Source organism: Talpa occidentalis, unplaced genomic scaffold (assembly GCF_014898055.3).
Source record: "Talpa occidentalis isolate TD23 unplaced genomic scaffold, MPIMG_talOcc4v2.1 talOcc4.11, whole genome shotgun sequence".
Classification (NCBI taxonomy): Eukaryota; Metazoa; Chordata; class Mammalia; order Eulipotyphla; family Talpidae; genus Talpa; species Talpa occidentalis.
In genome coordinates, this window is record NW_023601104.1 from 8,190,850 (window position 1) to 8,335,028 (window position 144,179).

Genomic DNA, 144,179 nt, shown 5'->3' on the forward strand with positions numbered 1-144,179 from the left:
TATTTTTATAGAGGCATGTTTTATTTATTTATTTGTTTGTTTGTTTGGGGTTTTTTTTTGTTTATACATGCACTGGGTACAGACAGAAGCGCGGGAGGGTGAGAGAATTCACCAGAGCCAGAGCGGGGAGCAGAGCAGGCAGAAGGACCAAAGTACACTGCTGAGGGGAGCAGCGGGCGGCCGGAGAGGTCTGCGCACCGTGGGGGACCCTCCTCTGGTGGCCGGGGAGCAGCCGGGGATCGAACTGGTGCTGCAGAGGCTGCGGGCAGCTTTGCAACCCAGAGCTCAACCACTGTGCCACCGGGGAGGCCCTTGGGTCATTACTTAATCCAATTATTTGGATTAAATAAATTGAAGGTGCACTGTCACCTCCGTGCCCTGTGCTCCTCCCTCCCTCCCTCTGATCCCTCTCCCTCCTCCTCCCCTGCAGGATATCTCTGATTTATAATTGTCCGTTTTTGCTTTGTTGTGTTTAGAGATTGTGTGTGTGTGTGTGTGTGTGTGTGTGTGTGTGTGTGTGTGTGTGAGCATGGGCAAGTGCCTTAACCTGCATGTGATGTGATTTTCTCAACTGTAAAATGAGATGAATAATGGTGTTAGCAGCTTACAAGGTGAGAACTAAATATTTATGTATATGGGTAAAGTAGTTCCTGGCATAGATAAGCATTACATACATATAAACTGATATTATTAGGTAAGTTATTGGAAACAAATAAAAAAGTAGGACTTCAACACTCTTCCTAAAACATGACATATCAGTACTCATTGAATCACTCTGCTGCTGACGGTGCAGTTCTATGTTTTGGGATAGTAAAGATAATAAACAGCAAAGAATACCCAGGAAAAAAGAATATTTTGGAATTTCCAGTCTGAATACAATCTGTTGTACTGATCTTTGAAATAATGGTTCATCTGGAAGAAAACAAATCCAGTTGTTAAAAGACAAATTTGTTAGAGAATGACTTAGGGTTACCGACAATCCTAAACTGTTAAGGGATGTACTCTCTAAAAGGGATTTGAACATCTGTGCATAAAAACAAAGGAAGCATACTCTCTGCGTGATAGATTTTTTTAAATTTTTTTAAAGATTTATTTATTTATTTTATACAAGAACTGGGGTACAGACCAGATGCACGGGAGGATGAGAGGATTCACCAGAGACAGAGTGGGGAACAGAACTGGCAGATTGACGAAATACACTGCTGAGGGGAGCAGTGGGTGAGACAGAAGAGGTCTGCCGTGCCATGTGAGACCCTCACTGGCTGGCCGGGATCGAACCCACGCTGCAGAGGCTGCGGACAGCTTCACAGCACTGCGCTCAACCGCCTGTGCCACCAGTGGAGGCCCGTGATAGATTTTTAATGGAATTGGTGTGCGTTGAGAGAGAGAAAGGGATTTCAAATAATACTTTCCCAATAAAACCACAAAAACAACCCATTCCCATGTGGGCAAATGCCCAGCCAGCGAGACCTGACCTGAAGTGGGGACTCTGAAATTTGAAAGCTTGCCACAAACCTAAGGCCCCTTCTGTCAGGGAACCACAAGAAAGGGGTTAGGTAGCTCCCTGAGAGCTGGGACAGGAGAGACTCAAAATTTAAAATATACCACATCAAGATAATGGTTGCCATGTTCTCTGTCAAGGACCAGGAGAGCCTACCACAGGCTTTTTACCCACCTGTCTCTTCCAACCGTTTCTACATGTCTCTCCTCTATATATCTCCTCCAAGTCTTTCTTCACATTTGTGCCCCTCTATTTATATAACCACCTCTCTCCTTCCTAGATGGTCCCTATTCTGGAAGACTGCTTCATGGCACATTGGGATTTGTAATCCAAGGCAGCTGCATGTAAATGGAGGCAGGGAAAATGGCATATGTCACTGGGCTGTGATGCTCCTTCCCCTTTCATAGAGATGCATTCTGTCACACACTGAGGCATATTAAATTTTTAAGAGTTTATTCAAGTAAAATTCCATTCAAATCAGTGTGTTGGTCATTTTCTTAGTGTGTATATTTTTTGAGAAAAAAAGGAACTAAGATAAACCATTACTTATTTTGGTGCTGGAACAACCTTCAGAATTGATAGTTATGTGTTTTCTTTTTCTTCAAGCATAGCCTTCCAACAACATTTCATCCCAATACAGATGTTTTTGAAAACACAGGGAAGACCAACTGAAAGAGCTTCTTTGACAAAGTGAATATCACCCTAAATGGACACCTCGTCTTGAAGGACAATGTTATTTTTTTTGTTAGAGAGATAGCTATCAATCTTTTAATATAGAGGGAGGATTACATAATTTGGGGGACTGGGGAAAAAAACATTTTATAATGATGCCCATTTAAAGGAAACAGCATTGAAGGAGGTATAGCTTCAACTTAGGACTGTTTCAATGACCTGAAGGAGTAAAATTCGTCATTTAAAAACAGATGAATTGGGGCCTCCCGGGTGGTGCAAGGTGTTAAGACGCAACCTATGAAGCTATCTGCAGCCACTGCAGCACGAGTTCCATGCCCAGCCAGAGAGCTACCCACATGGCGCAGCAGACCTCTCCTGACTTGTCCACTGCTCCCCTCAGAAGTGTACTTCGTCCGTCTGCCTGTTCTGTTCCCCGCTCTGTCTCAGGTGAATCCTCTCATCCCTGTGTCTCTGGCCTGTACTCCAGTTCTTGTATGCATAAACAAATAAATATTTAAAAAAATAAAAACAGATTAATTGTTTGTGAATAGACTGGTTAAGAATAGTCACCAAGTTTTTAACATAAAGAATAATTTTTTAGGGCCTCCCCTGGTGGCTCAGGCGGTAGAGTGCTGTGCTATGAAGATGTCCGCAGCCTCTGCAGTGCCAGTTCGATCCCGGCCTGCTGGCAAGGGTCCCACATGGCACAGCAGACCTCTCCTGTCGCTCCCGCTGCTCAGCAGTGTATTTCTTCAGTCTACCTGTTCTGTTCCCCGCTCTGTCTCTGGTGAATTCTCTCACTCTCCCGCACATCTGGACTGTATCCCGGTTCTTGTATAAATAAATAAATAAATCTTATAAAAAAAGAATACTTTTTTAAGCAAATGTAACATCCTTGCTATAATACACATTGAGTTCATATGAAGCCCACTTTTCTCTTCTATAGACTTGTCAAGTTATTCTTGGACTATGTTGGATGGGGTCTGGGAAATTTCATTTTTAACAAGCTCCTTGGGCAATTCTGGTACACATCAAAATTTGAAAACCATTGACATACTTCTTAGTGGCTGCCTAGTACTATATTGCACAGATATGATACCATTTATGTACTATCTTTAAAATAACAGCTAATATTTATTGCGTATTTCTGTGTGCCAGCCACGGTACTACACATACATTTCCTTAGGATAAATTCTTAAGAGGTATAACTATTTAGATAAATTTTGTGTGTTTTTAAGGTTTTTGATACCCATTGCCAAGCTGCCACTCAAGAATATTGGCTCTGTGGCCAACTTTGAGTGAGCAAACACTGACAGCTATGAACATGAAGACTATCATTCAGCTATCAGCTCAGTAAGCACCCACAAACAGCAGTTCATTCAAGAAACTCAGAAAAGATACAGCACAGTGTTCAGAGCAGTGCATCATATCTTAGCTGCTATTGTTGCTAAAAGTAGCACTCCTGAGTGGTTGCTTCCAGGAATGCCTATCCAGAATCCAACTACAGGAACTGGATGCTGTTTTTGGGAACTGGACATTTCACATGCTGTACCTTCTAGGGTCCACCAAGGCATGGTCATCTCTCGTAGTCAAGGGAACAGAGGGCAGAGTGGGGATGCTAGATCCAAGATCATGTATTGTTGTTTTTTTTTTAATAGAATTCAATACGAAAATTTTCTGCTATCAGACAAAAAATCTGTATTGTTGTATGTGCCAGGGTTATAAAGAAACTAAAATAGGTCTTCAAAAAATGAATCAAGTAGGCATGCTAGAGTCATCCAGTGGGCAAAAATGAAATGTCTTTCCTTCCTATTCCTTTTTCCTTATATTTGGCATGTATTCATGCAAAATCAGCATGAGATGTTTTAGGCTATTTTATGAATTGCTTTTTTTTTTTAAGCACAGCAGCAATGTGTTATATCCTGGGAGACAAGGCCATCCTATTTTCAAAGAAATTTGATTTGAGAGCTTGCAGGGTGTAAGGATTTGGGGATAATGGCATGCTTCAAGAGGGCATGGAGGCGCCACACCTTTCTCCCAAACCTCCATCTATTCATTTTTTCCATCCAAATAATATCTCTCTATTAAGCAGAGAAACTGTCTTCCTCTGTACTTGGTTCAGTAATATGGAGAACCTGAAGTTACCAGGGAAATCCCATGCAGAGCCAAAAGATGAAGATACTACAGAGATTCTCGGTTTGATAGTATTATCTGAGCCCTTGGAACCAGCCTTTTCCAAAATCAAATTTGCCTGAAGATCCCAATTGTTTGCAGCGGGTCAGGAATTCAGACAAAGCACACCAACCTCTCTGGGGCTTCCGGTAGAAAATTCAAAGACTGGGACCTCTGGATACTCACTCACATCTGTGGCAATTGATGCCAGTTGGAGGAAGGCCTCAATTCTCTCCACATGGCCTCTCTGTGGGGCTGGTTTGGACATCCTCACAGCATGGTGGCTGGGTTTCAGGTCAGGCATCCTGAAAGAGAGACAACTAAAAGTTGTAGCATGTTTCATGACAATAGTTTTGGAAGTTACCCTGCACCCTATTCACAGAGACCCCCACAAGATCCTTTCCATGTTCATATAGAAAAGAAAAAGCTTCTGTTTCTTATGGGGATCCACAAGGTTTTGGAAAAGCACAGGGGACTGAAAATATTGTACTGGCTATTCTTGGAAATCACAATCTGCCACACCAACTGTATGAGATAGCAAGTCCTGACCCCTGGTAACTGTGAATGTGGCCTTATTTATGTAATTAAGATGTAAAATGAGGTCATACTGGATTAGGATGAGCTCAAAATCTGATCATGAATACCTTAATTAAAAAAAAAATACAAAGACAAAGAAACACACAGGAAGAATGTCATTTGACCATGGATGCAGGAATTAGAGCAACGCATCTTTAAATCAAAGAACATCCAAGAATGGGTGGCATCCTCCAAACACAAGCAAGAGGCATGGAAGGGTCACCCCCCAGAGCCCTGAGAGAGAGCATGGCCCTGAGACACCTTGATTTCAGACTTCCAGGATAACTGGAGGAAACTAACACATGCGGTCTACTTGGAAGTCAGGAGGGTAAGATTCTAATCCAGAACTGCCTCTGATAACATAGTGCTACTGACTTCTCCACTTTCCCTGAGATTGTTCCTCAAAATACTCACTGTATTTTCTGGTTTCTAAAACCCTTTCCCTCTCTTGGATGCTCTGCTGCACACACACACACACACACACACACACACACACACACACACACACACACCCCAAAACTTAGCATCCATTGTCCTCTGAATATTCTGGGACTGTGATACTGATCAAAACACATGACAGTTATGAAGCTGATCTTTTAGCCTTTGGAACCTGCAGGTGGTTCTCAATCCCTCTTTCTGCAGATTTTCCAACTTTGTATCTTTGTTAAAAACATTATCTTCAAATTATTGTGATAAAAATAAGGTGGAGATTATTTTTGAAACAAACAAAAACCAAAAACAGAGTACAAATGAGCAATCCTCTTGGGCCTCCCTGGGTGGTGCAGGTGGTTAAGCGCCATGCTATGAAGCTGTCCACAGCCTCTACAGTGCAGGTTCAATCCCCGCTGGCCGGCAAGGGTCCCACATGGTGCGGCAGACCTCTCCTGTCTCTCACTGCTCTCCTCAGCAGTGTATTTCAGTCAGTCTGTCTGTTCTGTTCTCCGCTCTGTGTCTGGTGGATCCTCTCACCCTCCCGCACATCTGGCCTGTACCCCAGTTCTTGTATAAATAAATAAATAAACCTTTAAAAAAATAAATAAATGAGCAATCTCATGGTAATATACACACTGCTGATAGTTTGGTATATATCCTTCTATATATTTCCATAAGAATGTTTAATAATTAAAAAAGAAAAGTAATTTGGTTAATTTATTTATTTATTTGTTTGTTTTTGTGGGACCCTCACCAGTGGCAGGGGATTGAGCTGGCTCTGCTGAGGCTGCCAGCAGCCTTGCAACCCAGCACTCAACTGCTGCGCCACCAGGTGAGGCCCCAATTTGGTTAATTTATTGACTATAATTAGAGCAAACAGGATCTGTGTACAAATAGTAAAATGCGGGGTGAATGAAAGCATTTAATAATAATAAAGCACTTAATAATCATAAAGTATATAGAATTTTGATACTTGCATGGATTTTATATTTCATTAGTTTCTCTAGTCCTTTTAAAAATTTGGAACTGGGCCTCCCTGGTGGCGCAGCGGTTGAGCGCTGGGTTGCGAAGCTGCCCACAGCCTCTGCAGCATGGGTTCGACCCCCGGCTGCTCCCCGGCCACCGGAGGAGGGTCCCACATGGCGCGCAGACCTCTCCTGCCGCCCGCTGCTCCCCTCAGCAGTGTACTTCAGTCTGCCTGCTCTGCTCCCCGCTCTGGCTCTGGTGAATTCTCTCACCCTCCGGCGCTTCTGACTGTACCCAGTGTTGTATAAATAAATAAAAATAAATCTTAAAAAAAATAGTCTTTAAAAATAAATAAATAATTGGAACTATAAATCATAAATAATTCCAATAGAAATGATACAGTTCCCACTCTTATTTTATAAATCATGAAACTAAGGCAAAGAGAAATTAAAAATTTCCCCCCAAATCTGTAATCTTTACATATACATGTTCCTCCTTTGAGGCAAAGTAGTGAATAGGGCATCATAACTACTAAATAAAGGTGTTCATTTATTCCTCTCCACCCTCAGAGTGCCTTCTATATGGTGAAAACATTCCCTATCCTTTCAAAAGCCTGTGTATGCTAAATATGTATCTCTTACCCTGGTGTCTAACAGAGCAATCATTCTTATTGTGGTTTAGAAAAGCTAATTTTGAAATCAATTGGCATGTGGGAAAAAAAGAAAAAGGGGAGAGAGAAAAGGACATTTCTTGCTTTTCAATAAGGAAGATAAGGGGACAGTGATGAAAAAGAAGCTATTTAGAAGGGAGATCAGAAGACAACCTTTTTGATCTAAAAAGTAGTATAGTGAGGACAAGGACTTCTGTGACAATTATTTATGTTATAACCAATCTGCACACCTGAAACGAGGTCTGACACATAATGAATGCTCCGTAAATGTCTATTGAGTAAAAGGACACAAGTCTGATACTAAGACACCTGGGATCTTATTTCGCTTTTCTCACTAACCTTGGTCAACCCACTTCTCTGAGCCTCATTTTCATCATCTGTTACATGAAAGGCCTGGATTAAATTATTTCTGTGATTGACACAGAAAATCTTTTCTACAAGCTCCCATTTAGTGAAGGGCCTTCTGCCCTGCAATTCTATTATCAATGTGATTATAATGGGACACACTACTAACCACCAAATTTGTAAAATCTAACACTGTCCATGGATAATGGTGATTGGTTCAGGCACAGGCACGCCCAAACTGAGCCAATATGAGTTTTTTTCAAGGAATTCCAATTTTTAAAAAAATCAGCCTCCTTTTGGAGGCTGAAACCGAGAATATACAAACCTGCAAATTCCCTAGTGTGATCCGGGTAGTAGAAATAGCCAATTGAAAGAAGGAGCAAACACAGAAGTAGAGCAGAAAGGCCAAAATAATTATTAAATCCATGATAGTGGTTGAACCTGAGACCCAATGCATTCCCGCCCTTTAGGCATTAGATGCCTTAGAATCATCACATTAAATTCCCCATTAAAAAATCAAATTAGCCATTTAGCCATTAAATTATCTACTAACAGAGATGAAAATAGTTATGTCCAATATATTCTAGTCTCTTTAATTTCTAAAAGTTAAAGATTTTAGGGATTATAAAAGCTGCAGGGAGGCCAGATGGAAACATACTTTGACAGGAAGCAATTTAGCTGGAGAAGACTTGAAGACAGAAGATATATTCTGCTGATAGGAGATTTCCTGAAGTGGGGATCAAAGGGACATTTTCTCTTAGGACGTCAGGGAGTTAAATGAAGTATCATTTTACCTAAATGTGATGGTAAATCATGGAGAAACAAGACAGAATGAGTATCATTTCTATAATCCCAGGAAAGCTAAAAGGGAGAGTCCTCTTTCATCATTTAAAATTTTGATATTTTGTTCACATCACTTTAGTCATAGGCCAGAGACAGAGTCCCATCAGCTCAACGGGTCAAAGCAAGGGCATTGGTAAAAACTGAAATAGGAGAAAATTATAGAAATTTTAGTAACAACTTATTAAAGTAACTAAATGGTAGGTTTAGAATTTGTCTTCCTTATTCGTATTATAATAGTTTTACATTTTCACTTAGTGACCCCAGTATCTATTTTACTGAATGATCACTCTGGAAGATGCACTGAAGGGAAATTATATTTCCTTAGGGCTTTGAGATAAAGGTTTTTGTAATGAAGTACTGGCAAGTTTTCAACCTTGTGCAGTGGATCTGCCTCGTCACACTGTATTTTGAGCTTGATGATGAGAAAGGGCCAGAAATCCATTTCCAACATGTTCTTCATGCACAGTTTACATGGGTGAGGACTGTTCTTCTATTCCTGTTGTGTCATTTGGTTTTTAAGTGTGGATTTGAGCTGGGATTGGGTACTACTAATCTGACAAAATGCCATCTCTAGCAGAAGTTCTGCAGTGGCAACAAATAGGTCAGATCTCCTAGGAATACACAAGATGATGGTCTGTTGAGGTATAGGAATAAAGCATTAGTGCTTTTATTTTCACTTTTTTTAAATCTCATGAATTAAAAATATTTATTTTGGAGTTTGTTATAATGAACATCATCTATGAATATATTAGTACATGTGTATGACTTATCATTGTTTTTATTTGGAGCTTGTATTTTTTAATTGTCAACAAGGATATATTGTATTCTTTGAATGATATAGGAATAATGAGACAAGCAGAATGAAATTGTGCAAAGAATGCTAGACTTGGTTGAAGTTAGTGAGCATGCATTCAAATCCTGATATGCTTCTTACTAGCTTATGTAAGCAAGGATAATAACTTTACCTTTTCTAGTCTTCATTTCGTATATCAGGTTTACATGAGATAACATACATAGGACTGAACAGAGCACATGAGACAAAATTTTAAATAGTATGTAAATCTCAGGTATATTATTAAACACTCTAAATAAATCACTTATACTCTAAATAAATCACAAGTTATTTTGCCTAGACTCATTTAAAAAGTCAATATTCAAATATATGAGATTTTTCTTAAGATAAGGGTGTTTCATCTAAATACCTTCATGTAATTTTTGGGTTATAATTATTCCCTAGGCAATTTCAGCAGAATAAAGCTTTTCATTTCTTTTCTCCTATGATCTTCTCAATACCAGCTCAGTTTAATTTCAATCCATGACTTTATAAAAAACCACCCAAATAATATCATTCACAAATTCTTCTCCAAAATATTCCCTGGGCAGAGGTTGAAAATCCTGGCAAGAAATTACACCCAAATATTTTGGCTTGCATCATGGTACTACTTCTATTTGGCACCATTTTTTTTTTTTTTTTTTTTTCATGAATGGCTTGGCCTTAGGACAGACAGGAAGGAGTTGGAAGGAAAAAGCAGAATTTGGCTGGAAAGAAAAGTAACAATTGTCCTTGTATTTTCTTAGGGAGCAAATTCCCATGCCACCAGAGAGGAGTTTTAATCTGACCTGGTAGCACTGCCTTTCAGAACAGGGGCTCTCAGCCTTGGTACTTATGATATTTTGAGTCAGCCAGTTCTTTGCTATGAGGAACTGTCTTTAATATCATGCCTGGCCTCTACTCACTAGATACCAGTGGTTTTCCCTCCCGCTGCCCCAGCTGTGACAACTAAAAATGTCCAGAGGTGGGGTGTGGGAGGCAGAAGCAACACTAACTCATGTTGACAATCACTGTCCCAGAATTTCCTTTTTTTTTTTTTTTTTCTTACTGTGCTTAACATTGAGTCTAATGAATTATGGAGATCTTGAAATCCATATCCAAATTTTACAATATTTTCTCTACAATTTTCTTTTTTAAGATTTATTTTTATTTATTTATGCATATAAGAACTAGGGTATAGGCCAGAGATGCAGGGGGTGAGAGGATTCACCAGAGACCAAGTGGGGAGCAGAAAGGCAGATCTTCTGAAATCCACTGCTGAGGGGAGCAGCAGATGAGACAAGAGAGGTCTGCTGCATCATGTGGGTCAGCTCCCTGACTGGGGCTCGAACTAAGACTGTGGGGGTGATAGCTGAGCCTAGCCACTGAGTCATCAGGGATGTCCCTCTACAATTTTCTTAAGGGCATACTTTATAAACCTCTGGCTATTGGCTCATATAACGTTTCAAGGCACAAATCAGACCATGAGTGTGGATTCAATCCCATCTATCTTTGTAAGAGCTCACATCTCCACAATTGCTATGAATCTTAGAAGTACAGCAAGGGACGGTACCAAGACCAAGTTCTCAAGTTGGGAAAAGTGTGCATGGATGTGAGTGTAAAGCGGTGACTGGGCCAAGGGGTACACTGAGGGACACAGAACCCACAGTGCAGTGCAAAGCATTGGTCCTGAAATGAACAAGCCACTGGGTTTGTGGTATGAGAAGGTTGGTGGATAATTTCCCCTATTTCTTTCTTTCCTTACTCCTTCCTTTTTCCCCTTGAACTTCATTTTCATTTTTTTTCTTCTCTCACACTTCACACCTTTCTTTTCTCTTCTTGTTCATATCGTTATTATAGTTCCCTTCCCCTCTGTTACCATTTCAAACATTCATGTTGGAAGCATAGCATCATAGCTATGAGGAGCCCTAGGACCCTGTGGTCTGAATTTGAGTCTGGGGTCTGTCACTTTTTTGCTGTGAGACTTACTCAAGCAAATCATTTAACCTACTATGCTTTCTTTCTGTGGAGCTGATCCTACTACTGTCTCTTGGTGAGATTAGTGTTAGCATATGAAAAGTGCAAGGAACGGAGCCTGGCAGGCATATGCATTCAATAAATGTCAGCTTTTATAATTATTTTCCTGTCCTTTACCAGAGAAGAACATGTGACCTCATTGTTGTAGAAAGGAGCCCAGCAATATTTGCCCATTTGTGTTTATCAAGAGGGTTAATCTGTATTACTGATCTGGGAGAAGAGAAAGCTAGGTTTCTGTCTCATGACACTTTTAGAAATAATGCTGGTTGTATTTAACACCTTGGTGCTGTGGAAGCTATGCGGGGGCAGGGGCGGGGAGGATTATATGGATAAATATATGTTTTATAGTAACACAACATAAATAGCTCTGTTCAATTTCTTCCTCGTGCATGTATTGCTATTACTAGTCTGAATACAATGTATATTTTATGACAGGAGAAAAAGCTATATTTAAAATTATATAAACATGGGCCTCCCTGGTGGTGCAAGGGGTTAAGCACAGCACTGTGAAGCTATCCGCAGTCTCTGTAGCACGAGTTCAATCCCCGGCTGGCCAGGGAGCAACCCACATGGTGCAGCAGACCTCTCCTATCTTGCCAGCTGTTCCCCTCAGCAGTGGACTTCAGTACATCTGCCTGTTCTGCTCCCCACTCTGTCTCTGGTGAATTCTCTCACCTCTGGCCTATACCCCAGTTCTTGTATGCATAAATAAATAAATCTTTAAAAAATTACATAAATAAAAATGGAATATCAAATATAGAAAAGATCATCTTGAAGACTTTCTAAGATACCTTATGTTTTATCTATTTTTCTTAGAAAAGATAGTCACTATCTTAGAAATTAATGAGAAATAGATGGATCATAGAATTCACTAAAGCAGCAGCATGAATGAAATTAAACCTAGTGATTTGGGACAAATCAAAACAAAACAACAATAACATACCATCTGAGGAGCATTACACTGGCCAAAAAATTGAAGACTGTGAACATTCACTTTGGAGGAGGAGAGAGAGATAAGGGTATATTTATACACTATAGGTAAGACAATACTTGATTAAAAAATGGAACTGTTTTTGGAAGATAATTTTGCATTCTCTTTCTTTTTTTTTCTTTTTTTTTTAATATATATTTATTTATTTATACAAACACTGGGTACAGTCAGAAGCACAGGAGGGTGAGAGAATTCACCAGAGCCAGAGCGGGGAGCAGAGCAGGCAGAAGGACCGAGGTACACTGCTGAGGGGAGCAGCGGGCGGCAGGAGAGGTCTGCACGCCATGTGGGACCCTCCTCCCGTGGCCGGGGAGCAGCTGGGAATCGAACCGGCGCTGCAGAGCTTTGCAACCCAGCGCTCAACCACTGCGCCACTGGGGAGGCCCTGCATTCTCTTTCATTACTTAAAATGTTCATTCTCTTTGACCTTGCAATTTTACTTATATAAATCTTTATGAGAGAAATCTTCACCTACAAGCACAAAGGTAAGTACACAGAGATGTTTTCTGAAGCATTTTTTCTAACAAAAAACCCTCCAAATCTGGAAGTGAGCAATGATTGACATCCATTCACAGAGAGGAAACCAATAAATTATAGCATACACACATTATAAAATGCCATTTAAAATAATGGACACTGATATTGAAAATGTACATGGCACGTTAACAAGGAAGTAGAGTAATATGTAAAAGTTGTGTTTATTATGTGAGTGTGGCATATAGAAAAGGATCTGAAATGACATAAACTAAACAGTTGATGATGGCCACTTTTGACACAAATGGATTTGGAGTCCTCACTTTTACTCTGTACTACCTCTCTATAGAGTTCAAAGTTTTTTAGAGGATAACTGATTCTAATTTAAAAATGTACAAAAAGGGTAGTTTAGTAGTTTTGTCTTTGTACCTGTTAGTCTTTGCAGTGTAGTGATATATGGAGAGTCCATGCAAGCCTTCAACTAGAATATATCTGATTTACCTGATTAAATCTTGGGAATTTTTTATCTTGATATTAATTTAGAATTTTTTAAATTATTGTTTGAAATTTCATAAGTGCTTCCTTCAAATCCAGAGACCAACAGTCAATGTCTGTCTGTCAACAGTGCAGAAGGCCCAATACTAGATATTTTGGGATGATAAAAGAAACCTAAGAAAGAAAGATCCCTGTCTACTTATTTTGATATTCAAAACATATACCAGGGGCCTAAGAACATTTTCTGGAATACAACACAGCAAAAAAATATGAAAGACCCTGTGAAAACTACATGGCATGGATGAGATGAGAAGCAGGACAGTTCTTGAGCAGGGAATCAAAACAAAGAGCATTATGCAAAAGATTATTTTTTAATGTATTTATGTACTAGTCTGGAGATCACTGACACATATCAAGAGGGCCTGTACAACAAATAACTGCCAAAAAACAAGCAAGTCAACTACAGGAACATCCACTGGGTCACTGTGTGATATCAAAGAGACATTCTGCCAGGGAAAATGAAGACAGGTATTGGGGAAAGGAGAGACCTGGTTTAGATAGGTTACAGGGAGGGGAATGGCTGTGAGAGCATCGTTGTCATGAGACCTCATCTTCATCTTTCTGGTCTTGTTACATGAAAGTAAACAAGGGCCTCGCTGGTGGAGCAAGGGGTTAAGCACTGCACTATGAAGCAATCCACAGCCTCTGCAGCACAAGTTCGATCCCCGGCCGGCCAGGGAGAAGCCCACATGGCGCAGCAGACCTCTCCTGTCTTGCCCGCTGCTCCCCTCAGCAGTGTATTTCAGTTGGTCTGCCTGTTCCGTTCCCCACTCTGTCTCTGGTGAATCCTCTCACCATCCCCGCACCTCTGGCCTGTACCCCAGCTCTTGTATGCATAAATAAAAAAATCGTAAAAAGTAAAAAATTAAAGTAAACAAAAAGGAATCACTTTTTAAATGTCTCTTAGCTCCAGTTGTCCCCTTGGAGCTTGAACTTTTACGAACAAATAAAACCATCAACATTTTTTTCTAGTCATGCTCTCCTAGAACACACGAGTAAAGCCATTTTCATTGTTCCTGTTTACATTCAAAATCATGTTTTATGGTAATTCACCTACTATTTTTCCTCTATTTAAAGTGAAGCAAAATCAGTTTTGCCCACGACACTTTATTCACAATGCTTACAGCACTTAGCATGGTAATGGTAACTTTACATATTCACTAGATTATAAATCCCTTGAAATCAAAGTCAGTAGTCTCTAGTACTGCACCCTACATATAAAATTAATTAACTAATTAGCTCTCTTCTGAGATCAAAGAGAGATCTTTCTTGAGTTGGACCTAAACTCTACACCCAAATGAATTGTAATGCTAGTGTTTTGAAGGTTCTCTCTATCCTTTACTAAAAAATACTTTTGGGGCCTCCCCAGTGGCGCAGCGGTTGAGCGCTGGGCTGTGAGGTTGCCCGCAGCCTCTGCAACGCCGGTTCGATCCCCGGTCGCCAGGTGAGGGTCCCACAAGGCGCGCAGACCTCTCCTGCCACCCATTGCTCCCCTCATAAGTATACTTTGTCAGTCTGCCTGTTCTGCTTTCCGCTCTGGCTCTGGTGAATTCTCTCACCCTCCCATGCTTCTGATTATATCCAGTGTTTGTATAAATAAATAAATAAATCTTAAAAAAAAAATAAAAAGTACTTTTGGTTTTTATTTAGATCAAAATCAGAATTGAAGGTGATGAAAAAGAATTTAAAAAAACAAGAAATGATAATTTAACATTGAATGAGTGATTCTAAGGGATTAACATTTTGAGTGATTCTAAGGAAATTTCCTATTGTAGGTAGACAAAGTAAAAAAAGAAACTGGGGAAATAAATAGAATTTATGACTTTGAATGAAAGTTTGATAAAATAATTAATATAATTTATACATTTTCATAGAAAAGAGGTCCAGAGATATAACTCAAAACATAAATTAAAAATTGTCCTTTTGGAGTAATAAATCACTATCATTATATAAAATAGCATTTGATAAGACATTTCACTGTACAAGTTATTATACAAAATAAAATGGTACATATGAATATTTTAATTTCATAAAAACTTGGAAACGGTGGCTAGCTAAATAGAGACATTAAACAACTACATAGTTAACAACAGTACCATAGACATATTGAAAATAACTTTATTTCTAAGGGATTGTAGAAAGCAATTGCATTTCCCAACACAAAAAAATTTTATGGACAATATCAAGAGATGTACTTATAATAAGCCAGGACTATAAGCAGTCAACACTGTTCAAAGTACTTGGCACAGCCTGTCATGGGACTCAGAAGGAGGACTAGCTAGGGCAATCCAACAATGGAAGGAAACTTGAAATAAACAAAGATGGGCTATGACCCAGAAGACAAGGAGGGTGTGAATGAAGTGCTTTAGGGATTTTGATAAAGTTTTAGAGTGAGGTGGCATTCTCCAAGATGAAGGAAAGTCGGTGTCATTTTAGGATTTAAAATCTCTGTAGAGAACGAAAACATCTCAATCTGGTGTGGCGAGGACTGGCCAGCAGTCACCGGAACTAAATTTTTGACCTCTAATAATCATTTCATCACTCATGCTGGTGTTTTAAAGATACAATGATACAGGATTCCAAAATGGACACATTTGCAGGGTGAGGATTGGGATTATTAGAGGAAAACATTTGCAGTTATTTTTCACTCACCATGGCATTTATTCACGTTACAGTAAGCATTGTCTATGTTCCCTTTTGGTTTTCCATGTCTCCCTAGTTAGATGCAAGTTTCTGGAAAGCAAACCTAAAAGTAGTCCTGAGGAATCTGTCACCTTGCATATATATGTATTATCCTCTTCTCTCCAGACCCTATTTTTCTCTGTTTTCTAGTTTCCAAAATCCTACACTACATCTCGGAAGGCTCAGAAAACCAAAAGAAAACATTTACATAATACAAAATGTCATACAAAACAGGTAACAAAAGTAACTGTTAGTACTGACATTTTCTTCTAATACTGACATTTCCTTTTAACTCACCTCTTTCACTTAAACTTCTATATCCTGACCTTGAATTGTAATGATTAAACAATGTGTCACATAAAATTTAGATTTACATAGAGGTGAAGGACTGGCAGGGCCAGTATTGTATGTAAACACATGGATGGGGAGGAAAAGGCAGCCCTCCAGGGCACAGTTTCCAGAGGGCACAGTCCCAGAATTGCAACTAGCAGCCTGAGTACTAGGCTTAATCCCACGAGGGGCAGAGATAAGGTGCTGAGTGGTCCAAATCGTGTCAGAAGGAAATGGCTAAAAGGAAATAGGAACAAATGTCTTTGGGGTGCTGGAAAAGGGCTGAAAATGATGGTAGGAAAATCTCACTTTTGTATTCTTAGAGGCTGTTTGAGTTTGAAGAACTATTTACCAATTTGAGGTTAGGAAGGAGCAATAGGTATTTAGGACAGAGCAGTAAGTATCATTTATAGCAGGACTTCTTAAACTTTAATGTGCCAGTGAATCATTTGGAGATGTGAAAATGAAGACTGAAATTCAGTAGGGCTGGGGTAGAGTTCAAGAGCCTGCATTTCTAATAAACTTCCAGATGAAACTATGCTGCTTTGAGTAGCAAGGATTTATAGTATTAAACATGAACATTTAAAACACTTTTATAAATGTATAAATAAATAAATATTTTTTAAAAAATTAAACATTTTTATAAAATAAAAACAGTGAATTAGTATTTCCCAATATAGGTATATTTTGTGGGTTTATCTAAGAGTTTAATTATGAAATTATTCTTCCTTTACTCTTGGTTGATGACAACGAAACACCTCTGAGATCAAAAGAAGGGAGACATACAGTACTCCTGTTCAAATGAACAACGACAATTTGAGCGCACATTACTGTTAGATGTCTGTATTAATAACAAGATAACTACCAGTGTTTTTTGCTGCAACACATCTGTACATTTAAGTGCCCAACAGAACTTCCTGTGATGACAGAAATGTTCTGCATCTAGATGGTCCAATATGGTCACCATTAACCATCTGAGGTTGCTGAACACTTGAAATCTGACTAGTACAATTCAGGAATAATTTTACCTTATAAAATGTAATTAATTTTAACTTAAGTAGACGTAATGATTGTAATGATTGACGGTTACAATGATCAATGTACTTGCTAGCATGACCAAAAGACAACCAGATTTTGTTAGGGGGAAAAGGCTGTCCTAAAGCTAATTCCATACAGGCTTTGTAGACTCCACCCCCACTCCAGACCAAAGCCAAGACACTGGGAACTCCAAATCCCATCACCACCAAAGGGAAGGTGGCTGGGACCTGAGGGTGGGGTTAAGCAGCCAGGTTGGTATAAAGCCAGACACGTGGGCTTTGGAGGGATCCCCCATTTTGACTCCCCGCCAGCTCGCAGCGTCCGGCCAGCTCTGAGAGTGCCTTTGGGTTTCCAGGTCGGCGGATCAGGTAGGACGCATGAAAGACTTTATTTCCCTATTTTCTCTCTGAGTTGTACATTTTCCTTATTTCCTTTTCCCTTGTAAATAAACCTTTTATTAACCTTTTGTGTATGCCTGTAGTGGAGTACTAATAAGTCCCTTGTAAGCACGTGGGTGAGGACCCACAGCCAGGCAACCCGTTTTATTTTATATCGGGGTTGCCCTATAACAGGTTTTTTTTTTTTTTTTTTTTTTGCCTGATGGTAAAAGAAGTCCCTCTAGAATTGGCTACCTACTTACAAAGGAGACCCCAGAGGTTTCCAGATCACACTCTTAGAACTGATAAACAGAGAATTTGTACTTAGGGCCCACTAAGGAATGCACTCCTTTTGTTACAGGGCAGGGAGAGGGGCAGCCCAGACCCCACAAACCTGCCTGCTCTAAATAGGTTCTGCCATCAGCCCCATCAACACAAAAACATATGAGACTTTAATGGGAAGGAACTTTAATACACTTAGGAAACAATACAGGAAAGGCAAAGAATCTAGTTTCCAAATCAAGCACCCAAAGTTACCTGTCCCCTCGTGGGTAAAAGTCCACCCAAGCAGGATTGGCCCAGAACAGGCCCCAAAGCCTGCCCCAAGTCTAAAGCACTTTCCAATGGGGACCCACAGAAAAAGATTAGAAACAACCAGACAAGTCTGGGAGGAAAAGAGCAAAATCAAAATCAAGACAAAAACCGCCATTGTTACCTCCCCACGGGTCTCACCCACATCTATGTCACCCAGTCCATGACTTAAAGGCCAGCGCAGTTTCTTCACGTGTCTCTCTCTCCATGTGCCTCCTCCAGGTCTCCTTCTGGCTCCATCCTGCTCCTTCCTTCCTCAGTCTCCTCTGCAGCTTCTTCTCTCCCTTCTCATCTCCATCCTCCCTTGGGTGGGGCAGGAAACCTGGAAACTCTCCTTTTCCTGGGGACCCCCTGTTACACTTGATCTAAAGTACAGTTCTTATACTGAGTCCACATCATCCACAGAATAATGACTTGAAATAGGATACCCCACCAAGGAGCCCATCTTTTGAGAAGTTATATATAATACACACACATTCACACTGCGGTTTTTGAAACAGAAAATTTGAACTTTGGGCCTCCCTGGTGGCGCAAGGGTTAGTTAAGCACCACACTATGAAGCAATCCGCAGCCCATGCAGTGCGAGTTCAATCCCCAGTCAGCCAGGGAGCAACCCATATGGCGCAGCAGACCTCTCCTGTCTCACTCGCTGCTCCCTCAGCAGTGTATTTCAGTCAGTCTGCCTGTTCTGTTCCCCACTGTCTCTGGTGAATCCTCTCACCCCCTGCATCTCTGGCCTGTACACCCAGTTCTTGTATGCATAAATAAATAAATCTTAAAAAAAAAAAAAAAAAATTTGAACTTTAATGTATGACTTCAAAGGCAAGTCACCTTTGATGTTTAGTTCCTAATTCTCTCTGTAAATTGGAGTTTGTAATTTCTAGTGGGCAAGGGTGTTAGGAAGGCAAGTTTTTGAAGGACTTCATAAGTTTTACAGCCCTATGCAATTAGCTAATTATTAGTCACTAAAAGGGAAGTCAAATGCCACATTTAAAGCAAAATCCAAGCAAGTGTTTAGATTCTCTTGTACTGAAATTTTGCTACATGCACATGGTTTTGGAATTCTTTTGTAATGGATATTTCAGTTCTTCATATGTGTTGGAATGGGACATAGCCTTCAAAGAACAAGAAAGCTAGTCATTTGGGAGAACCATGGTAAGGAAGGAATGCTTTATTTAGTAGTTTTGGGCCTGGTAAGCATCCTCCCTGCTAAGATTATACTGAAAATAAAGGAAATTGCAAACTGCTCATTTCCCTTGTACTCGTTGTAATCTTGTGGAAACTTCCTGTAAAAGGCAGTTGGAGCATTAAAAGTAAACTGATTTCACACTCACAGGATACTACCAGACCAACAATTGCAGTCCTTTGGGAGAAAAATAAAATAGTATGCTTATCCTTTATACTTTGTATTAGTTTGGAGAACATGGAAATCCTAGTGTTGGAGAAACAGACTCATGCCAGAGGCTAGGAAACTATTTAGAAACATGGTTACCATTTAGTAATTCCACTGAGAGGCAGAGCTCATTAGCCAAGAGACTGGTTACACTAAAAAAAAAAAAAAAAGAAAAAAGAAAATCATTAAACAAAGTACAGCATGAAAATAGGGTCCCCTTTGATCCACACACATAGTAACCACAGTTTAAAATTTCTGTAACATCTGCTAAGGGGTAACATTAAGAGTAATTTTAGAATTGCAAATGTGTGCATCTATTTTATATACCATGAGGATATCAACTGTTGATACAGTTGTCTCCTATTTTGGCTTCTCCAATATATAAGTATATGCTGCAAGCACATGAGTGTGACAGTGTATATGAGAAGTTGCCTTGCAAGAGTGCTCAAATACCAACAGGAAGCGAGAGGGGACCCCTGGTTTCCAATACAGCTTCATTTTGACACAGACACTGGACTTAGGCATAATATTTCGCATGGAAAGCTTCCATTAGAGGCATATCTCAAGAGATATTATGGGTTCGGTTCCAGACCATCACAATAAAGTAGATATCCCAACAAATGGAGTGACACATTTTTAAAAATTTCCCAGTGAACATATTAGTTATAGTTAAACTATACTGTAATTTATTAAGTATGCAATAGCATTATGTTTTAAAAGTGCATTTCTTAATTAAAAAATATTTTATTGCTAAAAGAAAGCCCTAACCATCATCTGAATCTTCAGCAAATGGTAACCGTTTTTTGCTGGTGAAGAGTCTGGTAAAAAATGCAGTGTCCGCAAAGTGCAATAACGTGCATCACAACGAGTCATGGTTGTATTTAAAACCACTGAAGAGAATGCTGAAAAGTAGAAAATGCCGTCTCGGCCTTCAAACTGTTTAAAATTTAACTAGGAAAACAAATATTAAACCCACAAAAAGTTGATTAATCAAAAAAAGAAAGATTATCAAATGTGTAAAATAGTAAAGGCAAAATAAAGGAATTTGAGAAGACAAATTCTGAGTTCATGAGAAAGGTGATCATTATGAACCAAGTGGTCTGGAAAGAGTACAAGCCTTAAACTGAAGAGCTATCTGCAGTATCTGCGAGATACCTTTGCTGTGCTTGTGAACCCACCTGGAACCCAGAAGAACATTCTGTGACTGCTGTGACTTCTTATCTTAGATGATATCTATACAGAAGGTACCTGACTTACAATTGTTTTTTAGTTATTGATGGTGTGAAAGTGATACACATTCAGTAGAAACTGTACTCTGAATTTTGAATTTTGATCTTTTCCTGGGCTAACGATATGCCGTATGACATTCTCTTGTGATGCTGGGTAGTGATAGCAAGCCCCAGCTCCTAGTCAGCCTCCAAATCACCAGGCAAACAGTCTATAGCCTACAAGCTGTTTTTCACTTTCAGTACAGTATTCAATAAATTACTTGGGATAATCAACACCTTATAAAATAGGCTTTGATTTAGGTGTTTTAGGCTCAGGTAAGTGTTCTGAGGACGTTTAAGGTAGGCTAGGCTAAGCTATGCTGTTTGGTAGCTTAAGTGTATTAAATCCATTTTTGACTTAGCAATATTTTTTTAAGATTTATTTTCATTTATTCATGCATACAAGAACTGGGGTGTAGGCCAAAGGTGTGGGCGGGGGAGGGGGAGAATGAGAGGATTCTGACCTAACAATATTTTTAACTTAGAATGGTTTTATCAGGAGTTAACTCCATTGTAAGTCGAGGAAGCTCTGTACTGGTATTTACTCGGCAATTGTGCTGTTGGACTGTGGATGCTTTTGATAACTAATCATCTGTGACAAGTTGTTAAATGACTGTGGCTAATTCCCAAAGCTGAGGACAATAGTATTGAGAGATACCTGCGAGTATCAACTATTGTGACAACCCCTTTCCTGCAGATTCACCTGAGACAACTTAGCAAATACAAGTGTTCCCTGCCCTGCTGCCCCTTGATATGGTCACTGAATCCTTCTAGACTAATATTTATTGGTAGTTACACACACTGAATGGAGTTGGAATTTAAGGTGAAACTGATCCATCTTTCCAAGGTGAATCAGCCTTTTGGCCTTGACCAGTAATCTACCTGAGTCTATGATATAGTTTGGCCACCATTTTTGGTATCCTGCTGAAATAGAGGTTTCAATTAAGATTGTGTTTGGATATAGGATAACATAAATATTGGGATGTCGGAAAAGTCATGATGGATTTTTGCATAGAAAACATAAGAAAAATATATCATGACTTTTCCAACAACCTAATAGTTGCAAGGAAAGAGGAAGAAAATTGTGAACCATGAAGGACCAAGCACAGGGCATAGTCTGATAAAGTAGAGTTGCCAGTCTGCTAATCGCAATCTCTGGATGGGCTCCTAGTGATCTACATTAGAGCAGTACCTGCAGTGTACTTAAGAAAAACTTTTCATTTTGGAAAATTTCAAATATTCTTGACCCTTGGGCCTCCCTGGTTGCGCTAGGGGTTAAGATGCAACCTATGAAGCTATCCAGAGCTACTGCAGCGTGAGTTCAATACCCAGCCGGGGAGCTGACCCACATGGTGCAGCAGACCTCTCCTGTCTCGTCCGCTGCTCCCCTCAGCAGTGTATTTCAGTCAGTCTGCCTGTTCTGTTCCCCACTCTGTCTCTGGTGAATCCTCTCACACCGCCCCACCCCCATCTCTGGCCTGTACTCCAGTTCTTGTGTACATAAATAAATAAATATTAAAAAATATATTCTTGACCCTTGAGTAATGTGTGTGTGTGGTGGGGGGGTGGGGTGGGGAGAAGGTAAGAAGGCTGACCCCAAGCAATCAAAAATCCAATATAACATGTCTCTTCATATACATGAGGTTATTAACCAACCAACCCATATCCAATTAACCCATATTCAAGGTTGGTTTAATCTGTGAATATAGAATCCTATGCAAATATAAGTGGATCAAGGAAGTTGAAACTCACGTTGATGGGTCAACTGTTTAAAAAATGGTAAAGAGAATGCACTCATGATCAATCCATAACTAACTTTGTTTCATCTCTATCCTTACCTACTGTTTACCCGACTGGATTACCTTGAAGCAAATCTCAGGTAGCTTATCATTTCATCCTTAAACATTTCAATATGTATTTCTGAAAGATAAGGACTTAAAACACAAATACAACATCAAAACTTAAAACAATTTCTTATTATCACCAATCTTCAGTTAGTGCTATTTGCCCAATTATCTCAAATTTTAAAATATTTGCTCAAACCAGAATCCAAGCGCACATACATTGCATTTGGTTGTGATATCTCTTGTACCCCTCAAAGTCCAGACACTGGAATAATCCAGATAAGGCTTCTTGAGTCTAAGGCAGTTGCTAATAGAAAGTCAGACTAGAAGACCCCTGAGCTCTAACACTTCTGATGACTTCAGAAGACTCACTGGCGTTCTGGACAGGCCAAGATAATTTTTTTTTAAGTTGGTAATAACTTCCACAAGTGCACGCTCTCATGTACTGTTAAAAAATGTACAAATATATTGTTAAATACAAATGTACAAATGTACTGTTAAATGTACTGTTAAAAAAAGCAAAATAGCATGGGGGAATGTTACAGGGCAGGGAGAGGGGCAATCCAAACCCTGCAAACCTGCCTATTCTAAATGGGTTCTACCATCCAACGCATCAACACAAAACATATGAGACTTTAATGGGAAGGAACTTTAATAAAATTAGGAAACAATACAGGAAAGGCAAAGAATATAGTTTCTAAATCAAGCACCCAAAGTTACCCGTCTCCTTGTGGGTAAAACTCCATCCAAATGGGATTGGCCCAGAGCAAGGCCCCAAAGCCTGCCACAAGTCTAAAGCATCTTCCAGTGGGGACCCACAAAAAAGGTCAGAAACAACCAGACAAGCCTGGAAGGAAAAGAGCAAAATCAAAATCAAGATAAAAGCCGCCATTGTCACCTCCCCTCTGGTCTCTCACCCACATCTGTGTCACCCAGTCCATGACCAAAAGGCAAGCGCAGTTTCTTCACGTGTCTCTTGGCCCCATGTGCCTCCTCCAGGTCTCCTTCTGGATCTCCATCCTGCTTCCTTCCTTCCTCAGTCTCCTCTGCAGCTTCTCTTCCTGCTCAGCTACACCCTCCATCTGGGTGGGGCAGGGAACCTGGAACCTCCCCCTTTCCTGGGGACCACCCTGTTACAGGAAGACCACTGACAATGATTGGTTTGGTGTCTGGACCTTGGTTGTGGGATTGAGAATAGTTTGAAACTCATTTCTGGTTGCTGCTTTAGCAATATCTTGCTGCTTTAGCAATCTGTGTAAAAAAGTGGCCAGCACAGTGCCTTGCACATGACAGACAACACGGGTATCATATATTCTCCCAGAGCTTATAATTATTTCCCCGAGGCACTTGAACCTCTGAGTCAAATCTTCTTGAAAAGCACCAGGCCTTTTCAAGTGATCCAGCTTTGCTTGTGCTTATTTAATATCTCTCTGAGAGCTACCCTTCACTGATAGCTAAGCTAGAGTGGTACATAGAAGAAAACCTGTATTTGATGAATGAATGAACAAGGATACTGAATGCTTTACATTAAATCTTCAGAGCAACTGCCACAGTGACAGTCAGCGTTGATTACTACTCTGTTTTATAAAATCATAGTAAAAGCTAAGATCTATTGAAATCAGGCTGTTCTAAATGCTTTATTATTTATTATTATCACCTCACTCGTCAGTACAGCAGCTCCATGAATCAGGTACTATGACCCCCATTTTATATGGGCACAAAATTCAAATAACTCATCTTGAACACACAAATTATGTGATGGGACTTGATTCCAGTCTAACCAATGAAGAGCTTAGCAGTAGTATTGGAAGGAGAGAAGGCCACTACCAATGTTCCCAGGTTCTTCACAGGAACAAGATAAAAGACGCAGGTTCAGCGGAAACAGGGGTAAGGTGTGACTACAGCAGACCTCCTCACCTCTTCCTGTGCAACATTGCTTCTCCCTCACTCCAGTAAGGGCAGTGCTGCTGCCCAGACAGGAAGCAGGAGTTACAAAGAGAAACCTCAGAAATGAGCGGGATGGTTTTCTGGACAGACTGGTCTTGCACCTTTATTAACTCATCAAACATTTATTAAGCGCCTGCTTTGTGCAGAACAGTTCACAGGTGTCAAAGTATGCGCTCCTGAGAACAGTACTCCTGAAATCTTCTGGAGAAGCGTGACAAAAGAGGAGTGCTGATTTATTTGGGAGGTTCTTCTCCTTTTTTCCTTCCTGGGGAATTGTTTTACCCCTCAAGGTGGCAGAAGATGCAATCTTCATTCTTAGCTCGCAAAAATCTGAGAATGAAAAGCATTGGGCACGGAGCTAGACTGATATCGCCAGAAACTTGGGAGCTCTTGGGACTGTGTCCCAACCAGATCATGCAGAGTTTGTTTTTCTAGGTAGAGGAGAGATAAGAGAATTTGCAGAGCTTAGGAGCTGAGAGTGCTCTGGTTCCTCAGCTCCTAGTCTGCAATGCTCAACCCGAGCAGGTCTCTGTGCACAAACCTTTTGAGCTGAAAGCGTACATTGTCCTCTAACAATGCAAACGTGACAGCTGCCTATTCAATAACCGTTCCGCCTCCGTTCAGAGCAGCTCGTGCCACAGCGGCATCTTCTGCGCTATAGTTATGCAACCTCCCCTCGCAGCGGGAGTTATTTCCTGTGCTTCTGGCTGCGCCAGATTCCTGCAACACGCCTACCCCGCGCTTCAATGGAAGTCGTTCTCCATTAACAACCGCTGTAAGCTTTCGGAGGTGAATGCACAGCACAGAATACCCCTTGCGCAGCCAAAATCCGAGGTCTTATAACTAGTTCTCTAACACACACACACACACACACATACACACGCACACCCGCTGTGCATGCAGCTTGGGGGCTGCAGCAATGCAACCCGAGGGACAGCAGGCGGAGCTCTCTTTGCACAGTCCCTCCCTCTCACCCCCACCAAGTAAAGATGAACTCATGTTAGTTCCATTCTTTGCTGTGCACAGGAACACACGCGCGCGCACACACACACACGCACGCCCGCGCGCACACACACACATGCACACGCGCGCGCGCAGCAGAACTGAGGAGCTCCCACATCGCATCCCCGTGCACCCTGCCTTCTGGCCTCTGGGTTCAAACCACCCGGAGAGCCCAGAGCGAGTAACGGGAGCAGAGCGCCGCCGCCACGCCCGGCCCGGCAGCTCCCCGCGTAGCGCGAACCCCCCGCCCCCGCGCAACCCCCCCCGCCCCGCGCAGCGTGCCAGGAGTTCGCAGCGCGCGCGCGCACACGAGCCGCGCCGCGTATCCCTCCGCCGCCGCCTCCGTCCCGCTCGGCCGCGCCGCGCGCCGGGAGCAGCGGGAGGGGACTACTTTCCGAAACTTGCTATGCCGCGCGCGCCTCGGCGTCGCAGTGATTCGCCCGCAGGCCGCGGCTCCGAGTCGGCTCGCCCGCCCGCCCGCCCCGCCCGGCCGGCCCGCCCGGCCGCCTCGCCCCGCGCCCGCCCGGGCCCGCCGCGCTGAAGCCGCGCCCGCAGCGGCCGCCAGGGACTACTTCGCCTGCTGCTCGCGGCGCCCCCGGCTTGGGCCGCGGCGGCGGCGGAAGGAGCGGGGGCGTGAGCGCTTCCGCCGCCCCTCGCGGCTCCCCCGGGCGGGCGTGAGCAGCGGCCCCGGCCGGCGCGACCCGCGGCCGCTCTCGTCGCGCCCCCGTCGCCCCGCGCGCGCCCCCCGGCCGCGGCCCCGCGCGCGCCCCTCCCCCTCCCCGAGGCCGCCGGCCGAGCGCGCCCGGAGGAATCCGACGCCGCCAGGCCCGCGCCCGCCGCTCCTCAGGCCGCCCGCGCGCGGCTGGCGGGAGATGGTGGGGCGCGCCCGGGCAGGACCCCGCCGCCGCCGCCGCCCGCAGCCCGGGCTCGGCGCCCCCCCGCAGGCCCCCGCCAAGCGCAGCGCCGCTTCCTCCCCGCCGCATCCCTGAGGGAAGCGCCGCCTCTGCGCCCGCCCGCCCGCCGCCCGCCCGCCCCCGCTCCTGCCCGGCCGGACCCGCCGCCCGCCGCCGCCCGGACCCGCGCCCTCCGTCCGCACCGGCGCGCGGCCCCCGCGGGCGCTGAGGCGGGGAGAGCGGGGTCGCCACGCTGGGGGTGGGCGCCGCCCCCCCCGCGGGGGGGTGGGCGCAGGTCCCGGCTGGGGGGGCCCCGCTCCGAGCGCGGCGGCCACCATGGTGAGGCCCCCGCGCCGCTGCCCCCGCGCCCCCCCGGCCGCCGCCGCCGCCTGCCCCCCGGCGCCGCTGCTCCGCCCGCTGTCGCGCCTCCAACTCCAGAGCCGAGCCCCGTGAGGAAAGATGAGCGAGGACGCGGCGACTGCTGACAACGAGTAAGCGCCTCGGGTTGGGGTCCGCCCTGCCCCCCGCCCCGGGCCCCCCGCGCCCCCCGCGCCCCCCGGGACTCGGGCCCGCGGGCTTGCGGCCCCGGCGGGGTCGGTGCCTCTGGTTCTGGGGTAACGCTGGGTTTCCTTGAGCCCCTGGGCCATTTTGTGTTATTTGATGCGGAGCCCGCTTCCCTCCCCGCTCCCAGCGGCTTTCCTTGGGGTGCGGGTGGTGAGTGTTGGGGTGCATGGCAGGCAGTTGCATATGCTGAGATGTGCTGAGGGGGACGCGGGCAGGCGGGGCGGGCAGCACCCCTCTGCTGGCGACCCCTCGGCGGCCCTGTGCACTTTTGCACGCCAGCAGCACCCCCCGAAGAGCCAGCTGCGTCTCCAGAGCGGCTGGTGTCTCGGGGAGACCCGTGTGTGGGAGCCCCCCGCGCAGCAGACTGCTCCTGGGTCTGAATCCGATGAGTCAGTGACTCTTAATACCGATTAAATCCCCCCCCCACCTTAAACTTATGACCTGTGAGATTTCTGTAAAAAAGGCGGCCAGGAAAACATGTTTTAGGATTTAATAGGACGGAGGACGCCTCGAGTGGGGGGATGGTGTTGCGCTCGGGGTGCCCCTCGGCGGGGATCGCTGCTGTTCCCACGGGAGCGGGGCGGCCGGGCGCGGCTCCCCTCGCTGCCCCGCGGCGCGTCCGCGCGGGCTTCGGGGTGTCGCTGCGCCGAGCCCGCGGGGTCTGCGTGCGCCGCCTCCCCGAGCGCCCGGAGAGGTTAGTGTTTCCTGGCACGGTCCGTGCTCCTGGACGAGGCACTTTTGCCCTTTAAAGATCGCTGAGCCCGAGGCCGCCCGGGGGATCCCGGCCGTGCCGCTTCTGCGGAGACGGGATTCGCCCCGCGCCCGGCGCCGCGCTGCCCCCGCCGCGGGGAGCCCGGGAGTCGGGCCGGGCCTGTGCGTACAGACCGCGCGCGCCTGGCGGCCGCCTCTGCGGGGAGCACCTTGAGGCCGGAGCCGGAGCCGGGGAGCGGGGGCCGCCGGGGCCGTCCCGGAGAGGCCGGCCGCGGGTGCGCGGGGAGCGGCGGCAGCCGGGCCGCCATGTTCTCGCCCTTTTTGTGAATCGCCCTCATTTGCATAGCGCACGCTCCATTCATAAAAAATAATTAAACATCCATCACCTCGGACGTCTTGGGAGGGTTTCCCCAGGAAAAACCCCACGCTTGACCGCCCGTCCTCGCGTGGGTTTTTAAGTTCAGAAAGTCGGGGGACGCGGAGCTAAGGCTCCGGGCAGAGCCGGGCGCGCACACAGCCCCCGTTCCCAGTGTTGACACGGGTCTGTGGGAAATATCGGCTCGGGAGGTGCCGGATCACGTGACCGCCTCCATTCATAAAATACCTGGCCGGCCATTCACAGCGCGCGCTCCTCGACGCCGGGTGCGGGAAGGGCTGCCGGCCGCCCGCGCCTGGCTGCGTTCAGGAGGCAGCTTGGATCCGAAGGTCCAGCTCTGTTTTAGAGGTGGGAAAGGATTCGCGACCGTATTTAAAGCTTGACTATCTCCCCCGTGGCTACAACGAATGCAAAATAAGGGGGAATGTGAACTGGTCCTCGTGTAAAATATATTGTTTCTAAATGGGTTCTCCTTGTGCTACTGAATGAGAGTGCAAGTTTTTGGCAACGTGCTAATCATAATCAGTCTATGGTACATGCAGTTATACTAACATTGAATAAATATTTCCAGTGTTTTAATGCCAATATGTTGATATTTGAAACTCCAGTTTTTACTGAGAGAGTTGCTAGTTTACATTTAATGTACTGAGTATGGGACTGCTGGGCAACGACCTCACCCAGACTTTCAGAATTCTGTTTTCACGAATTTATCTAATTTAACTAATGTTCTTCTTTAAGAACTTTCTTGTGTTGTTGGTAGGACAGGAATAATACTCTATAATATTTTGCTATGAGGTGTTGACTCTTCATGGGGACAAACAAGGTTTTACTTTAAAAGATCTCCTATATTAGAAAGTGATGTGTTCATCTGGAAATCTTAGCATTAACTAAACAAAGAGTGAACTTCTTTGGAGTGTGGCTTTTTTTTGAGGAATTCATACATCTTTAATATATAATCTTTTGAAATGGCAGTTTATTATTTAAACTGTACATATTTTGAAGAAACAAAAGAGATGCATTATGATAGACACACTGAAAGCTTTAGCATAATTTTAAACTGCCCTATGAGGGCCTCCCTGGTGGCGCAAGGGGTTAAGCACCACACTATGAAGCAATCCGCAGCCTCTGCGGTACAAGTTTGATCCCCAGCCAGCCAGGGAGAAACCCACATGGCGCAGCAGACCTCTCCTGTCTTGCCCTCTGCTCCCCTCAGCAGTGTATTTCAGTCAGTCTGCTTGTTCTGCTCCCCATTCTGTCTCTGGTGAGTCCTCTCACCCCCCAAACCTCTGGCCTGTACCCCAGTTCTTATATGCATAAATAAATAAATCTAAAAGAAAAAAGAAATAAACTGCCCTGTGATATGGATTTTATTTGGGCCTTACATTTTTTTCCTTACTTCTTTTCTCTTTTTTTAAAGTCACAATTTAATTGCAGTAGAGACTGTTCTTAATATTTGAATGTTTTTTCATCTCATTTCAACCTTAAAAAAAGTGAAAATTCCAATATCTTGGGAAATTTTAATCTTGTCGAGATAGCTGTTGTGGTAAAATCCTGTAAGACATTTAGAAGCCTCATTTTGAAATCCTCTAGTAACATGTCTTACTATTTGAAATTTGAATTGTGTTGAGAGATAGCTACCTCTCAGAAGCTGATAGTATAAATTTAATTAAGATTTAGTGAAGAATATGTTGTGTATAAGGCTTTGTCTTACGCAGTGCCAATCTTGGCAAAGGTTGGTAGAAGTTTGCTTTTCTTCTTCAAACTTTACTAGGAATTGGAAGTGCATTAAAGGAATCGTTAATTATTTTAGTTGAATTGAAATTTTAAAAAGTCCCCTTCATGCAGAATAATGATTTATTTCAAGTAATATACAAAATTGCCTTTAAAGTGAATAAGTAATAAATATTTGAATTTCTGCCTCAGAAAACAAGTCTAAACATGCCTTTCTTTTCCTTTGGATTTGAATTTATTCATTTAATGGATTTTTACTATGTACCCAGCTTTGTGATAAATGCTTTTACACATGTAGTAGTACATAAGAGTGTTTATGTTTGAAATGTCTGTCCAGCTCTCTTTGAAATTCTTTTTGCCAAATTTGAAGGTGAAAATAAGATCTTTTTTCTATTTTTAAAAAATATATTGGATGGTAAAATAAAATTGATTTTAAATGATGAAAAACACTATGTTGTTTTTGGGCAGCTGGACTTTTTAAAAACTATATTGTAATTGGAAAAAGTGGTCAAACAAAATGCATTTATTCGCAGGTAGTTTAACTCTGAACAACTTCTATGCATGTATAATGTACAAGATAATTGGACTGGAATTGGGAGTGCATTTCTATCCTGGCTGCCACTGATTTATGTGGAGACTGGACAAATGATAGCTGTTCTAGGCTTCAGTTTGGCCCTTTGTAAATCAAGGAATTTGAACTGTCATAGGCCCTCTGCTAATACTCTAGTATCAGTATTATTAGAGAAATAGTAATAGATACAGTGCAGGTTTTTAGATTTGTAACATGCATATTTATTCATTGAATAATTTTATCATATTGTTGGCATATTTAAGCAAATGAAAGACTTCCAGTATAGAGCTGCTGGGTGATGAAATAAGAGCATGAGTTAGTTTTTAGTAACCAAGTTAGGAAATTTGGAAAAAATTGGTACATTCATAATTTTTTAGGACTTTTTTGTCTTATTTTGGGCTTAATAGCCATGTGTTGTTGGATGGAGAAATATGTATTTTGCAGTGCCTTTTTTTTTTTATAAATATGGCCTTATGAATAAACAAGCAAAAGGTTATAGGGTTTATTTCTTTTTTTTTATAGAGGCATGTTTTATTTATTTATTTATTTGTTTGTTTGTTTATACAAGCACTGGGTACAGTCAGAAGCGTGGGAGGGTGAGAGAATTCACCAGAGCCAGAGCGGGGAGCAGAGCAGGCAGAAGGACCGAAGTACACTGCCGAGGGGAGCAGTGGGCGGCAGGAGAGGTCTGCGTGCCATGTGGGACCCTCCTCTGGTGGCCAGGGAGCAGCCGGGGAATGAACTGGCGCCGCAGAGGCCGTGGGGAGCTTTGCAACCCAGCGCTCAACTGCTGTGCCACCAGGGAGGCCCAGGTTATAGGGTTTAAACACCAACTTGCATAGTTTTAAAAAGAGTATCTTGACATTAGAAACCCTCATACTTTATTCATTGGCCAAGAAATGTCAAAAGTACGTTTTTTCATTTGGTCATTCATACCAATCATATTGATCTAACACTAAGGGATGATTGTACATTTAATTGGTTTAAGAAGTTAAAACAGATGATGACCTTTTTCATTTTCAATAGATTTAGTTCATTGTTTATAATTAAAATTTCGTGTCCTACCTGCATCTTGTTTTAGAATTCAGAACCAAAGGCATTACAAATCCCCAAGATTTTTGTGACACTCGGAATGGTTTGAAATGGGCAAAAAAATCTATTGATTATTTTTCTTTAAACATAGTTCATTATTTTTGTTACAACATTACCTCATTAGTAATGGATATTAGACAAAGGTATTAAATTGCTGTAGACATAGGGTTCTTAGAATTCAGAATGTTTTTACTAATCTCTAATTGAAACTTGTTTACATTTATAATGGAAGGAAATGAGGACAAATCATAGCAGCATTAGAGGTAGTAGCTGTGATAACAGTTGTATTAGTTTCCCAGAGCTGCAGTAAGAAAGTAACCAAATTGGATGGCTTTAAACAACAGAAATTTATTGTCTCACAGTTCTGGAGGTTAGAAGTTCAAAATCAAGTTGTTGGTAGGGCCATGCTCACTCTGAAACTAGTGTGAGAATCCTTTCCTCGTTGTAGCTTCTGGTGGTATCTCTGACATTCTTTTATTTGAAGCTGCCTAATTCTGTTCTCTCCCTTCATCATCATGTCTGCACCTGGCCACGTTCTTTTAAGAACACTAGTCATTGGAATAGGAGCCCATCCTCCTCCTCCTATAAGACCTTGTCTTAACTGATGACTTCTGTGAGAACTTTCTGTTTACAAATGAGTTCATGATTCTGAGGTAGTGGGTGTTAGGACTCCAACATAGTTTTTTTGAAAGTTGAAAGTTCAACTCATAACACCAGAGAAATCAGGTTTATCTCCTTATAGTAAAATTGCTGTTAAGTTGTTATAAATATCTTAAAATAGTTCTTCTAGTCATCACTACTTTAAAAATGTTATAGTTATAAACCATTATTGGAGCTGACATTTCCTTTTTTTCTTTTTCTTTTTTTTTTTGGGACCTTAGAAGCATAGGTATTATTACTGTATCAAAATAAAAAATATTTTAATAATTAGTTCAGTAAAATTGATTTTTTTGTAATTCTTTGTATTTTGTTTTACGCCTCTAATATTGTTCTGAGAAGGAGGCTGTAGACTTCATGGACCGCCAAAGAGGTCCATGACACAAAAAGTTAAAGTCTGCTATAGACTGAAGCCCAAAGGACTGAACTCAAAGATAGGTATATAAAATAGGGAGATTAAGAAACATGGGAGCTCCCTGGTGGTGCAAAGGATTACGTCTCAGCACTATGAAGCAGTCGCAGCTACTGCAGCACAAGTTCGATCCCCAGCCAGGGAGCTAACCCTCATGGCACAGCAGTCCTCTCCTGTCTTGCCCGCTGCTCCCCCCAGCAGTGTATTTCAGCCAAACTGCCTCTTTTGCTCCCCACTCTATCTGTGGTGAATCCTCTCACCCCCTGTAACCCTCCACCCCCTGCATCTCTGGCATACAACCCCAACTCTTTTATGCATAAATAAATCAATCTTTAAAGAAAAAAAAAGAAGAAACATGAAGGATAAGATGAACAAATCCAACATAAAGATAACAGTTCCAAAAGAAGAGATAAGGGAGAAGAGGAAATATTCAGAGATAATTGCTGAGAATTTTTAAGAAGTAGCAAGTGTAACCCAATTCAGTGAACTAAAAAAAAAAAAAAGAAAGAAAGGAAGAAAACAAAGCCTCATTCTCAAACTGGGCTTGTCTTGAGATTCTAAGAATGGAGCAACATGAGAAATCAATGTAGTTTGACGATGAAGGGAGAGAAATGATAAAATCAAATGGTAATAATGTTATTCAGTCAATGCCCACAGTGTGCAAGTAACTTCGTAATTTATAGACTTATAATGTAGATGTTCACAAATAGTCATATGTATATTTTTTCTCCTTAGAATTTTAGACTTTAATTTTTTTCTGGTCCAATATGTGACTTGGATTTGATTAACTTCACAGTTTCTTTCAGTTCAAGAGTTCTAGCTTCTAAGCGATTTTCTTTCCGAAACCCACATTTAATATATCATTCCTATTACTCATACATGTAGAATTGGTGGAAGTTACTTTGTATCTGAAGTTGTGGAATTATTTTGGAAGATGTTTTCTTTCTGTTGGAGGGCAAAGAATAAACTTTAGTAAATTCTAAAATAATTGGAATTAAATTTAACTCTAGTCAGTTTTTTAATTTTATTTTTCAATTTTGTTTGTATATCAGGGATTATTGTTTAGATATAGGTTATTATGACTTGGAACATAGAATATGATTTTCCTGGCTGGTAGTATTTAATAATACTGTTGCATATGACTAGACACATGTTGTTTATATAAGGTTAGAAATTACTTATATAGTTACACAGTCCTATAGTAAGAGTACCAAGAATTAAGATGAAATTTAGTGAATTGTGACTTTTCTGAGGCCACTTTTTCAAAGTTATTATGCCTTTTGTCACATCAGAATGTTCTATTAACTTTGGCACAAAGTCACCAGACCTTTTTTTTTTTGGGGGGGCCAAACTTTTAAATGTTTTTTTGTGAATTACATTGCTATTTTGAGGTTGGAATTTTAGGGATCAATACTGGTTTTATATCTTAAATAATATGTCAAATCGTTTTAGGATTTTATTTGCTGAATTATATATATGGATTTCTTACAGTTTTTCAAGATATCATTAACTTTGTCTTCAAGAATTCCAGTTAAGTGACACTTGAGTGCCTACTAGGATACTTGACTTTTCCTTAGTCATAGAGATCCAAAGATAAGTAAAACTGATAACTGCTTTCATTATACAGCAAGGGAACTATCAACAGATGCCACTGGAATGTGATGAGTGCTCTGCTTATGAACTTCAAGACTCAAGGACAAAGTGATGGAACCATGGGTGGATGACAGGGTAGGAGCTGTGTAGAAAGGAAGGCATTATAGAAGAGATGTCATTTAGGAGTCAGCCTTGATAAGGGCAGTGGAAAGGAGAAGGGCATTTAACAAGAGAGGGAGGAGGGAAAAAACCAAAAACAGGAGAAAAAGCAAGTTTAAAGTAAAGCAATAGCTTTCTGGGTACATGTATGGAGGAGTGGTGAGGGGCCAGATTGTAAATAGTCTGTATTTGTGCTATAATATTTATCAAGCTTGGGACAAGCGGTGGTGGTTAGTCCTTAAACATGAGGGCCCACAAGATGTAACAAAAACACCTAGAAATCAGTTTTTCTTGAAAAGTTGAGAAAAATTTGGGCCTCTCCTGGTGGCTCAGGCAGTTGAGCGCCATGCTGTGAAGCTGTCCGTAGCCTCTGCAGCGTCGGTTCAATCCTGGCCGGCCAGCAAGGGTCCCACATGGCACGGCAGACCTCTCCTGTCTCGCCCGCTGCTCCCCTCAGCAGTGTATTTCATCAGACTGCCTGTTTTGCTCCTCGCTCTGTCTCTGGTGCATCCTGTCACCCTCACGCGCATCTGGCCTGTACCTTGGTTCTTGTATAAATAAAATAAGTAAATCTTTTTTTTTTTTTATTTTTTTTTTATAGTTTTTTTTTTTAATAGAGGCATGTTATTTATTTATTTATTTATTTATTTATTATATGATACATGCACTGGGTACAGTCAGAGCGCGGGAGGGTGAGAGAATTCACTGGGGAGCTACACTGCTCATCTGCATGTGGGAAAAATTTCGCAACCCAGCGCTCAACCGCTGCGCCACTGGGGAGGCCCTAAAATAAGTAAATCTTTAAAAAAAAGAAAAGTTGAGAAAAATTTACTAAACTTGTCATTCATAAAAATTAATTTTGAGTGGAATTCCTGTTTTTCAGATAAAGCAGTAAGCATTCAAAGAAAATTTGTTCTTTGAGCTACTCTTCTTCATTTCTCACCATGACTTTTAGGTCATTAGGATAATAATGAAAAGCCTCAGCTTAAATCTTTACCATGTAGTGAGAGGGAATAATTATTTTAAATAAGGGAGTGATAACAAATGTGTAGAAAACTGAACATTGCATCTTATTTTGGGCAGTTGATTGGAGAGGGAAGAAAATGAACTCATTCATAAGGAAGATATAAGATAAAATATAGCTGGAAGTTGTACATACAGAATTGTTGGGGATGAATTTGAATCAGTTCAGATAGTATGATAAAAGGAGTAGGAAGAGTGTAGTATGACCTCAGTATTTTATTATTTTTTTTTAAAGATTTATCCATTTATTTATTTTTATTTATACAAGCACTGGGTATAGTCAGAAGCGCGGGAGGGTGAGAGAATTCGCCAGAGCAGGGAGCAGAGCAGGCAGAGGACCGAAGTACAGTGCTGAGGGGAGCAGCGGGTGGCAGGAGAGGTCTGCGCGCCATGTGGGACCCTCCTCTGGTGGACGGGGAGCAGCTGGGGATCAAACTGGCACTGCAGAGGCTGCGGGCAGCTTCACAACCCAGCGCTCAACCGCTGCGCCACCGGGGAGGCCCCTAAAATATAATTTTTTATTCTTGATGTGTATGCTTTCAAAAATTCATATTTTTCTGTTGTGGGTTATTTATAAATGAAATTCATTCTCCTGTGACTTGTATATTCCTTGAGTTTTTATATAGCGACCAGTACATACTTAAATACTAGCTAATATGTGAATGAGTAACAGTACTGTCTTAAAATAATTTTATGAATTTAGCCTTCATAGTAACCATTTCAAATTACTATCCCCATTTACAAGGAAATTGGAACTTAACACAGTTAAATAACTTGGCAAAGTTAGAATGGCAGGTAAGCCTTCTAACAAAACTTATGCCCTGAAACAATGTTTTTAAAATCTTTTTGATAGTGATAGTAATATATACTGTATTTTACCTTTTCACGCCGCGTGCATGCGTATGTGCATATGCCTTTGCACACACAGACTTCATGAAAAAACTTACCCATACTATGATGATACAGACTGGCTTGAATTCCTTTCTATTCTGTGCTGTTCTATATAAAAATTTAATGCTGGTCAAGACCCTCGTAGTTAAAATTCTCCGCTCTAAACTGCAGTACAGTATATGGGATGTTATTTTTTTAAGGATGTACCTCCTAACTGGGTACTGAGTATTTACATTTATGTTCAGCTTATTTTGTGAAAATAGGAAAGGTATAAGATACTAAAAGGTATAGGACACTCAGGAGAGTGCATTTCAAGGTTCACGTGAGGTATTGCAGTAGAATTCAGATTTGAATTGCCATAGCTAGATAATAGATAAATGTTACATCATTGCTTCTCAGATTTCTATACTGAAGTGCCCTGCAGTGATAAGGGAATACATCCCAAAGCAGCCTTTAAAAAGCATGCTTATTTCAAAATGTAAACAATCTCAAAGATTCATGTATTCTAATCGGTAATATAGTTAGATTTCCAGTGTGAAATGTTTTTAATTGTTTATATTAGGAAAAAAATCTTTTCAACCACCAAATGTTAGTGTATTTATATTCTTAATGACATTATATGTTCCTAGTGCCTGTGGTACTTTGCTAAGAGGACGTGTACTCTGGTGAGAAGTAGTTTTTTCAGTATATCCGGGGTACTGGTCCTAAGACATGGGCACGATTGTGCTGTAATTATATTGGGTGCCATTTTCAAATAAAAGTAGGTACCTAGAGATCTAGCAGATATTAATATTAATTTTTTAACTACAAAAATAATCACATTGTGGAAAACTTGGGCATGAGGGGAAATTACCCATAGAGAAAATTTTCTTTTGTGCACTTGTCTGTATTAAAAATATTATACAGGGCAACAAGAGAAGTGGTCTTCATTTTTTTTTTCTGGGAAATTTCAGGTAGATTGTACAATATATAGTCAGTGGTTATATCATAAAAATTACTATTATGTTATTGACAGGAAATCTGCAAAACTGTATAGAAAAGGAAACTGTCAGATTTTACTCTCAGCTTTACCACTTACATATGTGACTTCGAACAAATCCTTTTGTGTCTGAGCATCTATGCTAATGAAGACAATTTTTTCCCATTCCAAAGTTATAATTTTGTGTAAATATATTCATTTATATAGACTCTAGATTAACTTCTGTGGGGAAAGGAGGTAATTCTAGAGGATTGCAATTGAAAAGCGCCTATACAAAAGAGGGCAGACAGAAAAGGTTTAGTAAAACCTTAGGGAGAGAGGAAAAGAAGCTGAGGCAAATGAACTGAAGCTTCGAAATTAAAATGTCTCGGCCTCTTGAGAGCTAACTGAGTGCTGCATAAGGAGTGTGACCTTAGTTAAGGATTAGATAACCGATGCATTTGGGAGTTACTTGAAAATATCCACGTAGTTAGAATCATTCATGAAGAGTTCCCTGCTATATCAGATGCACTGGGAAATGTCCTTTGAATCATGGAGCAAAACATTCACAAGGATGCTGAGAGGTAGGGCCCTTACGGAGATTCTAACATCTTATGAATGATCAGGGAATGGTCATGAGAATTCATGGTACAAGAATTCATGGTACATCTTTAAACAGTCCATTTTATTGATGTTGTGTTCCTTATTTGAGCATGCTTACTGCTTTATTAATGAAGGTAAGGTTAGTACAGTTTTTAGACACTCAAATGTTAAACATATTTTATACACAGGAAGTCTTTTTGCCGTTGTGTGTTCAGATACGATGTTGATCTTTTAACCTCATTTTATTTAAAATTTTTACAGTCCATTCCACAATCACAAAAACACTGTCTTAATTTGGGGGAGAGTAATTTCCACCTGCTTTAATACATCTCCATCCAGTCTTTGAGATTATTAAACTATAAAGGAGTTGCAGAAAATACATACATTTTTTACTACTAGCTTTTATCTCTGACTCTCATTTCTCTCTGAAAGTTTTTATTACTTTACTGAAAGGTACTTTTTTTCCCCTGATAAAATTTTCATTATTTTCTTTCTTTTTTTTTTTTAAAGATTTATTTATTTATACAAGCACTGGGTATAGTCAGAAGTGCGGGAGGGTGAGAGAATTCACCAGAGCCAGAGCGGGGAGCAGAGCAGGCAGAAGGACTGAGGTACACTGCTGAGGGGAGCAGCGGTCGGCTGGAGAGGTCTGCGTGCCATGTGGGACCCTCTCCCGGCGGCTGGGGATGGAACCGACACAGAGGCTGTGGGCAGCCTCGCAACCCAGTGCTCAACCTCTGCGCCACCGGGGAGGCCCAAATTTTTGTTATTTTCATTTGCTTCCACTTGGGCCTTATCAGAATTCTTTGCGAATCTAAAGCATTTAGTCTAGTAGAACTTTCTATGATAATAAAAATTTTCTATTTGTGCTATCCAGTATGGTAGCTACCATCTGACTCTTTGGCTGTTGAGTACGATGAATGTGACTTCAGCAAGTAATGAACTAATTTTAAAATTTTATGTAATTTATTTTTTTTAAAGATTTATTTTTATTTTTATACAACAACCGGGGTACAGATGTGCGGGAGGGTGAGAGGATTCACCCGAGACAGAGTGGAGAACAGAACAGGCAGACTGACTGAAATACACTGCTGAGGGGAGCAGTGGGAGAGACAGGAGAGGTCTGCTGCGCTGCGCCATGTGGGTTGCTGGGGATCAAACTCTCGCTGCAGAGGCTGAGGATTGCGTCATAGCGCAGTGCCTAATCTCTTGCGCCACCAGGGAGGCCCTCTTTTGAATTTTAAAGTGTGGTTTTTTTGGTGTATTTTTTAATTTTTAAATAAGGGAAGAGTTGTCAACCTCAGTCATGGCTAGAGAAGTCAGTGCTGTTTTTTTTTTTTTAAATAATAAATTTTATTTTTATATTCCCCATACAATTGCAACACCCCCCATTCTGACCCCAGTCCCTCCCCTCCCGCCTGCTGTTTGGTTTTTATTGTATTAGATTTTATGGTAACCATCTGCTTATGGCTTGTGATCATTTTGTTTTAGCTGGCTGTAGTGATTAAAACCTTTCCTTGTAGTAACATTTTCAGATCATATTCATGGTATATAAAAAACGCAAAAATCTAATGAAAATAGTGAATATTAAAACAAATTTGTGATATACCTGACTAGAAGAAGGATAGTTGAATCGGTAGGAAAACAGGAGTCGTGTTGTGCCACTAGTTTGCTGAGGCCGTGTCTCCTTTTTGAGGAGTGATTTCTGCTTTGGGGAATAGGAAAGAGGTTGGTTACCAGTAAGATGAGATTCTAATTTTTAAATGAGTTTCACTTGGTACAAAATTCTGATGGGTTGTGCCATTTTGGATAGTGGCTAAAAAATATTCAGTATTTTGCTATGTATTAAGCATGAATTATCACATAGAAAAGCAGATTATTTTTAACCCTCAGTGCTTTCTTAAAAAACTTCCACAGAATTAGACTAATCATTATCTTGGTTTATACAGTCATCCCTGATTTATCTATTGACCTCAGTAGACTACTAATTTAATTTAATTTTATTGACAAATTCTCACTCAGTACACCAGGAGTCAGGACTTTAATGATCACTAATGTCTTTCTAATATGTTACTTTGTCAACTCATAGAACTTAATCTTTTTTTTTAAACTCAGTAATACATTACTAAGTTGTATCCATTTTTGGGTATAGTTTTAAAATTCACTTACACTTCCATATATTACGTTTCCAGTTTACATATTCTAAGGATATTTGAGTTGTTTCCAGTTATCTGCTATCTTTGACATTACTGCTATGAACATTTTTGTATTATGCTTCCAATACATGAGTCCACAGTTAAAAAGTAAAATAATTGGATTGTAAGATGGGTTGTAAATTTTTAAGTTTGTGAAAAATGCCAAATTGTGTTCCAGAATAGTTTGTTTGCACACCTACTAGCCATGTAAGAAAATGGATGTAAAAGTGTACCTTACTGTGTTGATTTGCATTTTATATAATAGGTAATGGTTTTTGCTAAAGAAAAGATTTTGATTGCTTGCTATGTACTCAATGAGGATATTGAGGCATGATGAAGCTAAGCTGTAAATGATAAATTTGAGTTTCAAACTTGGTTAGGTCTTACTATAGATTCCAGTCTCTTAAGTGGTGTATATGTCAGATTTATTTATTTATGCATACAAGAGCTGAGGTACAGGCCAGTGGTGTGGGGGGTGAGAGGGTTCATCAGAGACTGAGTGGGGAACAGAACAGTCAGACTGAGTGAAATACACTGCTGAGGGGAGCAGCAGGCTAGACAGGAGAGGTCTACAGCGCCATGTGGGTAGCTCCCTGGCTGGCTGGGCATGGAACTCGTGCTGCAGAGGCTGCAGACAGCTTCCTTAAGACAGCTTAAGAGGTTCCTCCTTAACCCCTTGCAAGGGAGACCCTTAAGTGATATATTTTACTGTTTTTTTTAGGTAATTCACATTTTATGCATTCATATTCTCTTTCCCTTTTCATCCACTCCCATCAGTCTCTTGACTTTTGTATGTTTGTGAATGGTGACTGTTGGTAGGTCTATCCTTATGTTAATTGTGTCTTAAGCATTGTCTATTGTGTAGTCTTCCTTAAAGAGCAACTTACAAAACCTTAGTTCCTCATTCATTGCTAGAGTAAACATGGCTCAGATGATTTCTAGCACTATGCCTCTCAGATTTTGGAATTTGACTTAATCGCTATACAGTTCATTCCAGAATAGACATACTTGTCTTTTCTAGTATTAAAATACGAAAAAATTTAGAATACTTTGTTTCATTGAATAATTCTATTTGAAGTAATATTTTTTCAGTAGACTATTTTTGCTATATTAGATACAATAATTGGGATAGACTTGGATTGTATACTGATTGCCACATAAGCTTTTTGTACCTATATCTCTTGAATTGAATGAAAATTTTAAACATTTCTAGGTATCTTTGAGGTAGTACTTTATCATCTCTGTATGCTCATCATCTAGCAGTATGCTCCATGTCGTTTTTCATCTTTTCGGAATTGAGTTTTTATTTTATTTTTTTAAAGATTTATTTATTTATTTTATTTGTTTGTTTGTTTGTTTATTTATTTATACAAGCACTGGGTACAGTCAGAAGCGCGGGAGGGTGAGAGAATTCACCAGAGCCAGAGCGGGGAGCAGAGCAGGCAGAAGGACTGAAGCACACTGCTGAGGGGAGCAGCGGGTGGCAGGAGAGGTCTGCACGCTCCATGTGGGACCCTCCTCCGGCACTGGGGAGCAGCCAGGGATGGAACCGGCATTGCAGAGGCTGTGGGCAGCTTCGCAACCCAGTGCTCAACTGCTGCGCCACCGGGGAGGCCCTAGGAATTGAGTTTTTAAAGATAAAATCTTGGGGCCTCCCTGGTGGTCCAAAGGGTTAAGACGCAATCTATGAGGCTATCTGCAGCACGAGTTCAATCCTGGCCAGGGAGCTACCCACATGGCGCAGCATACCTTTCCTGACTTGCGTGCTGCTCCCCTTGGCAGTGTATTTCAGTAGATCTGCCTGTTCTGTTCCCCACTCTGTCTCTGGCGAATCCTCTCAACCCTCACACCTCTGGCCTGTACCCCAGTTCTTACATGCATAAATAAATCTTTAAAAAAAAGATAAAATCTTTAAAAATTTTATTTTTAAGTGATAGCTGAGAATTTATTTTCCTGGTAATTGTTGAATGACAAAGTCCTAGGCCCAGTAATAAATATTTAACTACCCATATGTCATGCCACAGTAGGGGAATATCTAAATCTCTGGTGTTAAAGTGTCTAGTCTTGTAAAAAGATTGTTCAGCCCTGTGTCAGCAAGAAAAATTGTTTTAATTCACACTCATTATATGTATGCTGCTTATTTTAGTGCTAGTTAGATGTTTCAGTGCAGTGGTCCAAAAGGATCATTCACACATGTGTTTTGGAATATGCTATGAACATTTTTGTTGCAGCATTTCTTATTAGTCAAATTTGTTCTATCTCCTGGGTTTTACCTTGCTCTTACGTTTGGCGCAGTGATTGCTGATGTCAAATGAAATAGCTATAACATTCATCCAGAATTACTACATGCCAGAGAAAAGATGGATGAGAACTAGCATTTTTGAGGTTTACTGTGTTCCAGGTCTTTGGGAATGTAGATGGTAAGCTTTGGAAATGTAGAGGATTAAAATCTGGATCTTTGCCCTCAAGAAGTTCTGAATCTAATAGATACAAATGATTGGTTCCTTGGTAATGAAGGATTTGGAAATACTGATTTCCTGCTAGGGGAAAGTACATTCTTTCCAGAAGAATAAGAAAAGCTGTTGAAAGTTAAAATTACTTCACTTTGAAGATGCATCTTTATATATTATTTAAGTTTTTATATATAGTTCAGTAGTTCTGCAATTTGACAAAGTGGCTAGTTTTAACTATCTGTGATTCCCTTTGAAGTTTGTATGGCAGATTGATGGTGTAAGAAAGGTTGCAGTGTCCTAATTTAAAGCTAAGAAACAAATGAATTTTTATCAATTTATAGCATGAGGCTTTATGTATTGTAAATAAAGTTTTGCAGATGAATGCTTTATTACTAATAGGATGTGTATGACAAATCTTTTCTTTAAAAATCATCTTTCACGAGCAAGAACTTTGAAATGAGTAATTTGTAACTAATTAGATGTGTCATTCTAAGTCATATAAGTGGTTCAAGCAGCCTAGATTTCTGAAAGACTAAAATGGTGAAGAACATGGTTGTGGTTCCAGAGTCCTCAAATAACTTTGATTAAAAACCTACTAAATTGGGCCTCCCCGGTGGCGCAGTGGTTGAGCACTGGGTTGCGAAGCTGCCTGCGGCCTCTGCGGCGCTGGTTCGATCCCCGGCTGCTCCCCAGCCACCGGAGGAGGGTCCCACATGGCGCGCAGACCTCTCCTGTCGCCCGCTGCTCCCCTCAGCAGTGTACTTCGGTCCCTCTACCTGCTCTGCTCCCCGCTCTGGCTCTGGTGAATTCTCTCACCCTCCCACACTTCTGACTGTACCCAGTGCATGTGTAAACAAAACAAACAAACAAATAAAACATGCCTCTATTAAAAAAAACCTACTAAATTACAATATTTATCCCATTCCTTTTACTTATTTGTATGAAGAAATGGAGATTTCATGGGCAAGAGGACAAAGTCGAAGCCGTGAAGGGATTCTGTAAACGTCTTGGTCTGTCATTGCCTTTTACCAGCCTCGATAATCTTGAGAATGTTTTTGCCTTTTTATACTAGGATTATATTATTAATTGCTTATTTTAGTGCTAGTTACATGTTTCAGTGCAGTGGTCCAAAAGGATCATTCACACATTTGATCATGATTCAAAGGTACTCACAGTGACTGGTGAAGTAGGTTTAAGTTAGTCCTCATATTGCTGTGTTCCTTCAAAAAATGTTTATGCATGTATATATATACACACGCATATTCATCCTCACTTTGAAATATTTTCCTGCATTTGAAACCATGCAGGAAAAATACACAAAATCCATACATTCCTCAGCTACCTTCCCAAAATGTTAACATTTTACATAGAAAATGAGGAAATTAACATTGATATTATAATGTCTACTGACCTATTCAAGTTTGATTAGTTGTTCCACCAATGCACTCTTTCTAGTTCAAGAGATAATCCAGCACCTTTTACATTAAATATTCATTCCACCTTGATTTCCTTTAATCGGGGACAATTCTTTTAGTCTTTCTTTCTTAACTTTGAAATGTTTGAAGCGTAGAGGCCAAGTATTTGGTACTGTTCCTCAGTTTGGGTTTGTCTGATGCTTGCTCATGATTAAATTCACGTCAAACATTTTTGGCAACAAAACTGTAGCGTTAATGGTATCCTTGTGCTTCAAAATCAGGAGGTGTCCCTGATGTTGATACATTCCATGCTGATAATGTGAACTCTGATCACTTTGTTAGGATGATGTTGGCCAAACTTTAATTGCTCAATATTCTTTGCAATTAGCATGTTCTAGGGAGATACTTTGAGACTTTTATAAATACAACTATTTCCTATCATACACTTGCCCACTATTGTTAATCATCTGCTGATGATTTTTGCCTGTAACAATTATTGTGATGTTTGCCAAGTATTGATTTTCTATTTACATGATCCCTTCCACTTTTATTAAATGGAATTTTGTAAACAAGTTTTTTCTCCCCACTTTTTTTTTTTCGCTATTTCTATTATATAGGTTATAATCCATATTATTATTGCTGTTATTATCTTCATACTTTGTTGTCCATGTTTGGCCATTGAAAGACCCATCAAGGTGGCTTCTTTGCCCATATGACATGTTCATTATTTTTTTGAGCACTTCCCCAGACTCTGACCTCCCTTTCATTTTCTTGACAGTGTCTTTTGACACTGAATAAAGAGATTGATTTTACTAATATCTAGTTTATCAATTCTTTCATGATTCATGCCATTGGTGTTGAATTTAAAAAGTGGTCTATAGATGAAATTGGAATGGTTGAAATCTTGACAATATTGAAAATTCCTGTTCATGAACACAGAATGTTATTCCATTTATTTAGTTCTTTCATTTCTTTCATCAGAGATTTATAGTTTTCCTCATATAGATCCTGTACATTATTTCTTAGATTCTAAGTATTTCACTTTTTGTGTGCAAATATAATTGATTCTATGTTTTTATTTTTTTTTAATTTTTTAAAAAATTAAAAAAAAAAAAGATTTATTTATTTATTTGTACAAGCACTGGGTACAGTCAGAAGTGCAGGAGGGTGAGAGGATTCACCAGAGCCAGAGCGGGGAACAGAACACGCAGACTGATGAAGTACACTGCTGAGGGGAGCAGTGGGCAAGGCAGGAGAGGTCTGTCGTGCCATGTGGTATCCTCGCTGGAGGCCGAGAATAGAACCTGCGCTGCAGAGGCTGTGGGCAGCTTTGCAGCCCAGCTCTCAACTGCTGCGCCACCAGGGGAGGCCCGATTCTATGTTTTTAATTTCAAATTATATGTGTTCATTTATAGTAGTTAGCAAAGTGATTGAATTTTGTATATTAACCCTGTATCCTGTAACCACTCTATAATTACTTATTACTTCCAGGAATTTTTACTTTTTTTTTTTCCTTTCAGATTTTTTACATAAAATATGTCATCTATGATAGTTTTATTTTTCCTTTACAATTTGTGTATCTGTTTTCTCCTTATTGAACTAGCAAGAAATTCCAATATAATGTTGGAAGATATGTTTACATCTTACTTCCTTTTCTTCTCTTACTGCATTGGTTAGGACTTCTGATAGTTATTACAAAGAAATGGTAACAGGGAGCTTCCTTGCCATGTTCCTGAGCTTAATGGGAAAACATCTAGATTCTTGTTGTCATTTATGCTGTTGGCTGTAGAAATTTTGTAGATTATTATTATTTTTTTTTTTTTAGATTTTTATTTATACAAGCACTGGGTACAGTCAGAACCGTGGGAGGGTGAGAGAATTCAACAGAGCCAGAGCGGGGAACAGAACAGGCCGACTGATGAAATACACTGCTGAGGGGAGCAGAGGTCCAGGCAGGAGAGGTCTGCTGTGCCATGTGGGACCCTCACCAGCTGGCCCGGATCAAGCCGGCACTGCAGAGGCTGCAGATAGCTTCACAGCACGGCGCTCAACTGCCAGTGCCAGCAGGGGAGGCCCTATTCCCCTCTCTTAATAGATCTGAAAGATATTGTGGAGAAGTGGCATCATTTTTCCTTAAATGTTTAGTAAAATTCACCACTGAACTCTTCTGGGATCTAGTACTTTTTATTTTGGAAGCTTATTGACTATTCATTTAATTTTCAAAAATATGATGAAAATTTAAAAAATTAAAAAAAATAAAGAATATGTAGACCTTTCAGATTGTCTGTTTTGTGTGTGTGTTGTGTGTGTGAGTTTTGACAGATTGAATCTTTGTTTTCATGTAGGTCATCAAATTTGTATAAATTTGTGTAAATTTGTCATAAAGTTGTTAATAATATTCCTTATTATCCTCTAATGTAACTGAACTCTGTAGTGATGTCTTTTTCATTGCTCATATTAGTAGTGTGTGTCCTTTTTTCTCTGACTAGAGACTTAATTTTATCAAACTTTTCAAAGAACCAACTTTTGGTGTCATTGATTTTTTCTTTCCTTTAATACATTTTTGTGTTCAATTTCATGTATTCTGCTTCAATTTTTGTTATTTCGTATGCTTTGTTTGAATTTAATTTGCTCTTTTTCTACTTTCTCAGGGGTTAGCTTAAATGATTGGTTTTAAATGTTTTTTCATTTCTAATGTATGCATTTAGTGCTATACATTTTCATCTAAGCACTGCTTTTGTTGCCCTCGTTTTGACAAGTTGTGTTTTCATTTTCGTTTTATTTAATTATTTAATTGGGATTTCTTTGGCCTGTGTGCAGTTGACCCTTGCGTAACATGGGTTTTAACTCTGTGGGTTCACTTATATCCTGATTTTCCCATTTCTTCCTCATCCTATTCTAGGGTCTGCTCAACTTGTTAAGGATTACATCTGACTTCTCAGAATTCATGCAAGGAAGAGTGGAGTTAAAATAAAGTGTTAAAGGTGACAGTAATGAAGACATTTATGATGATTTACTTATGGTTTTAATAACATTTAATTTTTCTCTAGCTTACTTTATTGTAATAATAGTATATAATACCGTATAACATACCAAATATGTATTGATCAACAGTTTATGTTATTGGTAAAGCTTCTGGTGAACAGCAGATTATTAATAGTTTTTTTGGGTGTCAAAAGCTACTTGTAGATGACTAGAATCCTCACATTGTTTAAGAGTCTTGTATTTCATACACACACACTCAGGCGTACCTAATGTATTGTTATTATTTTGAACAAACTATTTTTGGTTATATCAATTAATAAGAAAAACAAAGTTATTCTTTCACCATCACTCACTCCATCTTTAAAGCTCTTCCCTTTTTTATGTAGATTCAAATTCGTGAATTGTATTTTCCTTTTCTCACAGGACAACTTTTAATATGTCTTCTAACATAGGTCTACTGGCAATAAATTTCCTCAATTTTTATTTGCCTGAGAAAGTCCTTAATGTCCTTCACTTTTGAGGGATAACTTCCAGGGTACAGAATTCTAGGTCAGTGATTTTTTTTTTTTTAACACTTTATTTTAACTCCACTCTTCCTTGCATGAATTCTGAGAAGTCAGATGTAATCCTTAACTTTCTTACTCTATAAGGTATTTTTTCCCTTTCCTTTCTTTCACAGATTTTTCTTTATCTTGATTTTCTGTAGTTTGAAAATGTTGTATCTAGGTTTAGTTTTTTTGCATTTATCCGGTTTGGTATTCTTTGGACTGCCTGGAAGTGTGGTTGGTATCTGACATGAATTTGGGTAAATTTCGTCATTATTGTTTCAGGTATTTCTTGTGTTCTCTCCTTTCTCTTGTTTTTCTCTTGCACATTTACACCTTTTGTATTTGTTCCACAGATGTTAGATATTCTGCTTTGGTTTTTTCAATCTTTTTTTTTCTCTATGGCTTTTAGTTTGGGAGATTTTTATTGAGATATCCCCAGGCTCAGGGATTCTTTCCTTGGCTGTGTGCAGTTTATTACTGGGGCCATTAAAGACATTCATTTCTGTTCAGTGTTTTTGTTCTAAGATTTCCTTTTTCTTTTTTTTTGGCATTTTCACCTTTTCTTAAGGCAAATTTGTGAAATATTGTAATACAACCAAGTGTCTTAGTTTACAACACTTTTCACTTGAAACACAACAAAAATTGTGGTGTCTGCAAAGTCACCTCAGTAGTAAAAAGAGCAATGGAAGATTTTTTTTTAAAAAAAACATTTACTTTTTTTTTTTTTAATTTTCATTTATTTATTTATTTATACAAGCACTGGGTACAGTCGGAAGCGCGGGAGGGTGAGAGAATTCACCAGAGCCAGAGTGGGGAGCAGAGCAGGCAGAAGGACCGAAGCACACTGCTGAGGGGAGCAGCGGGCGGCAGGAGAGGTCTGCGCGCCATGTGGGACCCTCCTCTGGTGGCCGGGGAGCAGCCGGGAAACGAACCGGCGCTGCAGAGGCTGCGGGCAGCTTCGCAACCCAGCGCTCAACCGCTGCGCCACCGGGGAGGCCCCTGAAAGTCCTTGTTTATTTGCCTGTGTTTTCTAGGTAACCAAATATAATCTTCTCTAAAAGATAATTTTTAAATCAATATTTATATTTCATTTCTCTTCCCTTCCCTTTACTAAATTTACTGTGCTTTTTAACCTTCCCTGTCGTTTCATATCTAGCTATAATAAAAATGTCTCAGGTGTTTCACTTGGAAATATTGTGGAATTATTGAGTTTTCAATAGCCTTTAGCAAGTTACTTTTTAAATGTTTCCCAAGAATATTACTATGAATTAATGTTGAATTTTTCAAAAATTTTTAAACATTGTTCAAGGTAGTAAGACTTTCTGATACAGTGTGTCTTGAATGCCACTTTATTTCCCTATTCAGCATTTGAATCTTGGGGTGCAAACTTTAAAAAGACTGTTCTGCTTTATTAAATTTATCAAATTTGTGATCTGCTTTCTCTATTCTTCGTATTTTTGTTCTTAAAAATACATGTGATGTTGTTACTTATTGTCTAAAATTATATTTAATGATGCTATTTAATGATAATGAACTTCTCAAAGGGGTGGCCTTTGCATTAAGTGGTCTTTTATCATGAAAATTATCCTTCCCCTTCCTTCACCTTTCCCCTTTTCTGGAATTTACTTCTGAGTATTCTTATTCTCGCTTGGGATCCAGAATACACCAGGCCCCTGGAAAGACTTAAATCACCCTGAGATCTGAGGTGGATTTCTCTGAATGACACAATTGAAAACAACTCCTTAACATCTGATTTTTAATTGGATTATTAGAAAATACTTGCTTGTACCTCTAGGTTATGGAAGTTGCTTCTGGGGTCTCTTATATTTGCTTACCCCAAGTCAAAATAACCTTATTACAAGGTTATGGGATAAAGACTAGGGGAAGAAAGCTCAGAGAAGGAAGGTAGAGGAGGCTGGGGAACATGAAATTCCCCACTTTAATCTTACTTAGGTCTAAAATTTCATAAAATGCTTTGTTTTCTTAGCATATCATAGATACGGCATGTTGATGAATGGAGAATAAGATTAGGAGTTGATGTGCTTTTTTACTCCTTTATTCAATTGCATATATATTGATCACAGTATACTTCAGGTAACATTTTGTTTGATAATATAGTGAATGTGGAAACAAGACCACTGCTCACATGAAACATAAATTTTGTTGGTAGGAGATAGGAAATAAAATGTAAAGAAGATAATTTCAGATAGTTATAAGCATTACGAGGGAAATAAAACCAGAAAAGAAATAGTGTAATAGAACAGGGTGGAAGGAAGCTGAATGTTGGAGCTATTTTAGTATATCTGTTTTTGAAGAGGATTCCTGTTAGCTGATACTTAAGAATCAGTAGCCAGCACAGACTATCCAGATAAAGGAAACAGCAAGTGTTGAGGTCATGGGGTGGAAGAGAACTGCTGAAGGAGTGGAAAATAATGCCTATTGTGGTTGGAAGAATGAGTGATTTAGCGAAGGAGTAAATGAATTAGGAGAGGTTGTCAGAGAGGTTCCCTGCCCGCCTCAAGAAGGGCGGAGCTGTGAGCAAGGAGGAGCTTAAAAGGAGAGGACACTGAGAGAAGAAAAGGAGAAGACCTGGAAGAGGCACATGGAGCAGAGAGACCTGTGAAGAAGCTGCATTTGCTTCTAGGCCTTGGACTTGTGCTAGGTTGGGGGGGGGGCATGGAAGGAGACACTTGAAAGAGACAGAGACATGAGAGATCCATGGGGAGGCTGACAATGGGAGCCTTTATCTTGATTTTGCTCTTTTTCTTCCAGACTTGCCCAACTCCTTCTGCCCTTTTCTATAGTTCCTTGGCAGAAGGTGCCTTAGACTTGTGACAGTCTTGCAGGCTGGGCCAGTCATTTGGCTGGGCATTTACCCATGAGGGCATGGGTAGCTTTTGGTGTTTAATTGAAAACTGTTTTGACTATATTCTTTCTCTTTTCTCTGTTGTACACTAATTATATTAAAGTTCTTTTCTGTTGAAGGTCTTATGCACTAAAGTATGTTTTGTCTTGATACAGCAGATGGCAGGACCCATTTAGAGCAGGCAGGTTCGGGGGTTCCAGGGTACTCCTAATTCTGCTTGCTGTCTTGCAGTTTATAAAGGAGCTGTTAAAAAATTTAGATTGTCAAGCTATCTCAAATTGGTATTTTACTTTGGCTGTTGTGTTCTTTTGTTAGTGACTGTTTTGGAATTTAATTTTTAAGATTATCTAAACCCATAGCTAGAATAACTTGCTATGCTGACTGCATATTCTGAATAGAATTTTACAGTGACAGATTTTCAGTTAACTTGTTCAAAATTAAGATCAGTTTTATAGTTTACTAATTATCTAGATAAGCAGTTATTCCTAAATATAGCTACACATCAGAACAACATAAAAAAATTAAAACACAGGTTCCTAAAACCTAGCCTTTAGGAATCAGGGAGTAGACCTTGGGAATTTGTATTTTTTTCAAAAATTCTCCAGATAATATTCATAGAGCCAATTGCAGACCTGAGTTAATGAAGCTCTGAACCAGTGGGATTTTTATCTATGTAGTATATGTTTGGCCATGATTCTTAGTGATTTGTTTGGTAATTATTGAATGAATTTGTTGAGGGACTTTTTAAGTTTCATATTTCATGTCAAGAGGAAAGTATATCTAGTGCTCTGAAATGAAAACTATTAAAGTGACATTTAGTTAAAAGAATTTAGGATAAAGTACTAATTTATTAATTGTCCACTTTTTACTGGTATTTCTTGGTAGATCCCAAAATGGCTGTTTCTTTGTATAGTTTTCAAGTTTAAAAAAAAAAAGATAAATACAGGGGCAAAAATGGATAAAAACAATTTCTTTTTCTTTTGAACTAAAGAATCATTATTTGTTTAAGACAGAAGAAGAAAACTGAAGGTGGAACCTATAAATGAATCAGCATTTAAGATATTGGGAGATTTTACATAGGCAAGATTTCCAGCTTCTCTAAAAAGATCAAAACATTCTCATAATACTGAGCCTGAATTTCTACAAGGCAGCTGCTGGAGTGCAGTGTTAAGTGTTCCCTTTAGATTGCCACAGGCTCATCTGCTATGAGTATTATAAGCATTTAAAACAGCAGTCATTGCTCAATTATGTTGGTTTTATGACCTCTGCTTTCAGACCTAGCATGCTTTTACAGGCTGAATCCCTATCTTCTATGAAATGAAGAAAAGGTAGGAAATGCAAGCATTTATCTATTAATTTCTTTTTATGTAATTTGGCAGAACAAAAAGATAAGGTGAGTTATTACTTTAATTATTGCTGGAGAGAATGAATATTCCTCAAATTATCAATCCATTAGTACTTTTGCATTCAAATCATATCTTCATAAACTAGGCTTCTCTATTTTATTTTAAGGCAAAACTAATCTCTTAGCTTTGCACTATATTCCCCAAGTTTTCCTGCCTGTCTTCAGTATTCTGATCCCTATTACTGATTCCCTTCTCAAAAAAGAAGGAATATTTCCCTGAACCTGTTCCAGTAGTATATTCTACCTTACTTTTACACAGGCTTTAATTCACTTTCAAAGGTTTCATGATGATAATCACTTGTTCCTCTGAACTTGGATGGCAGTTTTCAAAAATGATTCCTTGTTACTTATTTGACTTATATTGTAAATTCTTTGAGGACAGGGACTGTGTCTCACACGTATTTGGATACTTTGTTGAATGTATTAATTGGCTTATCATATCCATCTGTATATTAGACATTTCACCACATCTCTGTTATGTTCTAGGAACTGTTGAATTTAAGCTCTCCAGACTTTTTTTCTTACCATGTTTGACAACTAATTTTTTTTTTTAAAAAGTTTACCAACTCTTTTTTTTAAAAAAATATTTATTTATACAAGAACTGCAGTACAGGCCAGAGTCGGGGAGGGTGAGATAATTCACCAGAGACAGAGCGGGGAGCAGAACAGGCAGACAGACCGAAAACACTGCTGAGGGAAGCAGCGGGCAAGACAGGAGAGGTCTGCCACGCCTTTTGGGTAGCTCCCTGGCTGGCCAGGAATTGAACCTACACTGCAGAGGCTGCAGACAACTTCACAATGCTGCGCTCAACCCGCTGCACCACCGGGGAGGCCGTGACAACTGACTTTTTTTTAGACTGACAACTTCTTTTCTACATATGCCATTTTTTAAAGATTGATTTATTTATGCATACAAGTGCTGGGGTGCAGGCCAGAGGTGCGGGAGAGTGAGAGGATTCACCAGAGACAGGGTGGGAACGGAACAGGCAGATCTACAGAAATACACTGCTGAGGGGAGCAATGGGTGAGACAGGAGAGGTCTGCTGCGCCTTGTGGGTTAGCTGCCTGGTGGGGGATTGAACTCGAGCTGCAGTGGCTGCCAGTAGCTTCATAGTGCTGAGATTTAACCCCTTGAGCCACTAGGGAGGCCCTACATAGAATTTTCTTTACCCTATAAGCAGCATCACTGGACTTGAATGTTTATAAGCTACCAATTTTGAAAGGGTTATTATTTTTTTTTCCCAAAAGGGTTATTTTTTATTCTTGTATTTTTTGCATCCCCTTTTTCTTGATTTTATAATATGAGTTCTGTGAGTTTTTGTTTGAAAGAAAAGGACTAGAAATCTGCCTTCTACTTTTGTCTGCAAAGACTTTTTTTTTTTACTAGGCTTCAGTATTGACCTAGCATTTAGGTTCAAATACTATTTTCCTAGCTGCCTTTCTGTTTTCCTGATATTCCAAGCTTTACTGAATCTATTTTTCAGTAGTTATTCTTAGATATCAATTTAATCATATTCCCCTCCAATAAAAGCCAAGGATATCCGCATTTTAATACACAAGGCCTTTACCAGTAGAATCCATATTTAACTTATTTTTGCTTTCTTCAGGAATTTTCCCACTCAGGCAAGAATAACATACATTGCATATACTCTTATGTCTTCTTTTATGATGTGTCACCCACTTTAAACAATTTTTACCTTGTTCTAAATTCATGCTCATGTTCCCTTTTTCATATTATAAATGTCATCTATTGTTTTAGTCTGCTTAGCATACCTTGATTCTTTGTTAATCATGCCCACTTTAGGCGGGAGTAGTGGGGGGATGACACCTTCTTCACTTTCAGACTTTTTGGTTTGAGTGAGTTGACTCTCCAGGTGTAGGATTGATTAGGGATTATCTAGTAGCCAACCAAGACATTTTAGACATAGTGAGACTCAATTCCAGTATTTTTGAATTCTGAAAAGAGGCAGTCTTGCTGTACTGTTAGAATTTTGTGTGCCAAAAGTAACAGAAAATAAATGAGGAGGCTTAACGAGGACCAACTTTAAAATGAAGTCAGTTAAAACCCTTTTGGCTTGAAGCATTGTCAGTATACTTCAAACAGTTCAATAGCAGGAATCCTGTTAATTTTCCCCTATTGATAGTTGTATATGTGTGCACACACAGATGGGGGTGTGTGTGTTTGTGCGCTTGCATGTGTATATCCACACCTGCATACATACACTTGTGCAAGAGTTTTCCTTTTTAACTTACTCTACAGGAATTGAGCAGCTTTTTGGAACCCTGAAGAATAAGATAATTTTTTTTCTGAGTAAATGAATACATATACTAGTGAACACCATTTTTTATTAGTGAGTTATATCACGTGTGCATTTGCATGGTTATAACAGTGATAAAAGCATAGAGCTTCTATTCAGGCCTTTTGAGTCCTTATTCTATCATTTACTGTCTACGTATTGGGTGTGGAAAAACTGTGGGGTTAAGGAAATCACACTATAAGAAGCACTAGTTCTGAAATGAAATCTTAAGCTCTGAAATGGAATCTTAAGTTATTTTAGTCTTAACTGGACAAAAGTTAACAAGAGAGAGTGTCTTTGTTTGGATCCCCAATGGAATCCCTGTTCTTTTAGTTAATTGGCAGCAGCCAGACTTTCTCCTCAGAAGAATATATGTCCTGCTGCCTTTCACTTTTAAAATATATTATACCAGCACTTGGGAGTGCAAACTGGTCCAACCACTATGGAAGGCTGTATAAAAGTTATGCAGACTACTAGAAATGGAGCTACCATATGACCCAGCAATTCCACTCCTAGGGGTTTACCCAAAAGACACAAAAACATTGATTCAAAAGAACACTTGCACCCCTATGTTTATTTCAGCACTATTTACAATAGGTAAAACCTGGAAACAACCCAAATGCCCAAAAATAGATGACTGGATCAAGATGTTGCACATATATGCAATGGAATACTATTAAGCAATCAAAGATAAACTCATGCTATTCACAGCAATATAGATGGAGCTAGATGGGATTATGCTCAGTGAAATAAGTCAGAAGGAAAAAGAAAAATATCGAATGGTTTCACTTATAGGAGGAATATAGAGAACCAAATAAGGCATCAGGGGACAATATAATAACAATAAATACAACACAACAAAACAAAAACAAATAGTTTTATACCAGAGACATCCTGCAGGGGAGGGAGAGGGATCGGAAGGAGGGAAGGAGGAGCACAGGGGACTGTGGTGATGGTGCACGGGTGCAGTGGTGGTGGAAATCCTGTGGGAACTATATCTGAGAAAAGAAAGCAAACACTTTAAATATGAACAATGATGTAAAATATATAAATATGTAAATATATAAAATATATGAAATATATAAATATATATAAATATGCAAAATATATAGACATATATAGAAATATATAAAATGTATAAATATATATAAAAAACAGTAAAGTAAAATCTATTATACCAGTACATACAGACTGGCAGGTCTTGTAAACTCCTTTACCTGCTTTCTGTCCCCACAACTCCTGATACATATTTAATACTTCAGAATATTCTGTCACAGTTCACTTTTTAATTAAAATGCCACTAGAATTTTTTTTCTGCCTCGATAGTGACATTTTAGGTGATAGGTTAGTAGAGGATATTTTATTTGTTAAAAGTAGTAATGCTTTTCAGATTTACAGCTTAGATTATTTTAAAAAACATAAGATATACTAGTCATTTCTTACACATTTTCTTGTACAGTTCCAGTATATTAAATTATATTGTCAGGCAGTGTTCATATTCTGATAACTGGTAGTAAAAAGTGCATTACAATGCGCAAACTCTTTCAATAGGACATGTATGTAAATGTGTCTCCATCTTCTCAGTCATTGTTCTGTTTTAGATAGTAATGAAGACAACCAAATTTATTCTCCTTTCTGGAAAAGTTACTTTGGTTTTACTTTTAAAAACACTGGTCATTCAGAACCCTGATGAAAATGGAATGTCAAATTTGTAACTAGACATTACTGCTTGGTAAACAACTTCTAAATTGGGATGATTGTGAATGAACTATCTACCCGGTGGAAAGTAAGATCTTTGGTCTGCCCTGTATGTGGTATTCTTATACCAGGGTATCCCTTGCCAGAAATTTAGGAAGCTATGACCATGAATTGTCAGAACAGTTGTGGCTCCTATGTGGGATTTTTAAACCAGGAGTGATTTCATACACTCATATTTCTTAACCACAAGTCTTCTTTCCCTCAACTATCAATTGTGAGGTAAGGAATAGCCCCTGCATTACCATGAGGACTGGTGTGACTTGAAGTCTTGAAGTTGCCCTGCTGTTTGCTTCCTATCCTTTCTTTTTTCCTCAAGTTAGGGGTGCTAAGTAATCTATTCAGGTTTTGTGGACTTTATTTAGTTTAACGGAAAACAACCCATTGAGTGGATGTTTCATCATTACCTGGGTGTGAAATATTGTTCATAATTTGTAATAGGGAAAGAGTTGTTTTGGAACAGGAAAATACAGAAGTCAAATTAAGTTCTTGCTGTATATGAGGCACTGTGGGTGGAACAAGTAAGTCAAAGATATGATAAGTGGGAGAAGATTGAATTTTAAAAATAGAAGATACTATTAGAGAAATCTTGAGTAATAACTGCCTAATGCAAGATAAGGGTACATTGAATTTACCAGAAGGCTGTCTCTTACAGACTCTCGAAACCAAGACTGGAGTTAAATGTGGCTCTTTTACACAGCTATAAAGAACTTTCCAGGGGCCTCTCTGGTGGCGCAAGGGGTTAAAACACAGCACTATGAAGCTGTCCATAGCCGCGGCAGCATGAGTTCAATCCCTGCCAGGAAGCTACCCACATGGTGAGGCAGACCTCTCCTGTCTTGCCCACTGCTCCACTCAGCAGTGTATTTCAGTCAACCTGCCTGTTCTGTTCCCACTCTGTCTCTGGTGAAGCCTCTCATCCCCTGCATCTCTTGGCTGCACCCCAGCTCTTGTATGCATAAATAAATAAATCTTTTTTTTTTTTTTTTTAAGAATTATCCAGGGGAGAAAACACAGTCAAAGATGGGTATATACATATGTTTATTTCTTTGGTGGCTATGTTAGTCTGTAATAAAGAGAAGGGATTATCTGCAAATAGTGTGTAATAGAAAAGCAAATAGTCCAGACTTTAAGAATGTCTTCTATCAATATATGCTTATCTGATAACTTTATATCTTCTTGTAAGGTTTTCTGTCCAGTCTTGTAGCTGTAGGGTACATTTGACTCAAGAACAAGTCAGAATCAACTGATATTATATGTGTAAAATTGTTCCAAATTTTGAAAAGTTAGTATGAAAAATGTAAACTATCACTTTCATATTGATTATTGAAATATTGTGTTCTACGTATTGATTAATTAACATATAACACTAACACTAATTTTACCCTTTTAAAAAAATTACTACAAAACTTTAAAAAATTTTTTTAAAACTGGCCTTTTTAAGAAATTGAGGTGAAATCCACACACAAATTGAACGTTTTAAAGTGTACAATTTAGAGGTATTTAGTTCCAAAACTTTTTCATTGCCCTTAAAACAAAACAAACAGACAAACATATCCATTAAGCAGGTACTTCCCTCTACCCCACTTTCCCAATCTCTTGGCAACAACCAATCTGTTGTCTATGGAGTTTACCTATTCTGAGTATTTCATATAAATTCAAACTTACAATTGAATTACAAAAATGTGACCTTTTGTATATAGCTTCTTCCATTGTACATAATATTTTCAGGACGCCACATTGTAGCATATCAGAAACTTCATTCTTTTTTAAATATTGATTATTAAAAGTGTGATGTTGAAATCTCCAACTTTTGTTGGAGGTCTGTTTCTCCCTCAGTTTTGTCAGTGTTTACTTAATATAGGTTGGGATTCTGCTATTTGGTGTATATGTGTTTACAATTTTCTTTTCTGAAGATTTGATCCTTTTATCAATATGTAATGATCATTGGTCTCTTGTAACAGTTTTTACCTTAAGACTGTTTTCTCTGATAATGTATCCACCCCAACTCTCGTTTGGTTATAATTTCATAGATTATCTTTTCCCTTTCTTTGATGGGTTCGGACATAAAGTGAGTCTCTTGTGGACAACACGTTTGGATCATGGTTTTTGTTGTTTTTTTTTTCCTTTTGATTGGAGAGTTTAAACCACTTACCTGTAAAGTAATTGTTGATTTTGAAGTACTTCTGCCACTTAAGTATTTGTTTTCTGTTTATTTTAAATACCTTTTCTGTTTCTCATTTCCATCATTTCTTACTATTTTTGTGCACTTGATTTTTTTGTATTATGTTTTTAATTCTTTAATTTCTTCTCATTTCTTCTTACATATATTTAAATAGTTTCTAGTGGTTACCATGGGGATTATAATTAACATCCCACATTTATAACAACTTAGTTTAAATTGATACTAACTTTACTTTAATAGCATATAAAATCTCTGCTCCTGTATAGCTTCACTCCTATTTATGTTGTTAAAATAACAAATTCCATCTTTCTACGTTAATGTGCCCCATTAAGATAGGTGTATAAATATTGCAATTTATATTTACAGGAAGCAAAGAGAATTTACAGACCAAAATACAGTAATGATGGCTTTTTACATATGCGGTAACAATTACCAGAGCTCTTCTATTTTTTCATATGACTTCCAGTTACTTTCTAGCGTCTTTTCATTTCATCATGATGAACTACTGTTCTACTATTAGCACTTCTGCTGTTGATTTTCTAGTGGCAAACTCCTCCAGCTTTGTAGTTACCTGAGAATGTCTTAATATCTCATTTATTTTTGAAGTATAGTTTTGCTACAAATAGAATTCTTGGTTAACAGGTTTTTTCACAGCTTTTCGGATATCTCATTCCAGTGCCTCTTGTCGCCATTGTTTCCTATGACAAATGGGCTGTTAACTTATTAAGAATCCCTTGTATATGATAAGTAGCTTTTCTCTTGCTGCTTTCAAAAATTCTTTCTTTTGGGGCCTCCCTGGTGGCGAAGGGGTTAAGCACTGCACTACGAAGCAATCCACAGCCTCTGCAGCACGAGTTTGATCCCTGGCTAGCCAGGGAGAAACCCACATGGCAAGGCAGACCTCTCCTGTCTCGCCTGCTGCTCCCTCAGCAGTGTATTTCAGTGAGTCTGCCTGTTCTGTTCCCCGCTCTGTCTCTGGTGGATCCTCTCACCACTACCACCCCCCCACATCTCTGGCCTGTACCTCAGCTGTTGTATGCATAAATAAATAAATCTTTAAAAGAAAATTCTTTCTTTCAACAACTTGATTATGATGTGTCTGTTTCTATCTCTTTTACCTTTTCTGGAGCTTATCCTTTAAATGTGTAGATTTAATCATTTTACCAATTTGGAAAATTTTGGCCATTGTTATTTTTCAAACATTGTTTCTTTCTGTTCATTCCTTCTGAGTCTCCCCATTCTGTATGTACATTTGATAGTGTCCTACAGATTCCTTAGGCATTGTTTATTTTTCTGCATTTTCACTTTTCTTTCTGTACTTCACATTGAGTCTTGACAGTTCATCTATCTTAAGGCCCATTGATTCTTCTACCTGTTTGAATCTGCTGTTGAAACCTTACATTGAGTTTTCCATTTCTGCTACTATACTCCAAAATTTCTGTTTGGTTTCTTTTAATTTCTTTATTGATATTTTCTATTTACTCACATGTTGTTTTTGCGATGTTGTCTTTACCTCTTTCATTTTAAGTGTTTGTCTAATAAGCCCAACGTCTGGACTTCCTCAAGAATGGTTTCTGTTCATTTCTTCTGTGTATGACCACACTTTCATGTTTCTTTTAATGTTTTATAAATTTTTATTGAAAACTAGACAGTTTGAATATTATTATGTGATAACTCTGGGAATAATGATTCTGACCATTTTACTCTGTTTTTTGTGTTTCTACTGAGGGATGAACCTTTGTAGCTACTTTGTCTTCTATTTTCACTGCTATCCTACTCATTTTACTTTTTTAATGTAACTAGAAAACTGAGGATTATACATATGGCTTGCATTATATTTCTGTTGGACAGTCCAGTTGTAGAATATTAAACTTTCAGTGTAAATTGGATCCATTTATATTGGTATTTGAAAGGAAAAATGTCTAAAATGTTCAAAGGTTCAACAGTTGCCCAGTTAAGATTAGTTTGCCATTTATTATTTGTATTCCCAGACTAGTGTAACATTTTTAGAGAAACATTAAACTTATTTCTCTCACATGAAGTGTGATTAATGTTGTATAGTTACATACTTGCATCACTGAAAGCACCTAAATTTTGTGACTAGATTATCATTTGATTAAGTGTTTAAGTTACCTTATGCTATGTCTTTCTAAAAGCACATTTGCTTGTTACTTCTAAGAAGAACTGAACATTCTTCATGTTTCTTTTTTATTTCTGGATTCTATTGTAGAAATATTTGTTAAATATTTTATAGGGGCACTCCTAAGTATTTACTTGCAAGTGTTAGCCATATTCAGGATTCTCAGATATTGGTGATTTTTAATATTACATGTACAGATACTTTTTCTCAGGAGATTATTCTGCTGATTAGTTTGGGTCCCTGAAACTAGCTACTTACCTTTTCAGCATCCTTGGCGTGTTTGCCTGATTCAGAGGAATTGGCATCTTATATAGACAGGGCTGGCAATTCACTTGCATTATTCCTCTGTTCTTTGCCACTAAATATCAAGATATTATATGCATTCTCAGTTCAGATAAAGCTGTAATTTAAATACTTGGCTCAAGGTGTAATAAGGTTACATGTACAGCATTATAGAAGGAGTTGGCAACACTGAAAAATTGTGGATATTAAATGTAAGGAATTCTGCTGGCTTCCTTAATGAAAGCAATCTTTTAATGTTAACAGTGAAAGAATAACCTCCTTAGGAGAGTCTGCTGAATTTCCTTGAGTCTATTACCTTTACAAAGAGTAGTGATCTCTTGCCAAATGATCTTAGCCTTGCCTTGGTCCAGTGAGAAGAGTATTAATTCATCTCAGTCATAAACCTGTGATATTTTCATTAATATCTCTGGTAGCACAAATAAAACCAGGCAATATAATTTTACTGAAGATCCCGAGAAACAAAAGTAATAGACTACTATGACTTCTTCCTACCTGGCAAAAAGGAGCTTCTCATAGAACTATAGTGGTACCTAGAAGGATATCATATAACTACACTACATCAGAAATATGGCACAGTGTTCCCCCATGCTTTAAATAAGAATTATTAACCACAGCTAATAATCAAGTACTATCAATTTTTGAGTCTTCCGCTTCTACCTTACTTGATGGAAGTATTTGCAAAAGACATCTAACCCACTTGTACACAACAGGTAAGTCTTATTGGAGAATAAAACCTACACACATGATCACACACTCATTCTCTGAAGGGCTTTAATTTCAAAATGGTGCTTGTCTCTATCTAGAACAAGAGTTAGCAGGTTTTATATACTTGTCATTTATGGTACAACAGTGAATTTCCAGTTGAATGCAGATTAGTAAATATGTTTTTGAATGGATAATACATTTACCTTATACAAAATTCAAAAAAATAGGAAAAAGGCATTTAATTAAAGGAAAATTACCTTGTATGGCTGTTTCATTTCCCCTTGCTGGAGAGTTAGTTTTAATGAGTAAAGATTCTATTCGTATATAAGAAATTGTGTGTGTGTTCACCCTGCAAATGGTAGCATGGTAAACATACTTATGTACCTTAAAAAAACTTCATAGAATTTAGGGATTAGCTCAATTGACAATATAAAGAGCTTTCTCTTTTGTCTGCACAGAATTGCATTGAATAGATGTTACAAATAGTCTTATTTGGGTTGCTTTTATTTTTTCTGTTCAAAACTGCTTTTTATATTCATAAAGGTATAATTTCATACATGTAAAAGAAAATGGGTACAAGTAGAACTTGCTGACTCAGAATGTATGTATCTTAGATCTTGATAGATGTTTCCAAATGACCTTCCAAACATGTCATACTATCATAATAACCTCACCAACTTTCGTGTGAACAAATGTCTTGGTATTTTCCAATCTGTTACATAAAAAATGGTCTTTAATTTGCATTCTTCTTAGTTTGAATAAGATTTTTAAATGCACTTTTTGGCATCTATACATTTTTCTACTGAATTTTAAGTTATTTTTAACTCTTAGTCCCCTTTATTCCCCCTCCCAAACCTCAAAGATGTCCTCTCCCTAATTCTCAGAACCTATGAATGTATTAGAACTTCCTTTTAAGTATTTTAAAGATGCTCAAAAATGAAATTGCTACGTTTTTAGCAGTAAGTTTTTTTTTTTTTTTAAGATTAATTTATGCATACAAGAATTGGGGTATAGGCCAGAGGTGCGGGGGTGAGGGTGGTGGTGAGAGTTTTCACCAGAGACAGAGTCAGGAGCAGAACAGACGGATTGACCGAAATACACTGCTGAGGGGAGCAGTGGGTGAGACAGGAGAGGTCTGCCACGCCATGTGGGTCACCTCCCTGACCAGGGATCAAAATTTGTGCTGCAGTGGCTGTAGCTAGCGTCATAGTGCGCAACTTAACCCCTTGCGCCTCCAGGGAGGCCCAGTAAGTTTTTATTATAAGTGAGTGTTGTCTCAAAGACTAATAGGTTGCAAATATGATACCCAGAGAGAGTAAAAATCCAACAGAGCCTTTAATTTAATGATGGCAAAGTTTTTTTCCACATTGTAATGAGCTAGTTACATGTTCAGGAAAAATCATTTACTATTTTATTTTTATTATTTTTTATGTATGTGTATTTTTATTATTTTATATATTTTTTACATCATTCTTTATTTTTATACAATGTATGCTGTATCATCTCTGGTATAGTCCCTGTGGAATTCTCGCCACCAGTTCACCCATGTCCCATCACCATAGTCCCTTGTGCTCATCCCACCCCTTTTTTTTTTTTTTAAGATTTTTATTTATTTATTTATACTAGCACTGGGTACAGTCAGAAGCGCGGGAGGGTGAGAGGATTCACCAGAGCCAGAGCAGGGAATAGAACAGGCAGACTGACGAAATACACTGCTTACGGGAGTAGTGGGCGGCAGGAGAGGTCTGTTGCGCCATTTGGGACCCTCACTGGCAGCCAGGGATCAAACCGGTGCTGCAGAGACTGCGGGAAGCTTCTCAGCCCAGCACTCAACCTCTGCGCCAACAGGGGAGGCCCCCCAACCCTGTTTTGATCCAACTCCTTCCTCCTCCTCCCTTGCAGAATGTCTCTGGTTTATAGTTGCCTATTGATGCAGATTTTTACTTAATTGTAATTACTCTTTCCCCCCTGATCCCCTGTATTCCTCCTACAAGTGAATCCATCTGATACTTTTCTTTTTCTTTCTGGCTTATTTTACTGAGCATGATCCCTTCCAGCTCCATTCATATTGCTGTGAATGGCATGAGTTTATCTTTTTGATTGCTGAGTAATATTCCATTGTACAAATGTACCATATCTTCTTGATCCAGTCATCTATGTTGAGGCATTTGGGTTGTTTCCATACCCTATCTATTGTAAATAGTGCTGCAATAAACATAGGGGTGCAGGTGTCCTTTTGAGTTGATGTTTTTGTATCCTTTGGGTAGGTACCTAGAAGTGGAATTGCTGGATCATATGGAAGCTCTATTTTTACCCGTTTGAGGAACCTCCGTATATCTTTCCATAGTAGTTGGACCAATTTCCATTCCCACCAGCAGCCTAGGAGAGGAGAGTTCCTTTTTCTCCACACCCTCGCCAACATTTGTTGTAGCTAGTTTTCTTAATATGTGCCATTCTCACTGGTATAAGATGATATCTCATTGTAGTTTTGATTTGCATTTCCCTGATTACAAATGATGCTGAACATTTTTCATATGCTTGTTGGCCATTTGCATTTTCTCTTGGGCCCCCCCCTTTTTTTTAAGATTTATTTATTTATTTATTTATTTATTTATTTATTTATTTATTTATGCAAACGCTGGGTACAGTCAGAAGCGTGGGAGGGTGAGAGAATTCACCAGAGCCAGAGTAGGGAACAGAACAGGCAGAGTGACGAAATACACTGCTGAGGGCAGCGGGTGGTGGCAGGAGAGGTCTGCTGCGCCATGTGGGACCCTCACCTGCGGCCGGGGATCGAACCTGCGCTGCAGAGGCTGTGGGCAGTTTCACAGCCCAGCTCTCAATTGCTGCGCCACCAGGGGAGGCCCAGGCCCATTTTTTGACTGGGGTTTACTATTTTAAATAGGAGAATATGATTTGGTTCCTTGCTTTTAAGCCACTTTTATATAAGGAGGAAATGAGAAGCACAAATTTTATTATGCTGCAGGGCAGAGTATGACAAAATTCGTGCTAGCTGACATTGATCCTTGGGTGTGGTTACATGTTTTAGACAAGTTTGTGCTTCTACTTGAGAAAAGAAGATAGCATTTGAAGATAAGGAATTAGGAGATTAAAAGCACAGTTAAAAGATTAACCTTAGCAAGAAGAAAACATCTATCATAAAAACCTCCAAACCCCCTCACATTTATTGAGTAACTTGAAGAATTTTAAGGTAAATGTTGTAACCATGGGTCTTGAAGTTGAAAGCTGAGTTGTTAAATTATAAACTACTATACACTGCGGCACAGGGAATATAGATTTATTTACATAACCTTTTGGAACACTGTACTTTTATGCTTAAAGGAGTAGGTAAGGCAAACAGTTACATATTTGGGGGTGTGTCTGTATTAATATATATGTATTTATATATTCAAAAGTGGTTCACGTATATTACTGGCCACTTTTAAAACCCTTTTTTCACATTACTCTGGATAGTGTAACAGCTTCCCCAATTTTAAATTCCTTGTTGTAGTAATAATAATTAATTTTTATGTGTCAGGCTTTCTCTACATTTCTTAAAAGATAGGAATTACTAGGACCACAACTAGTAAGCTGCTGAGGCAGGATCCAACTTACGAAGCTTTGATTCTTGACTCCTCACTCAACCACAACACAGTGCAGCTTTGAAAGTATATAGCTCTCTGACAAGGCTTGAGTCGTCATGAATACATTAAAAAACTCAATAGTAAAAGACAGTGTAATAAAAAATGACCAAAACCTTTAAAAAGAAAAAGGTGTACAAATGGCCAATGTGTATGAAAAGATGCTCAACATCATGAGTCATCAGGGAAATGGATATTAAATTGATCACTCACAATAATGAGTAAGAGTAAAAAGACTGAAAACACCAAGTGTTGGCAAGGGTGTGTAACAACTGAAACTGTCATACATTACTGAGGGAATATCATGATACAATGTTTGAAAAAACTGTATTTCCTTATATAGTTAAATATGCTCTCCCATCATCCATCAGCTCCATTCCTAGCAGTAACCTAAGTGAAATGGAAACGTAGGTCTCAGAAAGACTTGTATAAGAATATTTGCAAGTTTTACTCATTATACCAAACAACTTGGAGCAATCCAAATGTCCATCAATATAAGAAAGAATAGTGATATATTTATTCAGTGAGGAGACTATTAGCAGTACAGAGAATGAACTATTGATACAACAATGTGATCAGTGAAAAAAGTCAGACCAAAAGGATACAGAAGTCATTCTGTTTTGATTCCATTTATGTGAAGCATGAAATAGACAAAACTAATGAATACATGGAAGCTTAAAGAAATTTTCCAGAGTTATGAAAATGTTCTGTCATGATTATCATATTGGTTATGCAGATGTATGTATGTATTTGTCAGAATTTGTTAAATTGTATGTTTAAGATCAGCATATGTTATGGTATTAAAGTACTCCTCAATAAAATAAGATATATGGTAAGAAAAAGAAAGGGGGAAGATTTCTGACAAGCACTGTGACAACTGAAATGACAACTGACAACCTAACACTTACAACATGCCAGACACTAAGTAGCACAGAACTATTACTTAGAATCTCAGTTGATACTCATAATAACAAAGATAATTTTGAGCTACATTCAGTATAATTTTCAAAGAATCAGCAAGCACACTTTTAGAAGGGATTTGTTTAATAATTATATTAAAAGTTTTAGAACTGAAATGTTTAGATGTTCATTATCTAGAACACTGGTATACAAAACATTTAGATTTTATATAAAAAACCTATGTAGTTAATACTGGGAATTGATTGAGTGGAAATAAAACATAGTGTCTTAAGAATAGAAACTCAAAAAAGAAGGCATGAAAGATTTTATAGACAGTTTGCTTGATAAATTATTGAAACAAAATTTCTCTGTATGACTTATGTGATTTAGATTTACAGTTGTAAGAAGAAATTGAAAATGTGGCATCTGAGGCATATTGTTAGAAACTTAGAGATATCACATTTAAATTACAACAGTAATTTCTCCTAGGTTATATTGCAACAGATGGACTTATATAGACAAATCTGGTGGGTGGCCTATGTAGTTTTGACAGTGTTTTGTCTGGGGTCTTTCATCACTTGTCCTGTGACAATCAAATAATGCTTGAACTACTCAAATGATAAATTGAAATAAGCGTTCCGTAGTTCTTTATTATGAGATTAGTCTTCAAAACAAAGTTTAACTTTTAAGTTAGTGGTTTTTGACCTTTTTAAGTAGGTTGCTTTCAGTGGACTGTCATGAGCCCAGTAATCCCATTAATTATTATACATTAACTAATGTGGCCCTTGGTTACTCTAACATGACTGACAGCTTGACTGGATTTTTATTTTTTATGAAAAGCTAATTTTAGTGTTTTTTTTTTCTCTCTCATTTATTTTAGTAATAGTTATGCACGAGTGCGAGCTGTGGTGATGACCCGGGATGACTCAAGTGGTGGATGGTTACCACTTGGAGGGAGTGGACTAAGCTGTGTCACTGTTTTCAAAGTCCCTCACCAGGAAGAGAATGGCTGTGCTGACTTTTTTATCCGTGGAGAGCGACTCAGGGACAAACTGGTAATGAATAATGCATCTATTGATACAATTTTATGATTCTGTAAAATTATTTAAAATTATGATTATTTCTGTAGCTCTTTTCATGTTAAAGATACTGGAATATGTCTGTTTCTTTGCAATTAGGGCTGACATTAATGTACACATATTAGAAAGGAACTGCTTTTCTACTTAGGTTTAATGCAAGAACATTCACGAACAGTCCCACTAGTTACTAACTAAATACAGCCTGCCTCCCTTTTTTCCTACAATCCTTGATGCTGGAAGTTGGCCACTATATAGTACACAGACCACATCTACCTATTTTGTGTCTGGCCCCATCAATTAAGCATAGTTTTTAGTTTTATGAATGATTGAAAAATACAAAGAACAGAACAATTTTCTGACATTTGAGAATTATATAAAATTAAATTTCAGTGTCCATAATAAATAGTTTCATTGGAACAGAGCAAGCTCATTCTTTTGCATTCTGTCTATGACTGCTTTCTCACTCCACTGACAGAGTTGAGCAGTTGCAATAGATAACATAAATGTCTGACCCTGTAGAGAAAAATTTTGTAGATCCCTAGCCTAAACACCTGCATTTTCAGGTTTATTTCTTCTCATTCTGTATTAATTAGTTATTCTAATCTTGTAGGACTATCTGGTGGCCAGCCTAGTTTTTAACATTACTGTATTCCATCTAGACGAGTGTTTTCTTATATCTATATTTTTTTAAATTGAATCCAATCTTTGCTAGTGTTCGGTGTTTTTTAATTAGTGTGAGGAAGTCTTTCATTTTCTTTATGTCACTTATGCACTCTTAATCATATCTGAAAAACTAAGTAATATTAGCGTCTTTTTTTGCGTGAGGCAAAATCAGAGCATACATTTAGGAAAACAGAATGAGCAAGTGCCAAAAAATGTCTTGGATACTTGAAAATGACTAGAATTCCCTTTATATATATACTTGTGAAAAGAAAAATTGTGGACTGGTATTTGAGCTTGTTTGGCATCTATAATGTTATTTCTAATGAAAATGCATTATAAGTTCCAAATAATTCTTTAATAATATAAACATTCAGACTGGATCTACTTGGTTTCTTAATATTTTTTTTACTACTGAATTATTTCAGCATTTTAAAAAGTTTCCTAATTTATCTGTGCCCTCATTTCTGCCTCAGAGAATTACCCTAAACTAGCTTGAAAGCTTTGCACAGTAACTTTTTCATAAGTTTATGATTCACTCTTGACGTTGTATCTCAGTTAACTAGAATGTAGTTTTAAGATTGTAGGAAAGCCCAGTTAAAGTCAAGTGTATATAATGCCTTGAACATGTCACCTCTAAAAGTTTATGTATGTAAAAGTGTTTACCATGGATAAGATGGTAGCATTGACATTTGCTATAATGCTCATTTTAAGTAAGACTTGTAGACTTTCAAGAAGGAACCTGTCCTTATGGGTAGTGTGTCTTATTTGGGGGTAATGATAACTAGGGAATGTTGTTGGAAGAGAAATTGAGGATTGTGTAAACTGAGTAAAATAACAGAGCTCTAAGGAATTTTTAAATAGTGAGATTTTTTTTAGTAGTTAGAAAAAAGGAAAAGTTAAAGGTGGCAGAGGAGTTGGAGGAAAAAAGCATGCTAAAAAAACATAACAGCAAGGAAAAGATCACTTAGATATGAAAGAGAGTAAATGAATTAGTGAAATAATTGGTTATATATTGATGAAGATGAACATAATTGACTTTCATGCTTATTGGTGATTGAGAAGGAATTTACAGAAGAAACACTGGACCTGGTTGGTGTAAACTAAGATGATGAAAGTACCACCTTTCTCTCAGACACTTTGCTTTTTCAAGCGATTCTTAGAATTACTCTTCTTTCTTTTTTTAAATTTTTACTTACATCTTTTACATTGTTGTTCATAGTCCCTCCCTGTGTCCAGTTTATAGTTTGCATGCTAGTTTTGTCTTTATTTTTTTCTCCTTCGATTCCTTTTGTGGTCTCACTGTGTTCCTCATATAAGTGAAACCACCTGATATTTTTCTTTATCCTTCTGACTTATTTCACTGAACATAATCCCTTCCAGCTCCATCCATGTTGCTGCGAATGGCATGAGTTTATCTTTTTGGATTGCTGAGTAGTATTCCATTGTGTATATATGCCACATCTTTTTGATCTAGTCATCTGCTTTTGGGCATTTAGATTGTTTCCAATTTTAGCTATTGTAAATAGTGCTGCAATAATTATAGGGGTGCAGGTTTCCTTTTGAATTAATATTTTTGCATCCGTTGGGTAGATTCTTAGGAGTGGAATTGCAGGGTCATACAGTAGATCTATTTTTAGTAATTTGAGGAGCCTCCATACAGCTTTCCGTATGGTTGCATTCCACCAGCAATGTAAAAGGGTTCCTTTTTCTCCACATCCTCACCAGCATTTGTTGTTAGTTTTTTAATGTGTGCCATTCTTACTGGTGTGAGGTGATATCTCAATGTGGTTTTGATTTGCATTTCCCTGACTATAAGTGATGATGAGAATTTTTCTATGTGCTTGTTGGCCATATGCATTCCACTTCAGAGAAGTGTTTTTTTAGCTCTACAGCCCACTTTTTGACTGGATTATTTATTTCGTTTTTGTTCAGTTATGTAGGCACTTTGTAGCTCTTTAATATCAGTCCTTTATCAGTTGTGTGGGGTGCAAATATTTTCTTAATCTGTAGGGTGTTTCTTCATCTTGATTATTGTCTCTTTTGCTGTGCAGAGGTTTTTAGTTTGATGTAGTCCCAGCTGTTTATCAGTTTTATGTAGTCCCAGTTGTTTCTCTTTTCCTCTCTTTGCTTTGGAGGATGAGTCTTTAAAGATGTGTCTAAGATATATATATATATATACATATATACATATATATATATACATATATATATATATATATATATCATGGGAGTGTTTTGCCTATGTTTTCTTCTGTTTATTTTATGGTTTCAGGTCTTACATTCAGATCTTTTATCCATTTTGAGTTGTCATTTCATTCTTTTGCATTGGTGGTCCAGTTTCCTCACACCATTTAATGAAGAGACTCTCCTTGTTCCAGTACATATTCTTTGCTCCTTTGTTATAGATTAGTTGTCCATTTATGTGTGCCGTTATGCCTGGGTTTTGAATTCAGTTCCATTGGGTTTTGTTCCAGTACAATGCTTTTTTAATTTTTATGGCTTTGTAATATAGTTTGAAGTCCAGGAGTGTAATACCTCCATTCTTCCTTTTTCTAGTCAGGAGAGCTTTGGCTAGAATTACTTTTCTTGATCTGTATAAATTATATCCTACATTTTCTTATAAATAATTAACAAATCCTTTGATTCTTTAATGCAAGTTTGTGCTAGCTTGAATCATATCGTTGAAATTTATTTGTTAGTATGTAACCTGCCAAACTCCATATTCCCCAAAAAGAAATTTTCTCTTTTGCATTCATTGTTCATGAGATACAGTGGCTCTCATCTGTAAGTATGCTATTTTTCTTTTATAGGCTAACTTTTAATGATACTTAGCCATAGTGTAGGTTATAGTATTTGGCCATTTTTAGCTGAATTAATATTTGTGATATATAAATGTGAAATATTGAATTATACCTTTTTTATAAGAATCTGAATAAACTTGCAATAATGATAAAAAATTGCTAAAACAGTTACTACTAAATGCAGTTTTAATTACAGTGGAACTCTAACTTAGGTATTAATAGTGTAATAAGTAATAAAATATTTATTAAAATAAAAAATTGCTAAAGTTATATGCTTTTTTGATGTGTCTTATGGGCTAAGAGATAACCAAGAAATGAAGTGAGTTATGTAGAAGGATAGAAAAAGATAAAAGAATAGGACTCTTAAGACATCTGAATTACTTACCTTGCTCTGTGGAAATAAGGAAAAGTCACTGTGCTGTGTCAGAGCATAAGATAGCTGTCGTTATACACTTAGTATGAAAAATGTGATGATACTGAAATGAAGAAAGGGAAAAACAAACATCTCAAGTTTGGTATATTGCCAAAAATATTAAGGAATTGTTTCTTGGATTAATAAGTATTTGGGTTGTAGATAAAAAGTAGTATATAAAACTTAAAGTGTCTATATGGTAGATGGTTCTGTTGTTTTAAAAGGACACATTTTAAAATGGGAATTCTTTTCAGTTACTGTGGCCTAAAACAAAATTAGTGTTTTCTAGGAAGCAAAGTTACAGTGTAGCAGTAGCTTCTTCATTAAAAATGTGACTTGTCCCCTTTCCTCCATGGGAAAGCAAAAGACCGTGCAAATATCTTTCTGCCTTGGATTCAGCTTTATAAAAGTACAGAACAATTTCCTGCTTAGCTTTTCCCACTGTGCCTCTGAATTATTCCACTGTGAAACCTTAATCCTTTTACAGAACTCTTCCTCCACTAAAAGCCAATTGCATTAACTAACTTTCCCTTTAGCCTCCTAGTAATGCTTTCTCTTGGAAGATACTGCTTCTGTTCACCCTCATATCACAGTCTTAAAGGGGAAGGGGAGTGGGGTTCAGGATGGTGTGGGCATTAATTTTTCTTATCCCCCTTACATAGTGTTACTCTTACCATCTTTACAAAATATATAAATGTCATTATTGACACTCTGTACCATTTAAATTACCACACACTAGCTTTCATTTTCATATACTGACTTTAGCAGACAGTTTTTCCACATCTGAGCCTCATCATCATTCTTGGCTACTTTACTTTGCAGTCTTGACCTTCTGGTCTTCGTTTCAGCAGACTCCTTTCCTGGATCTGATTGTTACCCAGAACTGTGTCATTTGAAGAATTTTACAGTTTCCTGTCATTTCTTTTTATTTCTCTTTTCCTGCTCTTCAGTTTCACGCCTACTCTATTACTTTGTGCCTTCGATTTTCTCCCAATTTCACAAGATTTCTTCTGGCTTTATCTTATCTACTATTTTCTGTTTTAATCCAATCTGTTTTCCTTGTCAGTCATTTAAAACTATACTCATTCATATTTCAGTAGACAATATGTCGCTTAGTTTTTAACCTTACTTTACACTAAAGAAATTTATTCAGTCCTACTTTATTAAAAGGATAATACTCCCTTTTGAAAAGTAAGTATTTGATGCAATAAATACTTAAACAGCTACTATGTGCTAAATATTGTTCTAGGCACTGGAGGTAGATAAATGAACAAAGAAATCCAAATTCATTTCTTAGGTAGTATACATTTTGATGAAGAAGAAATATTAGAATAAATTGAGAAAAAATAATTTCCTAGTAAGTCCTAAGTGTTAAAGGGTAAAACAAAGCAAGGATAAGGAATGTAGGGAGTTTTATTGTCAGTAGTTAGATTAAATTATTAGATAGGATCACCAAGAAAGAGCTTATTGGGCCTCCCCGGTTTTGCAGTGGTTGAGCGCTGGGTTGCGAAGCTGTCCGCGGCCTCTGCAGTGCCGGTTCGATCCCCGGCTGCTCCCCGGCCACCAGAGGAGGGTCCCACATGGCGCGCAGACCTCTCCTGCCTCCCGCTGCTCTCCTCAGCAGTGTCCTTCAGTCCTTCTGCCTGCTCTGCTCCTCGCTCTGGCTCTGGTGAATTCTCTCACCCTCCCGTGCTTCTGACTGTACCCAGTGCATGTATAAACAAACAAACAAACAAGCAAATAAATAAATAAATAATGCATACCTAAAAAAAAGGAAGAAAGAAAGAGCTTATTGAGATTCGAGGTAATATTTGAATAAAGTTTTCTAAAATGAATGAGGCCTATATTCATATTTTCATAGTTGGAATATTTTTAAATTGCATATATCTGTTCTTTTAAGTTCTTATGCTATGGTATAAAAGAGCTTGGGCTTCTGGTGGATTTGAGGAAAAGTGTCAAAACTATGCATCAATAATAGGAAAAGTGATTCCTCCATTTATTCAAATAAAACCTTATTCTTGATTTTATTTCATCTTTTTCCTCATATCTTTCTGAATTACTCCATACTCTTTTATTTCTTAGATCTGTTTTATCTGTTGTCTAGCTTTTGCATTGCGTACTATACTTAATTTTCTAAAGCTTGGGTCTGATATTCCTTTAATAGGTCCTAGTAATTTCCTTGATAATTTCATTTGTTAGCACAACACAACAATCATTTATAATCTTCCCTTCCTTGTTTGTCTATAAACTATCTACCAGTATCCAAAGGCATTCACTTTTGTGATGTTGCCTTATGGAGTTACTCCTTGTTCTCAAAGAACTTTGCATTAAGCTTATGAGAACACCCTCCTCTTTTTTTACATTAACTAGATAACTATACAGATAACATATAAAGAGTTTATGTAGAGCAGAGAATACAGACAGAGTTTGCTAGTTCTAAAGAAACAATAATGGTGGGAACAATTTCCTTTTTTTTTTTTCCCCCCACAGGTGGAAAAAAAGAGGACAATTGAATTAGAGAAAGCATCTAAAGCAGACCAGTTTTGCTAAGAGGGGGTGGAATTGAGAGAAATGCTGATTATAACAACATTCAGCTAATCCAAAATTACCTTTCTATTTTAGGATCAGTTTATTGAAAATATAATAAATTGCACTATTAGTGATTTTTCTTTTAAAGATTTATTTATTTATACATACATATTTATACATACATACAAGCACTGGGTACAGTTAGAAGCACGGGAGGGTGAGAGAATTCACCGGAGCCAGAGTGGGAAGAAGAGCAGGCAGAAGGACCGAAGTACACTGCTAAGGGGAGCAGCGGGCGGCAGGAGAGGTCTGCGCGCCATGTGGGACCCTTCTCTGGTGCCCGGGGAGCAGCCGGGGATCGAACCGGCACTGCAGAGGCTGCGGGCAGCTTCGCAACCCAGCGCTCAACCGCTGCACCACCGGGGAGGCCCTATTAGTGATTTTTCTAAATAATCATGAATCTGTGACTTTCTTCCAGCAGTTGTTGTACAGCAGTTAATTGTTTAGTATTGCTGATATTTTGTTGAAGGAAAAAAAAAAACCTGCCCATTAGCATTTCTGTCTTCTTTATCTTAAAGCCATACAGTAACTATTTCCTGAAAATTAAGATTTAGAGTATGTCTTGTTTTACCTGGTTGCCTTTACTTTCTCTGTCTTTTTTTTTTTTTTTTAAGATTTATTTATTTATACATTTATACAAGCACTGGGTACAGTCAGAAGTGGGAGGGTGAGAGAATTCACCAGAGCCAGAGCAGGGAACAGAACAGGCAGACTGACAAAATACACTGCTGAGGGGAGCAGCTGGCGGCAGGAGAGGTCTGCGTGCAATGTGGGGCCCTCGCCTGCTGCCGGAGATCAAATCCTGCCAGAGATCGAACCGGTGCTGCAGAGGCTGTGGGCAGCTTCGCAGCCCAGCGCTCAACCGCTGCGCCACCAGGGGGGGCCCCTTTAACTTTCTCTTTGTAGAAAACTTAAAATTGACCTTCCACAGTCAATTTCTTTACTGTCTGTACTACATGTCTGCTTTATTATTCAATTATTTTTAATTGTTGTCATTCCATTCCTTAGTTACTGAGTTATACTGCTTGATCTGCTGTTATGCTTATCAGTATTATCTTGACTTCCTCATTATCTTATACCTGATTGTGATATATTTCATAATATATTGCACATCTTTTCCATTTCATCCTTACTGCTTATTTTTCAGCTGTTATATTAGCTAATAGCCTCTCTAATAGCTAAATTATAGCCCAAAACTTTATCTCAAACTACTGACCTTAACTATTAGCTTTCTAAATACTTCCTCGTGAATTTTGACCTATTAGAACCTACAATAATTTGAATATGCCATGCTTTTAGTTGATTGGTTAATATTCTAATCATTCAACAGCTACCTGAATGTCTTCTGTGTGCTAAGCTTTTTATGTTAGTCTGCTTGGGCTGCCACAGACTGAGTGGCTTAAACAGAGAAAGTTGGTTTACAGTTCTAGGGATGGAGAAGTCCATGATCTAGGTGCTGACTGATTTGGTTTCTGGTAAAAGTTCTTTTCCTAGATTTCTGAAGGATTCAATTCATTCCACACCGCTTGCTGTTTGGTCCCACTGTTTTATCTATTGACTCTTACATGAATATTACACATTTATTTTAAAGTATTATATAGAGTTTAGTGACTGCTGAGACTTGTTTTCCCTTCATTAGTCTTTTTTTACCTTTTTGTGGGTTATTTATTTTTTGCTCATTCTTTAAGAACTCTAAATAATTTATCTTTTCATTTTTCATATGGGCACATTCATTAAAGTTTTTCCTAGTTACATAAAAGATTTTGTGACTTGCAAATTTTGTTTGGCCGTTTCTAGTATCTTTTAAAATTCATTCATGCACGTTGTCTTTGTTTTGAATTTATGGAATTGTGCCACTAGCTAGAACTTCCAGAATAATGTTGATGATTGAGCATTCTTTTTTCTTCTTTGTAAATTTATGGAATTTTTAGTGTTGCTCAGATAACTATGATGTTAGCTATTGTTCTGAGGTGTATTTATCATAATAAGGAAGTGTCCTTAATACTATGCCCCCTGCACCAGTATTTGATATTTTTCTGAAATTTGGTTTTGCATGTTTCATAGGCTTTTAAAATTGATGTTGTTGTTGAAATAATTTTAGATTATTCATTGCTGTTGTACATAATAATATAAAGAGATCTTTTACCCTGTTGTCTCAATTGTAAAATTTTGCAAAATTATATTATGGCACAACTGAAATATTCATCTTAATAAAATTCATCAAATTCATATTCCCCAGTTTCATTTGAACTCATTTGGCTGTGATTTAGAACTGTACAATTTTATCACATTTATCTACTACCACAAAAAGATAGAAAACAGTTTAATCACTGTAAGATTCTTCCCTCCTGTTACTCTATTTTAGTTACATGCACCTACCTCTCTCCTGGCTGGGCAACCACTCATCATTCTCCATTTCTGTAATTTTAAAACTCTTATATAATTAGAATTATAAGTGTGTAACCTTTCACGATTGATTCTTTTTATTCAGCATAGTTTCCTTCAGGACTTGTCCTTATTGAATGTTATCAGCAGCTTGTTCCTTTTTATTGGTGTCTAGTATTCCATAATAGCTGTGAACCTAAGTCTGTTTGACTGTTGACTCATTTAAGGACATCTAGCCTGTTTGCAATTTTGGGCTATTGCAAATAAATACATTATGAACATTCATGTGCAAGTTTTTCAATGCATGTAACTTTAAGTTTTATTTCTCTGGGATAAATGCAAGAGTACAGCTGCTGGCTTATTATGCAGTAGTTTCCGCAGTAGTTTTATAAGAAACTGCTGAATTTCCCCCAGATTGGCTGTACCATTTTGCATATCCACCAGCAGCTTATGAGCAATATAATTTTCAAGCATTCTTGACAGTATTTTATATAGTCACTATTTTTTTATTTTACTTATTGTAGTAAGTTGGTAGTAGCTCCTTGTGGTTTTAATTTGCATCTCTGTGATGGCTAATAATGTCAAATATCTTTTCATGTACTTAGTTATGCTTTTATTAGTAAAGTTCCTATTTCCTGTCCTTTGCCAGTTTTCTCAGTGGAATGTTGGGATTTTTTGTTGTTGAGTTTGGAGAGATCTTTTTCTATTCTAGATATTAGTTCATTTGTCAGGATATGAGATTTCCAAATGTTTTCTCCCTATCTGGAGCATATCTTGTCATCTTCATGGGGTCTTTTGTAGGGCAGAATTTATATTTTGATAAAGTCCACTTTACCTTTTATGAATCATAATTTGGGTGCCAAGTCCAAGAATGCTGCCTAGCCCCTGGTCCTGAAGATTTATCCTGTTTTTTTTTTAATCCTAAATATTTAATAGTTTACTTTTATATTTAAGTCTGTGGCTCATTGTGGGTTAATTTTTATATAAAGCTAGATACTTACGTCAAAATTTATTTCATTCACCTCTAAATGTCTGGTTTTTCCAGCACCGTTTATTGAGAACTTTGCTTTTTCTCCATTAAATTCTTTTGTATTCTTTTTAACAAAATCAGTTAAGCCTATTTGTGTAGGTCCTCTATTTTATTCCATGCTTCTATTTGCATATCATTCCACAAGCGTTGCAATTTGGATTAGTGTGGTTATATTGTAAATCCTAATATTGGGTAGTGAGTATTTAGTCTGCTTTCTCAAGATTTTAATAGCTGCTGTCCATATACATTATAGAATAATCTTGTCTATGTCTACAAAAGTATTTACTGGAATTTTGATGGGAAGTGTATTAAACTTATGGGTCAATTTGACAGCTTTACTATGTTAAATCTCCTAATCCACATACAAGGTTTATCTCTAGTTAGGGCTTCTTTGAATTCTTTTATTAGCATTATGTGATTTTTTTTTTCTTAGCATATGGGATTCTGCATATGATACGTATATACTTCAGTGTTTCAATTTATAAATGGTACTGCATTTATATTATTGGATAGTATATGTTTGTTTTATACTCAACACATGTATAGAAATGTGATTAATATTTGTGTGTTGATGTTGCATCCTGTTATCTTGCTAAACCAGCAGGGTTTTTTGGTAGCTTCCTAGAGATTTTTTTTAATGCAAACAATAATTTCACATGGAAATATGACCAGTTTTACTTCTTCCTTTTCAATTTGCATGACTTTTATTTCTTTTTCTTCCCTTATTGTAGTGGCCAGAACTTCCAGTTCTGTGTTGACTAAGAATGGTAATAGTAGTTATTTTTATCATGAATGGGTGTTGGAGTGTACCATATGCTTTTTCTGTGTCCATTGATAAGATCCCTTTTTTTGTTTTGATATGCTGGATTGCACTGATTGGTCTCTGTATGTTTATTTGGCCGAGATGGGAAGGTAGCCATCTTCTTATTTATTGTTGGTTTTAATTTGCTACTTTTTTATTGAGGAATTTTGTGTTTAATTTCATGAGAAGTTTTGGTCTGTAGGCTTTCTTCTTTTGTATTCTTTGTTTAGCCTTGGTTTCAAGGTAATAATGGCCTCAGTAAATAAATTAGGAATTGTTCTGTTTTCTGGAAGATATGTGTAAAATTGATGTTAGTTCCTCTTCAAATATTTGTGTGCTCAGTGAAGCCATGTCAGTGTGGAAGTCTTTTAGGGGGGAGCTTTTAAATTACAAATTGAATTTCTTTAATGGTTCTAGGACTGCACAGGTTATCTGTTTTATTTTGAGTTTTGATAACGTGGTATTCAGAAAAATATGGTCCATTTCTTCTAAGTTGCCTAATTTATAATTATATATTAGTATCTCAGTTATTCTTTTAAAGGCTACCAGAACTCTGCAATATCATCTGTTTCTTTCTGAAATTGGTGATTTATGTTGGGTTGTCAGAAAAGTCATGACATGTTTTTTTGTTTTTCAAGCAAAAACGTGTCATGACTTTTCCAACAAGCCAGTATATTCATTTTGAATTTGTCAGTCTTATCTTACTGTTTTGCTTTTTGTTTCATTGATTTTTCTCCATTTTAGTAACCTCAAAGGCTGAAGATCTGCAGATATCATTGTGTTTTTGTGTGAATTTATGTTCCTAAATGGTTTTTGTGTTATGTAAATAATTGCTGTATATGTTGACCACTAAATATTCATGGCTGTTAAATCTTTATGTCATGGAGATTCCATTAGAACTATGTTGAGTCATTCTCCAAATTATGTAGACCTAGTAGAAGGAGAACGGGATTGTTTAAGTTTATTTAGTTTTATTCTGACAATTCAGAACTCATAGCTCATGGAAAGAAGACAAGTAAAGAAACAGGTAATACTTCATGTTCCCAAGAATTTCATGTTCTTTATTGTGGCCACCAGGAATTAGTCAGGCACTGACCCAGTGAGAAGTCAATTATGCTAGTTTCCTCCTCTTTTTGGTCTATTGTAATTGCCTCTAACTTCTCTGCTGAACGTAGCCTTCTTGCTTGTGATCACTAGTGCTTAACCCCTTTCCCAGCGGTGCTGATGGACCCCAGTGTATCTCACCTTCCCTTTCCTCATCCCTTTCACTCTCACTTATTGATTCAGTGTCTTCAATGGCTAATGGTTCCGAATGCTCTTCTATTTTCTCTTTTTTGTTAACTGAGATAGCAGTTGATTATATGATTTGGAAGAGTAAGTTCACACCTCTTCTATATTTCAATCAGCTTTGGCAATTTATAATCTTTCTAGGAAAGCGGTTATGTCTCTTAGTTTTTTTCAGTTTTGTCTCCCTTTTCATTCCTAATACTGCTTTTTTTGTACTTTTGCACTTTTGTTCATTTCACTGCTCTTTGCAAATAATCAATCTTTAACAAGAATACTACAAGAACTGTACACCTTTATACAGATTCATCAATATTTAACATTTACTAAATTGGTTTAATCATTGTCTCTTTTGCCCAGTGCATGCACACACCCATAATTGTTTTTGAGCTGTTTGAAGTTACATATATCCTGTCTTACATAAGCCCTTAATACTTTGGTGTATTTTTCTTTAAAAACGGTTTTTTTTTTTAACATAATCACAGTCTAATAGTATTTAGAAATTAAACATACAGAACTTTTAATAAACAATCCACATTCAAATCTGTATTAATAATGTTCTTACAGCATTTTGTGTTCAGTATTTTGTAGTGCAACATCATGTAGCATTTACTTGTCATGTCTCTAATCTGCTCTTTCACATTTAAAGAATATTCACTCCCTCTTTTTTTCCTTCTGTGGTAAAGGAAGTAAAAACTTTAAGTCTAGTTTCTAACTGTACTTCTTATATAATACTATTTGTAAACATATAATTATCTACTTATAAGGTAGGAACTATAATAATTAACATGGTAGTTTAAAAGTACTTATTTAATTTTACTCTCCCAAATTTTTGGTTATTAGTGAAACAAAAATGCACTTATGACCCTATTTTCCTTGGTTTATTTTAAATTCTTCTGGCAAACAGTCCTCTATAAAATACAGCAGAATTTTTTTTCAGAAGATAAAAGTGTTAGAAATGGAAATCTTTTTTTTTTAAATGCTTCACTTTTTTTATTATTATTCATTTCTCCCTGTGACTTAAGGCACCTCTACAGCAAACAAAAACACAAAACAGAATTATTCAAATTATTGATTAATATAGTAATAACAAGCAACACTGTTTGCATGGGGTAAATACATCCTTTTACAGTAAATACATTTTAGGAAACTGGAAAAATGCAAAACAAAATTCTTCCAATCAACGATACTGGTTCTTCAATTTGAGAATTTCATCAATTCAGGAAAACTCTCATTCTCCTCTTTCTGAATATTGTCCCTACCAATTCCTTCTATTCCCTCCTCTGGAATCTAAGAAGATATATATTAAGACTTCTCATTTTATTCTTCACTTGACTTTACTTTTTAAAAAACATGCTTTCAATGTTTTTGTTTATATTCCAGAAATAAATATCATGCAAATGTGCGTATATGGCAGCAATTTATTCAAGCATTAACTCCCATTAAAATCAACAACTGTAATGATGTTTTATTATGTGGGCACAAAATAACAAGGGGGAAACTTAGCTGAACAAAATTGTGAGAGGCAGTCGTGATCGAAAGGAGCAGATCCTAAATTTTTCCTATTACATAAGTGTGTGTAGCATGACTCAAGAGAGATATTATATCATGATTGATGGTAAAAGAATGGCAAGATTCCATAGTATTAATGTTTGTTTAACCATTTACTTGAGGAAGGCCACATAGACTGATTCTAGTTTTGGGTGATATACCTACTGCTGGTGCCTCCCACAGCCTGAGTTTAGAAATTGAAATCTTTTAACTGCTATTAAAATTTACTAATCTAAGCTCCTCAAATCTGTTCACAAGCTCCTTGAAGGCATTGAGTACCTTCATATGGTATTCACGCTCATCCTCCTATGCTCAAAAAAAGATCTCACCTAGTATATAATGATTTCCTACTTCTCTTTTCTTTGCTACTTGAAGGGAATATCTTCAACCATTTTTTCACTTTCAATCTCTTTGTAATGTTGGATCTAAGGTGAGTTACTTCTAGACATGTAGTATGAATAGGTGTTTTTACTCATTCTACCAATCTGTCATTCAGTTAGATTAATACAGATGCATTTAATTACTGATACATAGGGATTTCTGTTAATGTATTACCATAGCTTATAACCTTCATTTCTTTCATTCCTATCTTTTGTGTTTAGTTGTCATTGGTAGCGAAATAAAATTTCTCATGAGATTTGCAAATAATTTTATTTAGGATTCTTTGTAATATTTCAATTCTCTTACTGTTTTTAAGATTCTCTTTCAATTTCGGTATCTTGAGTTTCAGTTGTTTTGGATATTTATTTTCATCTTTTATCAAATTTGGGGAGTTTTTAGCCATTGTTTCTTTACATATTATCTGCTCCCTTCTCTTTTTTTCTGAAACCCTCACAGTGTTTATGTTGGTTGGTGAGATGGTGTCGGTATAGGTCTTAGGTTCTATTGCTTTTATTCCACCTTTTTGTTGTTGTTAGGCTCTATTTGCTTTTTGTTAATCATTTTTCTTTCTCTTATGGAGACTTAATAATTTCTACTTCCCTGGCTTCAAGTTCACTGATGCTTTATTCTGCCTGCTCAATTCTGCTTTTGTATTCCTCTAGTAAATTTTTCATTTCAGTTATTGTACCTTTCAGTTCCTGGATTTCTTCTTGGTTTCTTTTTAGGTTTTTTATCCTCTTATTGTTATTTCCATTTTGTTCACATATCACTTCTTGATTTTCTCATATTCTCTAGTTCTTTGAAATCTTTAGGATAGTTTTAAAGCCTTAGTATAGCAGATCCGCTTCAGATCTTTTTCAGGGACAGTTTCTGTTGATATTTTGTCCTTTTCAGTGAGCTATACTTAATTGTTTCTTGTATGCCTGTGTTGTTGTTGAACATCGTGCATTTGAATCTAATAGCATGTTAACTCTGGAAATCCCTCTTCTCCAGCATTTGCTGGTTTCTGTTATTATTTTTGGTTGTAGACAGTCTCGATGATCAGCTTGAATTGTAACCTAAAGGTCTGCTCTGTCTTTCTGAGCCTTTCCCTGGAGACTTACACAGCCACTTTCTGACATTTATGTTGTTGTTTCTGACTATCCCGCTCTTTAATGTCTGGCTCCCAAAATGAGAAAATAAAAAGGCCTCTGACCCTGAAAAGTCATTTCATTCTGATAGTAAGGACTTACAGTTATGGGGGAAGGTAAATCAACAATACCTGGCATTTTTGTCTGCACCTCTCTGATTAAAAGCAACAATCAGAGATCAAAGCACAGTTCCCTGATATTTGGAGGGCAGGGCCCTTTTTACCCACCTTGACCCTTTAGCTGTTTGCAAGCTACTTCAGAAAAACTGGTGTACGTGTGTCTGCCAAGAAGCTTGGAATGTGGAATGGATGGGTAGTTATGTGCTAATAGATAAAATTTACCATAATTTACTGCTTACTTCTTTCCATGGAAGTTACAAGCTTTTAACAGATTACATCTCCAACATAGTTATATTAGAGAGATTCTGCCACCTCAGGTGATGTGTAGGTGGTACGTCAGAGTCCTATTGCTTGGTACTCTGCCACCAGAATCCTCTTAAATTCCATCTTAATATCTGTAGAGTGACTTCATGACATAGATTAAGTAGCAAGATTTCTGCATTAATATATGGGGGAATTTTTATATTAAAATACAGTAACTTTTCTCACCTGTTTGTGTTTAAGAATTATATGAGATACATTTGATATATATGTGTTGTAATTTTGATATTTAACTTTTGGCAGGTGGTTTTGGAATGTATGCTTAAAAAAGACCTTATTTACAATAAGGTCACTCCAACATTTCACCACTGGAAGATTGATGACAAGAAATTTGGCCTTACCTTTCAAAGTCCTGCTGATGCAAGGGCTTTTGATAGAGGCATTCGAAGAGCTATAGAGGATATTTCTCAAGGTATGTTTTCTTTATTTATCAGCTATTCATAGTACAGTATAGTGACTTCAAGCAAGTCAGCTTTTGTGTTATGTGTGTAGGCCTTAAAAGCTCACTGTAGGTGAAGATAAAATAATGGGCTTCTGAGTCTGTTTTATATTTCTCACATCACAGTTTATACCAAGTGCATGTATTATCTTGAAGGGCCATTTAACTGCAGGCTTCAGATAATTCAAATTATTTTCAAATAAGAACTTGAAGAAGAGGGAAGGCATCAGGTAGAACTTTTCAAAGTCCCAGTGAGGCTTTCCATTTATGTATGTTAAAGCAGTCATATCCTTGTTTTGTAATGATAGAGAAAATGTCCCAATAAACAAATACATGTAAGTTGTGGTTATTCTGTGGTAAAACTCTTCCTCTCTCAAAGTACCTGATTTCATTACGGAAGATTGGCAGAGCACCCAGGCTCATCTTTTGTATACCCTTTGCGTATCTTGCCAATCTGTTAATATTATTAACTCTAAAGCATGCAAATTTTAAAAGGAGGAAGAATGTATTTACGTGTAAGACCAGCCTCTATGCAATTAAAACAAAAAGAAATTACATTAAAATCCATTTCTTCCTAAGAAGGATGTAGTAACTAGAATTTGATTTGTTTTTCTGATTAAGAAGACTCTACTAATTGAGATAACCTTCTTTATAAAGTAAATGAATCAAAATGTGCTATACAACAATGTGATTTGTATATTTTGAAGACAGTATTGTAGAAAATTTAAAGAACTGAACTAATTAAGAGCCAAACCACATGCAAGACTATGGAAATGCTTAGTACACATTTGTATTGATAATACATAAAACTGGGGTTAAATAACTTATTTAATTTGCTTTAAAAAATTAGAATTCGGTAACATTGATTTCAGTTTTAGAAAATTCCATAAAATAGTCATTTTTTTTATAAGAACCTATATAAATTGTCCATAGATTTCGACGTTGGCTGCACATGTGAATTATCTGGAAGGCTTTTGAAAATTAAAGTAACTGGTCCCCACTATAGACAACTTCATCTGTTTTTAAAAACTTCCCGAATAGTTAAAATGTTATAAGAAAGTATTCTCCTAGTTGAATGATTATATTATAAATTGGGAGGTGGGATAAAGTGAATACAGATACATTGAATAGCAATGGTTGTGGTTCTTAAATCATAATAAGAAACTTATAAATTAAAAGTTGCAGGATGCCTAATTCCTCACACCTCAGAGATTCTGACATCATTGGTTTGAAAATATACTCTGGCATTAGAATTATTTTAAAAATACTCCCCAGTTTATCCTGATTTTTAGCTAGGTTTGAGAAACTGATGCTTTAAAGAGAACATCGATATCCATGGCCACTGGAATTTAAGTTTTGAGGTAAATTTAAACTCACCCTCATGTCCCTATAAGAGTGTGCTTTGTTCAGGATCAAATAGAACGAGCTTAATGTTTTAAAAGGACACTTACAAGAAAAAGCCTAAAAAGACATTGGTACTCATCCCGTCTCATTATTTTTGAACTTTAAAAAAAAATACTCGTTATTATTAACCACTGCATAGACTTTCAATGATCCCATCAAATTTCTCTTAACTTTCCTTGATAATAAACAATGCTACCCTTTCCAAAGGGTAGGTTCTTTCTGCTAGTTTTGTCTTTTAAGTCTAACAAACTCAGAAGAATTTGCTAGAATAAATCCCTTCATCATTTATCAATATTAAAGGCACTCTTGAATACCATGAAAACCTTATAGAGACATTGATAGCATCATGATCAATAGCAACAATTAGCTGTTGACAAGAATGGATTAGTGGTCACTTGTTTTTCTTTGTTTTGCTAAAGTACCTTAAACCCTAGTTCTGGGTATTAAATACTGTTTTTGGGTGAGACTATTTAGAAAAATTGACTAAATTATATATGGACATTACGTAAACACACAGAGGTTTGTGGTGCATATAATCTGCCTATAATTTTGAGTCTTTTGAGACTTTTGAGAAATCAAGGATAGGACTTGCTGTAGAGAGTGCACCTTCACAAAGAACATCTTCTTTAGTAGGGGAAAAAAAAAAACCTGTAGGAAAAAACTCATTACTTTATTGTCTTAACAAGCAGAAAATATAAGTGGTCAATATCTGGCAGGCCAAAATGATCTCTAAGCATTTCTAAAGTAATATAATGACATACTCAATTAGTTGGCAAAACAAAATACAAGTCAAAAATTCTATGCTTAATAAACTTTTTCCTCTTTTCTTAGGTTGCCCAGCATTAAAAAATGATGCTGAAGAAACTGAAGATGATTTACAAGTAAGTAGTTTGGCTTGAAAGGGATTTCTAAACTTAGAGACGGTGGAGGAAATCCCAACCTTGAAAAATAGAACAACTCATAGAACTTCTAAAGAAAATTTCTAAGACACTGTCAATTTCCATAGTACAAGTGGGGGATGGGATGGTGTGTGTGTGTGTGTGTGTGTGTGTGTGTGTACGCCTGCATATACATATTTTTATACACATAATATGTATATATGTTTCTTGCTTGAGTTGATGTCACAACCTTGTGCAAGAAGGCATTCTTCAGGCGAACTTCCTCTTTGGGAGACCTCAGTCTTGTCTTTTTATGATGAAGTCTACCTCTTAATGAAGAATAATCTCTTTTGCTCTTTTAAAATATTAGTCACATCTGAAATCACCTTCACAACATTTAGACTGGCATCGCTGAAAGCTGGGCAGTATTTTTAAATATGTATGGTGGTTATGGATGTTAACATATTCCTGTTCTTTTCTTTATACTTTGCTGTATTTCTTAAATTTTCAAAAATAAGCATTTTTCTTTTCTCATTTTAAATGCACATAAAACCTTTTGTTATTACTTTAGGTCACAACTATTATTAAAATCTTATGAGTAATGTAATATTAATAGAAGATTCACATACAAATTTGGTTTCCTTTGCTATTATCCTGAGTATTAATAATAATTGCAACAAACTTGAAAAATGCTAAAAAAGAAAGCCATATAAACTCAGAAGCCCACAATGCAAAAGAAATCCAAAAAAATTAACATTTTCATTGAGTAAAAATAGCACCATTTCATTTTTGTTTGTTTTTATTACTCAGTATATTCCAAATGCAAAAGCAGTAAAATTCTTATGGTTGCACCGTGAAGATATAAATTAATTCAGTCATTCCCATTCTCTGATTTTAAAAAATAGCTTTTTTTAATTATTAATATTTTTTATGCTCACAGATCTTTCTCTAAAATTTTTTCTGCATCACTATTTCCTAAGTATAGGTTACTGGAAATTGATTCCATCAGAAACATTCATAGGCATGAATGCTATGTCATGAAGACACTCAAACAACTTTATAGGGACGTCCCATGTGTTGAAGATATAACCATGTTATTGAGTGACCCTGGAAGCAAGTCATTCATCCTCTAATAAGCCTGTGGATGACTGCAATGACCATGACTGGTATCTTGACTCATTAGTGGTTGTGAGTCAGAAACACCTAGTTTAGCTGTTTTTAAATTTGTGATTTATAGAAACTGTAAAATAGTAAATGTTAACATAAGTCATTAATTGCAGGGTTATTTATTAATAATAAAGATTTTAGTACCTGTTACAAGATACTGCCATAACAAATACTTTAAAGTGTGGGAGCAACTTTGAATTGAGTTAGTGGATGAAAACTTGAATGTTAAATCTTTGAGGAGACTGCTAGTAAGGGTTTAAAAGAAAATGAAGAAAACCATGTTAGAAACTGGGAAAAAAGGGAATCATTGTTATGTAGTGACAGAAAGTTTAGCAACACTGTCACATGTGGTAATGTGGGAAGTAAATAGAAAATGTATCCAATGACCTGGGTGATCCAGCCATGGAGATTTTTCAGGCAAAAGATTAAAGATGTTGCTTGGTTTCTTCTTTCTGCTTATGGTAAAACTGGAGAAGGAAATAGCCTAAGGAAAGGCTCCTAAACAAAAAGGAACCAGGACTTGCTGGTTTAGAAAATTCACAGCCTCTCAATATGTCAGACTATGCTAACATTAGGAAATGGCTTTCAGGCAAAGATCAAATCAAGGTCACTCAGAATAGCTTTGTCTGAAGATGAAGTCCAGAGTTAGACTATAAAATCCTTTGTTGAGGCCCCAGGAAGCTCTGTGGTTTACTTCAGACAACATTCGGTCAATGTAACAAGGCTTAATAAGTAAGTTTAAGGATATCTGTTAGGAGAAATTTAGAGAAGAGTTTCTTATCTGATTTGTGAGTGCATTTTTTGTTCTAGTGGGATGAACCCCAATAAGATTCATAAGAGACTTACAGTTTTCAAAAGAATTATATTGACAGAAATATCACCAACTTGGACTGAAGAGAGACCTTTTGGATCACCAAAATTCTCCTGGCAGAAAACAAGTTGAAAGGCAATGAGCTTTTGAACATGAATTACCTTTCATAACATGGAAGGATGACTCAGAAATCAGAACCAAAATCTTAAGGGAAGAACCAAGAGCTGTGAAGGATTAATTATTCTCAAGATCTGCCTAAATTCTATTCAAGGAACTTCTGAAGTGTTCACAATGTGATTTCAGAATTACTTTGGATCAATGACTCCATTTTTTCCTCCCATTCTCTCCTATTTTAGACAGTAAGCGGTTCTAACCCTCTGCCTGTTCTGCCATTGTATTTTAGGTGTGTGGGGGCAGATAATTTGTCTCTTTAGTTCACAGTTCTTCAAATTGAAAGGAACTGTATTTAAAAGGAACTGTACCCAAAAAGTTTCATCTATAGGTGGACCTATTTAGACCCTGGATTTGAAATTGTTGCTATATAGGGGTGAAAATTTTGGGTAGTCTTGGAAGTGGCGTTGAGTGTATTTTACATATGAGAAAAATGTAAATATTGTCCAGAGAGTAATGGTAGTGGTTTTAAAATATGTCCACAGATTCTTTTATACTCCTCTTAACTCTAGTCAAATTCCCCTTTCCTTGAGTGTGGGCTATACTTAATAATACTTCTAATAAATAGAGTGTGACATAAATAAGAGTAGGTTGTAAGAAAATTTGTGACTTCTGTTTTGTTCTCTGTCTTGAACCACTTAGTTTGGGAGCAAGCAGCCTGCTACTATATGAAAGGACATTTAGCATTCTTTGAAGAGATCCATGTGGTGAAAAATTGAGGCCTTCTGCCAACAAGCAAGAAACTAGGGCTTCTAACAATAGCTGTGTGAGTGAACCATCTTAGTCCCTAGGACCAAATAAGTCTTTAGATAATTGTAGCCAAGGCCAAAAATTTTACTCCAGCCTCACAAAGGGCTGTAAACGAGAACCACTCAGCTAAGCTGCTCCCAAACTTCTCACTCACACAAATTATGAGATGAATTTTTTTGTTTGAATCTGCTGTTTTGTGACAATTTATTATATACCAATAACTGATATACTAGCAGAAAGGAAATTTTTAATTAAGATGAAAAAGTACAAAATCTGACATTTGTGTGCTTATTTAATCCTGCTCACCTTCCCATTCCCAACTTTCTTAGAAGATACCTAGTTTGGGCCAAATTCCGTCTTTAAATAGAAGGTGGAATTATATATTGGTTTTATAACTTCCTTATAACTGAAAGTATGTTCAAATAGAAAAAATAGTTATAGTCTTTATTAGTTTAAAATATATATATTATATACTCTGAGCCTCATTATGTAATAATATATTAGCATTAGCTATATGAGAAGGGGGGGAATACTGAGATCTCAGAAAATGTGTGAGATAAAATTTTGTGAACATCCCATTTGAAATGTTTAAAAAAGAATCAGTATCCAGAATTAAAACTGCCAAAGAAAAAATTCAAATTTACCTTATTTCATGATATGCCAAAGTTTTTATATGTTACTCCTGTTTTGGAACTCGGAGGAAGTAGTGATTATGTTTAGATCATAAATGACCTGAAGACATTAAATAGAGTGGAATGGAAATTCTTTTTTGAGTATTAATTCATTCACCATATATTTGAACACCTATTCTTTTTCTATAACTATCCTAGACATGTGATTTGTTGAGGTACAGCTTTCTGCTTTTAACAATTCAATGTCTTTAGTTAACTATAAATCACCAGAAAATATTTACCTTTGAAGGGCTTCATAACACATAGTCAGTTGGATTTAGGATCATATCATGCTCATTTTTTATGCCTGCTCTTTACTACAGTATTGATCACATACGTAGTTGGTACTCATGAAAGATCTTTTTAAAGAAAAATCTTCAAAATTAAGACTTTAAAACTTGTGTACTAACAAGTATGAATGTTTTTTTCATTTGATTCCTTTTTTTGACTCTTAATGAACCAACTGAGGTTTTTTAAAAATGCTAGCTTATATTTAAGATATTTTTTATACTGTTTTTTCCAACCAGTGTTGTCCGTTACATTTATAGTTTCTCCTATTTAGATATGCTAGGTTGGTAAAACATCCCATAAAATTTAACTCTCGAAGTGCTTGCAGTTATAAGAGGGAAAGATTTCAGAGTTCATGGTTTTGGGCAGGAGAAAGATGAGACCTAATTTATCTGATGTAGAAGTAGTCATATATCCTCTCTTGTCACTGAGAAGTACTTGACAAATTCATTTTTTAAAATTTTAGACTATATAATGTCCTTTTGAACCACAGTAATTAAAAGGTTTGTGATTTACATGTACTGTGTCAAGTAATTTTGTTTTAGGCAGGGAGAAACTGCTTATTTTTACAGGCGGTGACATTTTACTGAGGCTCTAAATCTGAAAACTGTTAATAGATAGGCTTTATATTGCTGTGATTTACCACTAGTCTACATTACTGTCCTAAAGTCAAGTTGCAAAAATCCTAGTATATTTTAGGTTGAGTTTTATGTATCTAATAAAGTAGCAAAAAACCCCTGTGTAACCTTTTTCTGCAATGTTTACTGTATAATTTCTCCCTTGTTTCTGTATTAGTCTCTGAGACTGATATGTCTTCATGTATAATATTTAGATAGAAAACAACGAAGAAGTCATAAGCATTTATCCTTTTGCAGACATAACCGCTATTAATATTTTGACACTTAGGTCTTTTCCTTGTTCTTGCATGTTGTATTCAAATACATACATCATTTTAAAAGCAATCTGAAGATCAATCTCTTCCTATTTTGATTGTGTTTTGATAGTATTGTTTTTTTGGTGGTGATGATGGTTGGCCTTTAAGTAGTATAAATCATAAAATTTGAACTTACACAGTCTTTGAATTTAACTTTTATATTGTACTGCAGTTCATTTAACCATTCACATTTTGCTGAACATTTATTTTACATAGCCTTTTACAATTTCAATTTTTGTTGGTACTTCTTAGTATAACCTTATGATAAAATTCTAGAAATAAATTTACCATTTAAAAGATTAAATATTAAATATTAATATTTAGTTAGCAGGAACTGTGTAACTATTGCTATCAATTCAAAAATAGAATTACAGATAATAAATAACTTTGAAAACCTAACACTACACGTAAGCCCAACTCACTTTTCATTTAAAAGGTAGTTTAGTTTTTGTGTCAGTTATTCCAGGTTGGAGACTTGTTTTCCTTTACTGTTTTTAAGTCAGTTAATTAAATTTTAATTTAGATAATATTTGGATAGCTCCATCAGGTATTGCCACCATGGTGCACCCACCACCAAATCACCCACAGTCCGCCAACACAGTCTATTGTGATTTCTTCCCTCTTTCATCCTACTCCTTTACTCCTTCCTCTTCTTGGAGCTTCAGTTCTGTAGTCAGCTATCAAAGCGTTAGTGTTTAAGCTTGTCTTTATCTGACTCTTACTTTAGTTACTTTATACTCCAGTTAATAACACCATCTGTTATTTTTTTTCCTGACTCATTCCACTTAACATTTTCCCTGCAGCTCCATCCATGTTGCCACAACTGGTGTGAGTTTTTAATCTTTTTGGATTGCTGAGTAGTATGCCATTGTGTATATATGCCACATCTTCTTGATCCATTCATCCATCATCTTTTACTATTTTTACCAGACGTTACACCTTGTTACATTTCTTATATTCTCTTGATATGTTTTATCTTTGATTACTGTGTTCCGGTTGCTTGAAGAAAATACTATATACTGTTAAGAATTTTAGGCAAAATTCATAGGCAAATACAAAATTTAAGGGTTATTGTTACCCTTTAACAAATTAAAGGTAACTAAAGAAATTGAGGAAGCAGCAGTTGTGGTCAAATCTGAAATAAATTGCAAGTGGAAGCTACACAAAAATGTTACTATAAGTAGGACTTTGTAGAATTGGTTTTTCATTCTTTTTCTATGCTTCTTAAATTTGTGTAACTTGACTATTGATTTGATAGCATTTTAAACTCATTTAGTGGTTAAATATAAGGTTTATTTATCAAAAAAGTGTTTTTAAACTTTTCCATCATGCTAAAAATAAACTTACTATATTAAAAAAACTCCTTGTTGGGTAAGGCCAAGCCACACATTTTCAAACCTTTGATTTATGAAATGCAACTATAAGACTGGAGTTCTGTGACACCAGTTTTTTTCATACTTAATTGCTTATTGGGAATCATACATTAAAAATAGTATATATACATGCATTAAGAAATCAAGAAAGATGTATGTCAGGGGCCTCCCTGTGGCACAAGGGGTTGGTTAAACACAGCACTGTGAAGCTATCCACAGCATCTGCAACACAAGGTCGATCCCAGGGCCGGACAGGAGCTCCCCACATGGTGAAGCAGACCTCTCCTATTGACTTGTGGGAGAAAATACAAATAAAAGATTGGTTAGAACATAGGATAATGGAAGAAAGATACTCAAAGGAGCGAGTGATTAACTTGGTAGTGCCTTAACAAAGGTTTTTTGAGAAGATTATGACAGGTTTTAAAGGAATTTTTCTAGTAGAAAAATTGAAGGTAGCTATTGTGGGCAGAAGCAATGACATGTACAAAAGAATCAGAAGTATGAAATGTCAGATGATATTGGAGAGAAACAAGTACATCAGTATTTCTGAAAGAGATGGGAATGACACCACAGTGTGTGCCATGGCAAAGTAACAGATCTCTGCACAAATTTGTTCTTTTGTACATTCTCAGAATGTTTTGTTCATGGAAATAATCATACTGTGATTTTTTTAGTAAGGCTGGTCCGTCATAGAAATTAAATAACATATACATATTCAAGAGTGAAAGTTCTCATAACATCTAGTATTAGTGAGAATATGAAATATCACTTACCGGTATGTAAATTTTTGAAACCACCTTGAAAGATAATTTTTATTTTGTAAATTGGAGCATATGTGTACCCTGTAATCCATCATTTCTATCTGCTTCTTGATATGTATGACAGAAACTTATATGTAAGAACTATGAGATCTTTTTAAGAATCTTCTTAGCAACAAAGTTTGTAACAGCAAAGATGAATTATCATTGTAGGCAAGTTGCCTAATCTCTTTGAGCTTTATTTTCTTAGTATGGAGTAAAGGGATAATGTTATCTTTATCAAAGGGTTTTTATGAGGATTAAATGAGTTTTAACTGATGTAAAAGTACTTGGGACAATGTCTAATAAATGCAACACGTTTAGTGTATCAATTGTCACTGCTACAAAGACATGAAAATGAGTGAACCATTGCTATGTGTCAATATGAATGATTTTTCACCCCAAAAAGTTGAGCAAAAAAGCAAGTCTTAATCGTGTCTCAAATACCTTGGTATCAGCCAGAATGCAAACACATTTATACTAAATGTTGCTTTGGGAATAATACTTGTGTGGTAAAACTGTGAAGAAGAGTAAGATAATGAAAATATCAACAACTGCTATTTAATATTTACCTACTAGTGAACAAGTAGAAGAGATGAGATGAAGAACACATAGCAGTTATTTATTGTATTGGTTATATTCTTTCTTATATAAGGTAATAAGTAAACACATTCATTTTATTTTTCATGTTATGATGTATCTAGTCCTATATAGTAAATATTGCATTAGGGGAATATTTTGGCACTTTGGTGTGTATCCTTCCTGCAGTTTATAAACATATAAGAAAATAAAAATCCATCCACCCTCCTATCAGTTAGACAAGTAGAATCATGCCATACTGACTGTATTTTACATTTAGCAATATTTTGTATATACAGGTCTTTTTCATGGCTGCAGAGAATTCTCATGTATATCATAATTTTTAAACATCTCCTTTTTTTCCTTAAAATACTGTTATATGATAATGTGTGTGATATCTTGTAGCTCTGTATAGTCACCTTTTCCATATAAAGTGGTACTCCCACCACCGGTACAAAAATGTTTCTATTTTCTGTATCTTTGCCAACTTTGAGTATTACTTTCTTTTTCATCCTTTCCTTTCATGTAAAATTAACATATTTTTAAATCTTTTATTGAATGAAGTTCATCATCTTTTCATATATTTATTGTCCATTTCTTTTTCCTGAAGTAAAATTGGATTTTACCTGGCACATCACTGTTTGCTGGTGGAAAGGACCCATTTATATGGTCTGAGTAAATTAAGTATCTTATGAAAGAGTTCCTCAGACAATGCTGTTCTCTTCCTCTTCCTCTCCAGCATGTGCAGAGTCCCCCATCAGAGCTTTTGGTAATTGGAAACCATGGAGTAGAAAAGCTGAAAGACTTGAATGAATAGTCATAGGAATGCAGGCTGAAAACAAGGAGATCAGTTAGAAATCTATTGAAATCAGACAGGCAGAAAAAAAAATAAGGGCTTGCATTAAGAAAGTAGATAACTGGAATAGGGAAGAGAAAATGGATTTGAATGATACTCAGAAGCTTAACTTGTTTAGAAAATACTGTCATTTTGTTGACATAAAGAGATTCTAATTAAAGCCAGAAGGGCTTGGGCAAGGGTTGTGGAATCTCTCCACCCATTATTTCAGATATAGAGTGGAGAGAGTGTTGTTTAAGTCAAAAAGCAAGTGATAGGCTTATTAGTAAGTTGAATTGCTTGAATAGTTTGATAGAATATTTTTGTATAGTAAAGTATTAATTCTGTATCAAAGAGGGAAAGTATGTACTTAGACTTTAAAAGAAATGAGCCATTCAAAAGTAACCAAGATCTCAAAAAGTTAGAAAATTTCTTTTAATTATACCATCATGGATGTGTTAATATTCATTTTATTTCCTTTCAGTATTTTATCCTTTTATGGTTACAATACTGTAAGTAAATTTTATATACTGATTTTTTAACACTGAATATTTCACATGTTGGCTATTCAAAAACCTAATTTCAGATTGACTATTCAGTATTCCTATCATAGTAAGTAAATTTCCTTACTCTTCCCTTATAGCAATATTGCATTTATGTCTTTATTTTTGCCATTAAAAATAATTCTGAGGAAAATATTTTGTGCCTGCACCAGTTTTTTTAAACGTTGTCAATTTAACATATATCTACATTTGTAATGTTGAAAAGAGGTATGCAAAAGTAGCAGGAAACTACCTTTTTCCAATTTAGGATTCTCTAAATACATTAATTTGTTTTCACAATTCGTGGATCACATACACCTTATTGTAGATTGTAGGCTCTATTTTTAAATAGTGAAGGGTTTACATTTTTATAATATCAGACACTGAATGTGTTTTAGTTATTTTATTAGATGAAATCCATGTAGGTATATAGTTGACATTCATTGTGTGATGTGAAATATTTTAGTTAGGTTAATTTGAACTATTTTGTGAACATATTTAAGTCAAACTATTACTCAAATGTTATACATATTTTTAAATTTGCTTTACACCAAAATAACACTTTGGATATGCCCCTTTAAGAAGTATATGTATTTATTCTTAACCAAAATGAAATGTATTGTTGTTTAACTTGCAGAATATAAATAACATAGTCACTATAGGGAAACCCTGGGTTATATAACCATTTTTTGTTTACTAGGATAAGGATTTCTGAGTAAACTTTATTTTATTTTACAATTTTTATATGGCTCAGTTAGATGACAATTCAGTAAATTTAACCTGATCTAAATAGTTCTTCTCATTAACAGCATAATCACTTTATAATTATATTACTACAACAACTCATGCTTGTTTATAATTTCAGAGCTCTCTCAGTGTCAGTACAGATATCATACCCAAATTATAATAAAAAGAAAAAGTGATTTAGGGAAATTAATTGCTTAAATTTTATACTATGGTTGGATGAGTCAAGGTTCCAGTATAAGCCCTTTATCTAAAATTTTTTTTGATATTTTCTTCTATTCAACTTACTAATGATATTTGACTATTGCTAATTTTAAAATTAGTTGTTTTGAAAATTCTCTGGAACAAATAGATATATCTCTTTAATAATTTTTTACCCTTCCCAATTTTGATCATGGATTTTAAAAGAATTTAGCCTGCTTATTTTCAGTAATTTAGATTATCATACATTAGGATTATGATTATGAAAAATAACAATTAACATATTTACTTGACATAGTTTCAAGTGACACTAGGGTCTCATTTTTTTTTTTTTTTTTTAAGATTTAACAGCTTATTCCCAGAAGCAATAATAACTTTTGGTTTTCATAGCGTTTTTAATATATTTTATCTCACTGAATCCTTATATTTATCATAGCATAGGTGTTATAATTATTTGATAAGTGAGAAAACTGAGTTCCAAAGAAATTAAATGTCCCAAGGCTACTTTGGTCTAGGACTTAGTTTATAAGTTTAAAATATCTTAACTATTTTATGAATTTTACTGCTTAATTTTAGAAATAACATCAATATTTTTAATTAAGAAACCAATACATGTGGTTTTGGTTTTTTTTTTTTAAAGATTTATTTATGCTTACAAGAACTGAGGTACAGACCAGAGCCGTGGGGAGTGAGAGGATTCACCAGAGACAGAGTGGGGAGCAGAACAGTCAGACTGACTGAAATACACTGCTGAGGGGAGCAGCGGGAGAAGCAGGAGAGGTCTGCTGCGCCATGTGGATAGCTCCCGGGCTGGCCTGGGATCGACCTTGTGTTGCATATGCTGCAGATAGCTTCACAGCGCTGTGCTTTAACCCCTTGCACAATCAATCAGGGAGGCCCCTAATACAGGTTTTAATCCTTAAAATTGTTCACCCTGTAATGATTACTAAATTATTTCAGAATGAGTCAATAAAAGTATTCCAGTCATTTTTTACTTGATTATCCCTGTTTCTTCACCAATAATTGTATAGTGATGGGAAAATAAATAGCAATTATCTCATTAAAAAAAGAGAAAGATACAAAACACTTCTATTATTTCCTGTTTTGTGTTATGCTTAATTTTACTTATTTGACATTTGTTTCACAAAATTTGCTTATGAGATTTTTAAAGTACATGTTTATTGTCATTTAGTATATATTCCCTACCTAAATCTATATGCATGATTTGAGTCCTAACCAGCAAAATTAGGCTAATTAATTTACTCATTCAAAACGGTCATGGATTGAAGTCTTCCATTTTTCAATTCCCTATATGACACAATCACCTTGGTACCTGTTTTTTTTTTTAATCAATATTTCTCTCACAAGGCATGGTTATTCTTCCTAGTTTGTTTTCTGTAACAAAGCCTGTTTTGCTCATAAAGTTGTTTTTTCCCCTAATTTCTTTACTTTGATGTGACTTCCTAACTATGTACACTTGAGTCTTAGGGATTGCTGCTCAGTGCTGTGATGGTATAGACTTGTTGATTTGTTAAATATTTATTAGTATAAATATACAAATTACTTAAGTAAATATATAAATATTATATTTTGGCAACTAATGCGTTATGGATTGTTTCCCCCTAGGCAACTGAAGAGGATACTTCCAGTTCTCTAGTGAAAGATCACATTTTTCAGCAAGAGACAGTTGTTACCAGTGAGCATTATAGAAGCTTAAGACCTTCTCCCTTTGAGGATCTGAATGCCAGAAGAGCATATTTGCAAAGCCAGGCCAATCAGGTAAGAAAATACGGGTTTTCATATATATATGTATATATATATATAGAGAGAGAGAGAGAGACAGAGACAGAGACAGAGACTGTGTAATGATCAAAGGAACAATATATCAGAAAATTGTAGCTCTCATCAATATATATTTATACTCACCAAATGAAGGAACATCAGATATATAAGGTAATTAACTATCAAATCTGAAAACAGATAATGGGAAAATACATTAGTGGCTGGGGGTTTCAGCACCCCCCCTTTCACCGATGAACAGATCAACCAGACTGAAAAATAAGGACACAATAGCCTTAAACAAAGAATTAGACCACATGGGCTTAATAGACATTCGTAGGGCACTGCATTCTCCAAAAAGCTGAATGTACATTCTTCTCAAGCACACATGGGACATTCTTCAGGATTGGTCTGGGGTCATAAAATAAGTATCAGTTCATTAAGATTGAGATCGTACCAGTCATCTTCTCTGACCACAATGATAGCAAACTATAAATCAAATCAACCACAAAAAATAACTAACACATGGAGACTGAACAACACACACTGAGTAACTATTGGGTTAGTGACAAAATCAATAATTCTAGGCAAATGATAATGAGGATACAATCTTCCAGTACTTTTGGACACCACAAAAACAGTACTTAAGAGAGAAGTATTGTGTAATACAGACCCATATTAGGAAGTAAAAAAGCATTCAATCTTACCTTTCACTTTAAGAAACTCGGAAAAGATCAACAAAGAAAACTAAAAGCCAGTAGAAGGTAGATAATGATAAAAATTAGAGAAGTAAATGGAATAGAAATCAAAAGGACAGTCCAAAAGATTAACGAAATTAAAAGCTAGTTCTTTAAAAAATAAACTGGAAGAATTAACATTGTCAAAATGACCATCTTACTCAAAGCAGAATACAGATTCAGTGCAGTCTCAAAGTTTCAAATAGAGTAAGCATTACTGAAATTCATATAGAACCACAGAAGACCCCAAATAAGCCAAAACATTTCTCAAACAAGGAATAATGGTGGCATCACACTTACAACTTCAAACAATACTGCACAGCAACAGTCATCAAAACAGTATGATACTGGAACAAAAATCAGACACACAGACCAGTGGAAGAGAATTGAGCACCCAGAAGTAAATGTATGACAAGTTAACGTATGACAGAGGAGCCAAGCATATACGTTGCAGTAAAGACAGCCTCTTCAATAAATAGTGCTGGGAAATTTGGAAACCAAACATGTAAAAGAATGAAACTAGACCACTATTCAACACCATACACAAAAGTGAACTCAAAGTGGACATTCTTGAATTTAGGACCTGAAACCATAAAGTGCATAGAAGATAGGCAAAACACTCCATGACGTAGGATTCAGAGATGTCTTTGTGAATTCTCCAACAGCAAAGATAACAAAACAAAATATAAACAGTTGGGACTACATCAAGTTCAAAAGCCTTTGCACCATTGTGACACTAAGACAAAAGCACACCCTACTGAATAAGGAGAAATATTTGCATGCCATGTGTCCAACTAGAGGCTGTTGACAAAGAATTTATACAACACAGCAAAAAGAAAACAACCCAATCCAAAATAGACAAAAGATCTAAGTAGGTACTTGTCCAAAGAGATATGGCCAACAGGCACATGAAAAAAAATGTTCATCATCATTTACCCTTAGGAAAATGTAAATCAAAACCACAATGAGACCCACCTCACACCTGTGAGAATGGTTCATTAAACAAAACAAACAGAACCCAGCAATGACAAATGTTAAAGAGGGTATGTTGAAAAATAACCTTCCCACACTGTTGGTAGATATGTAAACTGATCCAGCCCTTCTGAAAACAGTATAGATTTATCTCAAAATATTAAAAATGGATCTTCCAAGTAAACCAGCAATTCCTCTACTAAGTATATACCCAAAGAATACAAAACACAGGGCCTCCCTGGTGGCACAAGGGGTTAAGTCTCAGCACTGTGAAGCTATCTGCAGCCACGCAGCATGAGCTCAATCCTGGCCAGGGAGCTGACCCACATGGCACAGCAGACCTCTCCTGTCTCTCCCGCTGCTCCCCTCAACAGTGTGTTTCAGTCAATCTCCCTGTTCTGCTCCCCACTCTGTCTCTGGTGAATCCTCTCACCCCCCACAATTCTGGCCTGTACCCCAGTTCCTGTATAGATGTATAAATAAGTAAATCTTTAAAAAAAAAAAAAAGTTTAAGAAACTAACAACATTTAAAAAAAAAATCAGAGATCAGAGGATTAAATGATAAACTAAGCTAGGAACAATAAGAAGAAATAAGAAGAAATTAGTAACTTTTTTTTTTTTTTTTTTTTGGTGGGACCCTCGCCAGCTGCCGGGGAATGAACTGGCGCTGCAGAGGCTGCGGGCAGCCTCCCAGCCCAGCGCTCAATCGCTGCGCCACCAGGGGAGGCCCAGAAATTAGTAACTTTTTTAAACAGAGTCATTTAAAATAGTCTGAAATATAAAAATTAAAGGATGAAAATATAAATATCTATCTAGATATAAATATATCTCTCAGAATTCTGTTTCTAATTTGCTGTTACCATTGCTGTCACCTCTTATTGATGTAGAATATGCAGAGCTGGGCAGTAGTTACAAGGGTTGTTGATTTTTTTGTAAAATAGACATAGAATGTAAGTGGCATAGAATTTGACCCTTTCACTCTTTCAGGGTTCCTTGAAAAGTATCTGAGTTTTCTTTCCTTAAGCAGAGAGCTGAGGGAACCCAGCAGAAAAGCATGTTTATTTCAGACTTTTCCTCAAATTAGTAGTTTGCCAGCTTTCAAGAGGGTTTGTGTGCATAATGCAAATATGCTCATGACCATATGTATTGTCTTTTGGGGGGAAGAGGCGTGGTAATGGATTTGACTGGTAGGCTGATGTGTTGATCTGGCTTAGGGTCAAACTTTTGAATTCCAGAGGTAGCCTGTTGATTTTCCTGTTTATTTATGAACTCACTGAATGATAAACTCAGTAAGATATAGGTAAAATACTAGAAAACTTTAATGCTGTTTAAGGTCCCAGTGGGAAAGACAGAGAAGGTTCCCTAGCAGAGTAATTAAAGATTATAATTTCTTTTTTTAAATGTAATTTATTTATATATATTTTTACATCATTCATTTTTGTACAGTGTTTGCTTTCTCCTCTCAGGTGTAGTCCTTAAGAATTCCCATCTCCACTTCACCTGTGCATCATTGCCATAGTCCCTCCCCTGTTTTAATCCTTCTCCCTCTCCCTCCCCTGCAGAGTGTCTCTGATATATAGTTACCTGTTAATTTTTTTATTACGGTTATTCTCCCTGATCCCTTATTTGCTTTCCTTATATTCCTCCTATAAATGAAACCATCTGATATTTTTCTTTTTCCTTCTGATTTATTTCACTGAGCCATAATCCCTTACAGCTCTACCATGTTGCTGAGAATGGCCTGAGTTTATCATTTTTAGTTGGTGAATAGTATTCCATCGTGTATATGTACCTCACCTTCTTGATCCAGTCATCTATTTTTGGGCATTTGGGTTGTTTCCAGATCTTACCTATTATAAATAATGCTGCAATAAACATAGGGGTATGGGTATCCTTTTGAATTAATGTTTTTGTGTCCTTTGGGTAGATCCCTAGGAGTGGAACTACTGGGTCATATGGTAGCTCCATTTTAAGTAGTTTGAGGAACCTCCACACAGCTTTCCATAAAGATTATAATTTCTTTTTTGTGGGACCCTGGCCGGCGGCCGGGGAATGAACCTGTGCTGCAGAGGCTGCGGGCAGTCTTGCAGCCCAGCACTCAACCGCAGCGCCACCAGGGGAGGCCCAAGATTATAATTTCTTAGCCCTCCAGGAAATGATTCACTTAAGGAAAATTTGTCTCAGTAAGAGTCATAGTAACAGCATAGATTCTGTGTGGAATAAAACTCTTCTTATAGGACACTGCTTCTTACTGAAAATTACCAGGCATTTGCGGACTAGACTGGACTGCCTAGAGAGCAGTAACTATAATACTCCTTAAAACTGTATCATACTCTTAAAATCATGTTCTTAGAGCATAGCACTGGTGCTTAAATTCTGTGTGAGCCAGATTATATTTAAATCCTGTAGGCAATATAGTGAACAAAGAAAGTCTCATTATAAGCAAACTGACATTTGCTTGGAGTAGGAAGAACTTACTAATACAGTGTATTCAAGAGAAATGTGCTCTTTTCATTTCTCAATGTTGTTTGTGTTTATGCCACCTAGAAACACAGTAAACTTGAAGCCAACTTCACTACTATTAATATGTAAATATTACCCCAAGTTTTATTTTTCTTACATCAGACTTTATAGTCCCTGCATGTTGGCCATTTTTCGAACAGCTTTCTTAAGGTTTTTTTTTTCTTTCCAAAACATAAGGGAATGCTCTTGTTTGATAGTATTTGATTTTAATTTGTTGTTCTCTCAAAGGCATGAATGTCTCTGTTCTAGTATATTACAACTTCAATATACTTGACATTTTCCCTTCTAATTTCATGTGTGGAAGAAATGCTATGTGGTGTCATCACAATGCCTGTTAGTATTCCCTCTGGTGTTTTTCATTAACTTCTACAGAAAAAGAAATTTCTGAGAACCATTTTGCTTTGGCTTTGGGGAGTGACTCTAATACTTCATTTTCTGATAGTTCTTAAAACCTTATATTTAATAATTTGTTACACTTCTGTAATTGTCTTAAGAAATTTGAAGATTGTTTAAAATCAAGAGTGAGAGTATAGTTGTTTCGTGTTTTAACGAAATGCTTGGAAAAATTCATGGATATAATCACAAAGTATCTGAACAAAATCACTAGGTTAGTAATTGATGAAGTATTGGAATTACAGTGATATTTAGAAATAGTAAATAGTTTTCTTCCTGCTTTTTCCTTTTCTTCCTCTTTGTTCTAACTCAGATTAAAATGATTCTTATGGTAAACAGACAGGTTTCTATTTCATTAAATCTGACCATTATCTTTTGCTATTCACAGCTGGTGCCTAATATGTGTTGGTACTGTTTGAATCACTTCTGTAACTCATGATCACATCAACTCTTATGACAAGCTACTTCATTTTGGGGCGAGAAATTATTTATAATGTGTATGTTATTTTATGTTTGTGCAAGGAAATAGCACATTAAAATATGGGTATAAGAAGGAACAGCGCAATTGTAAGCCTGTTTTAAATATGAGCAAAATAAGGCAAGAATAAAGGTTGAAAGTAATCTTCCTCAGGGTTTTGGGGATATCAGAACAATCCATTCACAGTTATAGTTGCTTATAACTACAGGCATTTTTGGCATAAGGCAGATAAGTCTGAAATACCAGTATGACACTTTTAAATACAAAAATATATTCCACCATCTTTAGTGATGACCAGAAAAACTTTTCCAGTGGAGGAGAGAATTAGATCCAACTAGATCACTGATTCAAATAGTTTAGAAGGGAGAAAATCTGGTGAATGTAAAACAGTTGTAATAGACTAATGATCATCTTGCCAGATCCTGGGAATTTGTTAGTCTACCTTCTTTGGCTGAGGGAATAAACGTAAAACTATCCTCTTGTTTGATGGGAGAGAAAAGAACTAAGTTCTTCTCCCCAAATGGCAATGATGGTGGTAGTGCTAGTGGTGTGGTTATAGACTGTAGTCACCATGCAGTACAAAGGAGTGCTATAAAACTTCAGGGAGGGATGTGAACTGTGTTGGGACAACTGCTTAGAATGGGAATTTTGAACATTGCTTTTGAAGCCAGACTATTTGAGTTGGATTCTAGCTTCTTTACTTACTGTACTTTTGCCTTATCACCACAATTGATTGACCTAGAAAAGCAAGGGTTGTTATATGCATGTATAACTAAATGTTCAATTACATATTTGTTGACGTTAAAGAAGCTGAGTTTATTTGAAATTAGAGTAGAATAGGTTTTCTCTTTAAAAGCTAAAATAACCATTATCTGAACATTGAATAAATATTACATGTTTCTTTACAAAAATAATGCTACTTACATTCAGCTCAGTACTGTGGGGATTATGTATTAGTTGGCAATTTGAATGTCACCCAAAAGGGCTCCAGGGTGAATTTCCCATAGTACAAAATCTGACTCTCAATTTGCAGATCATAAATCTAATTTTGTCAGGATATTAAGATTGGAATCATCCTTTAGAGACTAAAGTCAAGAAATTTTTAAAATGATGTATAAAAATCAGAATGTAAAATTTAAACCATTGTATGAACTGTTTAGAACATTTTCTATATAAAATACATCTTCAGGGCCTCCCCGGTGGCGCAGCGGTTGAGCACTGGGTTGCGAAGCTGCCTGCAGCCTCTGCAGCGCTGGTTCGATCCCCGGCTGCTCCCCGGCCACCGGAGGAGGGTCCCACATGGCGCACAGACCTCTCCTGCCACCCGCTGCTCCCCTCAGCAGCGTACTTTGGTCCTTCTGCCTGCTCTGCTCCCCGCTCTGACTCTGGTGAATTCTCTCACCCTCCTGTGCTTCTGACTGTACCCAGTGCTTGTATGTATAAATAAACAAACAAACAAACAAATAAATAAATATTTTTTTAAAATAAATAAAATATATCTTCATGAGATAATAAATCCTTGGCCAAAAGCTAGCTTCATGAGTTATATCTTCAACATAGTAATGCCATGCTTTGAATATTTAATTGCATTGATTAAGATAGTTTGCTCGATCTTTTTTACCACAGAGAAAAAGTCTTGCCAAATCACAAGACCACAAGAAGGAGGACGAAACTCTTAGAAATGGGATGAGTCTGAGATTTTACCTTTCTTATAAGCTAGCAATTAAACTGAGTTGTATGATGCTCAGGAGCCATTAAGACTGCTACATCTTTGTTTAATAAGTGTAAAAAGTCACTATTTCCCCTCTGTCTTTTCTTAGAGATTATGTGAATTATTAATCACCTACTTTTTCTATTAATGATCCTTCTACCTGTTTTTAAGGTTTGTGCAAATGTTTTGCTCTTTGTAACTTCAAATTCAATTTTCCGTTGTGAAGCCTTCCCAGACGATTTAATCCGTAGTGTTTTCCTTCCTTACTATTTTCTGAATTCTTTCATATTCCACCTTAAGTTATAGTTACCAAACTTTGCAAGTTTATGCTTTATCCTACCTCAGCAAAGATATCTTTTATTTCATGGTGCCTTCTGTAGTGTCTAGTATATCTGTTTAGAAATTAAATATAGTTGGATACTGAAACTTACAAGGAAACTGAGTAGGAAGTGTTAGCTCATAATTTTCCACATGACATAGAGGTAGGTAGACATAGCAAAATGGATACTAAGGACAAATTAGAGAAAATAAGCTCCACAGTACAGAAGTTTTACTTTGTCCCATATCAATCTTTCAGTTTTATAGCATAGTTAAAATTGGAAAACTTCTGTTTTTCTGTATGTTCTTAACTATGTGATTAAAGTAGTAATAAAAGTAAATTTTCAAAACTGTAGGAAACAAGTTGGGAAATGAGGTAACATCTTTAGTGAACTTGTCTCTCTGTTTAATACACTACTAAGTAGGTGATTCAATTTGTATATATCCATTCAAATTCCTTTTTTTTTTTTTTTTTTTTTTTTTTTTGTGGGACCCTCGCCAGTGGCCAGGTAATGAACTGGCAAACCAGCGCTGCAGAGGCTGCGGGCAGCCTTGCTGCCCAGTGCTCAACTGCTGCACCACCAGGGGAGGCCCATTCAAATTCCTTTTTGACTTGAAGTATACAAAGGTTCTAACGCAGCAATTTTACTTTTAAAAATTTGTGACACGTATATACTTGGACATGTGTATAAAGATAAATGAATGTGGGTATTTGTTGCATTATTGCTTGTAACAGCAAAAGATTAGAAAAACCTGTATATATTAATCAGACTAGTTAAATTTAAAGTTATCCATTCACTAGAAAACTTAAATAAGAGACCAGGAAAAAGAATAACTATAAGAAAGTAAAAATCAAAATCAACAAACAACTATGAACCAGAGACACTCTGTGGGGGTGGGGGGTGGGGAAAGGAGGGATTGGGATCAAAATAAGGGGGTTGCAATTGTATGGGGAATATAAAAATAAAATTTAAATTAAAAAAATAAAGTTATCCATTCAATGCAATATTAAACTGCTATTGAAAGAATAAGGTAGTACTATATGTATAAGCAAAGGCAGTGTTAAAAAGGTACAGTGCAAAAGATCCTTTGTATAATTTCAGGATTCATATATATGCATATACACATACATATTTATAAATTAATACATAGCTAGAAAGTGGAAAGTGCCTCAAAGTGATACATTTGTTACATTTTTGAATTTACATTGTCATGGCATAATCACCAAAGTCAGTATTTTACATTAAGGTTTCTTCATGGTGGTATGCCTTCAGTGGATTTGAACAAAAGTAAAATGATAATGGTATCATTGTGGTATCAAATAAAGTTTTTCACTGATCTTTTTCCTGTCTTTAGTTTTATGTTTACCATATTGTTATATAGTTGAAATTATATAGCATATGTGGTCTTTCGATACTGATTTCTTATACTTAGTACTATGCATGTAAGATTTTTCATGTCTTTTTCTAAGATTCTTCCATTATAAGGATGTCCCATGGTTTATCTAAAGGACCTCTTGCTTTCAAGTATTAACAATTATGAATAAAGTTGGCATAAACGTTTCCATGTAGAATTGTGTGTGATACAAATTTTTTAATCCTTTGGGAAAATACCAAGGATTATAATTGCTGGATTAGAAGACTGTTTAATCTTTGAAGCTGCTGCCAAATTACCTGCCAAAATGGTTGTACCATTTTGGGTTCCCACCAGCAATGAAAGAGGGTTCCTATTTTACTGCACATGTTCACCACTGTTTGATGCTGTCAGTGTTCTGGATATTGACCATTCTGATAGGTGTGTAGTTATCTTGTTTTTATTTGCATTTCTCTGATGACTTTTGTCCTGGAATGGCTTTTCATATGCTTATTTGCTATCTGCATATCTTTCTTGGTTAAGTGTCTGTTGAGGACTTTGGCCCATTTTTTAATTGGGTTTGTCCTTTTGATTTTCCTTTAAGAGTTCTTTGTGTATTTTAAATACCTCTTTATCAGATATCTCTTAAATATTTTCCTCCAGTCTGTGGCTTATCTTCTCATTCTCTAGACATTGTATTTTCAGAGAAGCTTTATTTTTAAAGTGAAGTTCATTTTATCAGTGTTTCTTTCATGGATATTATGCCTTTCACATTGTATTTAAAAAGTCATCACCATAACCATGGTCATCTATTCTGTATCATTGATTTGTTTTCTGTTCATTTGCTATACATGTTGTCTTGATTAATGTAACCTTAGAGTGAGTTTTGATGTAAGGTAATGACAGCATTTCAGCTTGTTTTTCTTCTTAACCATATATCCTGTAACTTTGCTATAATTGCTTTTTCATTCCAGGAGTTACTTTAACAATTTTGTTTTCAAACTTTTCTATAGAGTTGATCATGTTATCTGTGAATGAAGAGTTTTATTTCTTTTCTTGTTTTATTGTATTACCTAGAATTCCAATAAAATATTAAAAGTGGTGATGAGGGGGGACTTCCTTGCCTTATGACCTGACCTTTGTGGAAAAACTTAGTTTCTTACTATTAGTTATGACGTTTAGTTGTAGGGTGTTTTTTGTTTTTTTTTTAAGGCTAACTTTTTTTTTTTTAAAGAGATTTATTTTTATTTATTTATACAAGCACTGGGTACAGTCAGAAGCGCGGGAGGGTGAGAGAATTCACCAGAGCCAGATCGGAAGCAGAGCAGGCAGACTGAAGTACACTGCTTGAGGGGAGCAGTGGGCGGCAAGAGGGGTCTGCGCGCCATGTGGGATCCTCCCTCCCGTGGCTGGGGAGCAGCCGGGGAACAGCCCGGGATGGAACCGGCGCTGCAGAGGCTGCGGGCATCTTCACAACCTAGCGCTCAACCGCTGCACCACCGTTTGTTTTTTTGTTTGTTTGTTTTTTAAGCTGTTTTTCTGAAGTTGCAGAAGCTATCTGCTATCTCAAATTTATTGAGAGTTTTTATCATGGGTGTTAGATATTGCCAAATACTTTTTCTCCATTTATTGAAGAATTCATGTAATTTGTCTTAATTACCCTATTGATGTGATGGATTATTTTCTTTGTTTTATTTATTTATTTTTCAAAGATTTATTTATTTATATGAGCACTGGGTACAGTCAGAAGCGCGGGAGGGTGAGAGAATTCACCAGAGCCAGAGCAGGGAGCAGAGCAGGCAGAAGGACCGAAATACACTGCTGAGGGGAGCAGCGGGCTTGGCAGGAGAGGTCTGCGCGCCATGTGGGACCCTCCGCCGGTGGCCAGGGAGCAGCCAGGGATCGAAGTGATGCTGCAGAGGCTGCGGGCAGCTTCGCAACCCAGCACTCAACCGCTGCACCACATGGGAGGCCCTATTTTCTTTGTTTTAAACTGTGAATCCATCTTGAATAGCTGGGATAAGTCACACTTGGTCATAGTATATGTCTCTTTTTATATAATGTTGAATTCAATATTTTGTTGAGGATTTTTGCATCAATGTTAATTGGAAATTGAGGTATGTGATCTTAAAGTGATTTTAGTATTATAATAATTCTGGCCCCATTAAATGAGTTAGAAAATAATTCCTGTTTCTGATTTCTGAAAGAGATTGCAGAGAATTCATATAATTTTTTTCCTTTAATTTTTTTTGTGGAGTTCACTAGCAAACCCATTTGGATTTGAGTTATTAGTTATTGATTCAATTTCTTTTATGGATATAGGGGTATTTAGGTTGTCTCTTTTTGTGTGAGTTTTGGCAGATTGTACCTTTTTTTTTTTTTTAAAGATTTACTTATTTATTTTATATAAGAACTGGGGTACAGGCCAGATGCACGGGAGTGTGAGAGGATTCACCAGAGACAGAGCATGAAACAGAATAGGCAGACTGACGAAATACACTGCTGAGAGGAGTAGCAGGCGCGACAGGAGAGGTCTGCCCCGCCATGTGGGACCCTGGCCAGCTGGCCGGGATCGAACCTGCACTATAGAGGCTGCAGACAGCTTCACAGCGCGGCCCCCAACCGCCTGCGCCACCAGGGGAGGGCCGGCAGATTGTACCTTTCAAGGGAGTTCATCCATTCATCTAGGTTATCATGTTTATATGCATAGAATTGTTCATAGCATTCCTTTGTTATTTTAACATCCATGGGCTCTGTAACTATGTCCCTTTTATTTCTTATGTTAATAATTTATGTCCTTTTTTTCTTGGGTAGCTAGACTAGAAGCTTATTATCTCTTCAAAGAACCAACTTTTGGCTTCATTAATATTTCTGTTGATTATCTGCTTTCAGTTTCATTTCATTTTTTACTCTGATTCTTTCTGTTTTTCTTCTCCTTGCTTTGGATTTAATTTTCTTTTTGTAGATTACTAAGGTGGAAGCTTAAATTGTTGATTTCAGATATTTCTTTTTTTCTAGTATTGCATTCAAAGCTCTAAGCACTGCTTTCACTATCCCATAAAGATTGTTAAGTTGAGTTTTCCTTTTCACTTAATTAAAAATACCTTAAATTTCTCTTGAGATTTCTTCTTTGATCTGTGTGTTACTTGGAAATGTGTTGTTTCATCTCTGTGTATTTTGGAATCCTCAAGATATCTTTCTGTTACTGATTTCTTGCTTAATTTCTTTTGTGTTCTGAGGGCAGATGTTACATAATTTCTTTTTTCTTTCAGTTATTTTAAGGTCCACTTTATGGCCCAGAAGTTGGTATATCTTGGTATTGTTCCATGATAATTTGAGAATAATGTGTATTCACTATTGATGGATAAAATAGTCTGTAGACTATAAATTTTTCTGTTACATCAATTAAAAATAAAAGTTTTTACTATATTTTTGTTAATTCCTTCCTCAGTGCTCTTCCATTCTTTTTTTTTTTTTAAAGATTTTATTTTTATACAAGAACTGGGGTACAGGCCAGATGTGCGGGAGGGTGAGATGATTCACCAGAGACAGAGTGGGGAGCAGAACAGGCAGACTGATGAAATACGCGCAGCGGGCGAGACAGGAGAGGTCTGCTTTGCCATGTGGTGTTCTGATCGAACCCGTGCTGTAGAGGCTGTGAACAGCTTCACAGTGTGGAGCTCAACTGCCTGCGCCACCAGGGAGGCCCCTGCTCTTCCTTCTTAATGACTATAGACCTGAGTTCCTGTCCACTTGCCTGATGATGTTCAGGATTTCAGCTATGTCTTTACTAATTTTCTGACTAATGGATTAGTCCGTTTCTGATAGTGTTGAAGTCTCTATCTATGGTAATAGGTACATCTATTTCTCCTTGTAGTTCTGTCAGGTTTTGCCTTGTGTATTTTGATGTTCTTTTGTTAAGTAGGTACATGTTGAGAATTGTTAAGTCTTCTTGGAGAATTGAACCTTTTATTCTTTTTCTATTTTTACAATGCATTTCTTATAGACAGCATGTAGTTGGGGTGTTTTGTTTTTTAACTCTGAAAACATCTTTCAGTTGCTTCATTTAGGCCATTAATGTTCAGTGGTTATTGCTCCGCTTGGATTAATATCTTCTATATTTGCAAAAGTTTTCTATGTGTTGCCTTTGTTCTTTGTTTCAGCCTTGTTCTTCTTTCTTCTGTCTTTAATTGAACATTTTATTAGATTCCATTTTCTTTTTTTAACATAGTTATGCTCTTTAAAAAAAATTTTTTTTAGTAGTTTCCCTACATTTCCCTACATTTAAAATGTTGTTTCCCTACAGCGCTGGGTTTAGCGCTGGTTCGATTGCTCCCTTTTCTACAGTTAATTCTGCAAATTCTCTCAACTTCTGATACCCAATGCTTCATCTAAGTTGTTTCCTACATTCCCTACATTTAGTAGTTTCCCTACATTAATCCAAGTTCATTTTCAAAACACACTAAATCACTTTACAGGCAGCATTGTATCTTATAATAATGAAGTAATCCTAATTCCTTTCACAGAAATGTTGTTGCTATTGATTTTCACCTATGTGTCTCATTCATCCATCCATAATCCCATTTATTATTGTTATTTTTTGAGCCAATTTTTCTGTTACATCAATTAAGAATAAAAGTTTTCACTTTATTTTTGTTTATTCCTTCTTCAATGCTGTTCCATTCTTAATGAATATAGATCTGAGTTTCTGTCTAGTATTATTTTCTTTGTATCTGACATTACTTGTAAGCCACATCTACTGGCAACGAATTTCCTTAATTCTTATTTGCTTGACAAAGTCTTTATATCTTCTTCAGTTGTTTGTTTGTTTTTTTTTTTTAAGATTTATTTATTTATACATACACACATACATACATACATACAAGCACTGGGTACAGTCAGAAGCACGGGAGGGTGAGAGAACTCACCAGAGCCAGAGCGGGGAGCAGGGCAGGCAGAAGGACTGAAGCACACTACTGAGGGGAGCAGCGGGCGGCAGGAGAGGTCTGCGCGCCATGTGGGAACCCTCCTCCGGTGGCTGGGGAGCAGCCGGGGATCGAACCAATGCTGCAGAGGCTGCGGGCAGCTTCGCAACCCAGCGCTCAACCGCTGCGCCACCAGAGAGGCCCTCTTCTTCAGTTTTGAAGGTTAATTTCCCAAGATGCAAAATTCTAGGTTGGTGGGCTTTTTCTCTCAACACTTTAATATTTTGCTCCATTTTCTTCTCACCTTGTATGTATTCTGAGGAGAAGTCAAATGTAATTCTTAACTTCATTCCTGTAGCTGTAAGTTAGGGATTGTTTTTTTCTTCTGACTTCTTTCAGTATTTTTTTTAATCTTTGATTTTTATAGTTTGAAAATGATATGCTTAGATAAAATTTTGGGGGACATTTATTCTACTTGGTTTAGACTGAGCTTCCGGATCTGTGGTTGGTTTCTGGTATTGGGCAAATTATTATTTCCAATATTTCTTCTGTTTCTTTCTCTCTTCTTCTGTTATTTCTGTTTCACATGTTATACTGTTTGTAATTGTCTCACAATTGTTAAGTATTCTTTTTGTTTTTTAGTCTGTTCTCTTTGATTTCATTTTAGAGGATTTTCTGATGCATCCTTAGGCCCAGATTCTTTCCTTAGCCATGTCCAGCCTACTAATAAGCTAATCAAAGGCATTCTTAATTTTCTTAGTGTCTTGATTTGTATTATTTCCTCTTTGTTTTTTTACTAGGATTTCTATCTCTCTGCTTGCATTGCTTTGGTTCTTGCATGACATCTACTTTATCCATTAGAGCCTTTAGCATATTAGTCAGAGTTGTTTTAAATTACCAGTCTGCAGACTGTAACGTCCCTGCTGTGTCTGGTTCTGAAGTTTGTTCTGTCTCTTCAAATTGTGTTTGAAATTGTGTTTGTGCTTTTTGGGTACATTTTGTAATTTTTTTTTTTTTTCTTGATAGCTCACATGAGTAAAAGGCTGTGAATAAAACCTTCAGTCATGTAGTGATATGGTGTTTAGGGAGCGGACGGAAGCCTTCTGTAGTCCTACGACTATGCCTCAGTCTTTTAGTCTGAGCTTATGCCTCTGGACTGAATTTCACAAGTGTTTCTCAGTTTTTCTCCCCACTTCCCCACTGCCTTTACGAATATCAGATGGTTAGAACTGGCAGAAATTGGTTTCTCCCTTCCCCTAGTTTAGGCTCCAATAATACTGCTGAAAATCAGGATCTGGTTAAGTAGTTCATCTTAAGGTCAGGTCTTGTTAAGAACAGAGTGCTTTGCCATATTTAAAAATGGTTCCCTTTGCCATCATTCCCATGGTGGCATGGAAGCATGCTGACATTTTTCTGATACTTACTTTGGTAACCTGGTTGAGCGAGGAGTAAGTTCAACAAAAGTTTGGGAGTTCTACTATGATTGAGTCCACCCAGAGTTTTTAACTCTTAGAGTTGGCCCCACAGCTTCCTGCAATTTGTTGACTATATTTCAGATTTTCCTAGCTCCAGCACTGGCTTTTCCACTCAGGAGTTTCTTCTCTGACTCGCTTTACTCACTCATCTCCACAGTCTTGGCAACCTTGGTTTGCCTTGTATCCCCTTGTCATGGAGCCAAGAGGAGTTGCTGATTTTCTTCCCTCCTGTTCAGGTTTTTACTTACTGATCAGACAGAGTGGCAGATTTTTTAAACTCCTCAAATATGGAACCAGAAACCACAAGTCTGATTTATGTTGTGTTTTAAGTGTATAAGTAAATGCCTAAGTTTTAATAATGCTTTTTATTAAGACTATTTTGAAAAACTTTAGTAGCAGTAAATTATGAAGTTTTGGAATATGCAGTGTGTACAGTTTTATTAAAAATAGGAAATGTAGTCCTTCGTCACTTATGCAGAAATTGTTTATATTTTAGATAACATTCAGTCATCCAGGCCTAGACATTCAGGGCAGGAATATAGAATATGCACAACGGCAAATATCCAAGGAATGTGGAAGCCTAAAGTCCCAAAATAGGGTGAGTAATCTTAAGTTTTTAATCTTCTCATAGGAAATGTAAATAATATATAAGTAAAAATTTCCAGTTCTTCTAGTTCCTTGTATAGTTGATTTGTACTAGAAAAAATGTTTTGGTGTATAAAGTTACTGCATAGATGTTTATAAGCCCTATATTTGCATCCAGATTTCTGGTTTGTTCCAGTGTGTTTAAAAATGGATAGAAGCAATAGAAATTGTATTTGGTTAAATAAATGAACTGCACCCCTCACTGCACCTTTAATACAGACCTGAAATATTTTTAACTCCCAATTCCAAATATATGAGGAATAGAAGTTTGTTCCAGCTTGGTTTAGTAGCTCATTTGTAGCCTTACCACAAATGACTAGGAGGTAAATATTAACTATCAGAAACCCACTCTTGTGTGTGAAAAGAAAGATTATTTGATTTGGACCCCATTTAATTTATCCCCTTAAAATTTACTTTGCTCCTTGACCTCAAAGAGAAATCTCTCTAGAAGGGTGGGAGATACATGTTTAAAGTCATTTTCAAAGACTTTTGTATAGCTGAGTTAAAAATGTGTCTTTGTATTAGTTTGCATATCAACAGTATCAGACTAGGTGCTTGAAATCAAAAAACTTTTTTCATGATTCTGAAAATTGGAAGTACAAGATGAAGGTATTGGTGATTTAGTTTCTTCTGAGGCTTCTTTATTTGACTTGCAAATGGCCACATTTGTGTCCTCATGTGGTCTTTCTCTGAACATGCATATCTCTGGTGTTTCTGTGTGTCCAGATTTCCTCTTCTAATAAGACATCAGTCAAACTGGATTAGGGCCCACCTTAAGGGCCTTACTTTAATTTAATCACCATTTAAAGATCCTCTCTCTAAGTATAGTCACATTCTGAGACGTACGGGAGGGGTGAGGCCTCAACATATGAATTTGGAAGGAATACAATTCTGCTCATAACATTGCATCTGCTGATCCTTCCAAATTCTTGTCCTTCTCAGATTCGCTCCCATTAACAATAGCCAAAATTCTTAATCCACTCCAACATTAACTCTTAAGTTCCAAATCTCACCAAAATAAAGTATGGATAGACTTCAGGGTATGTTTCATCCTAAGGCAAAATTCTCCACCAGGGAACCTTTGAACCAAAATAGTTTATGTGCTTCTAAAACACACCGATAGGAAAGTCATAGAATAAATGTTCCCATTCCAAAAGGAGTCTTGGTTCCCAAATAGGACTGAAATCCAGCCGTGCAAATTCCATTGGATTTCAAAGGTCTAGAATAACCCTTTTGGGCCTGATGTTCTCTACTTAAGGCACATGGATAGTAACCTCACCCCCAGTATAATATCCTCATTTGTGAGGCCTTGGTCTTTCTGACCCCAAACCAAAGAAATATCCCTGCCCTATGGATGACCCCAGCTCAGACTCATTCTCTCTCTCTTTTTTTTTTTAAAGAATACCATATGTTCTTAGCCAGTGAACTCTTTATTGGCCAGACCTGTAAATCCTAGAAATCCAACAGCCTTCCTTCATTTTATCCCAACTCTGTCTGCTTTAGGGCCTCCCTGGTGGCACAGGGGTAAGAACAGCACTACCAGGCTATCGCCATCTCTGTCCCCTTCAGTCTCCAACCTGGCAGTATTTTAGCTGAGATGATTGATTGGATCCATGAGTTTCTATCTTTCATTTGTTCAGCTATACCTTTGGCATTCTCTCCAAAGCATATTTTATGAGTTTTTGTAATATGGATAGGTTGAAAATATTCCAACTCTTTTAAGTTCTGGTTCCCTTTTTGCTCAGCGTCTACCTGTTACCCAGTTTCAGAGTCATTTCCACATTTTCAGGTTTTTGTTTTTTTTACAGCAACACCCCACTTCATGGTAGCAAAAATCTGTATGAGTTGGGATTTTCCAGAGGAACGGAACCAACACAATGTGTTGTGTACAGAGATTTATTTTAAGGAATTGACTCATGGAGGTACTTATCCAAAATCTGCAGGAAAGACTAGCAGGCTTGAGACCCAAGGAAGGGTTGTAATCTGAGTCCAAAGATGTTCTGCGGGCAAAATCTTTCTTACTCAAAGGTCATCAGTCTTTATTCTTTAAGGCCTTCAGTTGATGCAATGAGGTCCACCTGCATCATGGAGGATAATCTGCCTCATTCATAGTCTACCAGTTTAAATGTTTATCTCATCTAAGAAATAGCTTCACATAAATATTCAAAATAATGTTCGACCAATTATCTGAGCACTCTGATCCAGCCAAGTCAACACATAAAATTAAACCTTCACAGTCCTTACTGCAATTTTCATCTTTTTCCTTTTTAGGTCCCATTGAAATCAATCCGGCATGTCAGCTTTCAAGATGAGGATGAGATTGTCAGAATAAACCCTCGAGATATCTTAATACGTCGCTATGCAGACTATAGACATCCTGACATGTGGAAAAATGATTTGGAGAGAGATGATACTGACTCCAATATTCAGTTTTCTAAACCAGACAGTAAAAAACCAGACTATCTGTACTCTTGTGGAGATGATACTAAGTTAAATTCATTCAAAGACCCTGTGGTATTTAAGACACAGCCTCCCTCATTAAAATCTAAGTCGAAAAGAAGAAAAGAAGACGGTGAACGTTCTCGCTGCGTATACTGCCAGGAAAGGTTTAATCATGAAGAAAATGGCAGAGGAAAATGTCAGGATGCACCAGACCCTATTAAAAGATGCATATATCAAGTTAGCTGCATGCTCTGTGCAGAGAGCATGTTGTATCATTGTATGTCAGACTCAGAGGGAGATTTTTCTGATCCCTGTTCATGTGACACTAGCGATGACAAGTTCTGCTTACGATGGTTAGCTCTAGTAGCTTTGTCTTTCATTGTACCATGTATGTGCTGCTACGTCCCTTTAAGAATGTGCCATCGTGGTGGCGAGGCATGTGGGTGCTGTGGTGGGAAACATAAAGCTGCTGGATGAAAGGATCCAGTGCCAAAATGAGTTTAAAATCTTTGTTTCCAGGAATTAGCTTACTTGGATTGTGGAAGCTTTTGGCAAGCACTATGAAATCTTGCCTGGTATCATTGGGGCCACACGTGGAGGAAGCGGAACTCATCAGTTCTTGGCATTTCACAAATGCTAGCCATGCCTAACTTTTACCCTTAAGTGCATGGCGTGTTTTGTTGCAGGTCGTAGAGTATTTGCAAAAGGAAACCATTTCTGGCCATTGGCTATTAAAAATGGGCATAAAATATGAACCAACTAAAAGGGATTAATTTTTGACAGTTTTGTATATTTATGCGTTAGGTGATGGGACTTTTAAAGATTTGAATTCATTAGGACATCAGCTGTAAGTGCACTAGGGGACAGTTGATTTCAATCTAAGAAAAGTTAACTTTGGGAATTATAACAAGTAAAACAAGTGCAACTAAATCATTTATTAGTTGTTTTTGAAAGCAGTTTTATGTATAAATAACAAATGTTTATATTTAACTAAATATAAGTAAGGTACGAATTATTACATATTAAACTTTTCTTCCCCTTCCTAGTTCTGAAGTAGATGTACATATATCTACTGTCACATTCCATTATATTTTGAATGTTTTACTCATCTAGTTAATAACATTTATATTCCACGTGAATGATTTGATACTTTCATTCTCATTTCCCTTTGGCTACAGTTTATATTGAGTTATAGCTGTACATTCTGGTAATCTGAAATCCTTAAAAATATTCTAATAGCCTTGAGTGACCAACTTTTTTTTAAAGCACAGATGTAATTGTCTAATGTTCTGATGGGAACGTAACACTTATTTTTATATAAAAAGAGACTGAGTAAACAGAAAAATGTGAGGTTTTGGGGTTGTTGGTTTTGTGTGTGTGCGTGCGCGCGTGTGTGTGGTATCCAACCAGCAAGTTGTTTTCTTTCAGAGTTTCCTCCTTCAAAAAAAATCATACTGCATTTACAAATGTTTTTACAAGGCAAAATGTATAACTGGATGGTTAGTATAAAAGTTTCCTCCTGAGATCTCCATTTATCATTGTGCTAAACCAGAATATGTTCAGCTGTGTTACTAATATTTTAGCTTAATCTTTAATGCTTATTAATATGAATAATAACTTTTCTCAGTTGCATTTTATTACATTTAAACTGGCCAAAACCAAAATTATTTTATGCTAAAATGTATGTTAGAGTATCCCAGGAAAATATTTAATCCAACATGGTGAATGAAATAGCTGTACATGTAAATTTATTTCTTTCGCAGAGGCATTGTGTTACTGGATGTTCATTTACAAGGTAGTTAGATAAATGTCCCAACAGATTGTTTTAAAGAACTTTGAGATCAAATTGTCTTTTTTTATTTCTTCTAAGTGTTACATTAAAACTCTAACCAAGTTCCATGTTCTTTAAGAACATTCCCTTAGAGGGATAAAGTTAAGAAGTGTGCCTTTTTTTAATGGCTTGAAGTTTCAGAGGTGATGAAAATTAGAGTCACACTACCATTTGAAGCTCATTTTCTATGCAGGCTTTAAAATATCATTTATGTATCATTCTTTTAACATATCATACTTAAACTTGTGTTAGCTTTCTTCTTTTGCCCCCAGATCAAACTGAACAATGTATATAACACTATCTGTCTGTAAAATACTTTTTTTTAAGAAAGCATTTATATTTATATGACAGCTTGAACTGACAACATTATGTATATAGATCATCTTGAAGTATTATTTCACATTGAAAAGAAGAAAAATATATTGATAACTATAGATGTTATGAAGAAGAGGTTATTTCTAGTTTTGTACTAAAAATCAATTGGATGAACTAAATCCAAACATGACACTGTAGCAGCAATTTTAAGTCTTATTTTTACTGTTTATATACTTGGACGCTGCTACACCAGATGATCTTCATCCCTGAAGTTATCAACTAAACTTGGTTTCCTAGAATAGACTGTTAACTTTCAAAATTACTTTTTATTGGTGAAGTGGAAATACTGGTTTTCCTTGTGAATGACTTTTCGTATTTGTAAGTGTTGAGTTTATAATTCAGGTTTGAGCAAGGTGTGAATAACTGAAGAAAATAACTTGCTGGCTTTATAGGAAAATGCTGTGGAAATGAACTGTGTATATACTTCTGGGAAGAACAAATTTAATCATTTCTTCTGTTAAGCACTAATCAGTATAGTGCAACTCCTGGTTCTGTACTGTATTTTATATGCAACATATATGCTTTAATATTTTAATGTTTGTGCATTAATATTTTCAATTTGTTTAACCACTTTGCTGCTAAGAATTTGCCATCCCCATTTTTTCCTTTACAATTTTAAACAAGTTTCTTCATTAAAGATGATGGTGATGAAATGGTTTTTATTTTACCTTGGATCTTTATAGCTAACACAGCCAGTTTCCAAATCAGTCTAGAAGACTGACAGATAATATGTTACCTGAATCCCTATGTAGAAATTTTCTCTTGCATAAATGAGAGTCTGTATGTGAAAAACCAATGGGTTTAAATTTCCAATTCTTAAACATGTGTATAGGTACATTCAGAAACACTTTCTTGTTCTGAATATAAACTTGGCACTGCCAATTTGCTTTTCCTCTAAAACCTTTCTCTTTGTTTTTAATCTGGTAATATAAGCAAATCGCTGAACAAAACCGATCAGTAATTGCTTTAAATTTTGAAAATGAAATCATCTAGATTACATGACAAGAAAGAGACTGATTTGGTCTGATAGCTTGTGTTCAGAATTGATAATGATATTTTTTCCTGCCTTGAAGGGGGAAATCACTTGATTTCTGAAGAAATATGAGGTGTGGAACTTCAGCACCACCTTCTGGATGATTTATGGGCCTGAGATTTGAGATGGTAATTGGGTCCGACAGGGTTCACCACCACGGCCAGTAAAGGGCTTTTTAAGTGGCGACCACCTTCAAATTGAGAAAACAGGAATAAGAAGTATCTCAAAGGAACTGTAAAATGAATCTTTACCCTAATGTGTCTTGGTCATTGAAAGATTTTAAGCACTTTTTTCTTACATAACCTGTTTTAAAATATTTGTTGATATTTGGAACTGGCAATCAAACTTAATGGATGTGCTAGAGCATTTAGTGCTAAAGCATTTATAGAACCAATTCTTTTAATTCACAAAACCCATTACCAAAATGGTATTATTTTTCCTCCCATTACCAGAGAGAATTTTTTAAAAAAATAAACGTCACCTGTATTTCATCATAACAACTTCAGAAAGAGTGTGTTTGTATGTCTCTGGGATGATTGTTGAAACAGGAGTTAAAAGGGGGAAATCTCGAAACTACCTATTTTCATTGGTTATTCAGCAGTGCCTAGAACTTTGGAAGTAATACAGATAATACTTCATAATTCATGTGTATAATGCCATCTTAGGTAAGTCTTTTACTTTTCTTTCCCACCCCTCAATTGAACACAAATGTTCCTTTTGTTAAAATTTAGTTATTTCACTTTGGAATGAATGTGTGCTTATGCTTGGGTTTCTAAACTTTAGCCCAAAGATACATTAAGCAAGCATTACTTTTTTATTTAAAACATTAAAAACTTGAGTTACTTGGGAAACAAATTTCTTCATTAAAAATTCTCATTTTAATTTCTACGAATCACATTTCTAAGTATAAGGAAGAAACACTAGAAACTTGCATTATTGCACTAAAAAAAATTGGTCTATAAACCACAATATTATCACCATAAGGTGTTTTGCAATGAGTCAAACACACAGAAAGGAAATTACAACCTGAGGTGATGAATATAAACCAAAAAAAGGGCTTTAAGGTATAAGGTACTTTTTGCCTAGCAGCCAGGTGGTTATAAAACTTTCATATGCTTTGATAGACTTGATAAATGTTACCCATTGTCCTCGAAAGCTCCTTAAATTGCGTAAGTTGCTAGTTTTTAAATTTTTCAAGAATAATCTAGTTGGAAAACCTTTGTATTAAAGATAAACATAGATTTTTGTGAACATTGCCAGTGTGTAGTGTCATTTGCTTTCTATTCTTGACCTCGAAAGTGCCTCACTTGTATATAATTTCCATTAGAAGCTTGACTGCATTCTTTCTAATAAGCAATGAAAAATTGTTTAACTCATGTCACAATGTATCTCCTAAGTAGTTTACTAGCTTGATAGTTTGGGTATTTAATGTAAATATGCATATATATATAAGTTTGTAACTGTTTTTGTTACATCATACCCATGTAATTGGACATATCAAATGATATAAGAATTTGTTTTAATTACCTGATTAAACCTATCATGAAATATAAAAGGACTTTTTCTTACTCTTATAAAGCATAACATACTATCATATAAGAGATACTAAAGGAGAAGGCTGTAGTAAAAAGAAAACTTGATCATAATTTTTAAGGTATATTTTTAACTGAAAGATCATGTGTAGTTCATCTTAATGACTTATTTATTCATCTTTGTATCCAAGTTTTTATAGTCTTGTTACCTAATTCAGTATATTTGTTGGTTTGGGAACAATAAATTACAGCTAAGTCTGGTTTAACCCCTTAAATTAAAGATGTGAAATTTTTACTCCAAGGCTACTACTGAATTTTTTGTGCCCAAGTAAGTTTCAGAGTTTTGTTTAGATTATAAACTAAAAAAAATTTTTAGAATAATATTTTAAAACATCAGTGTATTTCAACACCAGAATAACTTTTTACTGTATTACTACATTATATTTATTTGAAAAATCAGGAATTAGTCATTTATACCTTTACCATGAATGAATTGTAGTCTCACGTGCTTATTTACAGGTTTTCAGCAACATGCTTTATATTCTTCACATCAAGTTAATATTAACAAGTAAGTAGAATAGTTTTTACATCAAAGAATTTGAAACTAGTGTTCCTACTTGACTGTTAATATAGTGTCAAGCACACAGTAGTCCTTAAAGTAAAAAATATTGTTATTAATACAAAAACTGGGGTCATTTCCTTTGAAATTTAACTGCTCTTAAGATTTGCAGTTTAGATATATCCTTGAAATGATGGTTCAAAAAATATATTCATAATAAAAGTCTAACAAAATTTTAGTTGAAATGGTGTTTTCTTTTGTATATAGTAGTCTTTATGAAATATATTTTAAATGATCACTTAATCCTCAAATGATCTATAATAACTATAATTGCCCTCATTTTACTAAAGAGACTTAGGATTCAAACAGTTAAGAAATACTTTCAAGATCACATAAGAGGCATTGGAGGTTGAACCAAATTCTTAGTCCTGTGCTTTTTAGTCATAACACATTTTGCCTTTTGTTTTGGGGGGTTGTAGATGTGCTTCCTAGGATAATCATATTTTTCCATTAAAATTTTACTTACAGTTTTATAAGGAAGTTATTTCTTAATTCTCACTTTCATTTCTGAATCTTTCCTATTCATCTATCTCATTAGGCTGTGAAAATTTTCACAAAATGGCATATGGGGATACCTAAAATTGGAAAAATAAAATTGTGATAATGCAACCAAGATAAATAAATTGTGTTCTGAACTAATAGAAAGCACTAAAGAAAATGCAGTCCACTCTGTGCATTGTTCATTTTGCTCAATTAGAGGCATTTCCCTAAAGATTTCAGTCTGTTGGGTATTTTTTCACCAATGCAGTGTGCAACTTGTGGCATTAGAAGGCTGTGCTCTCAGAAGAATCTTTTGTACTTCTCAAGTGAGAGCCTTTCATATGTTAGTTACTCTCCAAGACTGTCTTTGAAATGGTTGAATTTAGTATTAGGGCTATGCCTTATTTGCGTGTCCTCTCTTTCCTCAAATTTAACTTTAACCTGGAAATAATTTACAATAACCAAGAAGCTATGTACAGTTGGGAGGCAGGGGTGGGGTAGGAAGAATATCAGAATTTTTAATTTGAAAAAAAATCATTTGGATGACACAACTTTAGGAGACCTGTTTAACTTTCTTTTCCGTTACTTCTTAATTTTGCATAGCCAAGATGCAAGATTTTAATTTAAATGTTTTTCTCTTTTTAAAATGATGTGATACAGAAGAATTTTATGGATGTTATTTGTCAAACATAAACCCCTTCTCGTGCCCTCCGTATTTTCCTCTCTCCTTTTCCTTGTTATAGGAATTCTTGTTAAATTATCAAAGTAAAATGCATGCAGATAGGATGATACTCCAAAGTTCCAAGAATAAAATAAGGATGTAAACTATATTAAGATTGCTGATAAAGTTAAGTCCACTGACCTTTTAGGGCTGGAAGACACTTTAGAGATTAGTATAACACCTTTGTTTTACAAATGTAGAAACAGACCCAAGAAGGTTATGATACTAGTGCAGAGTAATTCACTTACTTAGTAACAGTTTTCACTTTGCACTCATACATCCGGCCGCCTAAAGTGCATCTCTGCAGACACCTCAAATTCCAATGTGTTCCAAGCTGATTTCCCCCCATTCCTCAAACCTTTTACTCTCTGTTCTAGCTTGATGACTGCTATTTCCACTGCCTATCCAGTATTTTAAGAAAGAAAACTAGTCATCCTTACTTTCTCATTTTCACCATCCATTCTCAATTCTCTACAGTTCTGTTTTCAAAATGTCCCTCAAGTCTTTTTCTGTATCCTCACTGCTGCTGTCCTACTAGAATTCATCTCAGCCTACTGACTTTGGGACTTAGGTATTGAATCACTTGCATGTCTATTTTTAGTGGGAGATTGTGAGAGAATTCTAGAAGGTTTTGAACAGGGGCATTTCATAACCTGATTGCTATGTGGTCTTTTTTTTTTTTTTAATAGGTAACCCATTCTAGTTTCAGATGTCAAACTGATATTTGTATTGCCTCAAGCTTTGTTCTGACCATTCCCCTGAAATGCCTCTAACCCAGTGGATGTTTCTTAGATAGTTGTCACCTCACAGAACAGCTCATGACACATTCTTCACTTCATGACATTACAGTGTATTTGGTTTCCTCATTTTTTACTCGCCTCTTTTCTCTTTGCTAGATCTTCCAATCTCTACCAGTGGAATTTCTCACTCTATTACATACAGTAATAGAGTCTCTCTTTAGCAGTACCCCCCTCCTAGGGGATCTCATCCAATCTCTTAGTTAGCTATCACACGTATGTTGGTGGTATTTACATTTAGATCTATTCAACATCTCTGCTTGGGTGTCTCGGGCATTCAGTTCTAGCACGACCAAAGCAGAAGTTTAGATTTCCTCTTTCAGTCCATCTCTAGTCTGCCCTATTTTAAAAAATAATCAAAATTTACCCAGTTGCTCAAAGAATTAATCTTAACACCCCATGTTCCAGATCCAAACTAATATCAAAGATTCAATGATAGCTTGCAAATCCTAACATATGAAATGGAAAAGTTTACTACCATATACCCAGTGGCAGCCCCTAGGGATAAATGAAAGGTAATCAGACATACTACGAATACTCATATCATGCCAAAGAAATGTAAACTTTATCTTGAGGATTATCAGTATCCATTAATAGGAGGGAGGATCCCATTATCAGATTATGTTTTAAGTGGTTATTAAATTAGTCAATGAATATTAAGATCATACCAGAGTAAGCAAGATGGAGGACAAGGTGCTCAACAACTAAATCAGAGTTGAAAGTTATGTACAGAAAATGTTTAGTTGGAGTACAGAACACCTGGGTGGCCAATAATACCCTAAGAAAGTACTTGAGGCCAAACCCAAATGCCAATAGGAAACAAGCCATGTAAAATTAGAAGTACATTCCAGAAATAGGGAAATAAGGAGCAGTTCTGTTAAGTGCTCTAACTTCAGCTTGGTACATAAGAAAGCAACACTTCGCTGCTGTCTTGTAAGTAGATGGGTTTATGGACAAGTTTTGGAAAATAGGCAGTGAGAGGATGTGATAGAAATAATTTCCAGGCTAATGTAAGATCCTCTATTTCTACTACAACAATCATGGATGAGCCTGCGTGCTGGATTGGTGCAATATCAAAATTAAGGCAGTCTGAATTAGAGTCCCCTCATGAACAACTGTTGCCCCCAGATAATTCCATAGCCAAACTGAATACCTTGGTTGATTTGGGGATATGTATTACAGTGACATAATTTACCTTATCCTGTCTAATGCAGGCCCGAAGGGGAGAGAGAACAAGCTTTGTGGTTTAGAGGAAGAGCTAGAAGGGCAGAGTAGCTGCAGAACATGGGGAGACAGACAGAGCCAGAATATCTAGGCTTTATAACCAAGGTAAGGCGCTTTAATTTTATTCTAAGGATGTGAAAAAATAATTGAAAGGGTTTAAGTGGGAAATAGCATTATATAATTTATGATTCTAAAAGATTGCCCTGGTAACTATAGAGAACTGGAGGAGAGAGAGAGAAAGCAAGAAAGCCATTATTATGAGTCTTCATGAGTTGTTTGCATGAGAGTAGTGGTAGTGAGGATGAAAGGAAGTAGACAGATCCTACATGTGTTTTGGAGACCACATCAAAAGGACTTCCTACTGGATTAAATGGAGTGAGTGGGAAAAGTGAACCAGCAAAAAAGAATAATATTTGGATTTGCGTCTAGAGGGGTATAGATGTTGATGGATGTGGGCAGGCCTGAGGAAATAGCAAGTTTTAGTGGGAGTGAAAGGGGGCTCTATATCACATTGGACATCCAAGTGGAGATGTTGAATAGGGATTAAATATATAACTATAGTTTTGAAGAGCAATCAGCTATGAAGGTGTAAAATTGGTATGTAAATGGTTTGCTTGATGTTCAATTTTCATTTTGTGTCTTTAGCGTTATTATATAATTCTTAAATTTAATCTCATACATATTATATCCAACAATTACAGAATGTGCTTTATTTTGAAACACACTTGGAAAATTTATAAAAATTGACTATATATTGTGCCATAAAACAAAGTTCAGTATTTTAAAAGGTATAGACTTTTTAAATCTCAATGAAGCTAGGAAATGAAAAGATAATTAGGGAAAAAAACAAAGAATATTAGAATCGCATTTGTAAATAGCTTATGTTTCAAAGATGGACTTAATAAAAATTTAAGAGTTTTTTTATACCAGAACAATAATAAAAATAACAGATTTTAAATATTTAAATATATAAGACGCAGATAAAGCAGCCCTCACAAAAAATCTATTAGGAAAAAAAGTTTTAAAACTAATGAGCTACAAAATGTCATTATGAAAAGTTAGAAAAGTAATAGTTTAATAAAGTTGACGAAAGTTTATTAAGGAAGAAAATGAAATCAGAATTTAATAAACTGGAAAATAAACAATAGAGAAGATAGAGCCAAAATTGGTTTTGAAAAAAATGAATAAAATTGATAAACCTCTGGCAAGACTGATCAGATAAACAAGGGACAAATAGACAATGTTAGGTTTTAGGGCAAACAAAAATAGATTCCAAAAACAAAGGTGAAATAAAGACTTGTTCAAATATATGAAAACTGAAAGAATCCATCACTAAAACACCCACACTGCAATAAATGAAAAAAGTCTTTCAGCCAGAATAGAAGTGATACCAGCTGGAAATCTGGATGTAAACAAAGAAATGAAAAACAATGGGAGTAGTAACATTATCAATTAGTATTCAATTCTTTTTAAAAGAATATTGACTAGCAAAAAAATGAAAGCACCGTAATATGTGGTTTGTAACAGATAGAGAAATAAAATGTACAACAATAGCACAAAAGCTGCAAGGTGACAAGTGAAATTATATATCCCTAGACTGTACGTGAAATGCTATGTAAGGCAGACAAGTAAATATACTATAAATTCAAAAGTAACCTGTAAGATGACCTTGTATTTTGAGGACTTGGAAGTTTCTAAAGTGAATATGCAATAAATGCTAAGTTCAAAAAGTAATAGTAAAGGGCCTCCCCGGTGGCGCAGCGGTTGAGCGCTGGGTTGCGAAGCTGCCCGCGGCCTCTGCGGCGCCGGTTCGATCCCCGGCTGCTCCCCGGCCACAGGAGGAGGGTCCCACATGGCGCGCAGACCTCTCCTGCCGCCCGCTGCTCCCCTCAGCAGTGTACTTCGGTCCCTCTGCCTACTCTGCACCCCGCTCTGGCTCTGGTGAATTCTCTCACCCTCCCGCGCTTCTGACTGTACCCAGTGCTTGTATAAATAAATAAATAAATCTTTAAAAAAAAAAAAAAGTAATAGTAAAGATTTCCACTGTCTACAAAGGAGATAGCCTCTTACATTATTAGACAGGAAACTTTTAGTTCGGCTGACTGGGTCCTAGGACCTAACTTGCATAACAACAACAAAAAAACACTTAAGGCAACCTCCAGATCCTGGGCTATCAGCACCACAGATAAAGCAGGTTTTGAAATTACAGTTTCCTTAGGCAGAACTTTTACCTACACTGATTTCCATCAAAGGAAGGAGGTCCATAGAAAATTTTATGGTCCCAGTCCTGATCAATTCGTTCACGTACATATCAAGTCTTCCCTAACAGTATAGTGTCTCTTGAGTAGGAACTAAATGTTATTTAAATGTTTACCCTGCAGTTCCAAAGTGTACTCTTTTTGATTTGTATCTCTACTTAGACGTTCACTAAATATTTGCTGAATAAATGGGTGGTTGGCTACCTGTCATTTATTTTTTTTACCTTTAAGACAAATTTATTTCAGGGCCTCCCCGGTGGCGCAGTGGTTGAGCGCTGGGTTGCAAAGCTCCCCGCGGCCTCTGCGGTGCCGGTTCGATCCCCGGCTGCTCCCCGGCCACCAGAGGAGGGTCCCACATGGCGCGCAGACCTCTCCTGCCGCCCGCTGCTCCCCTCAGCAGTGTACTTCGGTCCTTCTGCCTGCTCTGCTCCCCGCTCTGGCTCTGGTGAATTCTCTCACCCTCCCGCGCTTCTGATTGTACCCAGTGCTTGTATAAACAAAACAAACAAACAAACAAATAAAATAAATAAATAAAACATGCCTCTATTTAAAAAAAAAAAAGACAAATTTATTTCATTCTTACATTTTTAAGATTAAAATACTCTCATTAAGGAAAGATATAATGGCTGTGGTATATTCAATTTATTTTCATTTTTATATATGTTTATTTTTATTCACATGGTTGCTAATAAATGTTCAGAAAATAAAACAATGCAGAATACATAGAATACCCTCTTAGGGCTTTTTATGAGCAGAAGCTTTTATTTATTTATTTTTTCCATCTGCACTACCTATTTTATTTTATATATTTTTTACATCATTTTTCATTTTTGCACAATGTATGCATTTTCATCTTGGTTATATTCCCCATACAATTCCCACCCCCCTTATTTTGACCACAATCCCTCCTCTCCTACCCCCTCTCACCCCTCCCGCCCCCCCTTTTGTCTCTGGTTTATAGTTGCTTGTTGATTTTGATTTTTACTTTATTATCATTAGTCTTTCTCCTGGCCCCTTATTTAGGTTTTCTAGATTCCTGCTATGAGTGAGACCATCCAGTGTTTTTCTGTTTCTTTCTGGCTTATTTTGCTGAGCATGATCCCTTCCAGCGCCATCCATGTTGCTGCAAATGGCATGAGTTTATCTTTTTTGATTGCTGAGTAATATTCCATGGTGTATATGTACCACATCTTCTAGATCCAGGCATCTATTTTTGGGCATTTGGGTTGTTTCCATAGCTAAGCCACGTGAAACCCGTATGAATGAATCACAGAAGTGGGAGTGTCCCCCGAGATCCCTTCATTTCCATCCCACCACAGTTGATCTGTCTTCTCAGCACTTGTCATATGGTTGGGCAGCATGTGCCTAGCTTCTTGTAACAGCAATGTGACACTGCTCCTGCTTTTTTGTCATATTTATCCCAGCCTCAATTAGCAAAATTATCTGGACTCACTTTCAGTAATTTGTTCATCAAATATTACTGCCTGTTCTGCACAGACCTTTTATGTCCCAAGAAAACTGTCATTCCCTGCTCCCATCACTGAGCCAATGTGCACATCTTACTTCAATTACTTACCAGTCTTAGAGTTGCATACTGAAGACATTCTGAAGAGATTTTTGGTCTAAATCTTTTGAAGGAGAAAATATAGTTAAGCAACTTCTGAACTCCAAAAGGTTTCAATTCATTTTCCATTTCAGTTTGTGAGGTGCAAATGATGTTTTCAGATACTGAAGGACACAGTTAAATTTGTTGGTCTTTTTCTCTGTGTGGTAAGTCATGACTTATAAATACTATGCCAGTTTTCTTTAAGAAAATATTTAATGTGCAATAAAGCTGTGTAGTATTTAATATATGATTTCACAAAATGAGTTATTTAGGCTTTTTTGTAAATGGATGGAACAAAATGCATGAAGAATATCTTCTCCAAATTTCAAATGTTTATTCTTGAATTTCAAGCCTTGTTTTCCACTCTAACTTTGGAAATAATGCCGTGGGTTGGAAGATTGGAATTAAGTACAGGGAAGGCTGGTAGAGGGAAGGATTTTGAAATTTAGAGTGAAGAAAAAAAAGGTGAACCGGTACTAGACTTGGTCTTCCTCTGACTTTGCTTCAGAGGAAGCATGCTTTAAATGCTGGAATCCTAAAGATTCCATCCCAGAATATCTTTGCTTCCCATTCCATGCACACTTCTGAGAAAATTTCCATTTGGAGACTTCAGGTGCCATCCATATGCAGATGGCACCCATTTCTATAATTCTGGCCCAGTTGTTTCTCATTACAACTTGTGTTAAAATAAAACTTGTGTTCCCAGTTGCCCGTGGACATACCCTACTGGACTTACGTAGAAGAACCCTACTCTACCCTACTGGTAGAGCCCAAGTTTACACGCGACAGCCTATGGGCCAAGTTTGACCTGACTCCTGTTATATGGCAGACGTAGGTAGTTGTAACTTATATGATCTTATATGATCTTATAAAGCCTAGAACATTTCCTCTCTGGGCCATTATACAAAAAAAGTTTGTAGCTCCTTGTTTTAGAGAATTACAGGTGATGCTAAGGCATTTCCCAGGCTCTTAGGCCACAAAAAGTAAAGCAGCTTATACTCTCTTGCTTGGAAAACTCAACTTTGTGGCCTTCAGCCACTACATAGCAGCCTCAGTGCTTTGTATAAGCACTCAGGAGTCAGCTTTTTATGTGAACATGTAAATTTTTTGGAAAGATTCCTAGGAGCTGAATTACTGGGACATACGGCAGATCCACTTTTAATGTTTTGAGACACCTCCATACTGCTTTCCATTAGGACTGTGCCAGTTTGCATTCCTGCCATTAATGTAGGAGCATCCCCTTTTCTCCATGTCCTTGCCACTGCCCGTTTCTGGTCTTTTTGACATGGGCCTTTCTCCCAGGAGTGACGTGGTAGCTTGTTGTGGTCTTGATTTGCCTTCCTCTCATAAGAAGTGATGGTGAGCATTTTTTCATGTGCGAGGTATCTGTTTATTTCTTTCCCCTATCTTTTGATTGGGTTATTTGTCTTGTTCTTGTAGAGTTTCATGCATTCTTTGTATATCTTTGATATCAGTTCTTTGTTTAGCTGTATGGTATGCATTTTAGTATTATGGTATTCATTTTAGTTACAGTTTCTTTCACTGCACAGAAGTTTTTTAGTTATTTATGTTCTCTTTTGTTTTCCTTGCTGTTGAGAACAAATCCCTAAAGGCACCACTAAAGCTTATGTCATAAAATGTTTTGCCTATGTTTTCTTTTGTGTATTTTATAGTTTCAGGTTTTACATCCAAATGCTTGATCCATTTTGAGTTGATTTTTGGGTATGGTATGAGATTCTAGTCTAGTTTCATTCTTTTGCAAACAGCTGCCCAGTTTTCCCAATACCAATTTTTGAAGAGGCTGTGGTTCCAGTGTACAATGGAATACTACTCAGCAATCACAAAGGATAAACTCATGCCATTTGTGGCAACATGGATGGAGCTGGCAGGGATAATGCTCAGTGAAATAAGTCAGAAGGAGAAAGATAAACACTGCATGGTGTCAGTAATATGTGGAATATAAAATTACTAAATTAATAGATAATTAATAGACAAGCTGAAAACTAACTCTTGATAACTGACTACAGAACTAGAGCACCAAGCAGGGGCAGGAACAAAGAGGGAAGGAAGCATAATGGACTATGGTGGAGGGTGGCTAAGTTGGTTGTGAACACACTATGGTGGTAATACCTGATGGACATACCCCAGTTACCTCTGTTGAAATTAAATTAATTATATTTAAAAAAAACAAGTGAATTAGGGCCTCCCTAGTGGTGCAAGGGGTTAAGACACAACCTGTGAAGCTATCCGTAGCCTCTGCAGCACGAGTTCAATCCCTCGGCTGGCCAGGGAGCTACCCACATGGCACGGCAGACCTCTCCTGTCTTGCCCGCTGCCTCCCGCAGCAGTGCTTTTGGTCTGTCTGCCTGTTCTGCTCCTGACTCTGTCTCTGGTGAATCCTCTCACCCACTGCATCTCTGGCCTGTACCCCAGCTCTTGTATGTATAAATAAATAAATCTTAAAAAAAAAACCTAGTGAATTTATTGACATGAAGAGAGAGCTCCTTTAGTCCCCTGCCCTAATCCTCACATCCAACCTATACTACAAGTGCATTATAACCCCAAGTCAGAAACATCCATCTCAGTCTTTTCTGAATTCTAGACCCACAGAAACCATGAGCAATAATACAATGGTTGTCATTGCTTTAAGCCACTACATTCTTTTTTTTTTTTTAAGATTTATTATATTTATGCATACAAGAACTGGGGTGCAGGCCAGACGTGTGGGGGGTGAGAGGACTCAAAAGAGCCAGAGTGGGAAACAGAACAGTCAGACTGACGGAAATACACTGCTGAGGGAAGCAGTGGGCGAAACAGGAGAGGTCTGCTGTGTCATGTGGGTTAGCTCCCTGGCCGGGAATCGAACTCTAACTGCAGTGGCTGGCAGTAGCTTAATAGTGCTGAGACTTAACCCCTGTGCTGCCAGGGAGGCCCAACTTAAGCCACTGCATTCTGAGGTGATTTGTTATGCAGCAATGGGTAACTAACACCAGTGTTACTTTTCACTGCAATAATAACCTCTTCCTTGCTCCCTGTCAACAATATTGTGTTGTCATTTCCAGTGATCTGTTCCCTCCTTCAAAAGAGTATTTTACATTGCCATCCTCCTTATGCAATCCTGTAGGTTGAATATACTTCCTCATTCCTTTGTTTATCTTGGCCACACAGCTTGCTTGTGCCAATGGAAATGTGAGTAGAAGTGACTTCTAAGAAACATTTAGGAATATGGGAAGTTTCTTCCATGCCCTCTGCTAGGAGAACAGTGTGTCCCTGAAGGTTCCTTATAGTCAGCATGAGCCCCAGAATGGGAAGACATGGGATTAGCGCCTGCAACCTGAAACTCAACCTCAGAGTCACAGAATGAACCTCAGCTGGCCCATTGCTGATCTGTACTTGACCTTTGTTTTTGTAAATCACTGAGATTTTGAAGTTACTTGTTCCTCAGCATGGACAGAACGAGCTTCTGCTGTGTGCTAAGACTTTGAGCATATACACGATACATTGCAGAGGGTTACTTCTATTCTTTAGCATGGTCTAGAAGCCCTTTATGATCTACTCTCTCATCTCCTGAATCACCTGACAGTCTCTTCCCAGTAAGTTACGTGTCCCTCTACCCTGTGCCCTCTGCCTAGACTGCCCTTGGCTGCCTATCAAATTATATATCTACTTTGAAACATCACTGAAAAGCCGTATCTTTTGAGAAGCCTCCCCTAACATCCTCTAGCAGTTTTTCTAGTACCTTCACAAGCACTTGCTCACTTGCCATTGAACAAATCTCTTTGTAGGTGATTATTTTTCTTCTACTCGTCTGCTATATTGTAATCTAGTAGATTACAATCTGTCTTCTTTGAAGACAGGAAAGTGTCTTTTCCATATTTATATCAAGTCCTCAGACTCTAATGCAAAATTCAATACTGATGTGTTATTAAGGAATCTTTGTTGAATGAGTACGAGAGACAGGCAGAAGGGACGATGAGGGTGAGGGACGATATTTAAGTTTGAGGCAAATCCTGTTTGGGACGTCAAGTAAACATCAAGGGCAAGCTTACAGAACGCAGGAATCACATAAATTCCTCCTGAAGACTGCTGTGGTCTTAAGGAGTTTGAAAGTTGCCATATATATGTGAAGTTTGGTTGGTTTGTTTTAGGACCGCCATATCGCCCCTCATCTCTTCTTCCTCTAGGAAAGTTCTTATCCTCAGATCCCCCAATCAGTAAGTTCTGGGCAGCCTTTTCCAAGGACCAGCCTGAATCCCTGCCAATGCACACATTTCTAATTTCACCTACTCATCCTTTGGGAGCCTCTGTCAACATACTAGGGGCAGCTTTCTGGGTGCAGGCAGTTGAGAATGCCTAGTGTGGCTCAGTCCCCACTCAGGAGGGACAGAGGTGAAGGGACTGAGACTTTCCCCTCTTTTGGTGCCCACAAAACATTGCACGGCACCACACAGTGTCTGCTGAGTGATGAGGACTGCTTATCAGCACAACGGGATTGTCATGTTAGTATGACAGGGACATGCTTAGGTGAATCTAAAAATTTCCATGTATTGGGCCTCCCCTGGTGGCGCAGCAGTTGAGCACTGGGCTGTGAAGCTGCCCACAGCCTCTGCAGTGCTGGTTCGATCCCTGGCCACCGGTGAGGGTCCCGCCTCCCACATGGCGAGGGTCCCACGTGGTGCACAGACCTCTCCTGCTGTGCCCACTGCTCCCCTCAGCAGTGTACTTTGTTGGTCTGCCTGTTCTGCTCCCCACTCTGGCTCTGGTGAATTCTTTCACCCTCCCGCACTTCTGACTGTACCCAGTGCTTGTATAAACAAACAAATAAATAAATAAATCTTTTAAAATAAATAAATAAAAATTTCCATGTATTTCTTTAAAATGCTTATTTTAAAATAATATAGTAGGGCCTCCCTAGTGGCGCAGCGGTTGAGCGCTGGGTTGCGAAGCTGCCCGCAGCCTCTGCAGCGCCGGTTCGATCCCTGGCTGCTCCCCGGCCACCGGAGGAGGGTCCCACATGGCGCGCAGACCTCTCCTGCCGCCCGCTGCTCCCCTCAGCAGTGTACTTCGGTCCTTCTGCCTGCTCTGCTCCCCGCTCTGGCTCTGGTGAATTCTCTCACCCTCCCGCGCTTCTGACTGTACCCAGTGCTTGCATAAATAAATAAATAAATAAATAAATAAATAAATAAATAAATCTTAAAAAAAAAATCTCTCTTACCCCTTTAAAAAAATAATAATAATAATATAGTAACTTTCAGAGACTGTGAGTATTAATTGGACATGTACTTGTTTTATTTGACTATAAGCCTGGCTCTGCCGCTAGCTGGCTTTTTGGACCTCAGCAAAATGAGTGGTTTAGAAGTAACTGAGAGCTAATGTTCCCTTAAACCCCTGAGAGTCTAAGATTTCATAATGGATTTAGCAGCTGCAGGTTTTGATGATGTGCCCAGAAATGAACTCCACAATTGGATTGAGATTGTGAACGCACTGATCTTTAAATAAGGATGAACAGAGGAACTGATGAAATTTTGTGAGGATAAAATGCTAGATGATGTGAACCACTTTGAAAACATTCATGCGTTTTATGCAAAGGCCTACCAGCGCTGAAGAGTGAAACATTGCATTCGGTAGCTTGCTATCTGCTTCACAAAATAAGTGGTTGGTTTGCATTAGTGGGAGCCACAAAAGAGTGGAATGGCAGGAAGTAGGTTCTATTGACATATAGTAGAAAAAATAGAACTTCTCACATCACTCATGGTCTTTTGCCCTTTCCTTTGCTCCATGAATCAGTAATTGTTGTCTCCACTGACTAGTCAGCAAACTAAAAACTCAGCATCGCTCTGAACCCAGCGCCCCCTGCATTCCCATTCCTGGGACCACCGCTCACACCATCTCCCTGGCCCGACCTGCCGTCACCCCTCACCTGGACCTCTGCATTAACCTTTCCCACCTACATCCACTTGTGCCCAAGACCATCTCCCAGTCTTTCCCCTACACTTAAAATCTGATCCAGGGCCTCCCTGCTCAGATCCCTGCTGTGGTTTCCCATTGGCCCCAGCATGCAAGCACAGCCCTTTGGCACGGCTGCGTGCTCTCTACAGTCCCCCCCAGGGCTCCAGTTTTGGAGCCAGCTCACTCTGACTTTTCTCTCAGGCTTTCAGATCAAACTCCTTCCTGTCTCAAGGCCTTTGCTCTTGCAACCCCCAGGACTGACAATTCCTACCACATCTCCTCTCTTCACCATCTCTGACACATCTTTTACGAATTTCCATCATTTCCTCAGGAAAACTTTGCTTGGACTTCCTGACTGGTTATGCCCTCCCGTGCTCTCTATCTATGTGATAATTTGATAGCTCAGAGAGCTTGATTCCCATGACACCGGGAACCATGTTTATTTTTGTTCATCATTTAAATCCCTGGCACCTAACAGAGTACAAGCTCAAAAAGTATTTTTTAAATAAATGAAACAGTGATTCTTCCTTGAGACACAATTACCCAAGGACTAAACACTCCAATGCACCAGATCTGTTTTCCTTTAGTGACAGTACCTAGAAGGGCAAGATCATTTTATACTTAGTTTGCATGAAATTCAAAATGTGGAGTGAATCCTGAGAGGAAAATGAGAAGTGCTGAAGATTAGGCAAGACACAGCTGCCTCCTCTGGTACCTAGTACCCGTTCTGCATGCTGGTGTATCCGCCTGGAGACCCTGCATGGAGAGAGGCACCTCACCCATCCCCTTCCAGTTCCGAACCCCCAAAGGGAGAAAATTCAGGGAGTTATGAATAAATGACATAAAGGGCATTATGTTATGAATTAATAAAATAGTTAAGCTGTGACTTGTCCCAGGGACCTTCTCTGCCCCTAGTCAGCCTCCTTGACCATACTCTTGTAATCATCCACTCAACCCTTTAAAGTATTCCATTTTGAGCATGTGTTTGGTTTCTGGCTGACCATGGTTGAGAAGGACATCTTACTGAGCATCTCAGATTTAACACAGCCCAAACAGGACCCCTATCCCTCCTAATAGAAGTGGCTCTAGTCCCCTGCCCAGTCTTTCCATCACTGTATATGACACTAATATGCATCCCCTTACTCAAGCCAAGAACCTAAGACTCAATTCCATTATAAAATGTCAGCTTTTTGCTAGGCCCTCATGGTTTTCATATGAAGGCTGTTTACCTGTGCCTCTCCATCTGTAGCACAGCAGAATTTGAAGACTGGGGCCTGTTCTGAATGCTGTCTAGTCCATCTGCAGTGAGAATTTCATAGCATTGCTCAGTACTGTGTGAACCTCCCAAATGGTGTAACCTTATTTAGCTTTGTCTCATCACCTAGCACAGTATTTAAAATATAGTGATATCCCAAATATGTATGTTGGATTTATGAGTTAGTTCAAGTTTGCTAACATATTGGCCTAGTTAAAGGAATGTTCTTCCATATTTAATCCTTTTCGAAAAGTGTAGAACTAGTTAGTACAATCTTAACTTACCTGTGAGTAGTTTTTTTTCGGCCTTAATATTTTCTGATTTCCTCTAAAGTGCAGGGGATGAGAATTAACTGGGAATATTTTCTAGTTGTTTTCAAGCTGAATGAAGTTCACAAAACTACTGGGAGACTTTTACATGCACAGCTGTTGTGTGACCCTGTACAAGGAAATCTGCATTTAAAAAAAGGCAGAGTATAAACAATAAACATACTGGGAGGTCAAATTGAGAAGGGGAAGAGGAAGGCCTGGAATAGCAAGGCCGAGACAAGGGAGTATTTCACACTAGCTCTGAAAGAGGCTAAGCATTTTTCCTCATGTCTTTGAAAGAAGTTTTAGGCGTTTTTTTGGAGAAGAGATGATTGTGGCTATTTATGAACATCACGTTGCTAGGTGACACCATGGGATGAGCCCTATGCTAACCTATCACTCACTGATTTCCAGAAGTAGCAATGAAGGAGGTAGACGGGGGTGGGGGACAGAATCCATGAAGGAATGCAGAGGCATTGGGACAAGAAGTATCTGGAGTAAATGAATCAGCTTTAGAAAAACCTTCATTTCTTTCTCCATTCTGGTAAAATGATCTGTTTAGGATCTTAGGTCCAGCCTTTCCCCTGCTCTCTCAATGGGGGTGAGGGGACTTGTTACTAGCCATCTTTTTTCTCTAAGTGTGACATTTGCCCTCCTCTGGGAGGAAAGCAGATCTGCTTCCTGCAGAAGCCAAGTCGGGAAATCACCAGGGAGGAAACCGAGGAGTCAGTCTCCCCAAGCAGCAAGGCTGAGAACGGGCATTTTCTTCTGTCTGTACACATGTGGCGTGGGAATGCGTGGGAGGCCGTGCATCCGTGCTTGAGGATAAATTGGGGTGTCGAGAATGATGCTGCTTGTGTTGCAAAGTGATCCCTCTGTCTTCCAATCAGCTGACCACCTGCAATTTAAATACATTTTTAGCCATTTGGAAACAATAGTAACTGGAGGCAAAAATCAGTCACCATTTTCAAGGGCACCTATTGAAAACTAGGCTCCTAATGTCTACTTGCTGAATAAGCTTGGATTTAGGTTAGGAATATACAGTCTCACACAGCTGATTGCAATCAGGGAATGGCCACTTGTGGGATATTAGCCGGCAACTTGGAATATCAAAAATTTATGAATGCTTTGGAGCGGGGGAGTTAGTTATCCGTGCATGTGATATACAGGCCTGTTTCTTGAGGCTACCCCCACCTTAGAAACACAGACTTATGTACAGCTTCAAGGTGGGTGCTTTGAGCCTCATACTTGCTGGCACTGGGATGCCTTTTATCCCTGCTGGTCCTGAGGCTACCATGAGTGGAATGCACCTCCGAGTGGCCGAGAACCTCCATACTGGTCCCCTTGTCGTCCTACTCATGTTGCTGTGCTGCTGCTCTTCCCGCCCATCCATCTTCACTTGGTTTCTTCTACTGGCTCCATTGGAGTTCTCCAAACAGGAGAAGAGATTGTCCTCAGAGATAATAGCTCTTCTGGTCTAGATCCCACAGATACCACCTTTGTGCAAAATTTTAAAGGCTTGCATATGCAGTAATTTAATTTTCTTCACAAATAGCAAAAGATAACCCCTCCTAAGTGAAGTACTTTAAGAAATATGTTCCATCTTCTTGTTGACAACACTGACCTCTGAGGCAAATGACTTGGCAAGAGAGGCCAGGGCTAGACGTCTGTCCCCACTTGTCCTCTTGGCCTGGTTGGTGTCCTGCGAACATCACTGTGTTGGCCATGTGTTTGAGACAGAACACTTAAAAAAATGTTTTATTATGAAAAAGCTCAAACCTATACAATAACAAAAACACTCAATATGCAAATCACCCATCTACAACAATTACCAACTCATGGCTGTTCTTATTTACATATACCTTAACATCTTCCCTCAACTATTCTAAAGAAATTTCTAAAGGAATTGTGCTGAATCTGTATCATTTCATCTGGAAATATTTTAATATGTATCGCTGAAAGGTAAGTACCCTTATGAAAATATAAGCAATATTATTATCATATATGATTAAAAGGCAGTTCATAGAAATTCCTCGATATCAACAATATCCACTTGATGGTCGTGTCTTCTTGTTTGTCTTACTTTTTTTTCCTTTTTTAACAGTTAGCTTGTTTGCATCAGGATGCCAGTAACATCCTTACACTGTGATTAGTTCATATGTCTCTTAAGTCTCTCATTTTATTTTCTTTTTTCCTGCTTTATAAATTTTTGTTTTAGCAACAAGGTCATTTGTTTGTGATTTCCACCAGTCTGGATTTTACTGATTACACATTTGTGGTGATTTTACATCTCTCTGTACATACATGATAGTTTTATTAATTGGAAATTGGATCTTGAGTCTTGTGCAGATGCAGGTTTGTTTTTTCTTGCTGAGATGATTTCACAGTTAGTGGGGCGTATATCTATCAGGAGATGCATAACGTGCACACGGTTTTCTTTTTGTGGTGGTGTTAGTCATCAGTGTTCACTGTCTGATTCCATTAATTCAAAAGAGGCTGTAAAATGATGCTAATTCCTTTTTCCTTTATGAACTGGGATACTTCTCTAAGGATATGTTCTCTCAGCATCTGTTTGGTTACCCTGAGGTTTAGATCATTTAGACAGGCAGAATAAATGCTTGAGTCCTGGTAAAGTTGTGTCAACTCAGGGAAGTTACAGGAACTCCAGGTTTCTCATCTGCAGGAGGGGCTAATAACAATATTTCATTTATTTGTGGTTGCTACCTAACTTCTGATACCCCTCCTGTTTACAGTTGTTCCCCTGCCCGTTCTGGGAATTTCGGTGTTGACAAGAGCAGGGCTAGGTATCCTTCCCTCATGTTTCTACAGGTTCCCCTTCCCAGTCCTTGTTCTTTGCTCTTGTCAATTCCGTGAGTCAATCAATAATTTTCATGTAAAATTAAGTTACTCCTTTGTTACTTGGAGTCTTGCATCCCAGAACCTTGGCAACTACAGTGTAATTGTGTTGTTGTTAATTCCATTTTAAAAAATGATCATACAAAATAGTTATTTGTTGTGTGTGGGAAGAATTTTGATAGTTGCATAGATACATATTCATACCACCAACATAATTAGGACATAGTTCCACACCCAGAAAACGACCCCCTGCTATTTCTTTTTTTTTTTAAAGATTTATTTATTTATTTATACAAGCACTGAGTACAGTCAGAAGCGCGGGAGGGTGAGAGAACTCACCAGAGCCAGAGCGGGGAGCAGAACAGGCAGAAGGACCGAAGTACACTGCTGAGGGGAGCAGCGGGCGGCAGGAGAGGTCTGCGTGCCATGCGGGACCCTCCTCTGGTGGCCGGGGAGTGGCCGGGGAGCAGCCGGGGATCGAACCGGCACTGCAGAGGCTGTGGGCATCTTTGCAACCCAGTGCTCAACCGCTGCGCCACCAGGGAGGCCCTGCTATTTCTTTATGGTCACATCTGCCTGGTCCCCCACATGTGCACCACCTCGAGGCCAGCCTGCCATCTGAATAGTGAGCTATCATTCCCTCAAAGTCTTTGGCATGCCCAACTGGGCCAGAGCCTCGAATGCCCAACTAGGGAGGAGCCCAGCAGGTCACAAAAAGACTTAAAGGATTCACTTTCCTGAGCCTGTTCCACTCTGCAATTTTCCAGTAATTTGGGCTCCCTGGGGCTCCCCCTTGATGGTTCTCCAGTCAGAATAATGTGCTTAAGTTACCCTACTCTGCTGACCGATGGGGCTAAACTGTGGTGAAAGTTTGGACAGAAAGAGAAATAGGACTGCCTCATTCTTTTAGGATCACAGCTTCATCCACTGGAGAGGAAAGATCCCTTCTCTCAGAGTTCTGGCTCCTGCTGAATTGCAGTCTCTGCAATTACTGCCGTGGAATTTCAGGGTACAATCACTGCAATGGAATTTCAGGGTACAATAAAATGGAAAGGGAAAAAGGAGGGGGACTTCTGCTCCTGAGCCAGATCTAGAGGGCTTCTCATAGAACTCTGTTTATGCCACTGCCCACTTCCAGACTCCCAGCTGCTTTGAGTTCAAGCTGGGAATTCCCAGCTCTTTGAGTTCAAGAGGGAAAAAAAAAGATAAACATCATCTATTTGGTGGTCCTTCAAGTATTTCCCAATTCGCCTGCTACCACTTACCTTTTAGAGTCCCCAAATAACTGCTTCATGCATTCTGTGCAAGGTTGATAAGTGTGTTTGCTAGGTCTCTGGGCTGGTTTTTTTTTTTTTTTTTTTTTTTTTTTAAGGATTCAATGTGACATTGCAAGTTGTATCAGAATACCTAACACAAACTAAAGGCTCATTAAATATTAGGTATTGGGCCTTCCCGGTGGCACAGCGGTTGAGCGCTGGGTTGCAAGGCTGCCTGTGGCCTCTGCCGCGCCGGTTCGATCCCCAGCAGCTGGGCAAGGGTCTCACATGGCGCGCAGACCTCTCCTGCCGCCCGCTGCTCCCCTCAGCAGTGTACTTCGTCCATCTGCCTGTTCTGTTCCCCGCTCTGGCTCTGGTGAATTCTCTCACCCTCCCGCACTTCTGACTGTACCCCGTGCTATAAATAAATAAATAAATCTTTAAAAAAAATTAGGTATTATATGTATTAACTTATATGCTTTTTGGTCAATCTGTTAACCAGTAAACATCAGGTTTCTTCTGAAGTAGTTAAAACCAAAACACTAACTTATAAACAGTTAAAACAGTTCTGCCCAGGACCATGTATGACACTGTCTTCTTTTGAAAGAGTTTCTGAGAAATACCTTTCCTCGCATAACCTCCCTTTCAGTTTGATTTAGAGATCATGTTTATTTACAGTGGGGATGTGCTGTTTCAAGTGGTTTCTATGTCAGAGAACAAAATGATTTTAAGATGACATACCCCCATCATTTATAGATCCAGATGGAGATGTGAGGAGTGAAAGGGGTAAGGGAACTTGTTTTCAGGATGGTATTTGTCTTCCTTTGTGGACACAAGTCAATGAATATGGAGAACTCCAGAGTTTATGTTTTATTTTACTTTCTGTAACTTAGCCCAGAGAGAAGAGAACAGGATTTAGAGTTCGGAGAATTCAATAGACAAAAGATTGGCAAATGATACAGCTCACATGAATCAAACAAATCTGGCCTACTGAGCACCCATAAACACATACATATGTCAGGTAATTAATAATGTAGTAAGTGAATGAAGTTTTATTGGAACAGAATCATGCTCATTTCTTCCTATGAGCATGTCTATATCTGTTTTCTTGCTATAACAGTATAGTTTACTAGTTGCAACAGAAACTGGCCTGCAAAACCTAAAATATTTATTACACATAGCCTTTCAGTTTGCAGACCAACCCTGTCCTAAACATACCTGATTATTTGGGCATACAGTTTTTTTCTCTGGATACCTATTTCCACATTCATATAAAAAGAAAGAGCTAAACTAGATGATCTGTAAGGTTACACGTATGCTGAACATGCTGTGACTCTGCCACTGCTGTTAAAGGCCAGCTCATCTGTGACTTGACAGCAACCAACTGGCTGATTTTAAACTTTTACTTGTGAAAAATTTCAAACACATACAAAGTTGGAGAGAATAGCATAACAAACCCTTTGATGCTGGTCACGTGCCTTCATAAATAGAAACTCCTGGCCCATCTTGTTTCATCTATAACATCGAATTCCAAAGCAACCCCCACCAACTAGATTTTTTAAATCTGTAAATTTTATGCCAACCATAAATATAACATGCAGTTTTAAGTGATAAGGACTTTTTAAGCCATCACAATACCATTTAAAATTTTCTGTTGAGATAAATTTCACATAACATACCGATCACAATTTTAGACATTTTAAAGTAAACAATTCAGTAGTTTTTAGTATTATGCACAATGTTGTCCTTCACCACTGGTGACCATGGAAAACAGGAAATTCCAGTACATTTCCGACACACCAAAAAGAAATCCTGTTAGCATTTGACTTCCAATTCCCTCCTCCCCACATCCTTGCTAGCCATTAGTCTACTTTTGTCTCTGTACATGTGCCTATTCTGAGCATTTCATATAAATTGAATCACATAATATTTGACCTTTTTTGTCTGACTTCTTTTAGTTAACATATTTTTGAAGTTCCTTTCACTTAGCATGTTTCCAAACTTCATCGATGTTGTAGGGAGGTGATCAGTATGTCATTCCTTCTTATAGCTGAGTAATATTCCATGGCATGGATGTATCACTTTTCGCTTGTGCAGTCATCAGTTGATGGACATTTGAGTTGTTTCCTCCACTTTTTGGCTATTGTGATTAATTCTGCAATGAAAATTTATCATTTCTTGTAAGAATATATGTTCTCCTTTCTCTTGTTTACATACCTTGGAGTGGAATGTTGAACTCTTTTTCAAAGTGGTTGCACCATTTTACATTCCTGTCAACAATATGTTTAGTTCTGATTTCTCCAAATTCTTGCTAATACTTGTTTTTAGCTGTAATTTTGATTTCAGATACCTTGTTGGGTGTGAGGTTTTTCATTGTGTTTTAATTTCCATTTTCTTAGTGACCGATGATGTGCTTTTCATGAGCTTACTTTACATATATATTTTAAAGAAATGTCTATTGATGTCCTTTGGTCATTTTTAAGTGGGTGATCTTTTTATTGTATTGTAAGAGTTCTTTATATATTCTCAATATTAGACCCTTGTTAGAAATACATTTTGAAAATATGTTCTCCTATTCTGTAGATTTTCTTTTCACTTTCATAATGGTGTCCTTTAATGCACGTAAGTTTTCAATGTTGATGAAGTCCAGTTTACTTCTCCTTTTGCCACTTCTGTTATTTGGTATCATATTTAAGATATGTCACCTAATCCAAGGTCACAATACTATTATTGCAACTATTGAAATTATAATTTTCTAATATCAGATTTGTAATCTGTTAGTAGTACTCATGTTTCCCTAATGTGCTCATCAGTGTCTTTCTACATTTGGTGTGTGTTTGTCTTTTTAACTACGGAACCCTAACGAAGATCACTAATTACACTGGGTGTCAATCTCTTAAGTCTCTTTGAAACCTAGCAGTTTTTCCTCTTACTGTCTATTTTCAAGCTTGTTATTTGCCAGTACAGTTTCCTACATATTGGATTTTGCAGCTTGTATTCCCAAGATGGTGTCACCATATCTCTGTACTCCCTGGATTTCTGAGGAGATGGGGAGCTAGAGTTAAAAGCTTGATCAAGTTCAGGTCCCATATTTGTTGGCAAGAAATCTTCATAGATACTTCCATGTAATTGCTATTGCCTCATGTCAGGAAGCACATATAGTCTGCTTGTCTCATGGTTTATGTTAAGATTCATCAGCAGTCCAAATATTGTCAGCTTGATCCATCTGTTACATAGTCCCTATTAATTTTTAATGATTACCTAATCAGTAGTGATTGATGATTACCATGTATATCTGTTATTTCATTAGGGGTTACAAGATATAGTTGAGAAATTTTATCAGTGGCTGAATTTTGACACTTCCAAATGGATTATTTGTTTTGAATGCTGCCAGACAACCTACTGATACCTCTCTGTGTTCACCTTACTTTTCAGACTCTTATTTTTATCTCTACACATTTTTGAACAAAGTTGGAAGCTTAGATCATGTGGTTCACATTCCACAGAATTGTCTTATTATTTATTTACTTTATAGTTTCAGTCACCCCAGGAAATGAGTGTCTTAGACATTATTTACATTGATAGTCTTTGTCATAATTACAAAATCTTTGAAGATAGTCTTTTATGTTTTTCTTTTCTCTCCTTTTGTCCAACTCCTCCATCTCCATTTTCCATCTCCTCTTCGCATAAGATACATAACTTCTATCTTTCAGAGACTTGTCTACAGTTAGCAATGAAAAAGGTCTAGCTTTACACTGAAGAAATCCCATTTGGTAAAAACCAAGTTATTGTGGCTAGTTGTCTCTATTTCAGTGGCTTCCTGTTTTAGGAAAAAAAAAATCTAAGATATTTTCATGTGTATGGTATTTTTAAAGTTGGAATAAATGTATGTGTATTGAATCTATTTAGTACTTGAATTTGTCAACTTTGGTTTTTAATTGGTCGTGTGGAAAAGAAATTCCTTGAAATCTTTTATTTATTTTCTGCTTTATATAAAGCACACCATGTTCCCAGGTTCAGATGTTGTGAAAGAAATCGTTACTTCCAGAACAATATATTGTCCAAAGTGGTTGCCCTAAATCATTCCTCTGGTTAATGGCGACTGACTCATTGTGTACTGGCAAGACTTGCACCTTCCACAAACAGTTTGAATTCTGTAGACATTGAGACAAGCTTCCTGTTTGGTCAGGCAGTAGCTAAGAATCAAAGGAAGATTGTGGTTTATGTCCTTGGATATGGTATTCAAGATGAAGTTCGCTGGGAGAGCGTAGGTATTATCCTGGTTGCATGACAGAGAATAACTCAGGGAACCTCTTCTCGTGAATCTCTTTAACCTCTCTCATGGCAAAGACCCAAATTCTCCTATTTCCACTTAAAGCTTCCCCCTGATCAACTTTCTTTTGAGTTCTCTGGTTTGTACGTTGACTTCCAGATATGTGATCACAAAGATGAATATAACAATTTGTATTTTTTAAAAAATTTATTTTATTTATACATACAAGAACTGGGGTACAGGCCAGAGATGTGGGGGTGAGAGGATTCACCAGAGACAGAGCGGGGAACAGAACAGGCAGATTGACTGCAACACACTGCTGAGGGAAGCAATGGGCAAGTCAGGAGAGGTCTGTTGTGCCATCTGGTTATCTCCCTGGTCGGGGATCAAACTTGTGCTGCAGTGGCTGCGGATAGCTTCATAGGTTGCGTCTTAACCCCTTGCGCCACCATTGAGGCACCAACAACAATTTGTATTTTTGTCCCCTGAATTTAATCTGTGATTAAAAACTTACTTCCACATTTTCTTTAAGGTCTTCCTTTCTCCTTCAACAGATCATCATCTAAAGCTCCTCATATTTTCTTCCTAACTTCTCTGCACCTTCCACCTCTATTACCTTTTTTTGGGGGGTCATTGTTAGATTTGGGTCTTCTCCCTACTTCTGATACTGTGAACTGTGGTACTTCTTTTGAAATTGCTTTGATCTGGAATGACCTGATACTCTTATAGATGCATCATTTTCTCCAATTTTACAAGAGCTGTGTAAGTTCTTCCCTCACTTAAAGAGTCATGGATAAAGGTCAAAATCCAAGTCAGAGGGAATCAGGGATTGACTATCATTCTTTGCTATAACTCTAGAGTACAGCCATAGTCTAAATGATAACAGACATAAAATAAAGGTACAACCCACACCTAAACTCTTTAATTCGGGAGACTTTTCCTTTTGGAGGGTTATATTGGAAGAGTAAGGTATTAAATGAACTTCTGAATTTTTCTGGTCAACATTTTTTAAAGATGATAGCATTAATTTGTGCTTGATTTTACTTATTTTCAGATCATTTTTTCTTGGATTTTGAGAGATAAGGTTTAGTATCAGGCTCTACTCTGCTCCCCTATTCTGGAAACCTATCTCTTAAGCTATTAGGACCAGGGAGTGAGGGGTGCAGGGAATGAACTATTCAACTAATTGCTTTTTCAAAGTCTGTTCCTCAAGAAGACTCTACCAGTTCTATGTTAAGGCTAAGAAATAGTGATGACAGCAATGGAGATACAGTAAAAGATTGTGGATCACATTAGTGTGCTTACTCAATTACACATAATTTTCATGGACTAGGAAAAACGCTATTAAACTTCCTAAGGTGGATGCTTATGAGTTACAAA

The 144,179-nt window shown here is 37.5% G+C and overlaps 1 protein-coding gene across 1 annotated transcript; it reads left to right on the forward strand.

Annotated features, from left to right (window-relative positions):
• Window positions 1–26,630: 26,630 nt before the first annotated feature.
• On the forward strand, window positions 26,631–120,003 carry SPRED1 (sprouty related EVH1 domain containing 1). The gene is made up of 7 exons (XM_037502185.2): window positions 26,631–26,901; window positions 66,425–66,599; window positions 82,335–82,503; window positions 84,766–84,815; window positions 96,302–96,454; window positions 111,836–111,937; window positions 114,256–120,003. The coding sequence occupies exons 1-7, from the start codon at window positions 26,870–26,872 to the stop codon at window positions 114,901–114,903; spliced, it is 1,329 nt and encodes a 442-aa protein (XP_037358082.1). The 5' UTR covers window positions 26,631–26,869; the 3' UTR covers window positions 114,904–120,003.
• Window positions 120,004–144,179: the final 24,176 nt, after the last annotated feature.

Excerpts from the sequence above, each read along its gene's own strand:
- SPRED1 (XM_037502185.2), top strand. The coding sequence starts at position 26,870 with ATGAGCGAGGACGCGGCGACTGCTGACAACGA. Across the intron at positions 84,816-96,301 it reads AAACTGAAGATGATTTACAA|GCAACTGAAGAGGATACTTC; the intron begins GTAAGTAGTTTG and ends GTTTCCCCCTAG. Across the intron at positions 111,938-114,255 it reads GCCTAAAGTCCCAAAATAGG|GTCCCATTGAAATCAATCCG; the intron begins GTGAGTAATCTT and ends TTTCCTTTTTAG.